We start from the raw sequence: 121896 nt of genomic DNA on the forward strand, positions 1-121896 counted from the left end.
ATCTGACGAAGCTGTGTATTGTACCAATGTCAGTATCCAACCTTTAGAGATGAACTATGGTTATACAAAATCAGTTGACTTTAAGTAAAGGAAACTTACCTTCGATAATGTGAATGAACATCATCCAGTCAGCTGAAGGTCTTAAGAGCAAAAACTGTTGTTTCCCAGAAAGGAAGAAATTCTGCTTCAAGTCTATAGCATTAGGTTCTGCCTGAGCGTCCAGTCCACCAGATTACATCTGTTGTACTGCCAAGAAGAAAGGACGGAAGGAAGGAAGAAAAGAAAGGAGGAAGGAAGTAAACTCCTAATCTTAAGGATTTTAAGGTCTTGATTTAGAATTGATGAAGGACACTGAGACTTGTTGCATCTAAAGTATGCAGGAGGAGATGTCCACAAAGGCCACCAGGAATTCAAGCACACAACTACTTTGAAGAAAAGGACTTGTGGATCCTCTCTTCCCTAACCTGCTGTATCACCACCATTGGCTTCCGTCTTCTCCAAGCCGTTTGCCAAATCTAAGCCTTCCCTTCACACCTCATGGGAGACACCAAACTACTTTCTTTCTGCCGTACTTTTTCCTCCATCCAAAACATTCTGCATTCCATGTAAGATAAATTTTCCTTAAATCGAATTTGCAGTATGTTACTCGCACAGTTAAATATTTTTAATGTTTTCCCATTATACATAGGAAAAAATAAAATAAAATAAAAATTAAAATTAAAATTAAAAAAAGGCTCTGACTCCTTAGCCAGGGCATCAAGCTCTCCCTCATTATACCTCAACCTGACTGCATGGCCCTAATTCCACCCCAGTGCTCGTCCACGCACTGGTCCTGTGCCTCTTGCCCAAGTCTTCTCTGCCACTGATTGTTGCCGGAGCAGTATCCCCTACTCAACTGTGTCCAGTCACTCAACCGTAACTCAGCTGCACTTGATCATATCCAACCTCCAATGCCATGTTCTTGTCCACCCCCTACAAAGAAACCCGCCACTGCTTCAACCCACGGTGATTTCTGCCTATTCTGCTCCTCAGGACATTCTTCTGACTCTAATTCGCACTTGTTCACCCATGAGCTTGCGATATTCCATCCTGAGTCACTTAAATTTAATTTTCATTCAACAATCCAGTCACTCAACAAATTCAACAAATATTTATTAAATGTCAAGCAGAATAAGATGATTGCCTTTCAGTATGTTACAGGCATGCTTGAGATTTTATTTGCTAACTGACAAGTAGAAAAACAGTTATAATGCACTGTTTTGTGGTAAAAGAAGAATTAGGGCACAGAGCAGGGGAAACTTTATCCTGTCTGAAAGTCCAAGAAGGGTATCTTGCAAGATCACAGGGAATGTGTAGACAGGAGGACACTCCCCACCCACCCCCCCACCGTCTGTTATCTGCCCTGAAGAAAGAAATAACTTTTACAAATGACAAATTCTCAGTTTCAAGGGTATTGCCCAGTTTAAATTAATCAGACATCTGACTCTGACTTAGAAATAGTCTCATGAAATTTGGTGATTAGAGACCAATTCCCCAACATGATCACTTAGGAAACACGCCATGAAGAGCTGAGGTGCCCATGGCAGACGGGTAATAAAACAGAATCCGTTGGTTTGCATAGGAAACACCTTGCTTAGCCTAACCTTTAAAATTGTTTTTTACTATATTAGTCACTAGGACTATTTTCTTTGATTGCTATGGTAATAGACTATTTAAAATAAGTTTTCAGGACGCCTGGCTGGCTCAGTCAGTAGAGCATGCGACTCTTGATCTCAGGATCATGAGTTCAAGCCCCACATGGGGCATAGAGCTTACTTAAAAGTAAATAAATAAATAAAACACTGTTTCATCAGAAATCGTCAACCATTGTCTTAGTCAAAATCACCAGCATTTGTCTTGTTATTGACATTTAAGGAAACACCCAATTCCAAGAAGACAAGGAGACCTCTGAACTTTCTAAATGTAGACTCTGAGATTTCTGGTCCGAACGGAAGCAGTTTGGTGAAATTATCAACCGTGACCACAGAACAAATGGAGTCCCAGCTAAGACATAAAAGGTAAGCGGAAATGAGGCCAGCAGAGATGGATACAGAGGCGGGAGAGCATCCAGGACAGAGAACAATACATGCGGGTGGTGAACCGTGACAGCCCAAGTCAAAGCCAAGAAGAGTTCAGAGAGGTCTGGGCAGTGAAAGGTAAGGCAGCAGGCAGCAGCTTGTAGGCCCTGAGGAGTGAGCCCCTGGACGTTCCTCCATGAGGTGGGAACAGTCGAAGGGTTTTTCACTCAAACGTTCAACCAGTACAGATAGAGAGAGCCTTTTGCACACGAGGCTCCATTGTAAGCACTGAGGATATAGCAGTGAATGAGATAGCTGAATCCCAGACCGCACAGACCTGACCTTTCAGAGGGGGAAAGATAGACAATAAATCGGTAAGCATGTGATTGAACAGAGTCATTTCAGGCAATGATAACCTGTTGCAAAGAACATACAGGTTGTGGACACCGACACGGTGAAGGCAGAATGTCGACCCGAGCTGGAATGGTTAGGAAAGGTCTCTGTGAGACGGTGAGCTCACTGAGCTCAGACTGAAGGCCACCAGGAAGCTGGGTGTGCAAAGATGCAGGCACAGATGTTTAGAGTGAATGACTAAGTACACGCTCCCTCAGGTGGGAGCAAGCCTGGCCTGTGCAAGCAACCAGAAGCGTGACAGTGTGCCTGTAGGTGTGTGGTGAGCAAGGGAGGACATGGACCGTGCTGGGGCGGGAATTACAGACAGGGCGGAGTATTATAGTCCCCGCAGAACAAATAGAGCATAATAAGAAAATTTACACAAATTTATCATGGATTGTATTCTAGAGCTTTTGATTTATATTTTAAAAAGATGATTATATGGTATTAATTATGAAGATGCAGGAATGAAATAAATTAGGGCCCATTTCAGTATCCTAGACCAGGACTGGAATAGGACTGTAGCAATGGAAATAAATAAAAATGGCACATACTTAAAATCTCTTTTGTAGGCAGAGCTCATGTGATTTGTTTATGGATCATATGTGGGAGTAGGAAAAGGGGAAAAGTAACAGTGATTCCTCTGTTTGTGCCTGAACTGAACGGGTGCTAGGAGTCCAGATAATGAAGTTGAGAAGGAGAATAAGAACCATAAGCTTTGTTTTGCCAAATTGATCAGGAGGGGCCTTTTAGACATGCAAGGGAAGATTTCGAGAAGGTGCTTGCATATGATCAGAGCTCAGTAGAAAGGAAAGAGTCAAAGACAATAAGTTGACGTCATTGGCTCATGCATGTAATTAAAGCCATGGGAGTAGATGAGATACGCAGAGTAGTAGTGGAGGTAAGAAGGTGACGAAGGCCTTAGAGCTGTGGGAGCATTTAGACAGTTATCGGAGCTGTATGAACTGACAAAGGAGGTTGAGACTAAGCAGTCAACGAGACGGGAGGAAAACCAAGAAGGTGCAGCATCATAGAAGGCCAGAGCTCCCGCGCAGTTGTATAATACAAGGACAGAAAAGCGCCCCTGGGCCGGGCAATACGAGTGATGGGTCCACTGAGTGAAATGGTGAGACAGAAGCTCATTTGGAATATATTAAGGAAATGGTGAAAAATAAGACATGCAAACTGCAAGTAGAAGCTACAGAGACTTTTTTTGTGTGAGGGAATAGAGACATGGAGTCTTCTTCGTCCATGGGAAATGGAAATGGTTTGGGACAAGGAATGGTATTTTATCCTTCTTTTTCTACATCTGTACTACCCAGCATTGAGCTATGTGTATTGAGTATTCTCCATCCTTACTGGCTGAATGACAGATGTGTGGAAGGACAGATACTTGTGATTTGCCACAAAAGAGATACTGGCAACAAAATAAACCAACACTGTCAACAGGAAGCTTTAGAGTTTTAGTCTTTTTTTTTTTTCTTTTTAATATTATGTTGTTAGTCACCATACAGTACATCCTTAGTTTTTGATGCAGGGTTCCATGTAAAACATGAAAGTAAGACACTGAAAGAGTCCTTGTGATGAAGTTCTAGAACCTAGGTGAGGTTTGGTGGGCTGAGGTCCGGAGCCGACGACCAAGAAAGAATTCTTGCGACATCTTTGGTGCAAAATGGTGGTTTATTAAAGCACGGGGACAGGAGCCGTGGGCAGGAAGAGCTGCTGCCCCGGGTTGTGAGGGATGGCAGGTTATGTACCCTGCTGTTGGGGGAAGGTGAGGGGAAGGGAGCTTTCAGTGGAGTTTTCATATGCTAAAGAGGGCCTACAAGGTGCCAGGATTGTCCCAGGCCTGCCGGAGGCCTTGCCCTTGCTGCTGGATCAGTGTTGTCTTTAGACCGGCCATTAACATTAAGATAGTTGGGAGACTTTTTGGTGGGGTGTCACAATCCTGCTATCAATCGTCTTTGTTAGTGAGATTTAGGACATTTGTAAGCCAAGGGAGACTCCTGTCTAGCAGGATTGTGAGCTCTGCTAGTTAACTATTTGCTTATTGTTCATGGCAGTCAGGGCTGCCTGCGGGATGCTACACTTATGGAGGGGAAAGGGTGCAAGGCGCCAGCTTTTGCTTTGTCCTCAGCCAGCCTCCTGCTCCCTCATCACTTGAAATCTGGATACATCGTTTGCTTAGAATTTTAAAATGTGATCATTGATAATGACATGTTTTCATGGGAAATTTGGTGTTTCATTGATTGTGGCTAATATGTTGCAAAGTTGATTTTTCTTCAGGATAGAAAGCTTGAAGTCCCATTTAGAAAGGTCAAAGGTTCACTGGGGTCCTTAGGATGAACTGTTTCCGAAATTCTATCAGTAAGAAGAAAATTGCTAATATATTTGACTGGTCTAGATGATGGAAAAACAATTCTCAAACAAGATTTGTTTTAAGAATATACTTACCATGGCAATCGGACAATAGTCTTCAGTGACTAACACGGTAAGACCTAGGATGTAAGCTGTTTCCCGCAGCCTCGTGCCTTGCCCTACCCTATTTCTCCTCCCTTTGTTCCTGAAACTGTGAAGCTCCTGGAGAATTGCTGTATACTTAGCAAACAAACAATGGGCACATTTATGAGCTGTGATAGCTGAGTAATAGGAAATACCCTGGACTGAAAATGAGAGTTTTTCACTTGCAAACGGGTTCCCTTTCTCAGAGAAATTACCGGGGGAAATATCACACAAGCAACATTAATCTTTGGAGTCCCTCTTTGTGTGTGTGTGTGTGTCTTCTTCCTCCACAGCCACCAGAGGTATCATTTCTCTGGATCTCACTTCTAGACATACTTACACACACACACACACACACACACACACACACACAGAGTGATTCAGTAAAATAATTTACATGAGAGGCACCTGGGTGGCTCAGTGGGTTAAGCCTCTGCCTTCAGCTCAGTTAATGATCTCAGGGTCCTGAGCCCGAATCCGGCTCTCTGTTCAGCAGGGAGCCTGCTTCCTCCTCTCCCTCTGCCCGCTGTTCTATGTACATGCGCTCTTTATCTCGCTGTCAAATAATTAAATAAAAAATTTTTTAAAATAATTTACATGAAAGTATTAGTGTCCTGATGTAACTTTATTTTCAAAGGAGTCCCCAGAAGAGAGCACTGTTTGATTCAACAGCAGGCTCCCTACTCCATTTCAAATGCTTTGGACAAAAGGTGAGGAAGTATGCATGAGTGGGGGTTCCTGGGTCCCTTCCAATCATATGATGTGGGCAGGCATCTCCATGCACCAGATTGTAGATCAAAACTTGCTTGATAGCCTTTCATCTATCTATTTATTTATTTATTTGACAGAGAGAGACAGAGTGAGAGAGGGAACACAAACCCCATGCGGGGTTCAATCCCAGGACTCTGGGATCATGACCAGAGCCAAAGACAGACGCTTAATGCCTGAGCCACCCAGGCGCCCCTAGACTTTTATTTATTACCTGATTACTTTCTTCTCTGAAAAAAGTGCAAGAGAAAACCACTCACAGTTGACTTGGGGAATACAGCCCTCGGATGACAATATTTACTCAACAAACATTTATTGACCACGTTCTGAGTGCCTCTTACTAAGGACTGGAACTTAGTAAACGTATAGCGCATATTATTTCATTTAATCCTCACACACACACACACACCCCCCAGGAGGATAGTTTTATAATCCTCATTTTATAGATAAAGAAACTGGTACTTAGATCCAGTTAACTAGCTGGTTCAAGGTCATGCAGTTACTAAGGTACAGAACTAAGAGTCAAAGCAATATTTCAACCAGACGTTTTTTATACCTCTGGGAGCTGCTTCTCTAGGTGAGTGAGATCTGAGGTATTTCAACAAAGAAAAGTGTGACAAAGCTAATGGAAGACAAATTCTTAAGAAAAGGGAAATGTCCAAAGTAAATAGCTTTTCTATTTACCAGAAACTACTAGCTTAAAAATGTAATGGAAATAATTCCATATGGGGTGCCTGGGTGGCTCAGTGGGTTGAGGCCTCTGCCTGCGGCTCAGGTCGTGATCTCAGAGTCCTGGGATCGAGCCCCACATGGGGCTCTCTGCTCAGCGGGGAGCCTGCTTCCCCATCTCTCTCTGCCTGCCTCTCTGCCTACTTGTGATCTCTCTCTGTCAAATAAATAAATAAAATCTTTAAAAAAAAAAAGAAATAATTCCATAAACTTTAACAAATAAAAAATAGAATATATATAGAAATAAATTCAATAAATTTGTAGGACTTGTAAAGAAATTTAAAAACATAAATAGGACCTTAAGAAAAGAAATTGGATATGTGGGGAGATGTGCCAAATTACTGATTAAGATATTTAATATTCTAAGTGCTCCAATTCTCACCATTGATCTATACATTTAATATGTCATCAACCAATATACTAAAGGAATTGTTTACAAATTGTCAGAGTGATTGAAAATTTACCTGGGAAAAGTGAACATATATGAATAGTGAATAGCATCTCACTGCCCCTACAAAAGAAAAGCTTAAGAAAGTAAATTCTTATTTTCCAGTTATGAGTTACATTATAAAAGTACATTGATTAAAACAGTTTGATGTTATTGCCAAAATAACAAAGCAGAATAAAAAACCCAGAAGAAAATCCCTGTATGCACAGGGAGTTAAAATATGACAAGACATTTCAGATCATCAAAAAGGATAGCCCTGGGTAGGTTAAGGTAACCAATCATTGAAGAGGAAGGATAAAATTAGATTCCTACCTCACATCCTACATTAAGATAAATTCCAGGTGGACTGATTTCATTTTTTTGATAGATGGTAGATCAAAATACTTGAGAAAATATGGATCATTAGTCATACAATCTTTGATGGGACATTTTTTAACATCATGACAGTTGCCATACACGAGAAGTTTTTTTGTTTTGTTTTTTAGAGAGAGAGAGTATGCACACATGTGCACTTGAGTTCTGGTGCAGGGACAGAGAGAGAGGGAGAGAGAGTGTCTTAAGCTGCCTCCATGCTGAGCGTGGAGCCTGCTGGGGGAACCCCATCTTACAACCCTGAGATCATGACATGAGCTGAAATCAGAAGTGGTCGCCTAACCAACTGAGCCACCCAGGCACCCTATAAAATGAGAAGTTTTGGGGTTTTTTTTTAAAGATTTTGTTTATTTACCTGACAGACAGAGATCCCAAATAGGCAGAGAAGCAGGCAGAGAGAGAGGAGGAAGCAGGCCCCCCGCTGAGCAGAAAACCCGATGTGGGGCTCGATCCCAGGACCCCAGGACCATGACCCGAGTGGAAGGCAGAGGCTTTAACCCACTGAGCCACCCAGGCGCCCCAAAATGAGAAGTTTTTAAAATACTGATTTTTAAAAAATTAATTTATATTAAGAGTTTCCATAGACAAAATTAAAAGGCAAGCAACAAATAGAAAAAAATTGTAGCATTTATAACCTATATGTATATTTGTAAAATACATTTAATAAATATGTATATACATAAATACAGTTAGAAAACAATGAATACTCCTAATAAAATAAGCTACAGAAAAAACAACTCATAACAAAAAAATCTAAATTATCCATATATGTGAAAAGTTCTGTCTCATTCTCAAGAAAAGAAATAAACACTGAAAATAAACACTTTTTTCCCCCATGAATAGGCAAAATGTATAAGAATGTTTTCTTCCTGGAAAAAAATAAAATATTTCACATATAAATGTTGGGCAGGTAGTTGGTGTGAATTTTCTGAATGATAATTTGTCAGTATATATCAGAAATCTAAAAAAAATCTGTACACTTTGACCTAATAATTCAGCCAGCATAATTAGGAAGGTGCACAAAGGTTTATACACAAGAATATCTTGCCAAATTGTTTTTAATGTTGAAGATACAAATGCTTTAAAAATATACATTGAAACTGTAAATTGTGGCACCATAATTCCATTTATATTATAAAGCCATTTAAAAAAATTTCCAACCCCTCCCAAGTACAGCTGCCCTAAGAAATGCCCTAGCACCATGAGGAAGGTAGCAACAGCCGGCGTTTCACAACACTTCGCTAAAACGTGAAATGGTTTTCCAATGTCTCAGAGAAAAGACGAAATTCCTTAAGGCTTTAAAATTTGGCTCATCTGTTTCCAAGAACACTACCTTCAGCTTTCCTCAACAAATATTCTTCACACCAACACTTTCCCCACAATGGCTTCTCTTTCTTTTTCAATTTAGCTGCTTCTGCACCTCAAGACCTACCTCCCTGAAGCCTGCCCAAGCCCCCAGACTCTAGCTTTTCTCTGAATTCCTAGAAAATGTTTTCTGTCACTCACCAAAGGCTTTTAGTGCTTGTTGCCTAGCCATTACCGAGTCAGGAACTATGGGTCTTACGCTCTTACCTCAGACAGGGCATAGATAGAGTTTGGCAAAAGTTGTTGATGGGTTAGTCAATGTGCAGACAGACTCAGAGCCACCAGCAACCATGTGTTACTTCTATCCTCATCAACATTCAAAATTGAGGAAACAACAATTTTCCAATATAGGAAAGCACAAAGCGTTGAAATGTGGCATAGAAAAATACCCCAGCTGAAGCCAACCGACTTTTTTCATCTTGATCCGAGCTAATGAATGGATATGAATAGGAGTGGTTCTTACGAGCAGCTGGCTTGACCAGCTCTCCTTAGCACAGCTGGAGGCACCACACAAGTATGTTTATTCTAATCTTTTATTCAGGCAACACACACAGTACAGGATTCCGCTGGGTGTTACCATCCAAGGGCTGTCGGCAGTTCACAGTTCCACTGTGAACAGTTCCACTGTGAACTGGAGAGGAGACGTGTTCCAGGCACAGGATTTACCATTGTTATCTTACAAATGAGTCACTGGACTCCATGTCATTGGTTTCTCTCGGCCAAATCCCAAAGCTGCATCAGTCGCACTCTGTCTAGTCTGCATCTCCACCCCGCAGCTGATCGCGATCGCCGAAAAGCCACAAAACCTTGCTCACTGGTCTTCCTTAAAATTTGTAATTATTAACTTCAAGTGGTCCCTACACTCTCATACCATATTTCCCAAGTTCCATTCATCTGCCTATTGTCTGGATGACTGTTCACACCATTCCCTCTCTCCTCAGACTTCCAGGATCTTCTTCCCTACCCTCAGTCTTAAATGATGGCATTATTTGCTATTTCACTGAAAAAAATAGCCATCAGATGAAGATTTCTACAAAGTCCCACTGCTTTGTCTTCCCCTGTACCATCTACTTTGCATTTCCTCTTGCATTTCCATGGGTGTATCGTCTGTCTGTGCTTCTGAGGCCAACACTTTCACACGGCCTTGCCAACCAGGACCATTGTTCCAGTGACTATCTTTCTTTCCTTCTCTGCATCAGGTTCTACATCTCAGAGAAATCAATCTATCATCATTCAAACATCCTATATTTTATTTTCCCCCCCAGCTTAGGAAACCATCCCTAAATCTCATTTCTCCTTCCAACTGTCGCTTTGTATTTCCACTCCTCAAGCTAGTTGTAGGCAGTTTCTGTCCCTAGTCACTCTCCTCCAGATTTCTTTTGAACATACTCCTTTTATGTTTCCATTGCAATCACCCACCAAAACTGCTCTCATTAACATCACCATTGACCTCCATGTTGCTAAATCCAGTGGATTTCGTCTTACTTGGACAGTCTATAGCATTAGACACTGTTGATCTCTCCCTCCATTCATCTGTCCATTTCTAGGACATCACACTGTCCTGTCTCCCCTCTTACCTCTCTAACATATGTTTCCAGTTCCAGGCTTATTTGCAAGTTTGGAGGTAGGATTACATTTTGCTGCCTAGTGAATGATGACAGGCAATGACCACTTAAGATATTAAGTGGTCAGTTCCTTTATTAGGATAAGGCGATTTCCTTCCCATCACAGGGCTTATTCTTATTTGCAATGTGATTCTTCTACATCATCCCTCACATTCTTGGCCATTTCCTTTGTCAGTTGATCTACCATGAAGGAAATTAGACCAACATTTGCACTGGCTTTTGGTTTGAGTCTTTTTTTTTTTTAATTTATTTATTTGAGAGAGAGAGAGCACACGTGAGAGAGAGGGAGGGAGCACAGGGGCAGAGAGAGAAGCAGGCTCCCCGCTCAGCAGGAGCCCGACACAGGACTTGATCCCAGGACCCTAGCATCATGACCTGAGCTGAAGGAACAACGTTTACCCGATTGAGCCACTAGCACCCTTTTGTCTTGAGTCTTAACTGGACTCAGCAAAAGACAATTATGAGAGACTGAGGAGCCCCGGGGAGTGGATTCATTAGAATTAGCAGATATAGATACAGACATACCGTTAAATTTAGATGTCGGAAAAACAATAAATTCTTTTTTAGTATACACATTTCCAGTAAAATCTTTGTATTTTCTCTGACAATTCTACCCGGGACAGGACTAATCTATTTTCAAGAAAGAGCTTGATTTGGTAGCAAATCCTTAAGTGATGGGAAAGGAAGAAGGCTTATTTTCTGATTATGATGTCTTCCTCCCAGTTTTGTACCTGCCCGGATCTGCAGTGAACCCATGGCAGAGTCCAGAGGAGCTGGAGCTGAATGCTTTGATAAAGGAAAGAATAAAAGTTCAAGTACATCTGAAGCTTTTGCACTCACAGAATGCAATCCCTCCCAAAAGGGGGGCAGAAGGTTCTCTGTGCACCTCACATTGGGACAGCTTGGGCACCTTGGAGCTGCACCCTGTGGGAAGTATGGGCTTCAAAAGAGATACCAGAACCAGTGGTGCCCACTGGAAGCCCCAGCAGTGCCCATTAAGGAGAGTGGAGTCTTAAAGGAAGTGAAGGTGTCCAGGAAGAGATGGCGGTTCCTGAAAGGCTCAGTGCTGCTGTATTTGGTTCAGCAGAAAATAACTGTAACATGTAAATCATGAAGAAGAGGCCAGATTTCCTTTGTTTCAAGGTTGGGAATATCTCCTGAGCACTGACAGTGAAAAGAGTACTGGGATGGTCGACACCAGGCTCAGCCGACGAACCTGAAGGTCAAAGACCCAGAGGGGAGCAAGGCACCGTATCACTGTATCAGGTGCCTGTGTCTGTGGGCTTGAGGGGAATGTTTGTTGCTGACCACAGAATGACTGCCCTGTGCTCCCCTGAAACCACGACCAGGTCAAGAGAGCCCCACATAGAACACAAGATAAACAACAACAAAGAATGATTCACATTTCTACTCACCAGGTTTTCATACGTCTTAGCCTTTTGCTAACTTTAGAACTAGAGTTGACATTAGGATGGCTGTTTGAGGAACTTTTCTGTGCCATAGTTCAATGTTTTGTGCTTTCTTGAATGAAAACCCATGTTTTTTTTTCAAATTTGATTTCTTGCATGTTAGTTTTTATGATAGAAATAATATGTAATCTGGTAACTCTGAGTATTTCCACAAATCAAGGAAACCATTCATCATTATTTACCAACCTCCTATTGTCGAGAAAGCACTGGCCAGTTTGGGTGGTCAGTTATGTGACCGTGGGCACTGTAAAGCTTTTTATTTGGAGTCACACAGACTTTTACAGAGAGGTTCAGAGAAAAGAGCCAAACTACAGGATCGAAGGTTAGGATTGGCACCATGGAGGAGGCTTAAGGTAAACCGCAAATGAAGGGTGCAGCGTTAAAATCGAAGAGAAAAAAGGAAAAGAGTGTGGAGGTTCCTCAAAAAATTAGAAATAGAACTATCATCCAATCTAGCAATTCTACTTCTGGGTCTATGTACAAAGGAAACGAAGAAAGATACTCTGCACCTCCGTATTCACTACGGTGTTACAGTAGTAAGATTGGAAACAACTTAAGTGTCCATCAACGGAGGAGTGGAAGAAGATGTGCTGTGTGCACGCATGCTGTGCACGAGTACTGTGTGGCCGTAAACAAGACAGGAAAGCCTCCCATTGCAACAACTCGGATGGACCTTCGGGGCATTATGTTCAGTGAAATAAGTCAGACGGAAAAAGACAGGTACTGTATGATCTCATATGGAATTTAAAAAAACTCACAGAAAAGGAGATGAGATTTGTAGTTATCAGAGGATTGAGAGAATTGGATGTAGAGTGTCAGAAGTACAAACTGCCAGTTTTAAGATAAGTAAGTACTGGGGAGGTAACAATGTACCTGATAACTAGCATTAACTCTGATATATGGCATATTTGAAAGTTGCCAAGAGAGTAAATCCTAAAAGTTCTCATCACAAGAAAAACTAGACTTTTTCTTTTTTTCCTTCCTCTTTTTGTTTCTGTATAAGATGACGCAAGTTAACTAAGCTTGTGACAATCATTTTGCGAGATATGTGAGTCAAGTCGACACTACACATCTTAAACAACGCAGTTTAGTGCTTTATGCCAATAATGTTTCAATAAAACCGAAAGGAAAATTAAAATCCAAAGAGAGAGAGAAAGGAAGTCAATGCCGTCATAAGGGGGTGAGTAACTTCTGATAACGAAAGGTTGCTTTCAGTGGCATAGCTATAACGATGTTGTAGAGACAGGATGGAAATAGCAGTGTTGGCTACGTTAGGTGCGTCTTGAATGCAGACTAAGTGACTGGAACTTTGTCCTTGAGAAAATAGAGATACTAAAATTTTTTAGGTAAAAGAGTAAAAAAAGACACTGTCCCTTTTCTCAGGCACTTAGACCTTTCTCCAGAAGTGTGTCGGAGCAGGCTACCCTTGGAATAATCAGTGGTACCAATACAAGTCTTTCTTAAAATTTCTCCAGGAAAGTCTTCCATAGTCACCCCACTTTTATCCTTCTTTATGAAGGCTTCATGAGTCCTCTTTTCTGTAGGCATGGTCGTTATGGTCCAGAGGTAATGTAAATAAAGACGGAGAAAGTCGTGAGGGGAGTACTCTGAGATGGTACGAACCTCCTGGTACATCTTATGCTGTGGAGATGAATCTAGAATTAATTTCTTCTTATGTTTTAGATAAAAGATGAATACAAGTGTTTGGTCTAATATTTCTTCCTGCATTGCAGTTTGGGGTCTTATACCCCCATGTTGGAGATCATGGTCTTTGAGAATTGGGAAGGCATGAAAGATGTTAATCAAGGAAGAGAGGAAATGAAATTGGAGAGCTGTGAAGATGTTAAGCGCTGGTGTGGGTCAAATAGGTTAGCAGTGGTTGAGTTTGCATTGGGTGAACTGGGGAATCCTTGATTAGAGAGAAACAAAGGAAACCATGAACTAAATAATGGCAGTGGTAACACTAGGAATATTTGTTTTGGTTAAGTATGAGAAGAAAAGGGAATCAAGAGCAGGTTTTTTGTTAATTTTTAATTTTTTATAAACATATATTTTTATCCCCAGGGGTACAGGTCTGTGAATCACCAGGTTTACACACTTCACAGCACTCACCAAAGCACATACCCTCCCCAATGTCCATAACCCCACCCCCCTTCTCCCAACCCCCCTCCCCCCAGCAACCCTCAGTTTGTTTTGTGAGATTGAGAGTCACTTATGGTTTGTCTCCCTCCCAATCCCATCTTCTTTCATTGATTCTTCTCCTACCCACTTAAGCCCCCATGTTGCATCACCACTTTCTCATATCAGGGAGATCATATGATAGTTGTCTTTCTCTGCTTGACTTATTTCGCTAAGCATGATATGTTCTAGTTCCATCCATGTTGTCGCAAATGGCAAGATTTCATTTCTTTTGATGGCTGCATAGCATTCCATTGTGTATATATGCCACATCTTCTTGATCCATTCATCTGTTGATGGACATCTAGGTTCTTTCCATAGTTTGGCTACTGTGGACATTGCTGCTATAAACATTTGGGTGCACGTGCCCCTTCGGATCACTACGTTTGTATCTTTAGGGTAAATACCCAGTAGTGCAATTGCTGGGTCATAGGGCAGTTCTATTTTCAACATTTTGAGGAACCTCCATGCTGTTTTCCAGAGTGGTTGCACCAGCTTGCATTCCCACCAACAGTGTAGGAGGGTTCCCCTTTCTCCGCATCCTTGCCAGCATCTGTCATTTCCTGACTTGTTGATTTTAGTCATTCTGACTGGTGTGAGGTGATATCTCATTGTGGTTTTGATTTGTATTTCCCTGATGCCGAGTGATATGGAGCACTTTTTCATGTGTCTGTTCGCCATCTGGATGTCATCTTTGCAGAAATGTCTGTTCATGTCCTCTGCCCATTTCTTGATTGGATTATTTGTTCTTTGGGTGTTGAGTTTGCTAAGTTCTTTATAGATTTTGGACACTAGTCCTTTATCTGATATGTCGTTTGCAAATATCTTCTCCCATTCTGTCAGTTGTCTTTTGATTTTGTTAACTGTTTCCTTTGCTGTGCAAAAGCTTTTGATCTTGATGAAATCCCAATAGTTCATTTTTGCCCTGGCTTCCCTTGCCTTTGGCGATGTTCCTAGGAAGATGTTGCTGCGGCTGAGGTCGAAGAGGCTGCTGCCTGTGTTCTCCTCAAGGATTTTGATGGATTCCTTTCGCACATTGAGGTCCTTCATCCATTTTGAGTCTATTTTCGTGTGTGGTGTAAGGAAATGGTCCAATTTTATTTTTCTGCATGTGGCCGTCCAATTTTCCCAACACCATTTATTAAGAGGCTGTCTTTTTTCCATTGGACATTCTTTCCTGCTTTGTCGAAGATTAGTTGACCATAGAGTTGAGGGTCTATTTCTGGGCTCTCTATTCTGTTCCATTGATCTATGTGTCTGTTTTTGTGCCAGTACTGTGCTGTCTTGATGATGACAGCTTTGTAATAAAGAGCAGTTTTAAATAAGGTGACTGTCACAGATTCATAGGAAACTTTAATATACAATATTACATTTAAAACTCATAGCTCAGTGGGATAAACTGAAGAGGAGAGTGTGGGAGAGATCCTGTCCCTTTGATGAAGCGCGTGCCCACTGAGGGTGTGAGCCAGGTCGAGGCCTCACGTCTGTCTGACTCCTAGTCCAGGGGCCTCTCCAGCACATCGTAACCTGTCGTGGACGCTTACCTTTGCTCTGTGTGGCTGAGTCTGAGATGTGTCTGGTGGCTAAGAAACAACATAAAGTCCAAACACTCTACATTGCTAGTGACGATGTCAGAAAGGTTTCTGTTGCTTTCCCTGAGAGCTTTATAGACGTATCAAGCTCCCAGTCAAGCTGACTAAAATAAGAACGCAGCCTGAGCCTGGTTGCTTGCTGTACAGCACCGTCAGCCCCTGCACGAAACACACATCATGGACGGATCAGTACGTGTGCAAGTGAAGCCCAAGGGTTTGTGCTCAGAGATCTGTATCGGCTTCACAGGTAAGAATGGTGGTGTTTTCCTTGAATCTTGGGCGTAGCTTTTTTTTTTTTTTTTTAGATTTTATTTATTTATTTGACAGAGAGATCACAAGTAGGCAGAGAGGCAGGCAGAGAGAGAGAGAGAGGGAAGCAGGCTCCCCGCTGAGCAGAGAGCCTGATGCGGGGCTTGATCCCAGGACCCTGAGATCATGACCTGAGCTGAAGGCAGAGGCTTAACCCACTGAGCCACCCAGGCGCCCCTTGGGCATAGCTTTTTAAAAGACTGAACTCACACTTTAAAAATATTCATTCTCAGTCATACAATTTAAAACTAAAATACTGGACTGTGTGAGATTATTTTAAAAGAATGCCTTTTTTAAAAAAGTGCCTGCAGAACACATAATTTAGATTGGTAAGATGAAGTTTCAAAGAAACTTTAATTGGTGGCAAATTTTAACAGGAAAAATATTGGCTTTAGAAGCTTTCATCATTCTCTGAGACGTCTCCACATCTGGCAGGTCATGTAGCTCCATGATTTGGAGATCTGTTTCTAAGGGGACCACCCAAGTTCAGCACCATCAGCAGCACCTGAGGCTCGTTAGAAATGCAGAGTTGTCTCCTGCCCCAGGACCCAAGAATGTGCTTGGCAGATAGTAAGTTCTCTGCACTTCCAACCCCACTCTTCTGAGTCTGCATCTCTCTTCTTCTGAGGCTTGGGTCCAAAGCTATCAGTTACCCTATTGTTCTGTTTCCTGTTAGTTAACCTCCGAGCCTTCATAAATTAAATTTGATAAAATACTTTGATTAACAAAGGAAATGCACAAGTCACAGTAAAAGGGGTACACAAATGTTAAATATATTTGAGGACCCGTCTGTTCATCACATCATTTCTATAAAGATCTGGGAGAAATGAGGTATAACTAGGAGTGCATTCAGTTACTACACCCCACAAAAATAAACTTTTATTACAAGTATTATATTTCTTTAACAGAAATTTTTAAAGACACAAATTGTCTTCTCCACACAAAGTAAGTACTTGGTGAATTCTTGTTGGAATGAGAACACACCTGGGCTTTTCAGTAGGGCAGAATTCTGTGTGATTTACAAGTGTTGGAGAAAATTCAACCTGAAGGGGCTAGCACCTGGGAACGCTCAATTCTTCCTACTCCTAAAATATTTCCAAGAGATAGAAATCTCTGAGTGCATGGTTTTATGTCAGCAAATAGTGAACCTATCCAGGATGTCTTTTTAGACCAGTTATGGGTAAAATAATTTATATTCAGGCTCTGACATTTGGCTTTGTCACTTACTTTTAAGCAATTGAGCAAAATGCTTATTTGGTAATAATAGATAATAGAAAACTGTAATTACTAGAGACATAAAAATCTCTAATGATTTTCCCTCTAACTAAGGTTCTTTCTCTTTATGCTAAAGTAATAGGACTCCAATAGGAGACAGGGAAGAAAAGTTTCTGGAGTATTTTGTTGGGAGGTCACAGAATAAGATCTTTTCCCACTGTGGGAAAATGAAAAACAGTCACAAAGGGATGAGTATGGTAGCTTAATGTTTAAAACACAGGTTTGAACACATTTCCTGTTAAAGGAACTAAAACCGAGAGCATTAGAAACATCTGTGCCATTCTTCCTAGAAAATGTTTCTCTGGGGTAGTTTCCTTAGAACAGGGAATCTGTTCTGGTTCTTATTATAAAAATCCTGGAGAAGCGTGAAAACAGCAATGGAGACAGGAAACAGAGTTCAATTTGTGGAAAGAAAAACCAATCACTGAAAATGGAGCTCCCTCTGAAGATTCTCAAAACACGGAGGCTGGATAACAGAAAAGCTGGCCTAAAAGATGGGTTACTGGGAATGTGGGGTGCCACTGACCAACTGGGGTGTTTTGAGTCTGTGGGCTTTTTTCTATCTTTTCACACAAATTCTCTCCCCAAAAATGCCCCCAAACAGTCTTTTCATGTTATTTAAGACAAGTTTCAGAATCAAGTTCATAGACATCCACCAGAAGTGATTTAGCCCAGACTTAGCAGAGACCCAGAAGAATTTTGAATTCTAGGATAGTTTAGACACAATAAAGAATTTGAATGAGCCTAGACTTTTCCTGCCTTAGATTTCCATGAAGAGAGCAAGGATCATAATTTTTTTTTATGTATCTCTTTGACGAAATGAATTTCTTAGCGTGGGTGAGTTTATGGTCGGTTCCTGAGGCGTATTGACTTTCCCTCTGTAGCTTCCAATGAGGAGACGGTTGAATAGTGTGCGTCTGTTATACTGGGAGCATGAGCTGGGCCTTGCTGATGGGGGAGGCCTGTTGGAGATGACAGAGTGGGCTGAGGAAATTCCTTGAGCTACACGCATCGCAGAGGGCTAGCTGGATATGTTAAGAGGTTTTGAGAACTGCGCTGCAGCTGCTAGGCAGCCAGGACAGCCCAAGAGCCTCAGAGACTCCTGGCAGAGAATAGGAGCAGACTTCAGTGTCCCCTTGATAACCGATACCACAGTGTCCAGTGTCCGAGGGGGCGGCCACATGGGAGCACTTGCCTCTGTAGCTCTAACCCCCAGTTCGAATGTTTCCCTCAAGTTCACGTGCTGTGTGATAAGATGGTGAAGGCCTTACTCCAGCTCACCTTGGAGGCTGGCCCCCAGCAGCGGGGCTGGGAGACCCCATCTCTCACAGTGCCATCTCTCTGCATTTGGTGGCATCAATTTCTTGATGCTCCTCAGCTTATTGTCCCTTTTCCTATGTCTCATCAGTTGGAAAGTTGTGGAAGTTTGCAGGACTAAGCCACTGGACTAGCAAGAGGAGCCGAGGAGGCAAACGGAGCTGAGAACACCCTGTTCTGCTCGCCCCATCATGCTGCCGCTCGCGGGGCTCACTCTGCCTGCAGGAGAGAACTTCCTTTTCTTTACACAAAGTCACCACACAGTCCAGCAGCAGCGTGGCTGAGGCATTTGGGGTTCCCTGACCCAGTACTTCTGATTCTACTGCAAAGGCCTAAGATACATGTCCCTGAAAGGCCATTCCTTCCCATCTTTCCCCATTCCTTTGGTGGACACCATGGAAGAGGGTTACCTACCGCATCCTCTTCATCACCTGTTTTGGAGATCGTAACTTTATTGGCCACTTATCCTGTTCTTGGCAGCGGGGAGTAAAATACCCTCTTGTCTTTAGTAATAGTTGGATTACCAAGCTGTTTGTTACTGTTGTAATTTTTACATAGTTTCTTTCCAATAGGGTATTAATCCTGAGAAAGCACAACCTTTGACAACCTACTCTATAGATGATGTAGATGATGGTCCTACTTTTTTTTTTTTAAAGATTTATTCATCCAATCCGGGGGGGGAGGGGTGGGAGAGGCCAAGAGAAAGGGAGAGAGAGGGACAGAGGGGGAGAGAGAGAGGAGAGAGAGGGAAAGTAATAATAGCCCAGGTGTAAGTATCTGACCATGACATGTCTTCTCTATTGCTACACGTCAACACTGACTTGATGAGATAAAAATTATTTGTGACTTTCTTCGTTATAGTTTAATATACATATGTGTATCATGAATATGACATATATGATTACATATACATTAGGGATTTACATACAATATAATTTTAAAAAAGATTTTATTTATTTGAGAGAAAGAGAAAGTGCACACGAGTCAGGGGAGGGGCAGAAAGAAACAGAGACTCCTCGCTGGGCAGGGAGCCCAATGCAGGGCTCAAGGCTCCCAGCACCTGAGATCATGACGTGAGCCAAAGTCAGACTGAGCTGCCCAGGTGCCCCAATATAATTGATGCGGGGTGTAATTAGTTTCTTTAACTATGACTTCCATTCCAGAATAATATAAGGGTGCTAAGAAATAATTGTGATGGGGCTCCTGGGTGGCTAGGTCGGTTAAGTGCCTTCGGCTCAGGTCATATCCCGGGGATCCTAGGATCGAGCCCCTGCATCGGGCTCCCTGCTCAGTGGGGAGTCTTATTCTCCCTATCCCTCTGCCTCACCCCATCTCGTGCTCTCTCTCTCTCTTGCGCTCTCAAAAAAATAAACAAAATTTTTTTTTTTTTTTTAAAGCAGTATCTGGGGACGCCTGGGTGGCTCAGTTGGTTGGGCAGCTGCCTTCGGCTCGGGTCATGATCCCAGCGTCCTGGGATCGAGTCCCACATCGGGCTCCTTGTTCTGCAGGGAGCCTGCTTCTCCCTCTGACTCTGCCTTCCACTCTGTCTGCCTGTGCTCGCTCTCGCTCGCTCGCTCTCTGACAAATAAATAAATAAAAATCTTAAAAAAAAAAAAAGGCAGTATCTGTAATAAAAGACAGGCATTGGTAAGGTTAAGACCACTGGACTGGTGGAAACAGAAAAGCTTTTAAAAAGACTTCTATTCAGATTCTGGGTCCAGGGGAGGGTGTGACTGGGATCAATTCGCCAATTTCTTTGAGTCTCAACTTCTTTATCTATAAAGTGCAGATAGCAATTATAACCTAATTGAGGGCTGTTATGAAGTATTAGCCTATGTAAAACTCTTCTGCCCAGCATACAGTAAATGCTGAAAACTGGTAGCTACTATAATCTTACTAAGTGGGGGTGATATATACTTCACAATGTTCTATCAAGCAAGGTGCTATATAAAAAGTCCCTACCTGACTGATGCCCAGTCAAGAGCACATTTCATTGAGCCCAAGCTGTATGATTGTTTTAGGTACCTCCAAGGAAGGGGAAAAAAAACTATTTACAATTATGCTACAGCTATAAATAGGAAGGCAGATCCCAACTTCAGGCATGTCAAATGTGAACATTTTCACATTAGAATCAAAACCTTTGGGGCACCTGGGTGGCTCAGTGGTTAAAGCCTCTGCCTTCGGCTCAGGTCATGATCCCAGGGTCCTAGAATGGAGTGTCTCTCTGCCTGCCTTTCTGCCTACTTGTGATCTGTCTGTCAAATAAATAATAAAAATAAAATCTTTAAAAAAAAAAGAATCAACCCTTTTACGAAGATGGCGCCGAAAGCTAAGAAGGAAGCCCCTGCCCCTCCCAAAGCCGAAGCCAAAGCAAAGGCTTTGAAAGCCAAGAAAGCGGTGTTGAAAGGCGTCCACAGTCACAAAAAAAAAAAGAAGATCCGCACATCACCTACGTTTCGACGACCCAAGACTCTGCGTCTCCGAAGGCAACCCGAATACCCTCGAAAGAGCGCCCCCAGGAGAAACAAGCTTGACCACTATGCCATCATCAGGTTCCCCCTGACTACTGAGTCAGCCGTGAAGAAAAGAGAAGACAACAACACACTCGTGTTCATGGTGGATGTCAAGGCCGACAAGCACCAGATCAAACAGGCTGTGAAGAAGCTCGATGACATGGATGTAGACAAGGTCAGCACCTGAATCAGGCCTGATGGAGAGAAGAAGGCATACGTTCGGCTGGCCCCTGACTATAATGCTTTGGATGTTGCCAACAAAATTGGGATCATCTAAACTGAGTCCAGCTGGCTAAATCTAAATACAGTGTTTTCATGATAAAAAAAAAAAAAAAGAATCAAAACCTTTTTCTGTCCTCTTTCTTATTTAACTAGTAAGGAATCGATGCTCCCCAGAATTTGGGATTTTCCTTGGCTATTCTTTTCCCCTAGGGTCTCCTACTCCTTGGCTACAGGGGTTAACAATAAGCACCATAAGTTTTTTTTTTTTTTAACACTATCCAACAACAAAAAGAGAAAAAAGAAACAACCTATTGATAAATGCAATGACATTAGATGATTAGGTTATGTTAACTGAAATAAAGCAAATTCCAAAAGGTGACATATTTTTAATTTTTATTTATTTTTTAAAAGATTTTTATTTATTTATTTGATAGACAGAGAGAGATCACAGTAGACAGAGAGGCAGGCAGAGAGAGAGAGAGAGAGGGAAGCAGGCTCCCCGCTGAGCAGAGAGCCTGATACGGGGCTGGATCCCAGGACCCTGAGATCATGACCCGAGCTGAAGGCAGAGGCTTAAACCACTGAGCCACCCAGGCGTCCCAATTTTTATTTATTTTTTAAAGGATGTTTTAAGGATTTAGAGAGAGAGCAAGAGAGGAGAGAGCGGGATGGGGGTGCTGGGGTGGAGAAGGAGAGGAACCTTGGCAGACTCTGCAGGGAGTGGAACCCGACCAGTGTCTTGATCTCACCACCTTGAAATCACGACCTGAGCCAAAACCGAGAGTTGGATGCTTAACTGACTGTGCCATGGGGGCACCTGTGTATGACGTGCTTTAAATGACAAATTATAGAGATGAACAGGGCTATAGTTTCCAGGGGGTTAGGAAAGGAAGGAACCAGAGAGGAAAGTGGGTGTAGCCAAAAAAAAAAAAAAAAAGGACAACAGAGGAACCTCTGTGTTGATGAAACTCTTCTATTTTGACAATATCAATGTCAATTTTCTAGTTGTCATACTGTACCATAGTTTCGCTAGATGTCACCATTGGGAATACAAAATCTCTTTGCATTATTTTTCACATATATTCTCCCATATGAATCCATAGTTATCAAATTTAAAAAGTTTAGGGGCACCTGGGTGGCTCCTTTCATTGAGCGTCTGCCTTCAGCTGAGGCCATGATCTCAGAATCCTGGGATCAAGCTCCACATTGGGCTCTCTGCTTAGCAGGGAGTCTACTTATCCCTCTCTCTAATAAATAAATAAAATCTTTTTTAGAAAAATTAAAAACTTTGATTTTCAAAATCTGTCTTCAGCACTGAGTAAAGAGATCCAAAGTTCAACACTTGGCTTTTGTGTCTTTTAAGGTTGTAAAAGGTAATTTGCAAATGCATGGGAGCCCACAGTGATTACCATGAAAGAGACAAGAAATAACAAATGTGTGAATGACTTGAGGGTTTCTTAGGGACTGGTCAATCTGCTGATCAATTTACGGAATTAACAACGCTGTCTTCCAGGCCCCTGAACGCAGTGTCTTTTCACTTAGTACAATCTCGTGTAATTTCCTTAAAAGCTGTTTCATTTCTGTAAGGTCACTAATACTACTCCCTCTTTCATTACTGATTTTAATAATTTGATACTTTTCTTGGTAAGTCTAGCTGAAGATTTGGCGAGTGTGTTGATCTTTTCAAAGACCCCACTGTGGGTTTTGTTCAATTTTATCTATTGTTCCTCTATTCTCTATTTGGTGACCTCTGCTTTAATCTTTATTTCCTTCTTTCTGCCTCTGTTGGGGATAGTTTGCTTGTCTTTTTTTGGTGTCTTGAGGTGAAAATTTAGGTTATCAATTGGTGGGATTTTTTTTAGTGTTTTTTTTTTAAGATTTTATTTATTTATTTGACAGAGAGCACAAGTAGGCAGACTGGCAGGCACAGAGAGAGGAGAAAGCAGGCTCCCCACCAAGCAGAGAGCCCGAAGCGGGGCTCGATCCCAGAACCCTGAGATCATGACCTGAGCTGAAGGCAGAGGCTTAACCCACTGAGCCACCCAGGTGCCCTAGTGTTTATTTTTTATTGGGTTTTCTATGCAACTTTTATACTATCATGATTCCCCTTTATTTCTCCCATCTGTGTGAATTCAAGTGCTCAGCATTCTTATTCTTATAGGAGATAAATGAATACAAAAAATAAAAAACTTTTTCCTAGTTACCTGAGGTGTTCATTCTAGTATTTAGGTTTGTACCATTTAGTGATACATCTGTATGGCCTTATATTAATGGCAGGGTCATCTGACCACAGGCACTTCATGTAAACAGGAACTAATGAAGACTGGAAGAAGTTCAAACTAAAAATACCAAGTGGTGGGGCACCTGGGTGGCTCATTTGGTTAAGCATCTGCTTTCAGCTCAGGTCATGATCCCAGAGTCCTGGTATAGAGGCCCGCATCGGGATCCCTGCTCCGTGGGGAGCTCCTTCTCCCTCTCCCTTTGCCACTCACCCTGCTTATGTTCACTTTCTCTCTGTGAAATAAATACATAACATCTTTAAAAAAAAAAGAAAAAGAAAGAAAGAAGTGTTTCCCTGAGAACAAATTTATGTAATGTCAAAGGTGGTAGAGGGACACTTGGGTGGCTCAGTTGGTTAAGCAGCTGCCTTCAGCTCAGGTCATGATCCCAGCGTCCTGGGATCGAGTCCCATATAGGGCTCCTTGCTTGGCAGGGAGCCTGCTTCTCCCTCTGCCTCTGCCTGCCACTCTGTCTTCCTGTGCTCGCTCTTGCTCCTCTCTCTCTGACAAATAAATAAATAAAATTAAAAAAAAAAAAAGGTGGTAGAAAGGCCAGATAAAATAAAGGTAGAGAACAAGAAACGTTCCCACAAAATAATCACCTAGATCTCATCAAATGCTCAGGACACTATTTATTCAGTCTTCCCTAGCAAGTACATGTTATTAATATAGCTGGTATATTACTTGGATAAACAAACATCATAATTAAAAAAATAACAGCAGGGGCGCCTGGGTGGCTCAGTGGATTGAGCCGCTGCCTTCGGCTCGGGTCATGATCTCAGGGTCCTGGGATCGAGTCCCGCATCAGGCTCTCTGCTCAGCGGGGAGCCTGCTTCCCCCTCTGTCTCTGCCTGCCTCTCTGCCTACTTGTGATCTCTCTCTCTGTCAAATAAAATAAATAAAATCTTTAAAAAAATAATAATAATAACAGCAAAGCAGAAATCAAATATTCGAAACAAGTTTTTGGCTATGTTGTTTATTTCACTTAGGACACTTGGTGGACAATAAATCAGTTACTTAAAAGTCATTTCAATTAGGAATCTCTTTAGTCCTTCATCAATTATTTCAAGTGTTCTGGTCTCAAATACATTCCTTTCTTCTACGAACTTCTGAAAGAGGTAAGTGCCTCCACCTACACCAAAATAATGTGCTTTGCTTGCTAAAAGCACCCGTCCATTCTTATCTAACAATCCAAGGAATGTCTGGTGCAAAGTACTGTAATAATCTGGATTGTAAATGGTTTCTGAGGTGAGAATGAGATCATATTTTTCAAAGAAGTTCTCACTACTTAGTACTAGCTTACAAAACTCAGACCATTCCCCTGAAAAGAACCGGCATTTACATAATTCTTGTGCTATTTTTGATTTCCTCTGTCGTTTCACATCGGGTTCGTTGACGTCATTTCCTTCATCTTCGACAGTGAAGTTAGCCACTACGTTAGGTATGGTTACTTCATCAATCACCGTACTGTTATAATCTTGAAAGTGAATTTCTCGGGCCCCTCCCTTGAATGCCGCTATACCGAGCAACCCAGATCCACAGCCAAGATCCAACACTTTCTTCCCAGCAAATTTTACTTGGGCCTTTGTGAAATAAGCCAGTAGGTCAAAGGTACATTCCCAGATTTTTAAGCCTCCTTCATAAACCCCTGAAATCAGATCAGAGTGAGAAGAAATGCTTTGTGACACTATGTTTTCTCCAGGGACGTTCTCTTTCAACAAGACAGTTTTCACGACGGATACATTAACATGTTGGGGACCTGGTAATGTTTCGACGACTTTGTTTTCTAGCACTTTTGTTACATCTTCGGGCATAGGATGCTCTTTGGCCACTCTCATGCAGCGATGGTTTTCATGGGGCTCCAGGTTACGTGAGCTGTTTGCTGCCCTGACTGAGCCGTCTGTGTCTTGAGAGGGAGCTGCGCTGCCCACTGGCTTATGCTCCAACAAATGATTCTGAGGCCACTCAAGCTGTTCTGCAGAACGTCTTCTGTCCCTATGTCGACCTTTTTTACTCTCTGAGACTGAAGACTCTTCGGAGGAATCCAGGGCCAAAGCTCCATCTCCAGGGGGTGTGGATTCATTTTCCAGATGGTTTTCGATAGTAAAATTAAACTGAAAAGTCATCCTCTCAAGAGAGGCACACAGCCCTTCAGTTCAAAGGAGGATTCTTGGACTTCTGGGTAGAGCCGATGACACACACATAAACCTGCTTCAATTTTCGTTAGTTCTGTTGGGGACCAATTTTCCCATCGCTGCTTGCACAGTTACGCAGACTGAGAGAGGCTTCCACACGCCTTTGTAGAGGTCGTCGGTCTCCTTTCAAATTAGCTCTGGAGGAAAAAAAAGAAAATTGTTACTCAAGAGTAAAACGGGGGGCACCTGGGGGGCCAGTTGGTCGAGCACGTGACTCGATCTTGGAGTTCAAGCCCCACATCCAGCACGGAGCTTATTTAAGAATAAATAAAATAGAGGTTTCTTAAAAAAAGGTAAAATGACATATTTCATTAAAACATAACATTACCCCCCCCCCCCCCGCAGCTTTTCTGTAAAGGCGGCGAAGGGAGCCGGACGCAAAGGGAAGCCCTCCTCAGGCGTCACAGACGAGAGCACCACGGGCGGCGCCTCGCACGAACGCGAAAGCCCACAGCGGCCGCGCGGGAAGGCCCGGCCCGGCTGCGTCCTCCCCGCCGCCATCCCGCCGCGACGCCCGACCTCCGGAAGCCGCGGGATCGCCGCACTCCGGGCCGCTTCGACCCCGCGCGGGGGCGCTCCGCGGCGCGTCCGCCGCCCGCGACCCCGGCCTCGCGCCCGGCGAAGCCCCGCAGCGCCGACGCCCGCAGCGGGAGGACTCGGGAGCCGCCCGCGAAGGCCGGTTGGCTCCGGAGAAACCAGACGCGGCCCGACCGGAGAGTCGCTGCCCGCGGAGCCACTTCCCCGGGGCTGCGGGCGGCACCAGCCCCGCGGGACGCGTCGGCGCCGCCCGCTGCAGCCCAGCCCGGCCGGCGGCGGCGTCCCGTCAGGACAGCGGACCGACCCGGGGGCTGCCGCACGTGCCTGCTTCTCCCCGCGCCCCGGGGCTCGGATTCGTTTCCGGCCTCAAGTCCCAGGTCGCCCGGGAGCCCAGAAGTCGCAGGGAAGAGGCGGTAGCCAGTCGGGGGTTCTGCCTGCAGCCCCCAAAGTGCGTCAGGGCAGCGCGTCAGCGACCCGGCCCTGAGAACGCTCGCGGCCGGGAAGGTCTCGGCACCGGCGCCGAGAGTCCGCGCGCCCCGCGGGGCCCTCCCTCGGGAGGCGGAGCGCGCACCGGTGAGGCGAGTCCTCCGCGGGCCAATCAGGCGCGGCTCCAGCGCCCCGGGAGCGCCGCCCGCCCCCTCTCTATGGTCCCGGCGCCGGCGAGAGCTCGCAAGGCCTGCCGGGAGCTTCCGGTCTGGGCGGTGGCGGGCGGCTCGAAGCTGCGCGCGGGCGAGGCATGTCGGAGGGGCGCGCGGCGCCGGGGAGCGCCGCGCCGCTGGAGGAGTTGAGGAGCTGGCCGGAGGCGCTGTGCCGCCGCGAGCTGCCGTCCGTCCTGCCGCGGCTCCTCATATCCTTCCCGGGCTCTCGCCCCACGGAGGGGGGGGGCCCGCGGCTTCGCTCCGGCCGCGGCGCGCTGGCGGCCGGGCGGGCCGCGCTCCTGAGGCCTGAACCCTCGCTGGGCGCGGGTGGGCGGAGCAGCCGCCGAGGCCGAGGAGGGCGCCGGGAGCGCGGGCGGGGAGCGCGGGCGGCCGCCCGACGGGGCCGAGCCTGTGGCGTCTCCTCCACTCCCGGTGCCGCTGAGTCCTCTGCGTGCGGTCGGGGCGGACGCCTTCGCCGGGGAGCGCGGGGCGCGGCTACCCGGGCCTGACCGGTCCGACGCTGCGCCGGTGCGGGCCCCGCAGCGCTGCGGGCACCGACGCGCGCAGACGTGCGGGGCTCCGGGGGCGTGAGCGGCCCAGGGAACGCGCGCCGCGCTCTTCCCGGGGCCGCTTCCTGTCGTGGCTGCGGAGGGGGAGCGGCTGCCGCGCCGAGGCTCGCCCGCCGCGTCCGGGGCTGGCCGCCCGCTTAGTCTCGCTGTGGGCGCCTGGAGGCCGCCAGCCGGGGGCCCGCCTTCAGCGCGGAGCTGCGCGGGAAGGAAGAGCCGCCTTCGGTCCGGGGAGCCTCGGATGCTCGCGCCGCCTCGGGGACACGTTCTCGCGTCGCGTGGGCGCGGCCCCGCCGAGCTGCAGGAGCGTTTCTTAGCCGTCGTGCGGTTCGGAGCCGGGTCCTCGACGCCGGACTGGGAAAGCCTGTCCGCCGCCCGCAACCTGCTGGGCAGCGGTCCGGGCCCCACGCGGCGGAGCGCGGGTCCTCTTTGCGCTTCAGGCCACGGGGCCCTCAGTAGCTGCAGGTCCGCGTTCTCGCTCGGTTCTGCAGGATTTCACCTGCAGGACAACCTAAACCTCGTCTTCCCCCAGTCTTGTCTTTTGTCTTTTTTTTTTCCCCTAAGATTTTATTTGTTATTTGACGGAAAGAGGCAAAGCGAGAGAGGGAACAAAAGCAGGGGAGAGGGAGAGAGGGAAGCAGACTCCCGCAGAGCAGGGAGCCCGAGGCGGGGCTCGGTCCCAGCTCCCTGGGATCACCATCTCCGCTGAAGGCAGACGCTCCGCGACTCAGGCAGCCAGGATGAGTTTTTAATTACAAGCACATCACCCAAACATTATTTGCATATTTTGCATTTTACGTATTCTTTTCTAGTTTTTACCTGCATGTCTGCATAATCATAAATGAGGTTTAACTTTGGAAGGGACTAGAGTTTTTTTGACCTTTGCTGAGATTTTTCTGTAAGACAAATACAACCCTGTTGAACTAAGTGAAATGAGTTAATGACTGTACCTCATTTTGATTGCTGCTGTAAAATTGGTATGTGCAAAGTAAGATGTCAGAAGAATCCGTTCTCGTGTTAGTGTTCTGGAGTTATCTGTTCATTTTTCTTGCTGACACATCCTTTAATACTTCTTTTACAGTAAGAATTTCTAATAATTTTTAATGGTGTACAGGTGTACACTTCATAGTGGGATTACCGCAACTTTTGTAATGGACATAGGAAGACTTACTGTCAGATGTATAAGTGTCTGCTATGTGCAGGAGGATTTCAGTCTGACGAGCTTTTTAAGAGTCCCACAAGGAACATGAAAAGAACATGTTGAGTGACTTAATACAGGTGCAGATAAAATACCGGAGAGGTTCAGAGGAGGGAGAAGTTCCTTTTCTGTTTTAGAAACAGAAATCTCTGGCTTATTATATAGTACTGTTCCTCTGTCAAAAGCATGTCAACTACACATAGTTTGAAAAGACAGTTTTGTCCCTGCTCAGTTTTGAAAGTATTTCCTTGAAGTATTTTCATTATATTATAGTTTGTTTACCTAAGAACATTAAATTTTTAAAAGTAAAATTAAGCCAGTGATTGGAATTTAATTTCAATTTCTTACTGCTCATTGCCTGAGCTTCAAGAAGGCTGCTTTGTAGATTTATTCTTAGCAGGGAATATTCTATTACTGTGATACTGTGACCTTCCTTAATTTTTTACTCTATGTATCAGCATTCCGACAATTGGATTGAACATATTCGTAAGTAAAATTATCTTAATTGTTTACTTTGATGCCATTAAAGTCTGAGTCCTGCATATTTCAGTACAGTTCCAAACTCCCTTTAAATGTATTCTAGTAGTTAGTGTTACAGCCTCTAAATTTCAGTGGCTTAAAATGACCGAATTCCTTCAAGTAGTACTTAACGTTTTAAAATTTTATTTCGAATAGGTGCCTTAACTGTGGTTAATGTAATAATACAAGCACATTGAAATTTTTAATGTTGGTTGTTAAACTGGTTAGACTCACGTAAAACCTAACTTGCAGTCTGCTTTCAGGTTGACTTTCTCATCTTTGTGTTCTTTAATCTTGCTTGGCTTATTTATTTACTTATTTAGTTAGGAGAAGAGATGAATTAAAGACCAGACCACAGTTTATTCTTATTTTGAGTTAGCTTATTCTATTTATATTTCACTTTGGTTGTGGATATTTATAATTTTCAATCTGTGTTGCCTGTTGGGTCTAGTTTTTTTAAGTAATTTTTTTTTATCCTCAATATATATATTTCTACAGTGATTGCTTCTCGGCCTTTTGGCTAAGATCAAGTGTGTATATCTTTCTATAGTGAATATTTATACATACTGTTTGTAGAAAATTTGAAACAGGCAGAAAATCAGAACAGATAGTGAAATATCCATTAATCTGAAATGGTTAAGATTTTAGTATAGAACATTTTCATCTTGATTCTGTACGTTGCCAGGCTACTGTTCTTTGTATGTACATGTTTATATTGAGATTGGGATTACACTATTTTGGAAGCTTGATCATTTAACCTTAGAGTATTGTGAATATTTTTTCATGGTTTTAAATGATCTCTAATAATGATTTTAATGATAGCAAATTCTATTCAGTAGATGTACCCATATCCTTTAAGTGGTCCGCGAAGGGTGGACATACAGATTATTTTTTTGAGTGTTTGTTTTCTTGTTATTATTTTAGATACTAATGGTTTCTCTGTGTAGGGGTACCTGGGTGACTCAGTTGGTTAAGTGTTTGCCTTTGGCTCAGGTCATAATCTCAGGGTCCAGGGATTGAATCCTGTGTCAGTCTCCTTGCTCAACGAGGAGTCTGCTTCTTTCTCTTCCTCTCCCTCTCCTCCCTGCCCACCCCGCTCGTGTGTGTGTGTGTGAGAGAGTGTGTGTGTGTGTGTGTGTAATAAATTTTTAAAAAAGATTATTTACTTATTTGTCAGAGAGAGAGAGAGAGAGAGAGAGCATATAAGCAGAGGTAGTGTCAGGCAGAGAGAGGAGCAAGGAGCCTGATGCTGGGCTCCATCCCAGGGTCCCAGGGTCCCAGGATCATGACCTGAGCAGACACCTGACTGAGCCACCCATGTGTTCCAGTAAAATCTTTTAATAAACATAGTTTAATATGTTTAATAAACAGAGTTTTTCTACATAGAAAATGGCAATTTTGAAACTACAAAGCTTCAGATTGGTAGTACTTACATATTCTTGCATTTGGGGAAGTGGCGGTGATCTTTGTTCTCCCACGTGACTTAGAAATATGTTACTATTTTGCTTTATAGAAATTCTGAAAATTATTGTGGAAATGTTTTTACCTCATATGGACCACCTGACACTGGAAGAGACTTTCTTCTCACAAGTGCTGCCAAAGGTGTAGTACTATTGTCATCTTAATCAGTCAACGTGTTATAAAGGCTGTTTAAATCTATTCTCAGTTTTAAATCATTTATTCTTAACTTTGGCTCCTTTATTTTTTAATGTATCAGATTATTTGATATACAATATACAAATAATTTAGCAAGAAATAGATCTCAGGTGAGAACATAATGGTGTTAGTGTGATCATTAGGTGATTAAAAGCATTATAATTTTAAGTAGCATAGATCCTTTAATTGAATTTTATTATTTGTAGGTAATCTTAAGTACTTCTGTATTTTAAGACAGTTCAATAAATATTTGGGATGAGTGATGAAATTAGCTAAGATCTTCTCTGTAGAGTTTATTAATAATCATTAAATTTTATTGTCTAGAAAAAAGGAGCCAATTTTTTAAAAAGATTTATGTATTTATTTTAGAGAGAGAGGGTAGGAGAGAGCATGGGGGAGGAGCACAGGGAGAAGGAGAGAGAATCGCAAGCAGATTGCCTGGGGAGTGTGGAGACCTATGTAGGACTTGATCTCACAACCTTGAGATCAGGACCTGAGCTGAAACCAAGAGTTTGACACTCAACTCACTGAGCCACCTAGGCTCCCCTGGAGCCAAATTTTATTGAAGAAGTCTTAGAATTAAAAAAAGGCTGGAATGTTGGTAAAATCAAATAACCAAGAGAAGACATTAAGTTCACCAACTATGTTATTACCTTTTACTCTGTTTCCTATTACCTTTTAGATATTTATAGTACACTTTTTCTCTGAAAAGCACAGGCATTATTTTTAATTGAAAGAATTAAAGATATTTTGGTGCCAAAAGTAAAACATTTTTTAAAATGATTTCCAAGTTTAGCTTTGAAGCAGATAATCATCAAAATTTCTATTACTCATATTCATTCTACTGTTCTCTATCTAAAAGTTTCTTAGAATTTGTTCTTGACTATCAGAAGAAGATCCTGCTGTTACATAGATTAAAATAAGGATGTTGAATGTTAGCTTGCCTTTGAGAAACTGTCCTATTTGATTACATTGTGTTGTTATTCTTCCAATGTTTAGGCCATTTAAATTGTTTAGAAAAATCTGAGTATTGAGATCTTAGGGTAGCTAACTTCGCAGACCAAAAAACAAAAACAAAAACAAAAAAACTTAGTTCTTATGAGAGACGGTGGACTCTGAGAAACAAACTGAGGGTTTTAGAGGAGAGGGTGTGGGGGATGGGTTGGTCCTGTGGTGGATATTAAGGAGAGCACGTATTGCATGGAGCACTGAATGTTATAGGTAAACAATGAATCTGGGAACAGTACGTCAGAAGCTAATGATGACTAATCACAACATTTAAAAAAACCCAAAAAACAAAAAACTTAGTTCTAAGGTCACATATAGTACCCCTACCCCAGAAATGGTATTTTTAGTTGTTCAAAACAGGAAGTTGGTTAAAATGCAAGTGAATAGGTAATTCAACACAAATTCATCATCACCCCTGGAAAATACCCTTATAAATATCCATGTGAACATCGATTGGTTGAGACCATCAACCTTTATTGTTTAGGGTAGCACTTATCTTTGTTATGGCACCAAAAAATGAACTTGGAGTGATTTTTACATGGATGTTATTAAATAGATTCAAACCACAGAAATGGAAAACAAATCAATTTCTGTCTGAAGCTTTTAAAAGATTGTGTTATATGACTACTTTTATAACATAGGCATTGTTTATTAAATGCGGGTGTTAAGCTAGATAATATTGCATGGCTATTACTAATAAAAAAAAGTCTGATTTTTTTTTTCCTTAAAGATATGTCTTCCGGGTGCCTGGGTGGCTCAGTGGGTTAAGCCCCTGCCTTCGGCTCGGGTCATGATCTCGGGGTCCTGGGATCGAGTCCTGCATCGGGCTCTCTGCTTGGCGGGGAGTCTGCTTCCTCCTCTCTCTCGCTCTGCCTGCCTCTCTGCCTACTTGTGATCTCTCTCTGTCAAAAAATAAGTAAAATCTTAAAAAAAAAAAAAAGATATGTCTTCCCTTTCTTGTGTTTTTTGTTACCCCTCTTTAACATGTTTGCTTTTCACAGACTGTGAAATTATTTGATGACATGATGTACGAGTTAACCAGTCAAGCCAGAGGACTGTCAAGCCATAATTTAGAAATCCAGACCACTCTAAGGAATATTTTACAGGTATGTGAAATTTATTAGAAAGGGTATGGGGGAAGATCTTGAACAGTATAAGAATTTTTATACTGATATTAATTAGTTATATATCCTTTATGTAGTGGCCCAGTGCTAGAATTAAATTTATAGACTTAAAGATAAGAATGCAAAAAAAATTGTATTTTTTTATACAATTTCATGCTGAGTAAACACCAAACTTATATAAGACAACAAGTCTTACCTATAATTGCCTTACCTATAATTTCTTACCTATAATTTCAAAACTTGTACGTAGAACACCTGCCATACGCTTTGATGTGTGGGTTAGGATTCTGACTTTTTAAAAAACCAAATGGCTGGCCAGTTGTTCCAATATTTGTAGTTCTGATAGACTAAAGTTCAGTGAAGGAGGAATACAGGATCCGTGTTGTTCACTGCTATATCCCTAGTACCCAGCATGTCTGATACTTTTTATGTTTGTGAACAAAAACATAGTGTGAATGAAATTTCTCTCCTTATTTCCAGACAATGGTGCAGCTTTTAGCAGCTCTTACAGGTTGTGTTCAGCATGTCTGTGCCACCCAGGACTCCATCATTCTAGAAAACATTCATAGTCTTCCTTCCTCAGTCCTACATGTAATCAAAAGTACATTTGTACATTGTAAGGTGAGTATGAGTCTAAGTACACTTTAAATGGCCTGAAATCCACAGGCAAAAGGGCTGAGGAAAATAGTGTTGGACATAAGATTTTACATATTAGCCTGTATTACTGGAGTAGACTTCTCCATGGAACAAAGAACCACATACAGGCACACTTAGTTTTATTGCACTTTGCAGACACTGTTTTTTACAAGTCATAGGCTTGTGGCAATCCTGTGTCCAGCAAGTCAATTGGTGCCATTTTTTCCAATAACATTTGCTTATTTCATGTCTCTTCATCACATTCTGGTAATTTTGGAAATATTTCAAACATTTTCATTATTTGTCATGGGGTTCTGTGATCAGTGATTATGACTTGCTGAAAGCTCAGATGCTGGTTAGTATTTTTTAGCAATAAATATTTTTTGTTAGGATATATACACTTTTTTTCAACATAATGCTTTTGCACACTTAACAAACTGCAGAGTAATACAAACATAAGTTTTATATGCACTGGGAAAACAAACTTTATTTAACTCATTTTATTGCAGTAGTCTGCAGTTGAACCGGAGATATTTCTGAGGTGTGCCTATATGTAAATATTTGTATGAAAATAAGTGGTTATAAGGAAGTGATTAAAAATGGGCTTTTGTAAGAAATCCATAGAGTAGATGGACTCACAAAAATATGATTTGTATTAATACACAAATCATAAAAGTTTGGCTTTACAATATACCCACGAACTACAACTGTTCCAGGTTGGCCACCAACTAGTTGAAAAAGGAGACTAAGACTTTTTAGAAAGGCTACCAGTTCTCAGTGACTGAAATTGTTTACTTGTAGAAAGAACACTGCTGCTTTTTTTCCCCACTGTGAAAGTCAAGTTTTCTGAAGGATTCTTTCTGTGCGTATTCAGGGAAGTTCAAGTTGAGGCATGGGTATGCCTTTTCTCATGTGCAGTTAGGAAATAGTCCCATCGTCCTGCTGGATTTATGTCTTACACAGTCCAGTAGGGGGTAGCCTAGCTGGCAGACGGAGTTAAGGAGTTTGGTTTTATATCTTTGCCAGATGATAGTGGAGGAAAAAAGCGATTCCTGCTAATTTTTAGCAAACAACTAGCCAAGAGAGCACGCGTGTTGATACACTGGAAAGCTGCTTTAGATAATATGCGTGGTTTAGAAATATTTTATTGGGAAACAAGGAATTTTACAAATTCTGGACAATTAAGTCATACAACTCTTTTCAGTCCTTTTGTTTAAATGATTGTGAGTCCTAATGGTTGTAACTGGTGTTATTTTATGTCTTATTTTTACACTGTCAGAAGCACTCAGTAAACCTAGCAACATCTTTTGAGTTTTTTACAATGTTTTTTAAGTTGAAAGCACTTGAATAATTGGAGAGCCTTAGATTCTATATATATTTCATGCTATGACTTTTTCTGATGCTGTTAGACTGGTAATTGAAGTGCGAGTCTGTATTATACCATTCTGTATTGTAATGGTAATGCGGTATTTCAAAAAGCATTCCAATAAATTGAATGAAATGTCCAAGCAGGATCTAAGATGTAAAAAAAAGGGGGGGGGCTTTTGTGGTTTTGTTTTTGTTGTTTTATTGTTTTTCCTTTCTATAAAGAAAGAAGAGACACAGATTTGTGTTGAGTCACGGGAATCCTGAAATTGTTCTGTCATGGTATTGTTGGATCAGATGAATTCCTTAAGGATTAGGTGCCTACAAAAGGACACCAGCCCTTTTGTGTCTACATTCCTGAGGCTACATTCCTGAGGCAGCTTTAAAGCATAAAAGCTGGCATAGGATTTGTGGGTCACAGGTGGTTTTGATACTGGTCTTCATTGGGTGAATCAAATCACTGGTTTAACGAATGCTTCTCTTTGGTGATAGGGTGCTAAATGTCAGGTACTGACCGAACGTTATGTATCTCGCTTTTAGTTCTATATTTCCAAGGTCTGGGAAGTCAGAGATCATGCTTTATACGTGTCTGTGTTTCTTGGAGTACACGATACATAACGGATGGTCACTAAACATTTGTTTAATGAGTAAATATGTAATTCAGGAGAAAGCACTAAAGTTACGTGCAGTAATGGAATGAGTTAAAGTAAACTTGGCTCTTGAGCTTTTTTTATGATTTGCTAATTCTCTCATTTTTATTTGTGATCAGGATAGTGAATCTGTCTATTCTGGGCATTTACACCTAGTTTCAGATCTTCTCCAGGCTCTTTTCAAGGAGGCCTATTGTCTTCAAAAGCAGCTAATGGAACTCCTGGATATGGTTTGCATGGACCCTTTAATAGATGAAAATGCTGATATTTTGAATATGGTAATAGGTAAGTGAGAACACTTCCTACTTCATATGTGACATATGCTGACTAAACTATATATCCATTAATTATTGAACCCAACATTATTTCTAATGCTTCGTGGTATTTTATTCATTATGTATAAAAAAAATTTAAGTTCTACCTGATATATTTTTAATCTTCCAAATTTTAGAATTTATAAAATTGACATGTTATGCCTTAACATAAATTTGTATATTCAGTTAATATTCACCATATGTGATTTTTCCACAGTGATTAACCAAAAAAGTCATGCAACTTTATACCTTCTAAAGTAGTCCAGATTCTGAGGCAGGAGCTTTCAGAGTTTTTAAACCTTAGTTCAGTAAGAAATGAAGTGTATGTGTATGTTTGTGAATGTGTCTGTGTCTGTATACACCACATTTATTTATTATATGTAAAATAATACCTGTTTTACCTGTAATGTACTCCGTCATACTGTTTCATTTTTAAAGAATTGCTGATTGCTGCTTCATAATTTTATCACTCAGCAATGCATTATAACCCAGAGTTTGAAGAACAGTAATGTATAAGGACAAAGATTTCATTGATAGCTTCTGTATAAAGAATTAAGTTGACTTTGTGCAGTATACCAGGTACCTCTTGATCTGTAAAAAAAAAAAAAAAAAACCACCCCCAAATCTATTAGGTTCTAACAACTACTGCTTTATTTATCCATGATTCTGTGAGTCAGCAGTTTAGGTTGGGCTCAGCTGGGACAGCTTTCTCTGGTCCACATGGTACAACTGGCTCGCTCATTCGCGTTTTTGCAGTAACTACGTTCACATCTGGCTGCTGGCAGAGGCAGAAGCACTGAGCTGGCCACATGTGGCACATCATCCAGAGACTAGCCTGGGTTTGGTCACCTGACGACAGCCTCAGGGTCATCATCAGGAGAGGGCAAGCCCCAGTGTGCAGGCGCTTTTAGCTCTTTGCTGACCTCGTAGTTATTGTTATCCTACTGACCAGCGCGTGTCATACAGCTAAGCCCCAGAGCAATATGGAGCGGAACTGTGGATTCAGAAGGGGAAGTCACTGGCCATTTTTTCAAATAAAATGAAAGAGGAGAAGCCTTTCATTAATACTGCAAATTTGCTCTAATTCCTTGTTTGGTATTTCCTTTGCAGTTTATTTTGTCATTTTGGATTGGAATAGCTACAGAATATTTCGATTATAATAGGGTACAACTTTTATTCTACTGAACATTTCAGTTAATTTAGGTCATTTAGTTTTATTTAGGTAGGTGAAAATATCAAAAATTAATTTTCTGTAGTTTGTAAAAACCATAAATCAAAAGTACGACACTTATTTTTTAAAAAATTACTTTGAAAGTTTTTTTTCTAACTGTATTACCTACTTTAACAGATGTCAAAATTGATCAGTAGATAGTTTTAAATATAGGAGAAACTCCCCTGCATGACATTTGAATGTCCTAAGAGTTCTGTTATCTTTTTTTGTAGTTATTCATTCATTGTTGGATATCTGCTCTGTTATTTCCAGTATGGACCATGCGTTTCATGCCAATACTTGGAAATTTATAATTAAGTAAGTTTTCTTTATTTTTTTGTAACATATTTTCCATATCCCAAATCTTAATTATTCCTATGTTTTGTAGATTGCATTTAAAACATTTTGTATGGTGTGTATAAATAAAGTTTACTGACACTGCTGTCTTGATTAATCCAGATACTGTACACAGAGCTCCCGAACCAAACTGGGCCTCTTTAATCTGCTACTTCTAAAACTTAAAAAGTTCTACTTTGTTACTAATACTTTTTTTCTTTTTCAAGATAGTATTTAAATTCAAGTCTGTTAACATACAGTGTATTACTCATTTCAGAGGTAGAATTTAGTGGTTTTTACCTTGCGTGACGCCCAATGCTCATAACAAGTGCCCTCCCCTCTAGCAACCCTCAGTTTGTTCCCTAGGGTTAAGAGTCTTTTATGGTTTGCCTCCCACAAGTACTTCTGAAATTGCCTTCTGCTACTGTTATTTAACCCACAAGGTATTTTATTTCCAGGTGTAGATAAATAGTTATAATTAGAGCTGAATATAATCCCTTTATTATATGCCTTTGAGTTGTTCAAGTTTAATTCCATTTATAAAGTAATTTTAGCTAGAGCATTATGAAAGGTTACCAGGGAGAGTGCCCATAGTGTTTATCAGATTCCTGGGGGTGGGAGAAGTTGGATTTGAGGTATTAAAAAATGGCTAAGAACCTCTGCTTTATACACATGCATAAAAAGTAAAGGTCAGTGTAATATTTTTAGATGTTAGATGCTTTTCTTGCACTGCCGGAAATCATTAACTTGCCAATAAGTAATAGTGGAGAGGCTCAAAGTGTCAACCCAGAGCCAGTCTGCATGTGCTTGAATCTATTCTGAAATCACTTTTTTTTTTTCTAAAGATTTTATTTATTTATTTGACAGACAGAGATCACAAGTAGGCAGAGAGGCAGGCAGAGAGAGAGGAGGAAGCAGGCTCCCTACTGAGCAGAGAGCCTGATGTGGGGCTCGATCCCAGGACCCTGGGATCATGACCTGAGCTGAAGGCAGAGGCTTTAACCCACTGAGCCACCCAGGCGCCCCTGAAATCACTCTTCTGAATGCTTGGGCAGTTTGGTTATCTTCTCTGAACCTCAATTTGCTCATCCAAAAATGGGAGTAATTAAAATAGAGCTTTCTTGGTGGGTGTATTTTATTTATTTTTTTTTTAAATTTAATTTTTTTGAGAGAGCGCTCAAGCAGGGGAAGGGGCATAGGGAGAGGGAGAAGCAGATTTCCTGCTGAGCAGGAAGCCTGATGTGGGGCTCAGATCCCAGGACCCTGAGATCATGACCTAAGTTGAAAGCAGGCTTTGTGTGTGTGTGTGTGTGTGTGTGTGTGTGTGTGTGTGTGTGTGTGTGTAGAGTGGATGCATGATTTAATTTTACTTTTGCTCTGCTAACTCAAGGCAGACTCTTAACCAACTGAACCACCATGCTCCCTCTTGGTGGGTTTATAGTGAGAATTAATTGGGTTTATCAATAGGAAATCCTAAGAACTCTGCATGGCCCATAGCCCAGCAAATGACCGCATCACCGCCTTTACCATTGAGTGTCTTCTACTCTTGTCCTCTTCCAGTTCATTTGCTAGCCAGTGTTCAGGCTGATCTTTTGAAAATGTCAGTTAGATCATGTCACTCTGCTGCTTAAAATCCATCCCATTTTACTATGAGTTACAACCTAATCCTCTCTGACCTCTGCCTTCTTCCCCAGCCCATGTCTGCTGCTCTGTCCCTGCTCCTAATTCCTCAAACATCCCGAACTCTCCTACCCCAGGGCCTTCTCACCACTCTCCCTCTGCCTGGGACTCTCCTCACCTTGCTGACTCCTGCTCGTCTTTCCATTCTCAGCTGTTGCGTTCCACCTCGTGATCATGTTCTTTGATATTCCCACCCTGAGGATACGGTATTTTAAATCTCGCTACTTTAGCATCCTGGACTTCCTACCTTAGCATTTATCACAGCTGTAATTGATTATTCTTAAGATTATTTAATGTTCTCTCTTGTGCTGGAGCAGATGTTCCATGCAGACAGAGCAGAGATCGTGTCTTCATTCACTTTTCCATCCCCAGGGCCTAGCAGAATACCTGGAACTTTAGTAAGAGTTCAAATAGTATTTTATAAGGAGAAGTAAAAAAGTAGCCACTTAATAAGCTAACATGACAGCTTCAGAGGTAACATCAGCACGTCTTAATTATGCCATGCCTAATATATATGACACATTGTGATTTTTACATGTTACTTTAAGTCATATTTTTATGGACCTGTGTTACTTGATGTGTTCCTTGTGATTGTGTTCTTTTCTTTTTATTCATTTAGGCAGAGCCTTAAGCACCAGTCGGTTATAAAAAATCAGCTGAAACACAGAGATATAATTGCCAGCTTGTGTGAAGACATTCTTTTCTCCTTCCATTCTTGTTTACAGTTAGCTGAGCAGATGACACAGTCAGAGGCACAGGTAAAATACAGTCTAATAGCACATTGAACAGTGGCTCTATTCATTTGGCAGTTACTAAATCTCATTTGAATCTATGGATCAGTTTACCTAAAAGGGTTGTAATTTGTTGTTGTTGTTTTTTTGATGTAAGATTATTTACAGCCCATAATTATTTTTCATCCCAAACATTGCATTAGACTCCTACCTACTCTTATTCTCTCTAGAAACTAGCTGTCTCCTGCCTAGCCCCCCTTTTTATGTAATAACTGGTTGTCAAGGCATTCTCTTCAGAATCCTTTCATTCTTTTCTACCCTAGGTCAAAAATCTAACTCCTTAGCTCTGTGTTTATGTAAGATTGTCTGGTACACCTGCAGTTGGCCTGTTCTTCACCAATCTGTTGGAACCTGTAGTGATGTGATATGTAACTGTGTGTGTGTATCAGTGTTCTCAGATTGATGTGCACTTACATTTATTTTGATTTCAGAAAGTTTGTGTTGAATTGGCATCCCATTTATGAAAGATACTGTATTATAAAAATTTATAAGAAGTTTATTGGAAATTAATAGTTCATTTTCTTATAATAATTTATACATAGTATCTTTTGTTCTCAGACTAGCTCTTTAAATTTTATTTAACTCATAATGGCCCTAAATTGTAGCCTTAATAGTACTCAGGACCTAAGAGTTGTATATAATGATTTCAATGGGAAAATGAGTTAAATGTTTCTTCCCTATAAAGTAACAGTAACATTTCTTTCCATTGTGGACTTGCTGACAGATACGGGTAATTCCTTTGTATCTGTGCTCGTCCCCAACCAGCCGCTGTGGGCATGGATGTGTAAGGGTTCCTCCCTTTCCGAAACACTGGTTGTAATTGTTAGGGCAGAGGTGATATGAAAGGACTAACCCAAGGGGAAGATGGAATTTTGAAGAGGAGTTCGGAAGGAACTCAGGAGTAGCTTTAGGAAGGGGCTCAGCTTTTCCTTCTTGCCTCACTTTCTTTTATTTGTTCTCCCCTTACATCCTTTCTTTTCTACCCCCACTTCCTGCTATCAAGTCCCCTTGCCAGTTCCCCTCCCCCTTCTGTAAGGAGGAGGCTTTTGGCGGAGTATCTTGTGTCAGGGCAGGAAGGTTGTTCCTTCTTCACTTTAAGCCTATACATCTGCATTCTCAACCTTGACCTCCTTTTTTCCCAGTTTCCTTCTTGCTTAACCGGACCCCACAGACTTTCCAGCTAGTGCTGGAGAGTAAGATCGGAAGAGATGCAGGGTGGGAGACACATGAGGAGAGCCCAGGCAGTAGAGTAGTGGAAGAGAGAAGAGAAGTCCTGGGGCTGCCTGACCAGGGTGGCTGTTTGCACATGAAGTATCTAAGTTTAGCTTATATAATCGCTTGAATGTAGAAATCAAAGAATTTACAATATAAACTTTCCTAACTGTTTAAGCAAATTTTCATGTTTTTCCTTGTGAAAATGTGGGACTGGTGGAGAGACCAGTACTACTCACTGTCTGAAATGGACAAATGGTCTGCTTGGTTTCTCCATTCTGAACTCTAAATTCTGAGCCGCAACGCCCTCTGCCGTTCACTATTGATATTTATTGAGGAGTCGAACCATTATCTTAAAAGTCTTCCAAGAAGTTTTCTCACTTTATTTAAAAAAAAATCAAAACAAAACTTTTCAAAATAATAGCATCTATGCTAATTATGAAAGCATACAGATGTATCAGTCCCAGTATTCGGTTCCTAGGACTTCCATAAGAAATCACCACAAATTGGATGCCTTAAAACAACAGAATTTATTCTCTCACAGTTCAGAGGAGAGAAATCTGAAATGTCTCAGGAGGACCGTGTTCTTTTAAAGCTCTAGGGTAGAGTCTGCTCCATGCCATTCTGTAAGTTTCGGGTGTCCTTGGCATTCCTTGGCTTCCAGCTGGAGAGCCCCGCTCTGTCTTCATCATCATGTGCTGTTCTCTCCCTGAATCTTCACACCATCTTCTTACAAGGACACCAGGCGTATGGAATTGAGGATATACCCTACTCCAATGTAGTTTCAGCCTACCTAGTTATATCTGTAATGGCCCTGTTTCCAAATAAAGTCACTAAAGTACTGGGGATTAAGGCAATAACATATCCTTTTGGGGGATACAGTTTAACGTCTAACAGCTGTAAGATTGGCATTTATTCTCTATTAAGTCTTGAACATGGTTTCAGAAAGAGAATACTGTATTAGATTGTTTAATGTATAGTTTTTTCTTAATTTTTTAAATTAACATATAATGTACTATTTGCCTCAAGGGTACAGGTCTGTGAATCATCAGGCTTACACACTTCACAGCACTCACCATAGCACATTCCCTCCCCAGTGTCCATAACCCCACCCCCCTCTTCCTCCCTCCCTCCCACAGGCAACCCTGAGTTTGTTTTGTGAGATTAAGAGTCTCTTATGGTTTGTCTCCCTCCTGATCCCATCTTGTTTCATTTTTTTCCTTCCCTATCCCTCAATCCCCCTGCCCTGTCTCTCAAATTCCTCCTATCAGAGAGATCATATAATACTTGTCTTTATCTGATTAACTTACTTTGCTCAGCATAATACTCTCTAGTTCCTTCCACGTTGTTGGAAGTGGCAAGATTTCACTTATTTATTTATTTATTATTTAAAAAAAAGATTTTTATTTATTTATTTATTTGACACAGAGAGGGAGAGAGAAATCACAGGTAGGCAGAGCAGCAGGCAGAGCAGAGAGCCTGATGCAGCGCTTGATCCTAGGATCCTGAGATGATGATGTCAGCCGAAGGCAGAGGCTTAACCCACTGAGCAACCCAGGCGCCCCTAGATTTCATTTCTTTTGATGGCTGCAGAGTATTCCACATATATATAGCGCATATATATATACACACACACATACATACATACATACCATATCTTCTTTATCCATTCATCTGTTAATGGACATCTAGATTCTTTCCATAGTTTGGCTATTGTGGCCATTGCTACTATAAACATTTGGGTGCACATACTCCTTTGGATCACTACATTTGTATCTTTAGGGTAAATACCCAGTAGTGCGATTGCTGGGTTGTAGGGTTGCTCTATTTTCAACTTTCTGAGAAACCTCCATGCTGTTTTCCAGAGTGGCTACGAGCTTGCATTCCCACCAACAGTGTAGGAGGTTTCCCCTTTATCTGCAACCTTGCCAACATCTGTTGTTTCCGACTTGTTAATTTTAGCCATTCTGACTGGTGTGTGGTTTTGATTAGTATTTCCCAGATGCCGAGTGTGGAGCATTTTTTCGTGTGTTTGTTGGCCATCTGGATGTCTTTGCAGAAATGTCTGTTCATGTCTTCTGCCCATTTCTTGATTGGATTATTTGTTCTTCGGGTGTTGAGTTTGGGTGTTGAGTTGAGTTTGGATACAAGCCCTTTATCTGATATGTCGTTTGCAAATATCTTCTCCCATTCTGTCAGATGTCTTTTGGTTTTGTTGACTGTTTCCTTTGCTGTGCAAAAGCTTTTGATCTTGATGAAGTCCCAATAGTTCATTTTTGCCCTGGCTTCCCTTGCCTTTGGTGATGTTTCTAGGAAGAAGTTGCTGCGGCTGAGGTTGAAGATGTTGCTGCCTGTGTTCTCAAGGATTTTGATGGATTCCTTTCTCATATTGAGGTCGTTCATCCATTTTGAGTCTATTTTTGTGTGTCATGTAAGGAAATGGTACAGTTTCATCTTTTTGCATGTAGCTGTCCAATTTTCCCAGCACCATTTGTTGAAGGGACTGTCTTTTTCCATGGGACATTCTTCCTGCTTTGTCAAAGATTAGTTGACCGTAGAGTTGAGGGTCCATTTCTGGGCTCTCTTTTCTGTTTCATTGATCTATGTGTCTGTTTTGTGCTGGTACCATACTGTCTTGATGATGACAGCTTTGTAATAGAGCTTGAAGTCTGGAATTGTGATGCCAGCTGGCTATTCAAGGTCTTTTCTGGTTCCCTATAAATTTTAGGATTATTTGTTCCATTTCTTTGAAAAAAATTGATGGTATTTTGATAGGGATTCCATTAAACGTGTAGATTGCTTTAGGTAGCATAGATGTTTTCACGAGATTTGTTCTTCCAATCCATGAGCATGGAATATTTTTCCATTTCTTTGTGTCTTCCTCAGTTTCTTTCATAAGTACTTTTTTCTGAGTATAGATTTTTTGCCTCTTTGGTTAGGTTTATTCCTAGGTATCTTATGGTTTTGGGTGCAGTTGTAGATGGGATTGACTCCTTAATTTCTCTTTCTTCTGTATTATTGTTGGTGTATAGGAATACAAGTGATTTCTGTGTATTGATTTTATATCCTGACACTTTACTGAATTCCTGTACAAGTTCTAGCAGATTTGGAGTGGAGTCTTTTGGGTTTTCCACATAGAGTTTCCTATCATCTCCAAAGAGTGATAGTTTGAAGACTTCTTTGCCATTCAGATACCTTTCATTTCTTTTTGTTGTCTGTTTGCTGAGACTAGGACTTCTAGTACTATGTTGAATAGCAGTGGTGATAGTGGACATTCCTGCCGTGTTCTTGACCTTAGGGGAAAGCTCTCAGTTTTTCTCCATTGAGAATGATATTTGCTGTGGGTTTTTCATAGATGGCTTTGATGATACAGAGGTATGTACTCTCTATCCCTACATTTGAAGAGTTTTGATCATGAAAGGATGCTGTACTTTGTCAAATGCTTTTTTCATCATCTATTGAGAGTATCATATGGTTCTTGTTCATTCTTTTATTAATGTATCGTATCACATTGATTTGCAGATGTTGAATCAACTTTGCAACCCAGGAATAAATCACTTGGTCATGGTGAATAATCCATTTAATGTAGTGTTGGATCCTATTGGCTAGTATTTTGGTGAGAATTTTCGCATCTGTGTTCATCAAGGATATTGGTCTATAATGCTCTCTTTTGCTGGGGTCTTTTGTCTGGTTTTGGGATCAAGGTAATGCTGGCCTCTTAAAATGAGTTTGGAAGTTTTCCTTCCATTTTTATTTTTTGGAACAGTTTCAGGAGAATAGGAATCAATTCTTCTTTAAATGCTTGGTAGAATTCCCCTGGGGAAGCCATCTGGCTCTGGGCTCTTGTTTGTTGAGAGGTTTTTGATGACTGTTTCAATCTTGTTACTGGTTATGGGTCTGTTCAGGTTTTCTATTTCTTCCTGGTTCAGTTTTGGTAGTTTATATGTCTCTAGGAATGCATCCATTTCTTCCAGATTGTCTAATTTGCTGGCATATAGTTGCTCATAATGTGTTCTTATAATTGTATTTCTTTGGTGTTGGTTGTGATCTCTCCTCTTTCATTCACGATTTGATTTATTTGGGTTCTTTCTGTTTTCTTTTCGATAAGTCTGGCCAGGGGTTTATCAATCTTATTAATTCTTTCAAAGAACAGCTCCTAGTTTTGTTGATTTGTTCTTCGGTATTTTTGGGTTTCTATTTCATTGATTTCTGCTCTGATCTTTATTATTTTTCTTCTGCTGCTGGGTTTAGGCTTTCTTTTCCATTCTTTCTCCAGCTTCTTTAGGTGTAGGGTTAGGTGTGTATTTGAGGCCTTTCTTGTTTCTTGAGAAAGACTTGTATTGCTATGTATTTTCCTCTTAGGACTGCCTTTGCTGTGTCTCACAGATTTTGAACTGTTGTGTTTTTATTATCATTTGTTTTCATGAATTTTTTCAGTTCTTCTTTAATTTCCTGGTTGACCCATTCATTCTTTAGTAGGATGCTCTTTAACCTCCATGTATTTGGGTTCTTTCCAACTTTCCTCTTGTGGATGAGTTCTAGCGTCAGAGCATTATAGTCTGCAAACATGCAGGGAATGATCCCAGTCTTTTTGTACTGGTTGAGACCTGATTTGTGACTCAGGATGTGATCTATTTTGGAGAATATTCCATGTGTACTAGAGAAGAGTGTGTATTCTGTTGCTTTGGGATGGAATGTTCTGTATATATCTGTGATGTCCATCTGGTCCAGTGTGTCATTTAAGGCCTTTATTTCTTTGTTGATCTTTTGCTTGAATGATCTGTCCATTTCAGTGATGGGGGTTTAAAGTTCCCAACTATTGTATTATTGACCATGTGTTTCTTTGATTTTGTTATTAATTGGTTTATGTAGTTGGCTGCTCCCATGTTAGGGGCATAGATATTTAAAATTGTTAGATCTTCTTGTTGGACAGACCCTTTGATATAGTGTCCTTCCTCATCTCTTATTATAGTCTTTGGCTTAAAATCTAATTGATCCTATATAAGGATTGCCATTCTGGCTTTCTTTTGATTTACCATTAGCATGGTAAATTGTTTTCCACCCCCTCACTTTAAATCTGGAGGTGTCTTTGGGTCTAAAATGAGTTTTTTTGTAGACAGCATATTGATGGGTTTTGTTTTTTTTTATCCATTCTGATACCCTGTGTCTTTTGATTGGGGCATTTAGCCCATTAACATTCAGGGTAGCTATTGAGAGATATGAATTTAGTGCCATTGTATTACCTGTAAGGTGACTGTTACTGTATATTGTCTCTATTCCTTTCTGGTTTACTACTTCTAGGCTCTCTCTTTGCTTAGAGGACCCCTTTCAATATTTCCTATAGAGCTGGTTTGGTGTTTACAAAGCCCTGGAAGCTTTTTATCTCTCCTTCTATTTTCAGTGACAGCCTAGCTGGATATAGTATTCTGGGCTGCATGTTTTTCTCATTTAGTGCTCTGAATATATCATGCCAGTCCTTTCTGGCCTGCCAGGTCTCTGTGGATAAGTCAGCTGCCAGTCTAATATTTTTACCATTGTATGTTATAGACATCTTGTCCTGGGCTGCTTTCAGGATTTTCTCTTTGTCACTAAGACTTGTAAGTTTTACTATTAGATGATGGGGTGTGGACTTGTTCTTATTTTGAGGGGGTTCTCTGCCTCCTGGATTTTGATGCTTGTTCCCTTTGCCATATTAGGGAAATTCTCTACTATAATTCACTCCAGGATACCTTCTTCCCCCCTCACTTTTTTCTTCTGGAATCCCAATTCTGATCTTGTTTCCTCTTATGGTATCACTTATCTCTCGAATTCTCCCCTCATGGTCCAGTAGTTGTTTACCTCTCTTTTGCTCAGCTTCTTTATTCTCCATCATTTCGTCTTCTATATCACTAATTCTCTTCTGCCTCATTTATCCCAGCAGTAAGAGCCTCCATTTTTTATTGTACCTCATTAATAGCTTTTTTGATTTCAGCTTGGTTCTATTTTAGTTGTTTTATTTTTCCAGAAAGGGCTTTCATTTCTCCAGAAAGGGTTTCTCTAATATCTTCTGTGACTTTTTCATGCCCAGCTAGAACCTTGATAATCGTCATTCTGAACTCTAGATCTGCCGTATTACCAATGTCCGTATGGATTAGGTCCCTAGCCTTCGGTACTGCCTCTTATTCTTTTTTTTTAATGGTGACTTTTTCCGCCTTGTCATTTTATCCAGATATGAATATTTGAGCAAGAGTATAAAATATTAAAAGTGTGGCAAAGACCCCAGAAAAGATGTGCATTAACCTAATCAGAAGAGACCCCAAATCATGGGGAGAAGAAAGGGAGTAAAAAGTTTAAAAATATTTTTAAAATATTTGTTACATATATATATTAGACTGGTGAATAGAACAGAGCCACCGACTTAATTTGGGGTATATTTTGGTACCTTAGAAGAAACTATCTCCCAAAATTTTAAAGAAAGAAAGACTTACATATGTATATACACAAAAATAAGGGTAAACGTGATGAAGGGATGGAATATGACTGCAAAGATGAAAATTTCAAAATACTCTGAAAAGAGTTGATAAGTTGGTTGGGAAAAGAAAGTGGAGAGAATTTGCTCAGGCTGGAGACTAAAACAAAGCCCTGTGCTAATTTAGAGTATATTTTGATCTATTAGAAGTTGTATCCCAGAATTCTTTAGAATTCTTTAGAATTACAAAAAATAAAGTTAAATACAATGAAGGATAAAATAGGACTGTAATAATGAAGGTTTTAAAAGATTTTTTTTAGAAAGGTATTGTTAAGATAAACTAGTTAAAAATCTTTAAAAGAGGAAAAAGGAAAAATTTAAAATTAGAATAAGAAAAAAATAAAATTAAAAAATTTAATTAACTTTGCAAGATTAAAGAATCATGGGGAGAAAGCCATGAATTTCATGCTTTGCTTTCCCCTGTTATGAATCCTGCTGTTCTCCTTGATCAGTGAGCTTGGTTTGGGCTGCTTGTTCTTGCTGATCCTCTGCAGGAAGGGCCTTTGCCGTGATTCTCAAGTGTCTTCACCTGAGGCGGAACCGCACCGCCCTTGCCAGGGGCCGGGCTAAGCAATCCCGACTGCCCAGGGTCGCACTCGGGGCTTTTGTTCTCTGAGCGCTTTCCCTACTGCTTTGGAGAACGGGAATGAAGATGGCGGCTGCCCAGTCTCCAGCTGGAGGAGCCCAGAGCTCGGGGTCCTGCTCCTCCGTGCGCCCTCGGAGAAAAGCCATTAATCCCTCCCATGTCCCTGGTCGCCGACCGCGCTCCAAGCTTCCCCAGCCTGTGACTGAGCATTTCTGTCTCTGACACATGGCCCCATTTGGTGTCCAAACCCAGCAGATTCCTGCCACTCTGCTCTTGCGGTGGGTCTCCCTGGGTCTGCCACTTGTGGGGTCCCTGCCCAAAGAGAAGTGGTATGACTGTGCCTCAGATCAGAGTTTAAGGTAACCCCGAGCTGAGAGCTCAGTCCTTGGCTCCGTCTCTGCAGCCGGCTTCCCCGCTCTAATACCTGTGAGCTCTGCTACACTCAGACACCCCCGATCCTTCTGTGACCCCGTGGGACCCGAGGCCATGCTGTCCCCGCTAGGGCTTCACCCCCGCTTAGCCTCTGGAGCAACATCCCTCAGTGGAGCAGACTTCTAAACGTTCAGATTTTGTGCTCTGTTGCTCTGCCGCTTGCCTGGAGCCGGCCCTTCCCCCTGTGGTTTATGTTCCTGTGGCTTCGGATTCTCTTCTCTGCATGTCCTTTCAGAAAGTGGTCAACTTTCTGTTTCTAGAATTGCTGCTGTTCTTCTCTTCGATCTCCTGTTGGGTTTGTAGGTGTTCCCAATGATTTGATAACTGTGTAGCTCAACTCCTGTGACCTGATGTCTTCTCAGCATGCTACACCTATGCCATCTTGACTCTAACATACAGTTTTTAACCACCAATGATTTAGGTGTTTTTTTGGGGGGGGGGAGGGAAAGATTTTATTTATTTGACAGAGAGATCACAAGTAGGCAGAGAGACCGACAGAGAGAGATGAGGAGAAGCAGGCTCCCCACTGAGCAGAGAGCCCAATGCGGGACTCGATCCCAGGCCTCTGGGATCATGACCTGAGCCGAAGGCAGAGACTTAACCCACTGAGCCACCCAGGTGCCCTGATTTAGTTTTTTATAAAGATAGGGAAATTTGTTTGTAAGGCAGTTACTATAAATTTAATTTCCACCGTAATTGCTAACTTTGTTCATATAATGCTTATAGAAGTTGCTATTTAGAAAGTGAACATACCCTTTTCTACATAAATATATAGCTAGTAAATTTTTACTATATATAGTAAAAATACATGAATATATTATAACTATATATGTGTAATTTTTTAAAGATTTATTTATTTATTTGAGAGAGAGTGCACATGTTCAGAGAGGGAGAGGGAGAAGCAGGCTCCTTGCCAAGCAGAGAGCTTGACATGGTGCTTGATTCCGGGAACCAGAGATCATTACCCAAGCCGAAGGCAGATGCTTAATTAACTGAGCTAACCAAGCACCCCTACATACTTCCTGCTTTAAATTAATCAGTATATCAAGATGGAATTATAAATTGTATACTTGCCTTTTGAAAATGTCAAAGTAAAAGCTCTAGATTTAATCAGTATGCTTAGTAATGAACTAAAACTAATCCTTCAACCAAACTAATCCTTTCAGTCCTTTGGTTGAAGGATTGCAAAGGAAAATTCCACAGTTTTCCCTTGAATGAGAAAGAAAAATTGAAAGCAGGCAAACATGGTAAGTGTGTGTCACTGGCCATTTATTTAATACGCATTTCCAGAGATCTTATTCTGTGTAAGCCATGTTTTCTGTCCTCAACAATTTACAGTCTAGGCTGGGAGAAAAACAAACAGGTAATTAGAGAATGGTGTGATCTTTGAAGAACTTGATGTTGGCTAATGGGAGTAAAGTTAGGAACCCAATCATGGAGTCAGGGAAGATTTCTTGTGATACAACACCTAAGCCTAAGATTTCTTATTGAGTATATTACATGGTCAGCGTAGATTCATTTTTAATGTCCATAATTTTAAGCTTCTATAACTTTATAAGAAAATTTATGTTTATTATTATCACAGAAAGTGAATTTTCATCTAACCAATTTCTGGTGAGGAAATTTAACTATTTCAAATATTGTCAATAAAAATAAAAAAGGGTCATATTTGATTAATGGACCATCCAGTGCTGTTTTGATTGGTTTACTTAAGGTTTTGCTATATTGGAAAGAAATCAAGCATAGTTAACATTAAAGTTACTTCATATGAAATTATTCTCAGAATTAAAGACAGTAAGGTATCTATTTGACTTAATTTTATGGTACTAATTTAAGCTTTTTGGATTATAGTGTGTATTAACACCTTGGAGTGACAAAACAACCCACATTTATTGAGTTAAGTTGCCCAGTGTCAGACACTTTAAAACTCAAGCTGTAGTATAAGCCACACATTGCAATCTTAGAGAGAGCTTTAATAGCTTTCCCAAGGTATGTAGTAGTTGTAGTGGGGCTGGGGTTTCAGTGCAGGCAGGATGACTCCATAGTCTCTATCTCCCCTGCATACACTGAGCCACTGTTTTACTAGTTTATAAATCTGATACCTACTCACAAAACCCTCACACATTACAGTAAGATTTAATATGCAAAGTGAAATCCTACTTTTATCTTTATAGTGAGATCCACAGGGAAAGTTTTGACTTATTTTTGTGGGGTTAGGGAGCAAATACTAACACAACACACAGTTTTAAATAATTCTAGGATTATATACATATTGTTTTACAGCTTGATTTTTTAATGAATTATCTTAGGGCTTTCTGTGTCTAGGAAGATACATCTACCCAATTCTTTATAACAGCTCTATGCAATTACAGTTTATGAAAATACCTTGAATTTTTTGACAGATACTTCATTCATTTCAGTTTTCACTATATAAAAATGTTGCATTACATTTCTGTGCTGTCTAGTGTTTCTGTAGGATATATTTCCAGAAGTGGGACTGCTACTGGATCAAGGGAGTTCAACACTTTAGCTTTTAATAATAATGCAATGAGTGTATTATCTGATGCTCCTAGGAATGGTAAAACAAAGTGCCTGTTACTTCACTTCTTTAGCAACTTTGGGATACTATCAGCTTTTTTCATATTTGCTAATCAAATAGCCTACCCCCCTTTTCCTCAAAAGATATATAATTAGGTTATAATTTGAATTTTTTCAGTATTAGTTTATTGACAGTTTATATTTGTGAACTGTCTTCTCATATCTTTTTCCTGTTTGCTTTCATATCTCATTCTTGTATTGATTTGAGACTTTTTTCTTTTGACACTTCATTTCCATATAGCTAAGAGCAATAAGGTATTTAAATTTCTTTCACTTTCAGATCAACCAGGAATGATCACCTACGTCTTTTGCTTTATAACTTAAGATTTCTTTTCAGTAGAGCTTAATTGTTTTTTTAAAGATTTTATTTATTTATTTGACAGAGAGAGATCACAAGTAGGCAGAGGGAGGAGGAAGCAGGCTCCCTGCTGAGCAGAGAGCCTGATGCAGGACTCGATCCCAGGACCCTGAGATCATGACCTGAGCTGAAGGCAGCAGCTTAACCCATTGAGCCACCCAGGCACCCTAGAGCTTAATTTTTTGAAATATCTGTCATTTGGTGTTTGTGTTGCTTCTAACAGTTCAGAGAAGAGTTAGGTTTGCTTGGAAAATGTTTATACTCTGTTTATTAACAGATCTTCTTAGAAAATATTGTCTCATAAGTTTAGCTGATTTCATATTCTTTTCTTGTTATGGTTTCTTTTTTCCTTTTTTTGGAACAGGATAATGCTGACTATAAATTATTTCAGAAAACACTCAAATTGTGTCGTTTCTTTGCGAACTCTCTTTTGCACTATACTAAGGTAAGGCTTATTTTTTTATAATGTGTAAATGTGAAATCCACAATAAATTCTGAATTGTCCTGCTTTTGTCATTACCACCAAAAACAATATTTTGAAGTTATTTTGTCAAGAATATATTTTATGTTTCTTTTTTAAATATTAAATGTTGAACATCTGTTACATCGGTAAGTATAAATATAAATAAAATTACTTATATAAGTACAAGTCAGTTTTCAGAAGGTAATTCAGTTTGGCTTTGAATACTGTTTATAAATTCTACCGTAGTTTAAATTTTTAAATTGTTGACATGTTCAAAGGTTTAAAACTGTATACTGATTTTAAGAACACTTGCATATTGGGGAGTCATCAGGATAGCAGTGATAGTTGAAGATACATGAATAGAGTAGGTAAGTTATCAAGACAGATTATTTGGAGAGAAGAGCAGAGAATGCTTAGAGCAGCCAGTCAAAGAAATATCATTAGTAATGCATATTGATGATTAAGAAAAAATACTCTGTCCCTGTTGAATTTGTCTTTAACTTGTCTTCCTTGCTGTGGAGGAGGAGATAAAGATCTCCAGTGACTCTCCTACGATCAGGGTTCTGTGGCAGGCACGCTGACTTCTGACACGTCGCCGGCCTTTCCGTGTGCTCCCGAGCTGGACCTGCTGGGCGGCTGCCGCTTTGTAGTCGGCTGCTCGGACCCTGGCCCCTGCTTAGCGGGGTGGGTACATCAGTGGCAGGGCCCGTAGAGAGGGTGCTGGCACCAATGGCACTTAATGGGTACTTGCCCATCTGATACTTGTTTGGTATGTAGGAGGCAAAATTGTGCCGATTTATGCCATTTTAAATCAGTCCTTTTCTATCAAAAGAATCTTTAATTTTAAAAAGTTAATGAGAGCTTTTTTCTACATCCTATAATACAGTAAGAACTATTTGTTTTACTCCTAAGAGGTAGCCTCGCTGTAATGGAGCAATCACAGCTGTACTTGGATCCTAGCCTTGTTTTTGTTTTGTGACTTGATCAAGTTACTTGATACATTAGCTTTCTTTTCTGTCAAATGGGGTAATAATGTCATAAGATTTTTGAGAGGGCTAAAGTGAAATAAAGTGATACTCAAGTCACTTGCTGCATGTCTGCCGAGCACTTAGTAGGTGTTCAGTAGGTGAGAGCTGCTGACTGTGGTCATAGTGATAGTTTTAGTGGTAAATGAGACGCTTAGCCTTATTCTCCTGCAAGAACCTTTTTGTGTTTTTTTTTTTAATGTGGCACCTCCAGGATTTTATTTTATTTTGCATGTCTTTGTGAGAAGATAGATATGCATTGGAAAAGCACGGTGCATACAAAGAATGAATAGAGTTGTTTTATTTTAGGAATTCCTTCCTTTACTTTCTGATTCTTGCTGTACACTGCACCAGCTTTATCTTCAGATACACAGGTAAGAAGAACGCCACGTCATGGTTAAAACGGTTCAATTAGCAATGATCGCGCCTCGGATAAACCTCATTGGCTACGATACTGCCACTGCGCAAAGCTGTCATGGTTAAAACGTAATGTGACATTTGAACCATGCAAACTTTAAGTGTATGCCATTTAACATAAAACACCTGAGTAGTTTTTTACTGTTTTAGTAAATTTTTATCTGCTTGCTTAAAATAATTGGGAGATGGAAGCTTTTAAAGAGTAGCTTCCATGTGAGTTTTACTTACCTTTGTATTCTTAACTAGTACCTAATGCCTGCGGGATGAACTACCGGTGTGGTGATAAATACCAGAGGCCGGGATAAGAAGGTTCTATGTATGTAGATATATTGCTTTTTTATCTTTTAACTTTTTATTTTACTTCTGTGAGATTTAAGTCTAGTAGTAATTAACTCCATCTCAGAAAAAAATGTAAATTATAGAAAAGTATCATAATTTAGATAGGAGCTAGTAATATGTGAGATTGACAATTACCTCCAAGTAGCCCTCAGTTGACACTAAAATACTTGGTCATCTCATTTGTCCAGCAGTCCTCTCTAGTCGCCTAGACAGCTTTTTCCATACTTCTCCCTCCTTAAACTTCCCACATCTCTCACACCTTCTCCCTGTCCCCCATTGTCAGTTCATGTTGTCACTGTGTATGTCACTAAGATGGAAGCATGACTTCCTCTGCACGTTGACTGCTCTCCCTGTGTCTCGGCCCATGTGCTCCCCGTTCCCGGGAACGGGCTGTGCGCCTGCCTGAGGCCAGCCCCTCCGAGGGTGCATTGGTTCATCCGCACTGACAAGCTCAGGGACCTCACTCGAGCAATCGTTCCCTTTCCCTCTTGCATCACCAGTCTAACCCCCCAGCTGGGTCGTTCTTGTCAGCGTAGCAGCGTGCTGTGATCTCTAGGAACGCCGAACATAATCTCACGATTCCATATCCTCCTCCAAACACCTTCCCGTTCTTTGCTTCTGTTTACAACAGAACTCCTGGGATTTGTCTGTCTGTACTACTGTCTGTACTTTTTTTTTCTTGAGACCATTCTAGTTAGGCTTTCCATTTCTCCACATGACCAAAACCCCTCTTGTCAAGTTCCTCAGCGACATCCACACTGCTGCATCCCGTGGTCAGTTTTCAGCCTCGTGTTATGTACCTGTCTGAGCACTTGACCCTTCCTCTCGAACTCTTTCTTCCGTTGGCTTCTAGGAGACCGCTCTGTCTTCTTCTGAACTCATTGGCTGCTTCTCCTTAGCAGGTTCCTTGTCTCCCTCACTGAAGTCGGGAGTGCCTCAGTGACTAGTTCTCAGGCCTCATTGATCTCTTACTGGTCATTTCGTCTCACAGTGTTAAATTCATCTCCCCTTTTAATGTCTAACTCTGCCAGTCACGGTGTCTGAACTCAAGTTCACCCAGACGGAACTCTTGATTCCCAGCCATTCCATCTCTCCCGCCAACAGAACCTGCTTCCCGGTAGCATCCTCTTCTCAGTTTGAATGACAACTCTGACATGGCCTGGGTAGCGCAGTTGGTAAAACATCTGACTCTTGGTTTTGGCTCGGGTCATGATCTCAGGATTGTGAGGCTGAGCCCCATATTAGGCTCCGTGCTCAGGGGAGAGTCTGCTTGAGATTCTCTCTCCCTTTCACTGCCCCCCGCCGCACCCCAATAAGTAAATGGCAGCTCTAGTCTTCAAATTGAGCAGGCCTAAAAAACCTTGCTGTCATATCTGACATTTTCCCTTGTTCTCGTATCCACACGTCATTCATTAGCCTGTCGTCAGTATCACACCCTTTAACTGTGTGTTCGCTGTGTATGCGCACCCCAGCGCGGCCACTCACCACCAGAACTCGCATCCGATGCTGTCCACTACTGGGTTCTTGCCTGGGCTTACACAGAGATCCTGCCCACTCTCTGCCTTCCCCCTTGCCTTCCTCTATTCTGTTGGCCATCTGGTACCCAGAGTGAGTGGGAAGACATCAATGAGATCATGGAACTTCTCTGTACAAACCCACCAATGATCTAGTATACAAACAATTCAGTGGGATTTTCTGTCCACATTAACCTTCTTTCTTTATTTATTTATTTTTTAAAGATTTTATTTATTTAGCAGAGAGAGAGAGGGGGAGAGAGTGAGCACAGGCAGACAGAATGGCAGGCAGAGGCAGAGGGAGAAGCAGGCTCCCCGCCGAGCAAGGAGCCTGATGTGGGACTCGATCCCAGGACGCTGGGATCATGACCTGAGCCCAAGGCAGCTGCTTAACCAACTGAGCCACCCAGGCCTCCCCACATTAACCTTCTTTAACTTTTTTCTCCATGGCACTTACTAACATCTGTCATATTATGTACTTACTTGCTTATTTATTTGCTAACTGCCCCCCTTCATTAGCATGTGAACTTCATAAAGGCAGTGACCTTGTGCATTCTGTGCACTGCTTTGTTTCCTGCTCCTGGAACAGAGCATGGCACTAGAGAGGAATTTCTCAGGTATCCTCAAGTTAAAAATCCTCAAAATAAAATGGCAAAAAGTAACAAATACATCAAAATACAGGTTTTTATTTTACTTCACATAGGTTTGACTAAAGTTTCATTTCAAGTCTATTAACTAAGACAGACTGTCACGAAAAAGTCCTTGCATCTTCCTCCAGGACTAGTAAACAGTTTAATCCTTGCAAAGCATCACAAGCAATGTTTGTGAGCATTAATTCATAGCAAATGGAGCATCCTGCTTTATTTTAAAACAACTTTTAACAGAAGCGACTGAGCCAGAATTTATCAGAAATATCTTTCTATATATAGTATTTTTATTGGTTATTTGGTAGTCATAGGTACATAGTCTTTTTTTATTTTTTTTTTAAGATGTATTCATTTTTATTGTAGAGCGAGAGAAAGCAGGTAGAGGGGCGGAGGGAGAGGGAGAGAGAAAAAAATCTCTGGCGGACCCTCTGCTGAATGTGGAGCCCAACACAGGGCTTGATTGCAGGACCATGAGATCATGACCTTCAGCCCAAATCGAGAGTCAGACACTTAACCAACTGAACCACCCAGGCGCCCCTTCACGGTCCTTTTGTAAGGACACTGCTGTCAAAATGGTGTTAAAATGCATCAAAACAATACCAAAGATTTGTCTAAAATTATAAACTTCTAATTTTGTGGAATTATAGTCATGTATTTAGTTTGGGGGTCTTTATATAATTGTGGTATCAATTTAGTACTTTGAATTTTGTTTTATAAAATACATGCTGTGTGTATTCTTTATATATTTTCAGTGCTGGAAGAAGGTCAGTTTAGAGTACTTATGTCTACCTAAATTAGAAGATACCTGTTAATGGACGTATTTTTTCCCTCCCCTTTCCAGCAAATTTCCTCCAAGCCTATACGCTGCCAGGATCTCTAAAGCACAGCAGGAGGAAATAGCAGGCACTTTCCTAGTTACACTGGACCCACTCATCAGTCAGCTTCTCACATTCCAACCTTTCATGCAAGTGGTTTTAGACAGTAAATTAGGTAAGCTTCAAGACTGTTTTGATTTTAAATCATCTAATAATTACAACTTGTTAGAGACAAGGTTATTTCCCTTACGTAATCATTCTTTTTAAAATTTCTTCTGCTTTTCTTTAAATGAAATTCCAAAAAGCAGTTACGCCTCTGACTTCTTTACGCATCACAGTCAGATTTCTGTTGAAAATATGTAGAGTATATTTTTACCAATTTGTTGTGACTTACTGAGTATGTTTTTGTTACCTGCAAGAGCTGCCATGTGACCTACAGCTCCCACAGTGTCTCCTGCTGGTTGTCATCATGGATAAGCTGCCGGCCCAGCCCGACCACGTGCAGGCGCTGTGGTGCACGGAGAGCCAGCTCTCGGACGCTGCGGCCAGGTAGCAGACGCGGCGGTTTACATCCGGTCGCCTTACAGTCCTTTGGACTGATCTTGACATTGAAGTTTCTGGTTACATCAGATATTCTAGTTAGTAATTCCTGTGTAGGCCTCATATATTGCTACTTTATAAATATAAACATATAAATCTATAAGATGCTAAAAATATATCCGTTTTGTTTAGTGTTTTAGAAGCTTTTGTGTAGACTTAGTGTTATAAATGTTGAGTGTAATAGGGTAGATGTATTTGCTAACATTCCAAGATGAGCTCTGATAAACACAGTGTTGGATTCCGCAAGTTCTCTCCCGGGAAGTATCACTCCTCGTATTCATCTCCCTCGCCGCTGCCAGGCTGTAGCAACTCGCTGTACGCGTGATTGCTGGGCCCTGGCGTTCACCCTTTCCTTGTGCCCCTGTGTGCGGTAGCGAGTCGCCTCGTGGAGCTCGGCTGTGAGCTCCCGCCCCTCCCTGCACAGACACGCGAGCCCGATGCCGTCCGGTCCAGCTCTGCCTCCACATCTGTCCGTCTGCCGCTGCAGTCAGCGTCGCTCCGCGTCCTGTCGCTGGCACACTCGTTCTCTGCACATGCCGCGCTCTGGGCACACTGCTGTTCACACCCGTCTCTCCTCGTGCTTTGTCGTCTTCGCCTCTTTATTTCTGCCTGTTTCTGATTTGTTGTTTAAATCCTCTATGAAGATTTCGCAAAACTATTTTAATCTTAAAGTGGCCCCTCTGTCTGACTTACACCTCTTTTCTATATGATAGCTAATATCTATTTAAATTTCAGGTTCCTTGATGAATTTTGTCTTTGTGTAGTTCAGTACTATGATAAACATTTGGTAAATGATAAAAAGCAAAAATACAGGAAAAAATTTTTCTCCTTTAAAGAATTTCTCTAACAGTGACTATATTTTTATTTTTATGGTTATACGTTCACACATACTGGAAACTGTCATTGATCCATACTTCTTGAGACATTTTGCTTTGGGAAAATACCCCTCCATATGCCATATTATTATCGTACCTGCTAAATGTTAAATGTGAGGAGTGTCGAGTGCAGTGTTCTCCGTTTCCCTGCAGGGTATCTCTGTTCAGAGCTGTTTTCTGCAGTTTTGAGCAGTGTGCCGGTGAGCTCTCTCTGCCTGTTCATCTGCGAGGACTACAGAGTAAAGGGCAAGTGGACGTCGCCGTCACCCTGTACCAGCACGTTTGTGTTCATCTCTGTGCGTTCATCACTTCCTTTCCTCCCTCCTTGTTCCCCGAGCTGGTGAGTTCGTCACCTGCCGGGCCGCGCTCAGGCCGTCCCTCTGCTTTTCACCGAAATGTCTGGTTTCCATACGGAGGAAAGGAGTAGTTAATGTGTATTCTTTTCGAATGTTCTCTCAATTTGTACCTTTTACCCTTTGATTCAGTTATGTCTTAGGAAATGGTAATCCTAGAGTCCTGTAGTCCTCAGGTACAATGGCTAGCTGAAACATTTGAGAAAGCATTTTGGGTGGCAAGATCTAGAAAGAGTGAAAAGTGTTGAGATTTTACCTGATTCAGTTTCATGTCTATCTCCTATAGATCTTAGGCATAATGTTGATTTTCTTTAATGGGATTAAAGTAGAAAATAAGTTGATAAAATTGTAGGGAAAGAATTCTTAAAATTTACATAAGGATCAATATCATTTGAGATATTTTACAGTGGTTAAGATTTTTTGGATCCTAATGACTGAGTATCACATTTAAAATCACTTTTGACTCTTCATAACCCAATGCTTACTATATAGCAGGTGCTCATTAAATGCAGAAGGAATGGTGTTATGGATTCTTTCAGATACTAGAAAGTTGAGCCTTCTCACCGAGGTTCTTTGGTTACTTGGATTGTGATGGTGTTTTATTGTTTTGAGAAATGTATTGTAATAATGTATCATGAACTTTGTTTTTCATTAGGATGTTGCTCTGTTGAATGCTGTGCTCAGTGCTAATATGATCACGTCTCTGTTAGCTATGGATGTGTGGTGCTTCCTTTCCCGGTACAATGTGCTTTTTTGGTTTTTGGATTGATTTATAGTAGTAATTGACAGTAAATGATGTTTTATACTTGGAAGTTTATAGAAAAATTTTGTCTCGATAATCCCTTAGTAGCTCCTCAAAATGGTTTGATTTCGTATCATAGTATTAAATCACGAACCAGGCTCCCTCTTTCCTTCTATGGTTGAAGTCAATAAGTAACTGTTGCTTAGGTGGTTTTGTCTATTGTGGTGTTCCTTGGCCATGGAGAAATTGCAGCTTAGAATATTTATTTGCTTTTTGGAAGTTCATCTCCTTGGTTTTCTGAATACTTGTAAAAATTATTTTGGAAAGATAATCTTCTCTTGTATCACAGATACGGGACTGCTGAACTCTGTGCGCACCATGTCACCATAGTGGCTCAGCTGGTGAGTAGAATTACAAGGTCTAAAATAATCCCTTTATAGGCAGTTCATTTAGGGATATGATAATCTTGAAGAATGTGACTATCAAAAGGACGGATAGTATGATAGCTAAATTTTTTTGACAGTTTCTTTCCTGTCCCTTAATGTTGATGCTGTTGAGAAAGATGTGCCAGAAACTGTCAAACTAGGGAAATTGTTTCATACTGTCAAAATCTTACAGAGTTCTCTTAATTGTTTTGGAAAAGAGATACTAGGTTAATGAAGAGTAAATTTTAAATTGAACACAAAGTGGAAAATAAGAAAAGAGTTAGTTTGTAATGTAATGTGGATTACTGTGTTTTTTTTTTTTCCTTAAAGTGACTTAGACAAGCTGCCTCTTAATTTTGTTGTCTCTCAGGATGATTTGAGAGGGACTAAATGTGACAGTGATTGATGCCTTTGGGGAAAGAAGTCATGCTTTGTAAATAGCTACAAAGAGAAAATGATTTAGTGATGATTTATTTTAATTTTTTCAATGTTGACCTTTGCTTTTAAATTCTGAGATGCTTGATATATTCCATATGATATGGACATGTTTTTGTTTTTTTTGTCCCTGGCCCAGATCTCATCTTTCGTTTCTTAGTAGCTATTATGTCATACATTTCTTAGTTTGTCGTTTAAAGATGTTGTAGACTAAATCCAGGGATGTGTGTAATAACCTCACAGCTGGAGCATATGTCTCCATGGCTAATCGTCTGGACAATGTCCCCACTTCTAAGCCCTTAACATGTCTTGTACAAGACCGATCCAAGTAATTTTTATGTTAGATTATCTTCTTCAAATAAAATACATTTGTTTAATTAAGTAAAAGCTCTCCTAGTGTATTATGATAGGAATCGATCTCTACAATATTGAGCTTATAAAATCTTTTAATGGAGCTAATATCTAGAGTTATATTCACTTCTGCACTACTGTGCTTAGATCTTAAAAAAAATTCCATGAGTTGTCTTTGAGTAAGAAGATTAACATATCAAGTTATCATCCAAATGGTAATCCGAAATAGAAATTCCTGAGGGTTGTTTTTAAATACAGTGTCAAAATTCCTTTCTCATTATAAAAGTAATCTAGGTTAATGGAAGAAAAACAAAGAAAAGCTCTAAATTAAAAATCTAAATAACTTATAATCTTCTGTCTCAGAAACTGTTCACTAAGTGCTATTTATTTTAGCATATAAAAGCTTGTAAAAGCCATGATTTTAATTCAGTCTCTCCTCTTCTGTCTTTTCCCAGATAAAGTCCTGCCCTGGAGAATGCTACCAGCTCACCAACCTGTCCATACTGTTGAGGCGACTCTTCTTCTTCATGGCCCCACCCCAGCAGGCAAGGACCGCATCTTAGTCACTGTCCTTGAGCATCTGCTGAGAAAAGGATTCAGACTCTTTGAAGGCTTCCCGCTGCCCCATGAATTCCACATTTAAATGTTGATATGACCGGAGCATCCGCTTTTGACCTATTGATTGCTTTGCTTATTGCTTTTAGATGTGTTTAGATTTAGATGTTAAAGAAAAACCAGAGCCGTACAGTGATAAAAGTGGGTTTTGCCCTGGGATTCTTGATGTAGGGGAAAGAGGCCTCAGTGTAAAACTGGGCTCAAGCCTGAATATAGCATAGCCTATTAGGGACTACAGTGAAGGAGCAACGTGTAGGTCGATGAGTGCAGATTACTAAGAGGAAAAATGTCAGGGCTACGGAGGTAGTTCTTGCTAAACTGGCAGGTCAGATTCTTGCTGGACACACACCGAGGCTGGGGGGTGTTTTCCAGATTGACTCAGCAGGATTCTTGCTAAAACTGGATGATGCTGGCCGTCAGTCGTGGTATGATTGTTGTTAAATTCCTGTATGATTCTGACGTGGACACAAGCTTGAGAACCACTAGGTTAGTGAAGGGGGTTTGAATCCTGTGGTTTGAATCTGGTCTTACTGTGACCTTGGTCACCTTACTGTGACCTCAGGGAAGTTTCCTAACTTGGTTCCCTGCCTACAGAGTGACAGGTGTTAACAATTTGAAAACTTTTGTTAGGACTTAGAGGTCATATATACAAAATATGTAGCATAGTGCCATGCTTAGAAGGATGCTCAGTAAATACTGGGAGTGCTTGCTGTTAGTTTTCTTTATTTATTTATTTGAGAGCAAGTGTGCAGAGGGTGAGAAAGAATCTCAGGCAGGCGCCACGCCCAGCACAGAGCCCGACATGGGGCTTAATCTCGCAACCCTGAGATCTGTCCCGAGCTGAAATCGAGAGTTGGTTGAGGAACTGAGCCACCCAGGTGCCCCGGGAGTTACTTGTGAATAGAGAATTTGCCTCAGGTCCGCGTCGGCCTTTCTGCCCGAGAGAGGCTGGTCGGGCTCCAGAGAAGCCATGCCGGCCTCCGAGAGAAGCCATGCCGGCCTCCGAGAGAAGCCATGCCGGCCTCCGAGCGCCTTCCTTGCAGGTTGTTCTGAGGCTGAAAGCACACTAGACCCACCTACTGGCCCCCCGGAAAATATGTAAGCGTTAATGTGCTCCCCTCCCAAACTCCCAAAGAGTTGTCTGCTGCGTATCCCTTCAAATTTTAATACCTTTTATTCTCTTCTCAAACTCTTGCGCCTGGTTCCTGGTGTGCTGTCGCTCACAGAGGGCCTGTTAACTTAGAGGCCCTTCCTAAAGGAGGAGGGTTGAGAGGGAAGGTGTCTTTGGACCTCCGGTTTCTTATTTGTTAAATGAGAATAAAAGTATTCTTTTCCCAGGGTTGTTGTGAATTTTAACGTTTAGAATAAAACAACTCAGAATGAATGACCTCTAAGTGAGATCTAGGAACTTTGATATAAACTCCAGTTTCTGTTTAGAGATCTCTTAGATACTCCTCAGTTCGAAGTTTTTCCAGGTAATTGAGGCTATCAGGTTATGTGTGTTACAGATCTTTGAGGGGTCACATTTAATTTTTTCCTTCAGTTATCAAATACTGATTTCCTGGTCTAGTTACAGTGTTAAAATGTAAATGGACATACCTAAATTTGAATTCTTGTCTGAGAGTCCTTGGGTGTTGGTTTATCCTAAACCTGAGAGACTAACCTTCCCTAGGCGGCAGGGCGGAGATGTGGGGAGGCCTGGAACACAAGCTGCTTGAAGGGAGCACCGCACGAGCCCTCGCTCTTCTGCCGGGCTCTGCTCTTTCCCCGGCTCCCTGAAGGGAGGGGAACAGACAACAGTCAGAACTGGGCTGTGTTCTGGGCACTTCGGTTCTTGGACTTCCTGTGTCAGCCTGTAGGGTATGTGGATGGTGATCATCTACAGATGAAGAAACAGCAGCTTAGGGCAGTAAAAATGTCTGCAGACTCCCCGTGATGATGGGCGAGGTGGGATCCAAGCCAGACCTCTCTCACTCCGGAAGCTGCACTTCCCACTGCCCCAGTGTCGCCTTCAGGTCCTTTTCCTGCCATTGCTTTGGGGCCTCCCCTGTGTTGGGTTGTTGGCTCTGCCTCCTAACTCCTTTGAACCACATGAAATCTGCTTGCTTTCTTTACATGCATAAAGCTTGCTCTTTCATTTTTAATAGAGATTTGTGTTTAAAATAAAAACTTGGAAACCACTGTACTAGATCATGATCCCAGAAAAAACATGTATTCTAGTAGAAGTTATAAATTTATGAACGTGCTCATAGTGAACGGTGGTACGTAATGAGCCCCCGGACGGGCCCAGATCAGGTTGTGTTGGGTGTGCATAGCTTAGAAGATCGTTTCTGGGGAGCTGCAGGCTGGGGATAGGTAGGACCAGGGGAAGCTGTTGGAGATGGAGGCATTTTCGATGCAGGCCGTAGGTTGGGGAAGGTGGAGAGGCTGCTGGGGCAGGAGTGTGGGGAGAGAGCAGGGCCTGCGGCAAAGGAAAGGAAGTAACGGAGCTGGAAATAATTATTCCTTTGCACACAAGATGGTATCTTTTTAAAAAGTGAAATAAAACCCCAGATTTTTGTATCAGTGATGTAGCATTTACATATATGAAAACAGTGAATCCCAGCATAGTGATGTTTTAATTTACAAAAAAGTGCGTGTGGTAATTGGGGGAAATGCCAGTATAAATAGGGAGATTAGAATGTGTTTCTTTTTCAATATGGAGAGAAGTTACTAGATATCCTGTTATTTCTTGAGTGTGTAACTATTGGTAGTATTTCTGTTTATAGAAACAAGCAAAAGTACAGGGTTACCTAAGAGGAAAGGATTTACTATACCTGGTTTAAGTACACTATTAGTTGTGCTACTGTTTTTATGGAAAGTAAAAAGTACAATAATTATTTGCATTTTAAGCCCACTCTTGTATTCTTTCTCTCTTCTCACTTTAAAGGAGAGAAGTTCTAATTCTCTGCGGATTACTCACTTACACTTCACTTGCTGTGGACCCCTGTTGACACTGGTGGCTTTAAATACTGAAAACTGTGTTGAGACCAGGGTTTTCAAACTCAGAATAGTAAACGGATCCCTCTTTCTACGTAACAAAGTTTGTCAGTTCCTATCCTCTGTTGTCCAGGGCACCATTATTTATAATTTCTATTTTGGGGAAGGAACTAGTTCATTCACTTTCATTGGATTTTATTATAAAGAAAGGTCATGTTCAACTGATGTTTATCAGTTGGCGCAGTTCTCTTGGCTTTGATGAAGCAGTTTCGTTTCATGAATAAAGCAGCGTGTTACAATAGACACGTAGCTCCTCTAGGGTCCATTTTTCTGGCTCTAACAGCTCTAACAGATAGCCACACAATTTCCCCTTGGTTTTGATAGCTAAATATTTTCGGCTAACAAAATTCAAATATAAATATGGTATATAAAACATAGGAAGATTTCTTTGTCAAATTTAATATAGTGGGTTTTTCTTTAACATAAGAATTTGTCACTTATCAAGCAGATTTGGGATACTATAAATTCTTCTACTTAAAAATTACATTTTAATATACTTCCTAGATTATACTTAATTCAGAAATTAAGTGCAATAGTATTTTTGCTGTTTTTCTACTGGAAACTAACATTTAAACTGTTTTTGGTGTTTTTTTAAACTTTTGTGTTCTGTTTTTTGTCTGCTGATGCCTCGTTTTAACAAAACAGTGCTATTTTTCTGTTAACTTGGCAAAGGCTTTGAATTATTTCAGTGGTAGAATAGATTTGCCAGCCACACTGCTCTGGGCTGATTTGTGAAACCAGTTTTGTGTGTTGTCGGAGAGCAGAGGCAGCCAGCCCAGTGGAAAAGCAAACCTATGACTTTGCTTCTTTCTTTAGGTCCTGTGTTCTAGTCAGCTGAGATAACAGCCACCAGGGTTACCAGATCAGCCTTTTGGCCTATTTTGGAAAATTAACTTTGGACTCAGCTGAACAAGGTCACAAGCACAAAAGTTCTTAGGAAGATAACAGCATAAAAATAATGAAATGCATTATTTTTAACATTTCTCAGTGTCTTCATATCGCGTTCCATTTAAACTTTGTTTTTCATTTTGCAAACAAATGCAACAACAGCAAAAATGATGGTATGTGTTCCTCTAGTTACCATGGTCTGGTACTTGTGATATTATTACTCAGTTAAAAACTTCTTAAAAATACAAAACATGGAAGCGAATATTTAGCTTTTTGTGCATCCAGTCATCAGATTGTCTTATGTTACACTTCAATTTGTTTCAGGTGGAGTTTGTCCAGAAATTTTCCCCCAAAGCAGCAGAAAATCTGCCTCTCTGGCAGTGTATTTCCCTCCAGGCATTACCCGCTGAGCTCAGGAAAGGAGCTGTATGTGACGTCACCAGAGTTGGGATTACACGGTGTCGGGAATGGCTCAGCAGTCGTCGGACTTGGGGAGAACTTGAATCTTTGGTAAAACAAGAATTTTAATGGATTTGATTAATTTAGCAGCTATTTACTGAGCACTGCTCAAGGTACCAGTACTAGTACTGGTACAAGGTACTGGTGATGGGCTTTTAATAAGATACGGTCTCTGCCCTCAGGTTGGAAACTAGCAGGATTTTCAGATTTCTGTTTTAAAGGGGTCCAAGAGAAACTTATTATCTTGACTGATGTAAATTATATTGGGGGGCAGGGAGACTAGTTTAAGAAACACTGGACCAAGAAGTATAACTGGACCTGTTATGAAGTATTTATAGTATTTTTGCTGACACATCATTAGATCAGGCAGACTTTTTTTTTTGCTAGGATTTTATTTATCTGCCACAAGAAGGAGAGAGTAAGCACAAGCGGGGAAAGGGCAGTCCGGGGAGAAGCAGGCTCCCCACTGAGCAAGGGGCCCGATGTGGGGCTCAGTCCCGGGACCCTGGGATCACGACCTGAGCTGAAGGTAGATGCTTAACCGACTGAACCACCCAGGTGCCCCAGACATGATTCTTCTATTTGATAAAGCACAATTCCCGTTTTATACACATCTGTTCTGAGCCTTTATGGAACTTTTCATTTAGAATACTCGTTCTTAACATAATGACATATAAAAGAAATTCATCTGTGAGAAGTAAAAAATAACATGGTTTTTTAAAGTTTACTGAAAAAATTGACTATAGTACATGTGGTTGAATTTTCCAGTTTAGTTTCATTTCCTCCTTTGTTCATTCGTTCATCCAACGAACATATTTTGAGTGCTTTTGTGTGCCAGCCGCTGTTCCAGCCATCAGGGAACAAAAGAGAAATTTTTGTTCTCATGAGCTTGCATTGTCATTCAGCTGTGGACAGTAAAATAAGTAATCAATACGTGTAGAAGTATGTTGTATCAGCTTGCGGTAAGTCGAGAAAAACCGGGACGGGGCGGGGCATTCAAGGGATTAGGGGTCTATTTGCAGTTTTAAATGAGGTGGTCAGGGCTTTCTAAAGGCTTTTATCTCCACACTGAGTGTAAATGTTCTGATCCTGTAATATAATGGCATCTGATGATAATTATCAAGATAATTTAAAACATATACGCAAAGGGAATACAAGTTTTTATGTGCACTTATTTTGAGAAAACTGTTAAACAGCTAGTTAAAAGTAGGTTAAATTGTTCTGGTTTTACATTTACTGTATACTGATTTTTTGTAGTTGAAGATAAAAAATCTTTTGTATTAGGGAAAGTAATGTACCTATTTCTAAAATTGAATATATCTTTGCCCTCACTCAAATTTTAAATTTTAAATAAAAAGCTGTACGGGCATCACTAAAACTTAAGTGTTGCTGCAGTATGACAGACTAAAGGCGTTGTTCCTGATCATTCCATGTCCACACGGCCTTCACTTTACTCCCACCGTCCCCCAACACCCCCACTCCTGGCCGGTCAGAGAAAGATTCGATGTGTGAAGGGGAGTGAATCTAGAAAACGTGGTTTTGTTTTAAATCTAGATAAGTGTACTTCTCAAGTTATATATTTGCTTATTAAATGCAGTGTTGCTGAGGAATTTTAAAGACATTATAAAACAAGAGCAACAATAAAAATCTAGTAATGTTAAAAGATTGCTAGCTGCATAATGTGAAAAACAATAGAATTTTTAGTTGATGAACTTTACAAATTAACTTGAGCTACTCACCGTTTGATCGAGCCTATTTATTAAAATACAATGCTGTTTCCATTTTAATACTAAATTTTAACCTAAAAGGAGAAAATATTTAGAAAATGAAGCAAATGTTTCTGGGTATTATGAGGAAAATCAGCTCTAATAAAATTTTGTATTAAGAAGTAGCTGAGGGCGCCTGGGTGGCTCAGTGGGTTAAGCCCCTGCCTTCGGCTCAGGTCATGATCTCGGGGTCCTGGGATCGAGTCCCGCATCGGGCTCTTTGCTCAGCAGGAAGCCTGTTTCCCTCTCTCTCTCTCTCTCTTCCTGCCTCTCCATCTACTTGTGATTTCTCTCTGTCAAATAAATAAATAAAATCTTAAAAAAAAAAAAAAAAGTAGCTGAAAAGATGGCTTTGGGTCTCAGAATATAAATTCGACGTGGGCGTTTAGGAGGGTTATAGTAACTCATAACGTCCGCGGCCTCCGCTCCTGTAGACTGGGGTCTGACCTTGGACTCCTCCGTTTCTCCCCCTTTAGAACACGCTGCTGTCTGCGTTGCTTGCTGTGTGTAATTCCGCCCATGAAGCTCTGGATGTTCCACAGCAAACTGCGATTATGGAAACTGGGAGTCAGCTCTGGGCTTTTTTAAACACTAACCTGGTAAGGAAAGCAACTGATTATTTCCCTGAAGAACAAATAAAATACTGAGAAAGAGCATGGTCCCGAAATTCCCTGTAGAGTAAAATGTATGTAATTTCTTTAGGGGCTTGGTAGAACTTGTGCCTAGAACTTAAAATACCTATGTGTCCTCTCCAGCCAGTTCTGAGTGTGACGGAATGACGTTCGTAAAACCAGAACCTAGTAGAGTGACAGTGACCGTTCAGCTATTTTCATGACCATTTGGACCCTACTTAAAAAAGCAAACTTCTTCTCCCATTGTTTCTCTCCTCTTTGGGGCTAGTGTGGCCTGTTTCTATGATTCCATGGTCTTCCATACGATCCTTTGGGCGGTGGAGAGGGACTCGGCTTAAAGGTGGCACGGGCAAGGGGGCGGCTCCGGCTGGTTCGTGTTCCTCTTCCCTGGCTAGAGTTTGGATGCTGCGTGTCCCACAGATTATCGTAGTTTACAAATGGCATTTAGTTAAACAATGTAAATAGGATATTTGTTTCCTTTGACTAAATAGTGCCAGCCACTGGAAGCTGAAGGCAACATTCACACTTTTGGGAAACCACAGAAATGGTTTTGCGGATAATGTTTTATCATTCAAGTTTATGTAGAATTCAGTTTCCCTTCTGCAGTGCCCACAAATCATTCAGTGAGTACTCCCTGAGGATTCTCTGCGGGTGATGTAGCTTATACTACTACGATAGAAACAATAGTTATAGGGAAGAGAAATGGAATTTTAAGAACACTAAGGCATACCTAAGTTTCTCAGCGGCAAACAGAAGTCACTAGATCTCCACCTGCATTAAATTTCCTGTCATGTGATCTTTTTTTTTTTTTTTTAAAGATTTTATTTATTTGACAGGCAGAACCACAAGTAGGCGGAGAGGCAGGCAGAGAGAGAGAGAGGAGGAAGCAGGTTCCCCGCTGAGCAGAGAGCCCGACGCGGGGCTCGATCCCAGGACTCTGGGATCATGACCCGGGCCGAAGGCAGAGGCTTTAACCCACTGAGCCACCCAGGCGCCCCACCTGTCATGTGATCTTGAGCAAATTATTTAACCTCTTTCCCCCTTTTTCTTAATTATTAGTAAAGTGAGTAAAGTTCTACTTCACTAAGTTCTAAGGTGTATGCGAGGTAGTATAAAGCACATACCAGGTTGCCTGGGATATATTAAATGCTTCCTAAGAGGTTGCTGTTTTCGTGTAATTGAAAATTCTCATCAAAACTATTTTGTGTTCCTTATTTAAGGTAACAGGTCAGCCGCATGTTCAGCAGACGCTTAGTCTTTTACTTCCACTATTGGGATTTTTCGTTCATACTCTAGATCCTCATCTGATAAGTCAGGTAAGAACAGTAAGCTAGTTGATACTTTGCTGAGGAAATTACTGGAAAAACAGGACTTAAAATAGCTTTCTACATACAGTCTTTTTTAATGATTTCTTCCTCAATTTGCTGATTTCCTTCTGTTGAACTGAACTTCAGTGTCACGGACCTGCTGGTCTCAGGGAGGTGTCCTCATTGCTTTCACTCCTGCTGTGGAGTGTGGTTCGTACATGGCGCTGTTGATTCAGCCTAAATCTGTTCTTCCTTGTCTCCTGAGAGCGAATAGTCAAAACTTTTTTTTAACTGCTCCAGAACATCCCTGAGGTTAGGAGTCATGGATCATGTGTGAACCCCACATTCAAAACAGGCATTCCAGCAGCTGTGGGAGTATGGAATAGAACCGATGTGGACTTCAGGGTAATCCTCATTGTCTCTTTGAAGAAACAGCATGCTTTTGATGTTAAGAGGACCACTGAGTTTTCTGTCTGGCCCCCAGCTTACATGGCTGGGACAGGCAGAACAGAGGTCACTGTCAGGGGATGCTTTGGATGATGGTCTGACCTGCTTTTGGAGGTTTTAAGCTGATAGAGGAAAAGGCACTTTTCTGAAGTTAGAGGAATTAGTCCATACCGGGCAGAACTGATCCCCCAAATCAAGAGCTGGCCGAAGCTTACAGGCATGTTTAGAAATCAAGTTATGAGGTAAAACTAATTCCTACTTAGGAAGATGATGGAAGAAATAACACCCTGTCATAGGACCTCTATGCTGGAAAGTGAAACTATTAATGGTTTGTTTTAGTAGCTTTGTTAGTGGTTGTGTACATTAAGAACTTAGCATTACAAATACTGGTTAGGTATATTTTTAAATTACTGTATGTATAACATGAATTACTGAATTATAGAGAATGAGAATGCAGTAAAATAATGGATTCAAACTGGATTCTGACAGCTCTAGTAATCTTCTTTGAGAAATTAAATATGGATAACTTTGATAGAATTGTGCCTACTTTTAAAAAACCCAAATAACTAAAGCTCTAAAATTTCAGCATAACTAAATTGTTCGCTTAGGCATTGCTTCTTTTATGGATGACTTTCTGTGTTCCTTTGAGTCAGGGGTTGGCGAACTCTGGCTTCCTAGCTAGATTCTGCCCTCCTGTTTACAGGACAAGAGCTGAGGATTTTTACATTTTCAAAGGTCTGTGAAATAAAAATTAAAAAATAAAAAAAACAGTATGCAGCAAGGAACATATTACCTATAAAACCTAAAAAATTGACTAACTGGCCCTTCATAGAAAGTTTGCCAATCCCTGCTTTAAATAGCGAACCTCCCTCAGTAGAATTTAAAATACAAAACAATTTTTAAGGATTTGAAAGAAGAGCACTGGTATATAGTTTCTCAGGAACACTTTTTTTTTCTTTACAGCAGTTGGTAGGCGGAACACTGTTTAAGTGCGTCATTTGATCATTTTATTCAAATTCCACATATGTTTAGGCTTCATAGTGTTCGACTCTTGGATTTTGTTGTGTTTCCCCTCCCCACATTCCCATCAGAATCTTCTTATGTCTCTACAAAATATTTACTTTCATTTATAACTGTTCTTTGGTCTTTACCACTTTAGGTAGTAACTTTGCAGACTTCACTGCTTAAATTAGAGCCTCCTGACCACGTTCGTTTGGCAGTGCTTGATTTTGTATCTTCTCTAGGAAAGTTTTTCATACCTCAAGCTTTCCAGGTAATACTCTTAATTCTTTTGTTCTGTGTTAACAAGATCTTGTAAGAATTACTAAAATTTCCCGACTTTTAATTTCTGGAATTCTGTGGATCGTTGACAATGAAAGTCGGGGGAAAATGTGTTTTGTGAAGAGATGGTGACTTTGTCAAAATAGAACGCATTTTAAGTATTTTGTTTGTTTTGTTAGAAAAATATATTTTGACATACAAATAATTTAGAGTTGGCTGTAGTCTGAGTCTCCTTCCAGTTGGGCTTTACCACACAAAGTCCCTGAGGAAGAAAGACATATTTGTCTCTTATGAAAGAGTATAAAATGAGGAAATTTATCAAAGTTGTTCTCGTAGTTTTACATCCATGAAAGGGAGCCTGTTTGTTTTAAAGACAGTATTTCTGAAAGTGTTGCAGAGGATTTGTAATTCCGTACAGGCCTGCGTACACTTCTGAATTTTCAGACCCACCTCACCGTGAAAGAACCTCCTCCTCAACTGAGTTTTGCCTTCCTCAGTGCTGTGGTCGAATCCAGGAATTCTAGGTCATTGACTGTTTTCTTTTTGACCTCCATGGGAGAGACTATAAAAAGCTCCCTGAGGGGCGCCCGAATGGCGCAGCTGTGGAAGTGTCTGACTCTTGGTTTCAGCTCCAGTCGTGACTTCAGGGTCTTGAGATCGAGCCCAAGTCGGGTCTGTGTTCAGCAAGGAGTCTGCTTAAGACTCTGTCCCTCTCAAATAAATAAATAAATACATCCTTTAAAAAAAACAACAGCTCACTGATGAGAACCTTTTCACCTAACTGGAGCAAAAATATGATGGATATTATCTCAATAGATGTCTTTGAAAGAAAAACAACGGCTAGTTTCTAAAGGGCTCTTACTTATTTACAGGCAAATGATACCATCCTGTTTGTTTCCATGTAAGAATGGAGAGGTTGACAGTTTTTCAACTCTAGACTAAAGTATCCATAGATAATTGCATTTGAGCTATCTTCTTTTTTACCATTAAATAAATTCCGGAGTACGCTTTCATTCATGCGTAACTGTGGACCCTGGTGGGCCCAGCATCTGTGGAACAGATGGTTTATTAGCAGAAATTACATATTCCCAGAGTGAAGTTGAGGCCTGAAAAGTTGATGGATTCATCAGCATGTAAGAGGCCTTTAAAGCCTGAAGACAGATTTATTTATTCAAGAAAAAATTGCCGAGTTTTTGCTATGTGTCAGGTGCTGTTTTAATCACTGGGGATTCATTCATGAACCAAACTAATCAAGCCCCACGCTCGGCCTCTAGAAGGCAACGAATGAAGACATGATGTAGCAGTTAGTGTGAGTGCTGTGGAGAGAAATAGGGGGAGAGTGTGTTCGTGGGGGCACAGTTTTAAACGGGATATAGGCAGTGGTGTCTACACCAAGGAGACCTGTGAGTATCCTGAAGCTGAGGGAGCCGGCCGGGCATCCCGCACACAGGGGCAGTAGCGCGAGGAGAACGCACCTGATCCGCTGAGGGGGCAGCGGAGGCCACGCTCACACACTGGGGCTCTGCAGGCCATCCTGAGGACTTTGAGTTTTACTCTGAGTGGAGTGAGAAGCTTGGAAGCCTTTATGCAAAGGAGTGACATGCCCTAACATAGTTACAATCCTACGATTTAAAAAAAGAATGACAGAATCTGTGATGCTGCTGTATTCTGATCTATAGAAATAGTGCTCACTGGGACAGGATTAGGGGAAACTTGACATTAAGAATAGGATACTGAGGTTTTCCTCTAGTTAATAAGGTTTGGTTCTCTTTTTAGGACAAACTTCTGCCCAGCCTGTCTTCTATTTTTGCCTTACTGCTGGCTGACAGGAATTGGATAGTAGAACAACATTCCTTGGAGGCGTTTACTCAGTTCGCAGAGGTAATTATAAGACCAACCTATCAAAGTGATCGCCAAAATGTATTATTTGGTTTTCTAAAACATTCCAGAAACATTTATTGAGCTACTTTTGGTCTTATTCATGAAAATTTTCCCTTGGAGGAGATAATACCAATGATCTCTTTTGTACCATCTAACAGTGGAGCATAGAGAAATGAAGGTAGTTTCCTAAGGTCTTGGGAGAGTGGGAACAGCTGAACCAGGCATTCAGAACAGGTCTGTCAACTTCGACACTGTCTTCCAGACAGTACTTTTGAGTGTGAAATGAATAATGCATTTTGTCTCGGTCAGTTAGGTTGTCTCGGAGTTAGGTTGATGAACACAGGGACCTGTGAGCTGGGGGCCACAGAGAAGGCGAGCCTCCTGTGGGATGCTCCTTTTCTCTTGCCTGGAGCTGTACCGTCCCGCCTTTGGCCCTCAAGGGCCCAAGACATTAGGATTACAGGGCAGCAGTGACGGACGCCTCCAGCTCTGCTCGTGCAGAACGTGGCCCGGTCCCGAGGCTCCCTGAAGGAACCAGGAGCTGGTGGTCTTTTGAGTATCCTCTGACGCTGTTTTCTTTTCGGCTGCCTGATTAAGGTAGCTCTTAGAACGTACGGAGTGGTCTCTGCAAGCTGCTGAGATACATTAAAATTGGTCTCATTTATCTTTTAATAGGGAACAAATCATGAAGAGATAGTTCCACAATGTCTCCGTTCTGAAGACACGAGGAACAAAGTTGTGTCCTTTCTGGAGAAGGTATTTATTTCTGTAGATCAGAATACAGCAGCATCACAGATTTTGTCATTCTTTTTTTAAATCATAGGATTGTAACTAAGTTAAGTATCTTCTTAGCTTACATTTCTCGTAGTGCTCAGCGGCGAGGTGGCCATGAAGCAGCGGCCTGTACGACGAGCCGCAGCAGTGGAGCACCCGCAGCCCCTCGGCCCAGGGCGGGCTGTGGCAGTGCTCGCTGGCGCGCTGGGAGGACCGGGGAGAACCGTAAAGGGCTCCTGTCGGGACTGCACGCGCAGCAGCAGGCCCGAGAGGCCCATGTGTGCCTCCCGAATGGAGACACACTTTAGCCATGGCTTTGCTGCATGGGCAGAGACGAAGACCTAGTTTTCCAAACAGTGGCATTTGTGAAGCTGTTTTTATAGTTAGAACCAAACTGTTTCATCATTGGACTCCCACGTTTGTGTACCCAGGCAGCTTCTCTGGGGCTTGTTTTAGGGTAAGAGCTCATTGCAGCCCTAGTAGAATAGTTAAGCATAATTCACTTTCTCTTGGTCTTCTAAATGTGTGGCTTAACTACTTATTTTTTTTTTAATCCCACGCCCGTTATTAAGCTGGGCTGTGTGTTCACACGTGTGTATTACCTGCCACCACATATCCGATCAAGTATGTGGTTGCATGTTTTTGTGTTTCTTACCCTACACATCGTAGACGATCATTTTTCCAAATCTGGAAAAATGACAGTCCAACTTTTCTGTAGGGAAGGAGAACACTGTAATTTTATCCAGATTCCACGACGATAATGCATTTACAGATGAGTCCAACTTCCAAAATTTGCCTCGCTCACAGGCGAATAAGCCAGAATAGTTTAACACCGGGAGCTTAAACACAAACACAGCACACATGCATGCACGTTCGTGGTCTTTTTTTTTTTTTTTTTTAAAGTTGGGGACAGGAGGGGTAGAGGGAGAGAGAGAATCTTAAGCGAAGTACATGTGCCTAGCACGGAGCCCGAAGCGGTGCTCGACCTCATGATCTTGAGATCTGACCTGAGCCGAATCAAGAGTTGGATGCTTACTGAGCCCCCCAGGAGCCCCCAGCCTTCTCATTGTCTGACTGTCACATGTGCTTGGTGTTTACTTGATTTGTGATCCGTGGCAGACTGGGCTTGAAGATGAAACTGCAGTTGCCAGAGTGGAACGTGTGAAACAGGAAAAAGTCATTTTCCAGGAACACTTTGCCAAAGTTGCTGTAGAAGCAGCAAAGTGGTTGTCTCTACAGGTATGGACTGCATTTCAGATAAGAGAAATTCTCCCCTCCTTACTGGTAAAAGGAAAATAAAAACTAGTATGGCTTCTGGTCTCATATTGACTGTCACAATATAATCAAATCGATCTATATATGTAAAAGTCTCCTGTTTTACAGTAGCTGCTCTTCTAAAAAATCCTGTTTCTTCCTGAAAGGTTATCAACCATAGAACAGAGGTGGGACTACAAAAATACAATAGATTTTCTCTTTCAGTGTGACTTTGAACTGTTTATAGTAACCTTCGGGAAAGTTCCGTATCTGGATCAGTGAAGATATAAATGTAGTTTGAGAGCCACTGAAGAAAACCAGTGAACTCACCTTCCAAAATGTTTCGGTTGATCCTTGCTTCATTCATCAGATCGGCCTAAATAACTTCTGGCAGTATCTAGAAATCACGTCTACCTATTAAATGGCAGAAATCTGATACTGGTATATAGTAAATCTATATACTGGTATATAGAAATCTGATACGACTAAGGATATTCAAAATATTGTTTTGAGCACTGTTTAGAATAGCAATTTGAGAGAGGAACAATGTTCTTGTGAGTTGTAGTTACAATTCTTATGTAAAGAAAGTACGTCTATGTGAATAACTTGTTTTCAAGACATATTTTACTTTATAGATTTCAGGCCTAAAAACTACATAGCTTTGCTCTAAAGAAGCCTTCAAGAATTTATGACCTTCCTTAGTTAGACTGTGATGACATTAGACATCTTGGTCCCGATCCCCACCCAGGTGCAGTGATGTTAGAAAGTCTGACGACTTCCTGAATTGGGTTGAAAAGCATCTGAAAGACCACAGCATGTAGCATTAAAAAGTAAACCAGAACCATTTAGAAAACCCATACCTTGAGCTTTTTTTGTCAGGACGAGATCTTTCCAAAGAACACTCTCTGGAAATTACCCAACCAAGGCAGCATTCCCAGTGTCCTTGAGCCCTAATGGTAGTAGCACCCTGAATTGCTGTGACAAACCAGAAACGCTTTCCGGTGTTTTTCTAGGTGATACAGGGATGGTGGCTCCCTCCTACTCTTGTGAGCCAATGAGAACATAAAATTTCTGTTTTTGAAGTCCCAAAAGAAAGCTCTTTATCATCTTGGGAATGGGTATCATGGCATGACTTACCCCCTCTTGTTCTCATTTGCCAGCCTGATGCAAAGAGAGCCCGTCGGGAGTTCCCCTTGGAAGAAGAGTACAGGTCAGCGCTGCAGGCAGCATCAGGGGCCTTGGAGGCAGTAGAGTCCTTACTCCAGAAGGCTCCGGCTCCAGACTGGCTTCCACAGAAGATGGAGATGCTCCAGGAAAGGCTTGACGAGCTGAGACGACGCATACTCTAGGCTAACTCTCGGATGGACCGGACCGTGTCACCAGACAGCCGGGTACGATTTCCACCATCCTACGCTGTGCTCCGTAGGTGAATGTCCTGACGTAACTATGCCTGCATTTTCTAACACACATAAAATAACTTTTGTAAAGCTGAATCTAGTGAAAAATAGTCTTTATTGGACATTTAGAGAACAGGTGGTGGGGGAGATTTCTCAGGAAGAACTTTGGTACAAGGTAATCTGTGTGGCCCAGTCGGGGACCGCCCGGGTACCCACAGGGCCACAGACACTGCAGCTGTCGACAAATAAATAAGCTGCCTAAGAAAACTGCAGTAATTTCAGATCATTTATATATACTTTACAGCTAAAACTTTTTCAGTAAGTTGTATTTCATAATAAAGCTTACTCTTCTGACAAAGAAATGGCACAAAATTAAGCTAATCAGCTGGAATTTTTGTGTTTATTTTCTTCTGGAATCGTCCTGGAAAAAAGCAGTAACTTCAGCCTTTCCGCAGCTACCTGCTCTTCACAGAAACTGGCCTCAGTCAGACGCACACGGGCTCCTCCTCCACGAACCCAGCGCCGCATCTCTCCGCGGGGCGCCAGCCACCACTCGGGGGGCTCGAGCTTCAGTCGGCACAGACGGCAGAAACGGAGGCTTTTGGGTTTTCTTGTCTGCAGAGCCCACTTTGAGGTATTAGTTTGATTTTTTTTTTTTTTTTTTTTTTTTTTAAGGAAATCCTTTTCCCTAAAGTTCCACCCGTTGTCACCAGTTATTATCTTCCCAGTTCAGCTCCCCTTCGTCTCCCCAGCCTGCAGACTCTCCCTGCAGCGAGATAAAGCAAACCAAGGGCAGGCTGCTGAGACCAGTCTTTCTGAATGTAAAGGGGCCTAACCCTAACCCTGCACTAGGCAAAGGAACTTCCCTCAGCAGGACGCTGAAGAGGAGGAGGATTACTTTGGTTCCAGATTAGGAAACCAGAGCACTGGAAACCCAACTTCCCAGGGACCATATAAGTACAGTCTGGTGACACCCTATTCTCGATTTAACCTCTTTTTAAATAAAAAGGTTGTAATAGTAACCAGTGGCCCCCCTAACCAGTCTAAGCATTGCAGTTCTTTCTGGGGAGGGAAAGACACCGTTTACAGGAAGCGACCGCAGTCACCGAGGGCCGCAGCCCTCACTGCAAGCCACTGTGCGTGGGCGCGTCTGGTACCGACGAGACCGGCCGCTGATACGCGCAAGGGAACCCCTGGAACCAGCGGCCCGACTTACTAAGCCTCACCTCAGTCATCTCTGCTGCAGCAAATTTCGAGGAAAACTGCGTCACTGGTGAGACGTCATCCTTGTCAGAAACCATCATTTCTGTCCTCAGTTCAGGCAAAATAAGAAGAGCAGCTGAAGGCTTAATTTCTGGAATCATATCGGCAAACCAGTCCAACTCTGGATCTGGGACTGGCTTCTTTTTTACCTGAATGGTGAACTCTTCTCCTAAACCAAGTTCTGATGAAGCCGTGAGGCGCCTTTCTTGTGACGACACTTTTGGTGGCTTGGTTTGGTCTGGGTCATCCCTGCTTTGTGCAAGACCAGTCTTTTGGGGTAGACTCGGTTTCCAAGGCTCGGACTCTTCAGTGAGTGAAAGCAAAGGAGGAAGAGCCTCCTGTTCCCTAGAGGCACCCGGGGGGACAGCTGGGCCTCCACCTCCCGCGCTAGGCTCAGCATCCAAGCTGCCAGGCTCCAGGTCGTCCCACGCCTCCTCCGCCTGCACGTCAGCGAGCGGGGATGTGGAGGCATCGTAGGATTCTGCAGGACAAACCCGGCTGCTGACAGCTTTGTTTTCAGGCTCCTCAGGCTCGCTCCAGTCAGGCCACTCCTCAGACTTTTTAGAACTTGATGGGAAGTTCTCATGATCTCCTGAGGTATTTTTCACATCTGAGAGTCCATTCATGGGAAATTTAATAGGCTGAGGAAACTGATCACCTGTGGGGACATGTACAGAACCTACTCTCATAAAGTGTTAAGAGCTAGCAGTATATTCAGGAAAAGGTTAACACTTTAGAGCCATGCTTTTTTTTTTTTTTTTTAATTTCTTAGAAATAGACCCAGGTTATTAGATTCTACTTACAAAAGAGATCCCAGCAGAACAGAGCAAGGATGTGATATATGTTATTCAAATACTTAAACTAAACTAACTGGAACATATAATCATTCACTAAATATTCAAACAGACTAATTTTCTATAGACAAATATAGAAATGTTTGAAGCCAGGCAGTGTCAACCCCAAGAAGCGCTGTGTGGTCAAGTAAGTTTGTCTTAACCCAATATACCCTCGTTTTACTTTTTAAATTTTGTTTATTTATTTTGAAAGAGTAAGAATCCTGAGCAGGCTCTATGCTCAGCACAGATCCTAGTGCAGGGCTTGATCTCATGACCTGAGATGAAATCCAGATTAAGATGCTTAACAGACTGAGCCACCCGGGCGCCCCAACATACCCTCTATCTTAAATAAATTTCCTTAAATGCAGTCAAGCTCTTTCTCCCCCCCCCCCCTTTAAAGATTTTATTTATTTATTTGAGAGAGAGAGAAGATGAGAGCGGAGAAGGTCCAAGGGAGAAGAGGACTCTCCCCATGGAGCTGGGAGCCCGATGCGGGACTCGATCCCAGGACTCTGGGATCATGACCTGAGCTGAAGGCAGTTGCTTAACCAACTGAGCCACCCAGGCGCCCAAGGCCCTGGCATCTTATGCAGTGTGTCCGGACTCTGCTACTAACATTTCCCCACACTTAAGCACACAGCTCTTTTTCATGGCATACCTCCTGCCACCTAACACAACTATCATCCTCCGATACAACTGGAAAACGCCGCACTAAAGCATCAGAAGTACCAAAGTAATGTCTGCCAGCTGTCCTCACCAGTTACGAAGAAACGGGAGGTAGGTGCCCTGCAGTCCAGGAAACACAGAGGAGACCCCAGCTGACTACAAACTTGTAAGTGATAACAGAAATCAGCCTCAGTATTCCCCAAAGTGCCCTTAATTTCCAGAACTTAAAACTTGGTACTCAGGAAAACATTCATCTAAACAGTAGAAAAGCTATATAAATGGTATATTTCTACCTGTCTGTAAAAGAGGATTGTAGCAAGCTCGTTGTATGTGCTTCTTGCTGATGGGCATGCTGCCAGAAGAGAGACATTTAGGGAATACGCCAGAGGAGGGGTTCTCCAAGACTGGTGCCATCGGACTCTGCTGGCTACAGATGACGTGTGGGGGAGAATCTGAAGATGAATAAAAACTCCCAAAAATAAAAGGGATAGTAAATTGCTTCTTGGTCAGGGTAGGTGAGCAACAATTAAGGGAAAAGGGTCCATTTAACACAGTTTGAAAAAATAGGTTGTAGGGAGAGAGCATCTTCCAGTATCGGGAGAAACACACCGGTTACACAGTGGACTGCCTGTCGTCAACGTGTTTCAGGGCAGGCTGAGTATCTACGTGATGTTAAGGGACTCGAAAGGATTCAAGCATTAGGTGAGGAGTTTTACAAAACTTAATGGCCTTTGAACATTTTGGCAATTTAAAATCATAATTGATTCTACTTTAAAAAAAAAAAGTCTAAGAGTACAGCACACCAATGTGAATGTACTTAATGCCAAACATTGTACAGTTAAAAATGGTTAAAATGGATTTAAAGTAATTAACAACATCCTAAAATAATCACTTTACTACTTTGGTGTTTACTTTTCTAATCTTAAAAAAGATCCACGTGTATTTGTAAACATCAATGTGTTTTAACTTGACATGATATTGTAAACCTTTTTTGGTCTTAGGTTTGAATTTGAAATGTGTGGTGGGAAATTTTAAAATACGTTTTCTGTATACTGTAGAATCTGTATGTCCCCACACGCAAATAGGCATTTTATCCGTTACATATGATTAAAATGTAATAAAATGGGAAAAAAATGGTTAAAATGGTAAATGTTATGTCATGGTAGACATTTAATCCCAGCTAGGGTGGGGTGGGACTGTTTAAAAAAAATATATTGTCTTTAACAGTTTACCAGAAAGTTCATAATCAACTGTGGGCACTGGTCAAAAGAATTAACAGCAAAATTTTTGGCTTAATACTTCCTCTGCCCTGGGTACATCATCACAAGCCTTGCCTGTCCTCCAGGGCCTACCAGTGGTTCTTACCCAGTGTCCCCTTCTGCAACGCTCTTCCACGCAGACGGACTTCCCTGAGGTACCCTTTTCATAAACCTCAGTATTATCCCATATTGTCTGACCAGATAGGTAAAGTGCGGAAGAACAGAAGGAGAGAAAAGTCCAAGGATCCCCTCCTATACACGTGCCCCCTCCCCAGCATTCTCCCAAGTCCCTGCAAGAAGGGCCTCTCCTAACTGGGAGCTGGGAACGCAGGCTGCCGCCGCAGCTCAACCACCGTCTTGGAGAAAGAGCTTACCTAATTGAGAAGCCAGTGGGAAGAGACCTTGATCTGTCTTATTAAGTCTTCCAGAAAGTTTAGTAAAAATTGTTACTCCTGCTTTGGTGCCCTTTGGTTTCTTACAGAGGTTACGGGCCAACAGTATATAAAACGTCCAGAAAATGCAGAAAATAGGAAACAGCAGTAAATACAACAGGTATGAGGAGTGGGGACTCCTGCCAACTTGGCACGCAAAGCCGCCCTCTGGGAGGGACTCCCGAGTCTTATCTTAAAACTGCACACACCGTCCCCATACTCCTCTGCTATGAAAGGTAAATACATCTCTCATCTGCTGTTTGGGGACACACAGACTCCACTCACTCAAGGTGTACGAACACGTCGCGCTTGGAGAGGAGGGAGCAGCCGCTTCATCACCCTCTTCAAGTTCCTGACACTGACTTCAGCCCCAAGAAGAGTTGGACCCATCAGAACTGCAGGACACCAGTATTGCTTTACAGATTCTCCTGGCATCAAAATTCAGGAAAATTCAGTTCTTTTCCACTGTGACAGTTTCTGTGCACTATCGTATTCACTATCCATGAGAACTGACTGAGATCTGCACTTCTTAACAAGGTCACCGTCCTAGTCAGGGTTAAACCAAGGAGCAAAGAAGCAATCATGCTGATATAAAATTCTTACTCTTGACTTTTATAGCCTACAAAGACCAGAAATTACTGCTCCGTCCCATATAACATCCAATGGGAACAAGCCAGAAATAAGGATTTCTTGAAGTATCTAAAAATCAACAGCTTTTTACCTAAAAGGCCATCAACATCAGAAGAACTTAAACATCTAGTGTTACAAGCTGCTACAACCTTTTTAGCCGGTGACAGACAGTATCTATTAAAATTTCAAATACATACCCTTTGACCCAACAGGTCTACTTCTGGGACTTTATCCTCTAGCAATAAAAGCCAGACTACATGAAGATACAGGACATAGAAGACATCAATTGCAGCAATTAATAATCCAGAAATGAAAGCAATATCCATCAACAGGGAAGTCACAATGAATTATATTCAATGAAATATTAGGCAGCTGTCAAAAAAGCTGCCATTTCTACGTACTGACCTGGAGACCAGTCCCTGATAAGCTACTACACAAAAAAATTATGTTGTAAAATTGCGTATCTTCATTGTTTTGTTAAAAAATCCTATACATGGACATGTGTGTATTAACATACATCTGTGTGTGTGTGTGTAACAAAAGGGAAGAAAAGATTCCCACTAAACTATTAAAACTGGTTACCTTACACACCCAGAAGGAATTGGGTTTCTTTACCATTCTCTCTCATTTGATGGAAGACAACCCACCTGCATTATTTGTATAATGTTAAAAATCTTATTAAACATTTAAAATAAAAAGCTATACTTTTTAATCATTCTTACCTTCTGGGGAAAGGTCGACCGTTTTAGTAAAACTTGGGGCAGTGCGTTTGAAGATCTTGGTTCTTTCTCCTCCCACAACCACCTCTGGTCCAAGTAGAGACACCAGCACTGCCAGGCTGTGAAGAGTAATGGCCACAATGGAATCGCTGGTATCACGCAAGCCCAGTAACACCTAGGAGCAAATCAGGTAGTAAGTGTACACAGCCATGTTGCCAGCCTTTCTCCCCATAAACGAGCAGCTGGGCTGCAGTCAGAATAGCTCAGATGTCTTTGTTTCTTACATTGTTGTCTGAGGTCAGTAGCTCTCAAACTGTATCAAAACCCAGTATTTTCCCCTCCTAAATAATCACGGACTGATACATTGTTAAAAATACAACAACAAAAATAAATACATTGGAAATAACAAAATTACTGTTAAACTACTATAAAAGGTTCTAGACTTGTCCAGGATGTGGGTCAGCTCCTGCCCCAGGACCAAAGGCAACTGGGCACTCCGGAGATCTCCGCTGTTAAACGCCAGCAGCACTGAGTATTCCGAGGAGACAGCCCAGCAACGACTCATGGGGACTGACCCTGCTTCATGTCAGATCAGCTGAGAAAGGGTTCAGGGTAGAAGAGCTGTAGAGGACTCCAAATTCTTAAAGAATCGAAATACTCCAATCAAAAGACAGAGTGACAAGAGCCTATACCCGTGGCAAACAGGCTAACTGCAGACATGTAGTCTGACCACTGGCCCTAACTACCAGTGAGCCCACAGCAGTCAAAGTGTGTCACTGGAGCGGCCTGCGCTGAAGGCAAACGTGGCTCGGCCAGAACAGCAGGGTACACAAAGCACACTGGAGTGCCTGCTACAGATGACCTGGCAGGGAAGGCATTGCCGGGCACCACAGGACTGCTTCCACACAAGGCCACTACGTTCAAGATGTAGCTGACTTCCCTAATACATAGAAACAGAGACAAAATGAAGAGCAAAGGATTATGCCCCAAATGAAACAACAAAACAACAAAAGAGCTAAGTGAAATGGAGATAAGCAAAATGCCTTATTCTTTTTTTTTTTTTTTTAAGATTTTATTTATTTATTTGACAGAGAGAGATGACAGGCAGAGAGGCAGGCAGAGAGAGGAGGAAGCAGGCTCCCTGCCGAGCAGAGAGCCCGATGCGGGACCGATCCCAGGACTCTGAGATCATGACCTGAGCCGAAGGCAGTGGCTTAACCCACTGAGCCACCCAGGCACCCCCAAAATGCCTTATTCTAAGTAACTGCCATAAAGATACTCACTGGACTTGAGAAAAGAATGGATGAACTCAGAATTTCAACAAAGGTAGAAAATACAAAAAAGAATCCATCACAGGTGAATAATCAAATAACTGAAATAAAAAATATACTAGCAGAAATATCGGTTGACTAGCAGATGCAAAAGAATGGATCAGCGATCTAGAAGACACGGTAATGGAAAGCACCCAAACTGAAAAGAAAAAGAAAAAAAAATGAGAATAGGTTAAAGGAATTGAGTGACATCATCAAGCACAGTAACACTGGCATTAAGGGAATCCCAGGAGGGGAGAAAAGGAAGCAGAAAACATACGTTAAGAAATAACAGATGAAGATATCCCTAATCCGGGGAAGTCAAGATAACCTGATCAAGAAGCAAACAAGACCCTTAACAACATTAACCTAAGAAGGTCCATGCCAAAACACATTATAATTAAAGTGACAAAAGGTAATGATCAAGAGAATTTTAAAAGCAGCAAAAAAGCAAACAGTCAAGTAAAACCCTGTAAGACTATGAACTGATTTTTCAGCAGAAACTCTGCAGGCCAGGGAGCATGGCGTGACATTCCAAATACTGAAAGGAAAACCCTACAACCAAGAATAATCAACCCAGCAAGGTTATCTTCCAGAATAGGAGAGAGAGAGAGAGAGCTTCCCAGACAACAGTTAAAGGAGTTCGTTACTAATAAACTGGCCTTACAAGAAACATTAAAAGAAATTATCTGAGGGGCACCTGCGTGGCTCAGTTGTTTGGGAGTCTGGCTTCAGCTTGGGTCCTGATCTCTGGGTCCTACAATCCAGCTCCGCATCGGGCTCCCTGCTCAGTGGGGAGTCTGCTTCTCTCTTTCCCTCTCCCTCTGTGTGTATGCCCTCTCTTGCTCTCTCTCTCAAATAAATAAATAAAATCTTAAAAAAAAAAAAAGGAATTATTTGAGTGGAAATTAAAGGACATAATCTACAATAAGAAAATAATGAAAGGAAAAAATTTCACAGGTAAAAGCAAACATGTAGTAAAGGCAGTAGACTAATCACTTTTAGAGCCAATGCAGAAGTTAAAACACAAAATCAATTATGATCTACAAAAACAGCCAAAGAACACATAAAAAAAGATGTAAAATATGACCTGGTATACATAAAAGGGAAGTAAAAATTAAGTTCAAACATGTTCTAAAGAAAGTACTGAAGTGACCACCAACTAATAGAGACTGCTATACACTAAGATTTTATACCTGGACCAGTGGTAACCATAAATCAAACACTTGTAATAGCGACAGAAAAAGTAAGAGAAAGGAATCCAAGCACAACACTAGAAAACAAACTGCAGAGAAGAGACCAAGAAAAGAAAGGAATGGAGAAGAACTAGAAAAACAACAAGAAAACAATTTTAAAATGACAGTGAGTACACATCTATAAACATACTTTAGATATGAACAGACTAAATGCTCTCATCAAAAGGCCCAGGGTGACTAAATAGATGAAAAACAGGACCCCTCAATGTGCAGCCCACAAGAGACTCACTCAGACCTAGAGACATGTACAAACTGAAAGGGAGGGACCAAAAAAGATATTCCATGGAAATGGAAGTGAAGAAAAGCCTAGGTAGCAACAGTTTATATCAGATAAAATTGACTTTAAAACAAAGACTGCAGCAGGAGACAAAGAGGGGGACAACATAATGATAAAAGGATCAATCTAAAAAGAGGACAGAAGATTTATAAATATATATACACCCACCATACAAGGAGCTACAGACACAGAGCAAATATTAACAGACATAGAGAAACTGAGTGACAGTAACTGTAGAGGACTTCAACATCCCACCTACCCAGATGTAAAATCAACAAGGGAACAGTGACTTTGAATGACACATTAGACCAAAGGGACCTAACAGATATATACAGAACAGTTCATCCCAAAACAGCAAAATAAACTTTCTTTTCAGGTGCACATGGGATGTCTTCCAGGACAGATCACATGTTAGGCTGCAAAACAAGTCTCAATAAATTCAGAAGACTGAGATTTACCAATCACAGTGGTATTAAAAACTAGAAACCAATTACAAGAAGAAAACCAGGAAATTCACAAATACATAGAGTTTAAACATGCTACTGAACAACCCATGGGTCAAAGAAGAAATCAAAGGAGAAAACAAAAAACCTTAGGAGATAAATGAAAATGGAAAACAACATACCAGAGTTTATGCAATGCAGCCAAAGCAGTTTTAGGAGGAGAATTTACTGTGATATACAAATGCCTACCTCATGAAACAAACAAAATCTCAAACATTAACTTTATACCTTAAAGAACTAGAAAAAAAATAAGTGAAAATGAAAAAGAAAACAAAAAATTCAGAACTAAGAACTGGTTCTTTGAAAACAAACAAAATGGACAAATCTCAGCTGAACACCTCAAGAAAAAAAAGGACACAAATAAAACCAGAAATGGAAGAGATGTTACAACTGATACCACAGAAATACAAAGGATCATAAGAGACTACTCATGAATAATTAGATGCCAACAAATTAGGCAAATAGAAGAAATAGATAAATTGCCAAAATATACAGCCTACTAAGACTGAATCATAAAGGAACAGAAAATCTGAACAGGCTGATTTTTGGTAAGGAGACCACATCATCCAAAAACTCCGGAAGAACAAAAGTTCAGGACCAGATGGTTTCACCAGTGAGTCACACCGAACACTCAGAGAAGAAATAATACCAAACACTAAATTGAAAAGATGCCTTCACACCATGCTTCCTGCAATGCTATTTATAATAGCCAAGACAGGGAACAACCTGTGTCCATCAACAGACAAACGGTAAGATGCGGCGTCTAGGATGCCTGCTCAGCCACGACGGAAGAGGAGGTCACGCCATTTGAGACCACATGGATGGACCTAGCGGGGGTTATGCTAAGGGAAGTGAGGCAGACTAAGAAAGCCTAACCCCACATGGATTTCACTCAGCAGGAGCCTGCTGCGCCCTCTCCCTCCTGCTCCCCCTGCTTGAACTCTCTGTCAAATAAATAAAATCTTTAAAAATAAATGAAGTAAATAAGAAACAAAACACACACACAAATGAATAAGGAAACAAAAAGCAGAATCAGACCTGTAAATACAGAGAACTGATGGTTGCCAGGGGGAGGGACTACAAGGGTGAGGACAGCGGAGGAAGAGGAGGGGGAGACAGGCTTCCGATCGCAGTGTGAGTCCGTCCCAGAAAACACGTGCACAGCGGCAGTACAGTGACGTGGCCGTGGCAACGTGCCAGGACAAATGAGCCACTGTCTCACACCTATCTGAGTGGCTTCCGTCCCAGAGACCAGCAGTAACAAGGATGTGAGCACGTGGAGAAGAGGGAACGCTGGTGCACCACCGCTCGAGGGGTAACTGGGGCAGCCACTGTGGAAAAGCAGGGAGGTTCCTCAAAAAGTCAGGAAGAAAAAAAAAGAATTACCATACAATCTACCAATTCCACTTCTCGGAATTTATCCAAGGAAAGCACTAATTTACACTGTAGCATACACCGCAGCATTACTTACAGCACCGGAGCTATGGTCACCAAGTGTCCATCAACGGACGGAGGAATAAGGCAAATGTGATTTGACACATGTGCGCGCACACGCACACACACGAATATCACTGAGCCATGCAAGAGATGAAACCTGCCATCGGCGACAACCTGGATCGACTCAGCACATCTTGCTGAGTGAAGTGAGAGACAAACCCTATAGGATCTCACTTACGTGTGGAATCTAAAAAAAGCCAAAACGGGCACCCGGCTGGCTCAGGCAGTGGAGAGCGAGACTCCTGACATCGGGGCTGTGGGTGCGATTGCTATGCTGGGCGTGGAGATTACTTAATAAAGATTGTATTTATACATCTGAGAGACAGCGAGCAGGAGAAGCAGGCAGAGGGAGAGGGAGAAGCAGGCCCCCTGCTAAGCAGGGGCCCAACACCGGGCTCGGTCCCAGGGGCCTGAAATGAGGACCTGAGCGGAAGGGCAGACGCTCAACCATCTGAGCCGCCCAGGCGCCCTCCCCAAACTAAAATATCTTTAGAAATGAAAATAACAAAGCAAGCTCATAGAACAGACCGGTGGTACCAGAGATGGGAAAGAGGATGGTGAGGAGGGGCCAAAAGGTACAAATTTCCAGTTATAAAATAAGTCAGTCAGGGGTCCCTGGGTGACTCAGTCGGTCAAGTGTCTGACTCTCGGTTTCGGCTCAGGTCATGATCTCAGGGTCATGAGATCCAGCCCCGGGTCAGGCTCCAGGCTCAGCACAGGGTCTGCTAAAGTTTCTCTCTCCCTCTGCCCCTCCTTGCACTCACTCTCTTTCTCTCAAATCTAAAAAACAAAAGGCCATGGGGATGTAACATACAGCATAGTGACTATCACTAATACTACTCTATGGCATAAAGTTGCTAAGAACATAAATCTTACAAGTTCTCATCAAAGGAAGAATTCAGTAAACTACATATGGTTACAGATGAACAAGTCTCACTGTGATGACTGTTTCACAATATACACAACTACTGAATCATGTGGTACACCTCAAACAGCTTATATGTTTATTATATCTCAATTAAAAACCCGTTTTACATGTTCACTCTCCTTATCTGTACGTGCGTAACTACAGGACCAGAAACAGTTGAGGGACAGAGCATACTTAGAACCCCTCGTCTCCGTCCCTCGTGCTTATGTCCCCAACCCCTGCCCCTCGTCCCAGCTTTACACACACAAAGGACAGGACTTGGAACACTTGTCTTTACATCTGATGCACAGAACACCTGCCCCAAATGGAGCCAGCTGTGACCTCCGTCCGGCACGAACTGGAATGTGGAGAGACCAGTTAGCTCTGTGGCTTGCTAAAAGGAGCACAATAAACTGGGAAACCACGGGGACAGCCACGGGGACAACCATGCTGGCCACGTGTACATCGAACACTGAAAGCCCGTCTTTGGGAACTCACAGTGGGACAGATAAATGGAGAAAGGAAAGAATTTAGACCGTCTGGCTGAGTCCCAGCGGCACGTGGTCTCCATGTGACATCCTTCTAGCCAAGTCTCTTTTGGCTTTAGCTTGTCTGAGTGGGTTTCGGTCACTCGCACCCGGAAGAAACTACTAAGATAGTCACGTGCAGCCTTCAGGAGATGCTTTGCTCTGAACCAGCAGAGTCATGTGCGCAGGCGGGGGGCGAGCAAAGCCACCCGCGCCAGCCAGATTCAGGCCCAGGGTAACCGGCCTCCCCAGGGGTGACAGCCTGGCCTCCTGGGTGCCAGGAACTCTGGGTTCTGGTCCCAGCTCCTCTAGGAATTCTCATTATGACTTGACCCATCATTTAATTTTCTGGTCTGGCTTCCTCACTTATCTAAGATCAAGATTTGCAACAAGACTCAGTAAGAGAACGTCAGGCCCAATGCTCACGAATCAGGCACTTTCTCAAAACAAAGCTGTACAAATAAGCTACAGTGTGTTTTTTTGCAAATGATTAGAATTTCAATGCTAGGGCACTCGGCAATTGTAACACAACAATCCTCCCCGGCCACAAATCTGAGAGTCCTCCTCAAACCTCGCCTCTCAGAGCAGCTGAGTCCCGCCTGTCCACCGCCCCTGTGTCCCTCTCCCTCGGCCGGCACCACGCACCCGCCCCAGACTTCTGTGGCCTTCTTGCTGGGCGATCAGCTGCCCACCTGACCTCCTTTTCACTACCTCACCTTCCACACCGCTACCAAAGTGAGCTTCCCAGCGCATAAATACCGGCCATGTGGGGCACCTGGTGGCTCAGTCGAGCGTCGGACTCTTGGCTTTGGCTCCGGTCGTGTCCCCGCAGCTGCGCGAGCGATCCCCGTGTCGTGCTCCCTGCGCTCGGTGCGGAGTTGGCTTCGGAGTCTTTCCCCCTGTCCCACCCCACTCGCACTTTCGCGCTCTAGAGTAACAGAATATACTTTTTCACAAATTGGCCAAGTCATTCCCCTACAGAGGAGGCCTTCACTGTCTGCACACACTGAGCACGGACACGGTCTTTGAGCTCGGCTCAGAGCCAACTCTGAGACGTAGGAGAACTGCATTTCGGAGACCGAGTACTTCATCCCTCTTCGGCATTTTCAGACACCACAGCACCAGGGTAGCGGCGACTGCTGCAGACGTAAACACAACGTGCGGTGTGGCGGCCGCCTGGCCCTAAAGCCAGTCCTCCCAGTGTGGTCCCCAGTGGCCGTGCGCTGTCAGCCAGCACCTACCGAACCTGGGCTGACTCGCACAACCCACTGGAACCAGGAGAATGGAACAGAAGTGACACTGTCCATTCCTAACCTGTGCCTTGGGAGAGCTGCCCTGGCGCTTCCAGTAGCCCAGGGCAGCCATGTAAGAAGTTCACGGACACTGTCAGAGATGTGGCGAAGGGGAACAGAGGCCCTGCCACATCCCAAGATTATGTGGAAAGGGAGGCCCCGCTAAGCCCAGCCTTTCAGCCATCCCTTCCGAGGTGCCAGGGGACTGCTCCTCAGCTGACCTCGTGTGCGACAGAACCCCCAAACTGAGCCCTGTCAATCCAAAGATCTGTGAGGCCAAAATGGCTACTGATTTAAGGCACTAAGTTTTGGGGGAGCCCCAGCAACAGAAAACAAACATCTCTCTGTCCCACCTCCTAGCTCCTTGAAAGCAAAGTGTTATACACCTCTACGGCCCCAGGACCCGAGACCTGGCATAAAAACAGGCCTTAGGAATCATTTCAAATACATTAATCTCATAGGAAAACAAATTATTTTAAAGCTCCTACAGGCTGACAAAAAGTTTTAAATCTTTTAAAACCTTGTGCTGAGCTCAATATTGTCTCCTAAATATTCATGTCCACCCAAAATGTGACCTTAAAATGATGTTGCACTGGTTAGAGTGAGTCCCAAATCCAATGACCTGTATCTTTTTAAAAAGGTCAAGTGAAGGGACACCCAGGTGGCTCAGTGGGTTAGGCCTCTGCCTTCAGCTCAGGTCACGATCCCAGGGTCCTGGGATGGAGCCCCACACTGGGCTCCCTGCTTGGTGGGGAGCCTGCTTCTCCCTCTGCTGGCCGCTCCCCCTGCTTATGCGCATGCGCGCGCTCTCTCTCTCTCTCTCTGGCAAAGAAATCTTTAAAAAAAAAAAAAAAAGGCCAAGTGAAGACACAGGGGAAAAGGACAACCGAGGCAGACTGGCGTGACAGTTCCAGGCCAAGACACACCGAGGACGGCCAGGAGCTACCAGGAAGCAGGGCAGCCGGCATGGAAGGCTTCTCCCCTAGAGCTTCCAGAGAAAGCACGGACCCGCAGACACCATGACCTCAGACTTCTAGCCTCCAGAACCGAAAGAGAATGGATTTCTATTGTGGTATTTGCTCTCCGAGACCCAGCGCCAACAGCACAAACCTGAGCCCCGGGCAGGGGTCGTTACCAGGTCCCCAGCGGCTGATAAACCAGCTGGAAGGCTCGGGTCCGAGTCATCTCACGCTCCTGTGATGACTTAATTATTTTATGGTATTTAATTATAGACACTTAACTATGTCTGTCACAAAACATCCACAAAGGATTCCTATTCCTTTTCCCCAAAGATTAAGCAAAGCAGAATCCGTTTTCCCAGGTTAAGACCAAATACGCTAGTTTAGTCCACGTGCCTGTGTGAGCGGAGTGGAAATGCGACTCCGCTCAGCCCCTGCTACCCCGCGGCTTTCACGCCCGCCGCCGCCTCCAGCCTCCTGAGCGAGGGTCTTCTCACTCCAGGGCCGCCGCCTCCCCCCAGCCCCGGCCGCGCCCTCCACACCGAGCACCTCTGACCTGCGGCAGGATGACTTTCTTCAGCTGCTCCTGGGTGAAGTGCCCCACGTAGGCCTCCAGGTGGGACAGCAGCACCATCCGCACGTGCTCCTCGTGCACCTCGAACAGCCGCAGCAGCACCGGGATCACCCGCGACCGGAACAGGGCCGGCGACAGCAGACGAGACGGCTCCCCCGGCGCACTGTCTACCCCCGTCAGAGGCAGTTACGGAGGAAAAGGCAGACTGTCACTTCCGGGAAAGGAGCCCAAAGAATTTACTAACCGAGCCCAGGAGTCGCCCCACGCTCTCAGTACTCTTCCGAAGGAATTCTCAGGCCCAAACCAAAGGAAACATTTTTGGTTGCCCCAAATCACTCAGGCTCAGTTTTCTCAAACACACTGTACTTGTAGAAATATTTTTGAGATACAGGATCAGATTCAATTGAACAAAGCAAGCCTGGATTTTCATGGACTCCTGAATCACTAACTATGTACACGCTGGTGTCATCACGGGAATTTCATACACTAGATTAGATCAATAGGGCTGCTTCACTTTCACCTCCCCAATGAGGAGGTGGCAAATGTCGTAGTGGGACTTGATGCTGGGGGTCCTCCCCTCCTGCTCGTTACGGCGGTGGTTACCAGAGACACGCCACCGTCATTCAGGGACCGGTATGAACAAGGGTGGGCAGTCCTGCAGGCCCGTCTGTAAAAGGCTCCCCAGGTGACTCAGAAGCACACCCTGCTGCGTGTCCGACTGAGCAAGAGAACCACAGAGCTACAAAGAAAAAACTCAGGGAATGACAAAGGATATAAGGAAATTCTATGTTGTAAGAGTATTACTTATAATGCTGCTTTGCTGCATCAAGATCTTTTAAGAAAAGAGATTCTGAAAGCACAATTCTGCCTAACATGGAATTCTACAGAGCGACGTTAATCCTCTGCTCTCTAACCTGGTACGCTGCCGTCCGCAGTGCGTATGAAGCTACGGAGGGTCCGAACAACACCCTCATTTCACACTCAGAAAAAACAGAAATTCCAAGTAGGAAAGTTATTTCCAGGCTTTCCAGTCTTCCCACTGGAAACACAAACTAAATGGGTCGCTCCTGGGGAGTCAGAGGCACCGGCCTCACTGTAAATGCACAGTCCCGCGAAGACGGAGCCTTCTCCCGACACCACACGCGTCTCCTCTTCCAGCCGTGCGCGTGCGGGGACCCCGTGCCGGTGTCCCCGGAAGACCTGACTCTCCAGGGGAGGCTCCTTCTCGACCCAGTGGGCGCCGGCAGCCGCTCGGAGTCACAATGGTCACTCGGGCCAACCACTGTTCTCAGAGACAGACCTAACCACCCGCAGGAATCTCCCTCAGCTCAAACAAGGGCTCATCATGCCCAAACTCCTTAATGACCAACCATCCTTTGAAAAACATTCACCTTTTTTGGGGCCGAGCAGATGAGGAAGAAAACTCTTAACAGCCACGGGCTCCGCAAACACCAGCTGATTAAGCAGCAGCGGCACCAACCGCGAGGCTATCAGCTCCTCCGACAGGCCACTGACTCTGTCCAGCAGGAACCTGGGGGCAGAGAAGAGGAGCCTGGGAACCTGGGGGTGACACTTCAGACACAACCCTCTCCGACCTCGGTCCCGGGGTGTGTGGGGGGGGTGGGGAGCACGGGGAATTGTGGCCAGGGAAGGTGAACAGGTGCTGACAAGGATTTTAGGAAAAATGCAGAGGGTGCGAGACAAGGCTGCCGGTGCGCAGACAAGCTCCGACCTGAGCTAGGGAAGGGTTCACCAAACTGCCCCATGTTCACGGCACCGGGGTCCTCTCCCCCAGTAAGCCAGGAGCTTCCTAGCTGATTAAAAGGACTTTCTGCAAATTTAAAAAATGTAGGATATGAAATTGTCTCAAGTTTCCACGGTAAATAAAAATAAAAGCTTTTGTTACTAAACTTCCTAAAATAACACACGTAAGAGCGCGCTGTGAAGAACACACAGGTGTCCGGGCCCCTGGAGGCTCATCGGGTCAGCGGCGGACTCCTGACTTCAGCTCAGGTCACCCTCTGGGGGTCGTGGGACTGATCCCCGTGTTGGGCTCTGGACTTGGGGGACGGGGGTCTGCTGGGATTCTCCCTCTCTCCCTTTGCCCCAAGCCCTACTCCTTCTCTCTCTCAAGTAAGGAAATCTTTAAAACAAGGGGAAAAAAAAAAAGACGTAGGCATTAGGAAGTCATGGGGCAAGCTCCCCCTACAGCATGGCTGGCAGCAGACTGCCTCTCACTGCCCCCAACTGCTGTCACCCCACAGCCCGGCCTCCTTGGGACCGCAGCCTGGACGGCGCCCCGCTCTGCTCCCCAAGCCCTGCTCCCCCAGCCGAAACACCGGCTCGCATCTCTTCCATTCTGAACTCATCCCTCCCGTGTCCACTGCCTTCTCCGGCTACTCTGTGCTCTCTTCTCGGAAGTTCTTGTCTCGCGAGGTTCTGCCCAGAGCCCACTCCCTCGCTCCCGTCCCTGCGGAGCTCACCTGCGGCCTGGCTCCCCTGCCGCCAGCGGCTCCTCCTCAGCGGAGGCCGCTGGTGCCCCCGACTCCTCAGGGACAGGGACTCCCCCCACCTCCCCGCATGTGCCTTTGCCGGGAACACCGGGCTGCGCACATTTTCTGGCCCTCCTGTCCCCATCACTGCTTTGTCGCACTGGTCAGCCACCCCCTTACATGGCTGGGTGGCTGCCCCCCGGGTTACAGTTTGGGCGCTGAGTGTCCCCCAAGCCTCTACTTTCTCTGCAGGCTCCGCGGCCGCCGCCGTCTCTCCGGGGCCAGTGTGGCCAGGTGCCCATGGACATCTATGCCCACAGTCCCCCACACACTGCGCAGGGACCCCTGACCCCACATTGCTCACGTGCCAGCGGCTGGGGCCTCTCCTGCGGGATTCTCTCATGCTCTTGGGGATCTCCAAGGGCTTGCCAATCTGATGGCGGAAGGCCCCCTTCTCTGTGCCTTCACTGTACCCCTGGAGCCTGCCACAGTCTATAGACTGATCCAAGCCCCTGGAAGAGCTCAGGCCGCGCCCTCCACAGACACCAGAGCAAGCCGCCCTGGGAGAGGTAACTGTCTCATGGCCGCTTTCACGGCTTTGATGCATGAAGCCCACTGCTCACCAACAGTGTTACTGGTCCTCACCGCCCCCCACTTTGGGAGGGTGCCCACCTCTCACGCACCCCTGCCTGGGGGTCTGCGCTCCGACAGGACCCAGCTGCTGGCGGTGCCATGCTTGGCTCGCACCGAGCCCTGCCTCTGTGCGTTAGTTCACGCTGTCCTGGGGCACACACCACCTCCTCTGACCACCGCCGCCCTCCCCTCTGGGGTCTCAGGATGCCCCCCGCATCTCATCACTGTTTCCCCCACCAGAACCAACTGTCCATCCCAGGGCCTACCCGAAGGCCAACACGAAGGGTGTTCAACAAGCTTGGTCCGAGAAAGTAAGCGTGGACTCCTCTCTCCAGAACACCCCAAGTGAAAATATGGACTTAATCCAAGTTAAGTGAATTGTAAGCCCTTCACTTTCTGAACTTACTTGAAAAATTCCGTTTTCTCCTCTTCACTCTTCAATGTTAAACTTTTCAAGAAATTCACAACTTCTAGAAAATCATTCCTAAATGCCAAAGAGGAAAAAAAAAATGTGCAGGACAATAGGTTAGTGAAGGCATGTTAAATACTGAAGCCATAAGCACAGACCACACTATGCTAAGGGCCAAGGAAGCGTTCTCCTGTGCCGCTTCGAGGAGAAGCAGTCATGAGACACACGCTCTGAACCAGCCGTGGAGAATCCAGCATTTTAAGAGCAGCAAAGAGATCTGTGAAGAGGATACGTGCTTTGGCGCACACGGTGCGCAAACACACCCTCGCAGACCCGGTGGTTTGAGCGGTCAGAGTCATCTGAGCTTCTGCTGCAACAGGATGTGGTGACATGAACTGTCCTGAGAGCCATGGTATTGGGTGACCAGCACCACCAACAGTGGTCAGATCTCCAGTCTGCTCTGGGGCAGAACTCTGAGGGGCTTGGGCAAAGAGGCATCTCTCGTGCCAGTCACAGGAATCTTCCCCCTGCTCCCGCCCGAAGCAGGGAGGAGGGTGACGGGCAGCAGGCGCACTCTGCTCAGCCCCCAGGCAGCACTGCTCCGGCCCTCCCATCCTGCGGGACGGGGCTGCTGGCCCACCCGCATGCACCCCCCCAGCACGGCTGGCCCCCCGCATCTGCACATCTTACATCAACACCCCTTTCCCTCTGGCTCAGCAGCAGAGAAAAGCACAAATGTCTGTCTAATCCAGTGGGCTCCCACGTAACCAGCAGCTTCAGGAAGAGGGAGCCTGTGTGGGTTTTGGCTTTCTCCTCCATCTCTGCTTCAAATACAATTCTTACTAACAACTCTTACCACCAGTGATGAGATAATCTACTTGCTGTAAAGGATTGTCCTTTGTAGAGATCTTGTATCAAGGTAAATTAAATATTGGTATGAATTATAAGAAAGGACACAGAAATGCCTCTCTAGAAAGACTCTTGTAATGAGAAAGGTTTTGAACAGTTTCTTTGAAATGTAAACAATAAATAAAATTCTAATAACTAGAGTGACACTACCTCTCTGCCCTTTTAAATAACACGGCCTGAGTCCTACCCTAGAGGTCCGTGCCCCCCTCCCAGGATAAAGTCAGCTTTCGCTCCGCTCTGGTTTTCCCCGGGGCTCCAACTGCACACTAGGGTCTTCAGTTTCAAAACAACAGAAGATCGATTTCGCCACTAAAAGTCGCGACTTTGGGCGGTGGAAAGGAAGAGGAGGAGGACACCCGGTCACAACTGGCCTGGAAGAGAGGTTCAAACCATCTCTGAGTCCAGTAACAGGGCTACCGCTCTAGCGTGCCCCCCCCCCTGCGCCTCTGCGCTCCTCTTCCACCGTGTTACTAAACCGAGAAGACAATCTTCTGCCTGAAGAGAAACGAGCTCCTCTCCCCCAACAAGAAAAAATTTCAACAGTAACAAATTCTTATCAACAATAGGACAGCAGCAGAGTCAGCTCCCTGATGGCTGCCAACGGCAGACACGGCCTCGCCTCTGCATCGGCCCAAGTCCTAAGGGCCCTGGGCTGTGGCCTCTAGACTCCAGCCTTCGCCACAGTTCAAATTTCTCAGACTTCCTGTGGTAAGACCCCGAGAGGCAGCCCACCTCTGCCGCCCCACGTGGACGCGATCGAACCTCTCCTGACCACGAGCGGCAAGCACAGGCCAGAGTGTGTGCCCGGGGCCGCCACACCGCACAGCCGGACGCAGGGTCCGAGGGCAGGCCGGCGGTGGGGACAGCCCACCAAGCCCGCCAGGCGCCCTCACCTGAAGAAGTCATGGGACAGTAAGGTGCGGAGCGCTGGCCGACATTTTGGAAGGGGATTCAGCAAGGCTGAGTGCAAGGTCTGTTGCAAGCTGGAGAGAACGTCCGCTGAAACTGAAATCCAGAGCGACAGTTAGTTTCCAATGCCTTCTCCCTGCTTCCAGGACCTCTATAGCTGGAGACTGACGAGAGCAAAAACCAACCTGTAAAAGCCCAAACAAACAAAGGCCTGGCTGTTGCCAAACAGCTTCCTGCTCGCCTGAAGCCAGACTCCGTGGCCGGAGCAGAAAACGCAGCTGCCCATGCAGCCAACACCGCCCCCCTGGGCCTTGCCGTGGAGCCCCTCACCTCCCGGCTGTCCTGTCTGGAGGACAAGCTCAGCCGCGGGAAGGCTGGAGAGGTGGCAGGTCCCTAGGCCTCTCCCACCAGGTTCCTCATCCCCAGAACCCAGCAGGTTGCTGGGACGACTGTGTTTTCTGATCGCCCAAGGACGGCATGTAATTACCACCGGTCCAGACTCAGTGGGGTAGTAAGTTTGGCCCCACGAGAGAGGCCTTAGCCCCGAGGGTATAATTCTCAAGTATTTCTAGGCTGAGATGATTCCGAGCCAGCAGCTGAATGACGCTTGTGACTCCAGAACACTGCAGACACTGGGGGGAGGAACCACATCAGAGCTGCACCGAGCTCGGGCCACGTGTGACCCGGCCAGCAGGGGCCTCCCGGGGCAGGTGCCCCCGCGCCCCCCGCCCGTCAGCAGGCTCCAAGCGGCCACTGGAGCGCTTAAGAGAGAAAAAAACAGCGTGCTCAGGAACCTGGGCTCTCCAGGGCCGCGAAAGAAAAGGCAGTAAGTACATTATACCAAGAAGAAAAAAATCAAAAGGGCTCGGAAAGAATACAGGGATGTTAAGCTTTGGATTCATAAAAAATGTTGAATCCTCCTCTTTCCTTCAGGTCGCTTCACATCAGTCCGCACCAGCGCTCACTTCCGTGGCCGGCCAGGTAAGGAACACAGGCTTCGGCCCGCAAGGACCAATCCCAGTAAGTATCCCGAGAGTGACCGCGGATACCCAGAGTCAGAGCTGAAAGTGGCTCCTACTTAAAAAGCTTTACGTCTGCAAAGTAAAGAAATCAGAGCTTCTTTCAGCAGGGAAACTGCTGTTAAGATCTGCCCTAGACAGGTTATGTGGTGAGCAACAGGTTCCTCCCTGCGATCAAAGCCCGCAGTGCTCTGAACCCACACGGAGCAGGCTGTGAATGATCTTCCTACTTACTCTGTGGATGTAGCAGCACAACCCCGACTCACCCTGTCCGCTTAAGATTGTGAGCAGACTTTCCACCAGGGTCCCAAATGCATAGGCGTCCCGGGCATGTCCGTGTGACTCGGGCAGGGTCGTGAATTCTGAAGACTGAAAGCAGGAAAGATGATTAAAACCAGAGAATCTGCCTTACACACTGGATCTCAGTTTCTCCCTGTCCCATATCTGCATTTATGACACTCCAAGCTAACCTTACGGTACCAGCCACAAGCCTGTAGGCTTCCACAGGATGAGGGAAAGGAATTTATCAAAGACTTAAAAATATCAAACAAGGGCAAAAAGAAAACAAAAGGGCTAAACAGGATATGTCTGTGGCTTTCAAAAATATTTGACTGCAACCCAGATTTTTAAAATTTTATTATTATGATCGTTAGTGGCAGTAGTACATACACATAAGTATAAATACACACATAATGGAAATAAAAGTTTCATAAAACAATACTCAGCCTTACTATCTACAGAACTTAATGAGATTTTCTATTTTACTATTTTTTCTCAAAGCTTGTCAGAACCTCTAACTTGATTTAAAACCCAAAAATCAGTCTGAAAAACACTAGTACATACACACGGTACCAATCTGGATCAACAGGGCTTATTTCAAGGCCTGGGTCTATACTCAAGTTTGGAGTTGGGTCTGTTTCCCGTAAAGCAGTGAAATGTGTCTCTGGGGATCACTGTCTGTTTCCAGTAGTTATGAAAACAAATCGAGAGGAAGCAACTTCCTCACATTTACTGGTAAATACAATCTTTCTTCACCAGCAGCTGGTGGTAAAGACAAGAAACAGAATTGAAAGGTTCATCGACTTGGCAGGGAAATCTGTAGAGGGAACCTTCGTCACACAAGATTATTAATGCCAATAATCACTCTGCTGTGTCTCGGGGAGTCCCAGCTCATAACCGACAGGCCGATGCGTGGCTTGGGGGAAGCGCAGGAGGGGCTGGGGCGCTACGTCCCCAGCTCTTCGGGCTTCCAGCAACTACAAAGACCACGAAGCGGGGACCAAGTACCGGCCCTCTCCGTTTACACAGTAGCACAGGTGTCCGGAACCTCCAAAAATGGAAGCGGACTGCCAAGAAAACGGCTCCCTGCTGTGGTGATGAGATTAGTCTGAGAAGCGGTCATGGCCAAAGGCGTTAGGAGGCATCCACGACTTGGCCAAGAAAGAGGGGGCAGGCGAAAGGTTACATTTCATACTCAGTTACCCAAAGAAGCCTTCGTTACAGCTGAAGCGTATCATCTTACCATCTCTTCAGGAGGGATAGATGCTGGGTCTCTGACTGACTGAATACTCCTCAGAAACTAGAGAAATAAATTAAGGAAAATAATTCATACATAGGTTTGGTGAACCAGTCTCTTATACCAAGTTACAGAAGCAACCAGCAATGGAAACAGCAGCAATGATGCCTTCACACCAGTGCTGCATGTTCAACACACACATCTGAAATCTGCGAACTGAAACCTGGCCCAGCGCGAGGCTCAAGAAAACACGGTTAGGTCCCTCGCCTCACCCCTCAGCAGGGCAGGTACCCTCTGCTGTTCAGAGGCTTCTCTGCATCTCACTCCCTTGCACTAGTCATCGGGGATACGTCTTTCTCATCCTGCCTAGTTACTGACAAATAAAAGGCTTCTCTAGCATAGAACAAATCCCTCATTAATCTTCTGGTCGAGTCAAGTCAATCTTAAGGAAAAGTTGAGGACTTTATGAGCTACACAGATGATGTCCACAGAACAAGGACACTGATTCACTGATTCGAAGACTATTGTTCAAGAGCTTCTATGTTCCAAACACCACTCAAGGCACGAGAAATACAAAAGGAATAGGACAAACTCCCTGGCCCAGCCCGGTGCTCACGACCGAGAATGTAAACTAGCAATCTGAGTGACACGCCGAGCGCTGTGGAAGCACAGGGGGAGCAACAGATTTCACTGGGGAGGGAACGCCCAGGGGAAGGCGCCACAAAGAGACTCAACTAGACTGTGGACTTCTTCTGGAGGATGTTCCATCCTCCAGAGAGCCCCGGGAATGAGGCGCCCAGCAATGGAATGGCACGCAAGGGCAGAAGAGGTACGAGATACCAGCCCTGAGAGAACACGGGGGGTGGCCAGAGCGCAGCTCAGTGACTGGAAGTGGTAGTTGAGGCTGAAGGGAGGCTGGGGAAGAGCCTGTGGAGGGCCTCCCAGGCCATGGTGAAGACTCTGGAACATGAGTCACAGGATGACTTACGTGCTATTACACTAATTAGATGTAAGGTGAATTCTGAGAAGAAAGGGATTGACTGGGGCAGAAATATTATGAGAGGAGCACCTCTGTGGTGGAAGGAGCATTTGAACTGGGCGAGAGGCCACGAAGGTGCACATTTAACGTGGCTCACGTGTGGAAGCCCCACAAGAGAACGGGGAAACCAGACACAGCCAGTAAGTCAGCGAGCCGCCATCTCCACAGGGCTGCCATGAGGGGCCTGGTTTGGTTTTGTTCTGTTTTTCAGAAAGAGCAAGCCTAGCGGCAACAGGTAAAACAGTAAAAACAAGAAAAAACAGAAGAGAAAGGTTCATCAACTGAGGAGGGAAATTTGTAGATCCTGGTCAGACAAACCATGAAGAGGTACAGAGGCAGCGACAACACAGCCCGCCGGGAGGATTAAGATGCGCGGGTCTCGACTCCGGCTGGTAGGACACAGTGTGTGTCTGTGGACACCGTGGACGGTTGTAAACGAACATCTGTTCTGTACCTAATGCACACCAGGCACCACTCTGGGCGAGACTAAATCTAAGACTCTGACCCCCTCAAGAAGCTCAACACTGGCAAAGAAAACAGACACACGAAGGTCATTTCAACACTCGGCATTAGGTGATGTGATTAAGTGCAGGTACTCGAGGAGCAGCAGGCAGAACATTCCATTAAGAAGCTGACCGAGCCAGTTTACCTCTCAGTCTGTTTCCTCAGCGACCAAATCGGGAGACAAGAAGAATGGAGGCGGGGGCCCCTCTGAAGAATAAGGCCCAGCGTTCTGGGAACACGAGCACCGACGGTGAAGTCACGTCCCTAGACCTGCGCTCGCCCTAGCGCTGCAGAAAGTCCCCAGGCAGGACCCACATACCAAAATGCTACCCAGTTCTGAGAGGCACCAAGGGCCCATCCCCTGCTTACCTCGGGTGTGGCCTGAGGAACTCTGCAGACGGTCTCCATCCCTCCCAGCTTCCAGTGCCCGTCCTCGCTCACAAACACAGACGATGAGCAGACATTGTTGTGCGTTAGGTGTCCCTGGAGAAAAGAGCAGGAGGCTGCCACTAGAATTTCTGAAGCAGGAGTTTAAAAAAACTAAATACTGAGCACCAGGAAGAGATACGGTGAGTCATCCCACTGGCGGCGCGAAACATGGAAGGACAACCGGAAGGAACGAGGGATGGGATGAGCCTGGCTCGGCCCCGTGAGGCCGGGGAGCACCACACGGCCACGGAGGCTCTTCCTCTGCTGCCCGTCCCGGCTTCCGCCGGCGTCTGGGGACCCGAGCTCCTCAGACGTGAGGTCACGTCTTTACAGCCGAATCGTTTGCTTCCGTCCTTTAACGATACAGTTTGATACAGTTTACCTTTGCTCCCACAGGCTACTGTATTGTTTTTCTCCTCTAAGTTCTTTCTCACCTAAATTCTATCACAAACCCAGACCCACTTCACCTGAAATCTTGTCAGCAGGCATTTAAAAATCCTGCTCGAGGAAGGGGAAAATGGAATTTTCCCCCACAGACCACCAAAGTGCCAAAATTTAAAACTATATAAAAAAACAAAACAACCAGCCAAATAAATGAGAAGAAGAAAATGAGAACAGGATAGAAGTGTATTTTGTTCCAAACCAAAAATCATTTCAGTAGACAAATGTATTTTAAATATTCTATTCACTAGGTCAAGTATGTGCAAATTTTGATAGGGAACACTCCAAGATACATATATATAAAGGAAGGTTCAGAACAGTGTATACGGGATTTTTACATTTGAAAAAAACAAAGGAGAATAAGCACAGGGACATGTGGTTCATATGCACACCGGCCCTCTCGGGACTAAGAGGCTGATCACCGTGGGGGCTTCTGGACAGGGGTGAGGGGCTGCATGTGGGGTGGGGGGGCTTACCCTTCCCTGCATGTACTCTCACACTATTCAAACTTTCTACCATGTGCATGTACCTTCTCCAACAAAGAAAATACTCCTTCATGTGAAGCACTAATAATTCTTCTTTATATGAATCTTAGACATATATATATATATATATGTATATATATATATTTTTTTTTAAAGATTTTATTTATTTATCTGACAGAGATCACAAGCAGGCAGAGAGGTAGGCTCTCTGGGGAGCAGAGACCCCAATGCGGGGCTCCATCCCAGGACCCTGGGATCATGACCTTAGCCAAAGGTAGAGGCTTTAACCCACTGAGCCACCCAGGTGCCCTGTATCTTAGACATATTTTTAAAAGGTGATAAATCCAAGATGATATCCGGAATCTGTCTCCAATTAACAGAAAAAGTTAAAAAAAAAATACACTGAGATGAGTCAAATGCCAGTGTTTCTAACTGGTGACTGGTACCTTTTCATCTGGGAGGACTGCCAAAGGCCTCACTCAGTAAATTCCATTAAGAAATCACTCAATAGGGGCGCCTTTTCATCTGGGAGGACTGCCAAAGGCCTCACTCAGTAAATTCCATTAAGAAATCACTCAATAGGGGCGCCTGGGTGGCTCAGAGGGTTAAAGCCTCTGCCTTCGGCTTGGGTCATGATCCCAGAGTCCTGGGATCAAGCCCCACATCGGGCTCTCTGCTTGGTGGGGATCCTGCTTCCTCCTCTCTCTCTGCCTGCCTCTCTGCCTACTTGTGATCTCTGTCTGTCAAATAAATAAATAAATTCTTAAAAAAAAAAGTAAGGTCTGGGGCGCCTGGGTGGCTCAGTGGGTTAAGCTGCTGCCTTCGGCTCAGGTCATGATCTCAGGGTCCTGGGATCGAGTCCCACATCAGGCTCTCTGCTCAGCAGGGAGCCTGCTTCCCTTCCTCTCTCTCTGCCTGCCTCTCTGCCTACTTGTGATCTCTCTCTGTCAAATAAATAAATAAATTCTTAAAAAAAAAAGTAAGGTCTGGGGCGCCTGGGTGGCTCAGTGGGTTAAGCTGCTGCCTTCGGCTCAGGTCATGATCTCAGGGTCCTGGGATCGAGTCCCACATCAGGCTCTCTGCTCAGCAGGGAGCCTGCTTCCCTTCCTCTCTCTCTGCCTGCCTCTCTGCCTACTTGTGATCTCTCTCTGTCAAATAAATAAATAAAAATCTTTAAAAAAAAAAAAAAAAAAACCGCTTTTAAAAAAAAAAAAGTAAGGTCAATAATACTGTCACATAATAGACCAAAAGTAAACCTAAGACTATATGCTTATCTCTTAAGAGCAAACCTGAGCACAGTGTTAAGAGTCTGTCTCCTGGGGTGCCCGGGTGGCTCAGTGTTCACCTTTGGCTCAGGTCACGATCCTGGGATCGTGGGATCGAGTCCCCATGGAGCTTCCTTCTCCTCCCTCTCTCAGTGCCCCCCTCCCCATGCTCACTCTCGCTCCTTCAAATAAATAAATAACCTTAAAGAAAAAAAAAAAAAGAGGCCATCTCTCAGTAGACACCCACTCAAATGACAATAGGTATGTAAAGCTCTGCCTTTTCCTAAGAAATGGTCATTTCTTCCTTCAAAATCTAAAATGTCACAGAACTCCGGGGACCAAACAGGAACTCTGGTTTACAGCAACACTGATGATAAGGCTTTCTCTTTTTCTTAAGAATAGTAATACCCGATGCAAGTGTTTTCAGGTAAATATTTCCCCCAAACCAGAGGGAGACAGTAAACTGAAATAAAGTCCTATAAAAATAAAGTTCTATAAAAAACTGGCCAGAGAAGCCTTGCCCACTGCACACATCACCTGTCTGGAGCCCTTCTCATGCCTTCCAACAAGCTCGTCTCCCACAGGAAGATTCACGTGAGAATTTCTGTTCCTCCCCTAACTTAGAAGCACTCCCACACAGGCCAGCCCTCCCGTCTGTGTCAAGGCCCCAGGGCAGCCTGTGTCTGCAGTACTTACTCTGTCGTGAAGGAAGATGAGAGCCAGCAGGATGTCGTAGATGCCGGCACAGACCTCAGCGGAAGACAGCGTTTCTAAAGCCACTTCCAGAGGCTGCACTCGCTCAGTGACTAGATGAATCCCATCTGCCTCCACAGTGCAAGATAAAAATCTCAGCAGGCAAGGGTGACGGAGTGTCTTCAAATGCTTTAAAGATACAAACGCAAGGGGTGGGAGAGTTAATGACTCAGAACCAGACTAATCATAGTTTCTTATACATCGAAGTCCGAGTCAGAACACAGTTAGTTCCATTCAAGGTCCCTCCCCGCTCCCTACTTTCCTCACCTACCCCCCTAAATCTCAAACAAGGCACAGAAAAATCTGTGACCTGTTCTGACTTCCTTCACTTTACCAACATTTAAAGGATTCTATAGAGACTTCCAGTTCCCTTCCGACAGTGTAAGCCCCCAGGAGCCCGGGCCTCTCCACGACACGACCATATACTCTGAACAAAGTACCCCAACAGTAACCTGAGAGCTCAGCAAGATAAACAAGAGCACACAGACTACACAGGGGAGTCAGGATTGGCCAAAGAGACCCCTGTGGGAGTAGGTGTTCTGGTTTAGGGCCGGCCCTTCTCACAGCTGTGTGCTAAAGGCAGGCCCTGCTTGGGAGGGCAGTGTATAGCAGAGGGGGCTGAAATTCTGACCGAGACCTTGGCAGCTTTCTGGCCAGAAGGAGGACAGAGAGGAATCCAGACAAGCCTGAGTATGAGGCTATTCCAGAGGGGAAGGAACTGGAGAAGGAGATGCTCTGGTTATCTATTATACCCACTTGGGTCTCAGACTAACTCCTGAATCAAGCACGGACAAAACAGACCCAAACCAGCATAGCCAACTTTTGAGAAATGAACTGAGGTTAGAACTACCGTGCACAGGAAAGGTGCAGGCGAGCAGCTGGAAAACTTGAAGCCTGAACCAAAGGGGATGGACTGCTGAATCAAAAACCTCAGTAATCTCTAGAAGACTTTAACACAACCAAGAGTCAATGCAACATGACATTCAGAATGTGTGAGATGCAACCCAAAATGTTCCTACTCAACAAAGAACCATAAAAAAGTGAAAAGACATCCAAGAAATACCAACCCCGAGATGGCCTAGATAACAGAACTCTTAGGAAGAATGTAAGGCCATTTCCCCACTATGTTACAACCATTCTTCCCTAGAGGTAAAGGAAAACAAGAAATAAACAGAAGTTCTCAGCAGAGAAAGAAATGTAGGAAGGAAAAATAAAATATTAGAAACTAACCCAATGATTGGACTCAACAACAAAATGCAGACTGATGTAGAGGCAAGAGTCAGTGAACCTATGCTAACTAGTCTGAAGAACAAAGAGAAAAATTTCTTTTTTATTTTTTTTAAATGATCACAGCATCAAGAAACTGTGTGGGGCGCCTGGGTGGCTCAGTGGGTTAAGCCGCCGCCTTCGGCTCAGGTCATGATCTCAGGGTCCTGAGATCGAGTCCCGCATCGGGCTCTCTGCTCAGCGGGGAGCCTGCTTCCCTCTCTCTCTCTCTCTGCCTGCCTCTCTGCCTACTTGTGATCTCTCTCTGTCAAATAAATAAATAAAAATCTTAAAAAAAAAAAAAAAAGAAACTGTGACAATAATAAAGGTCTAACATACATAACTGGAGTCCCAATAAAGAGAAGAAAAGAACTAGCGCATAAAAAATGTAATGGCCTGAGAACTTTCCAAATTCAGCCAAATACTTAAGTTTACAGATTTAAGAAGTTCAATAAACACCAAACAGGATAAATCAAAGAAAACTACATCACACACGTTATCTTCAAACTGGAGAAATCAGATAAATTAAAAAATCTCAGAGGCAGCTAGAGAAAATCATTATTACGTGGAAGGGAATGACAATTTGAGTGATGCAAACTTCTCATCGGAAAACACAGAGGTCGGGGCGCCTGAGCAGCTCAGTGGTTGGGCGTCTGCCTTCGGCTCACGTTATGATCCTAGGGTCCTGGGATGGAGCCTGCGTGTCCTGGGATCGAGCCCCGCACCGGGCTCCCTGCTCAGTGGGAAGCCTGCTTTTCCCTCTCCCACTCCCCCTGCTTGTGTTCCTTCTCTCGCTGTATCTCTGTCAAATAATAAACAAAAAAGAAAAGAAAACACAGAGGTCCAAAGACAAAGGGGAATACTTACTCTAAAGCACTGACAAAAAAATAAACAGTATCAACCCTGAATTATATAGCAAAAATATCCTTCCGGGAAAAAAAAGTAAAATAAAGGCATTTTTGATGATGGAAAACAGAAAAGTTATTGCCAGAGGACCCACCCTAAAAAAAAATGCTACAGGAAGTTCTTCAGGCTGAAGAGGAAATGACACCAAAGGGAAACGTGGATCTCCAGAACTGAAGGAAGAGCAGCAAAAATGGTTAAGTATCAGGATGGATTCCAAGGCCCCACGTTGGCCTCTTGGGTAAGCTGCGCAGGACTGTGTGGAGCAGACACGACGCTGCTGGGTCAGGTTCTCCACGTGAGTGACGCACAGGGAACCCCCGAACACCACAGGTTTAAACTGTGTCCATTTCTACGCAGACTTTTTCAACAAACAGTGCACGGTGCTGTACAAGGCTTTTCCTTACGACTTTCCCAGTTAACATGTGTTTTACCTTACCTTATTGTAAAAATACAGTATATAACATGTATCAAGTAAGATATGTTATTGACTGTTTATATTATCAGCAAGTTTTCCACTCTACAGTACCTTACTAGCAGTTAAGTTTTGAGGGAGTCAGCCCAGTTGTGCGAGGAATCAGTACCTCTAACCCCAATTTAACCATGGGCCTGTGTGTGTATGGCGTTGATATGTATGGAACAAAAGGACAGCAGGGTTGGGGCTGGAGGTTTCTATCTGATTCCAAGCCTCCTATGTTTTATGTGAATGGTACAATTCTAACCCCAGACAGATGACGATGAGCTAGTTATTAAACTGAAATCCTTAGGGCAACCATTAAAAAAAAATATAAAGAAATATAGCAGAGAAATCAAGATAAAATGAAATACTAAGGGCTATTTTAATAAACCAAAAAAAACAAAAAACAAAAAAACAAAGAGAGAGAAGGGGAACATAAGAACAAAATCCAAAAGGGGGCAAATAGAAAACAAATAACAAATAATAAAATTCAACATTAATAATTACATGAAATGTTAATGATCTAAACACTCCAATTAGGAGTAGATATAAGAGAAGACCCAACAATATGGGGCCTATGAGACTTACTTTAAAAATAAATTTGGAGACAGGTGTGTGGAAAGAAACCGAACAGACAGAAAAGGACATGCCACGAAAACATGAAGCATAAGAAGGCTGGAGTGGACGTATTCTCATCAGAGAAAATATACCTCAAGACAGTACATTGCAAGACATCAAATGGGACAGTTTTTGAAGAGTAAAAGGACAATTTGTTAAAAAGGCATCACAATTATGAATGTGTAAGCCCCTAACAGCAGAGCCTCAAAATACACACAGAGCAAAAATAAAAGGGAGAAGCAATTCCAGATTCCAGGATCACGGCTAGAGATTTAAAAACTCCTCTCTCAGCAATCAATTGAACTGGCAAAAGTAAACAAACAAAAAAATAAATGAAAGCATAAGAAACCTGATCAAACTGACAGTTGGAAAACAATATCCAGCAACTGCCGTACACACGCTCTTCCCAAGCCCAGGAGAACGAGTTCAAGAAACACTCCACACCAGGCTACAAAATCATTTTAAATGGATAAGCACCTTAGCCATCTTTTGTTGATCTTGCTTTCTTCTTTTTTTTTTTTAAGATTTTATTTATTTATTTATTTGAGAGAAAGCATGAAAAGGGGCAGGGTCAGAGGGAGAAGCAGACTCCCTGATGAGAAGGGAGCCCGATTCAGGACTCGATTCTGGGACTCCAGGATCATGCCCTGAGCCAAGGGCAGTCGCTTAACCAACTGAGCCACCCAGGTGCCCTTGTTTTCTTACTTTTGACCTCACTATTTAATCAAGCACTTAATCCCCTTAAAAATATTTCACCATCTTTAAAATTGTTGCCATTTTATTAATCTAGAAAAGTTAGCATTAAACATTTTAGCTCACATACTTCACACCAGTAGCAACGTTAGATGAGAAGCTCATTTATGTACCTACAATATACATTTTTTATTTACATATATAAATAAAATACAAATACCATAAAATCCCTACAAGATAGAATGTACCAAAATAAAAAAGATTAAAAGTAAATTAAAACACTCTTGATTTTCTCCCCCGAACTGCAATGAATCAGTGCACAGCCCCGAGGTTATGGATGTCCCGCTTTCGAACTCCTGCCGCGCATTAATTTCCGCGCACACACCGTTCTCTGAGCAGACACAGAGCACATAGAGACAGAAGACAAGTGCGTGACCATGCTGGGTCTGACTGTGAGAGGCGATCTGCAGGGTTATCAGCTACAGACTTCCCAAGCTTCCCTTGTGCTGCATGTTGTGGAAAATCTGACCTAAGTCACTCAGACCGGTCATCCACGATGCCCAACCCAGCTAGTAATAACTGTATCATTGACCACAAAATTTAAAATGCCGGAATAATGGTTTCCCTTGCAAATCACCCAGATTTTCTAAAAGAAATGACGTGGCCTTCAATCTCTGGGGTCTGCCCTGCAAAAGGCACTGGACACTGAGGAAGCCTCGAAACCAATCAGCAAACCAGGAGACTGATGCAGGTTTCATTTTCACAAATAAGCACTCTGTAATGGAACATTCTAAAATACCTTCTTGGAAGAATAGGAGATCATACAGGAGCCCATAACACAGCACTGGTACAAGTTTTCTATCAGTTGCTTTGAACTAGTTTATTAGGGAACACCGTAGGAGAATCTTCTGAGGAAAAGGATGGTCTAGTTTCTTTTCTTTTCTTAAGATAATCTCAAACTTTGACAACTCTAGAAATAGCTCCAATAGGATTTTTTGCTTGTAGAAGAAAGCTGTTAGCCTCCCCTGTGTTACTCTAATAAAAAATACTTAAGAAAATTCTTACACAATTGTGAACCATTAATTTGTACATATGCCTTTAAAATAATCCCTACGTATGCACATAAACACAGCAAAGACCCAGAGGAGCTGTGAGCTGTGCTAGTGAGCTGGCTGAACAACTACGATTAAGTGGAGAGAACTTCTTGCAAGTGTCTTTTAAGCTATGGTTTCTGAGTAAAATTATGCAGCCTCCCTCTTCTTTTTGCGTTTTAAGAATAATTCCAACTAATTTGCAAAACAATAATTAAATACTTTTTAACTTTTCACTTTTGCCCGTTCAGGAAAATAAAAATATTCATTCAGCTTTTATTTGTTAGGAGTCTAAGTATTTTCCTTGGGTTTTCTGTGCCTTCTTTTACTCCTCTAATACTCAGGGCAGACCAGTGAATCCGGAGAAATACTTCCTGGCTGAGTACTGGCATGGAAATAGAGTCAGTAAATTTCACCCCGTTAATAAATGAAATAATAAATTTCATTCTGCCTTTTTTTTAACCCTAAGTTCACAGCAGAATTCTTGGTTCACAGTGACTCGTTTGTTTACTGAAGAAGGAAGGAAGGTGTAAGTCATTGCATGATTCCAAACAGGGCACTTAACTTAGCAGCCATAACCTCACTTGTCACTCCTCTTCAGCACACACAATATTTTGCATAAATTATACATCAGATTCACAGGGAAGTTAGCAATTAATCAAACAGAAACGTTTCTTTCTTTTTTTTTTTTTTAAAGATTTTATTTATTTATCAGAGAGAGAGAGGGAAGAGAGTGAGCACAGGCAGACAGAATGGCAGGCAGAGGCAGAGGGAGAAGCAGGCTCCCTGCTGAGCAAGGAGCCCGATGTGGGACTCGATCCCAGGACACTGGGATCATGACCTGAGCTGAAGGCAGCTGCTTAACCAACTGAGCCACCCAGGCGTCCCCAAACAGAAACGTTTCTTGATTCAAGCTTCTGTTGCCCCAAAGAACAGAGGGAGTGACAAGATGCACCTGTGAAGTGTGATGAGATTTTCTCATCACCGGAAGAGATAAAAGACTTTTGTTCTGGTGGAGAAAGGGGACTGTGCGGAAGGAGCACCTGGAAAGTAGCTCTCGTAGGGGCACATGGGTGGCTCAGTTGTTAAGCTCAGGTCATGACCTCGGGGTCCTGGGATTGAGCCCCGCATCGGGCTCCCTGCTCAGCACAGAGCCTGCTTCTCCGTCTGCCCCTCACCCTGCTCTCATGCTCTGTCTCTCTCTCACACTCTCTCTCAAATAAATAAAATCTTAAAAAAAAAAAAAGAAGTCTCTGTTCTAGAGTTACGAATCCCTGTTATCCCCATGCACTGCTCTACTACTGGCCTTTGGAAGACGATTCTGAGCAAGGACCTTGATCGTTAAAAAAGAGCTGCGCTGGGAAACCTGTCCACATTCATCCACATCCACGTGCACATGGAGATGTTAAGTGTGAAAATCAAGTCCTGACTACAAACCCTTTCTACTTTTTGGGAACAGGCTGTGAGCCACAGCAGGGTAACTCGCGCCCTACGGGCTGAACTTTTCACTACCATATTCTGCCCTGGTCTGGTCCGCTTTTTCACAACATAGAGGCTACTCTGCTCCGATTCACTTGTAAGTTTCTAGCCAGGAAGCGAGCTGTAGTTTCACTGCCTTGAAGAAATATGACAGAATAGCCATGATGCTTGAACTAAAGAGCAAGAATTTTCAGGGAGAAATATTCTTCCTTCTACCCTTAAGACGAGAACCCGAGATAGCGACGAAGTACGGGGTTTCTAAATGCCGCACCTGGAGGTTCGAGAAGAAACGAGGAATACAGAGCAGGACAGGAAGGCAGAACAGATCCCAGGTTGGAAAGCCCGCACCTGAGGTGCCAAAGAAATATCCAGGTTGAGATTTCCAGACAAGTGAGAATGTGGATCTGGAGCTCAGAGAGGTTCCGGCGGACACCTGACTAGGGGCAGAGAGCCACAAGGCTGCCACCACCGCTGCCACCATCACAGGGGAGGAGAACGTGAAGTCTGAAAATGGGCGTGGCCAGAAGGGGCCGGCGCCACCTGGAGGTGGCCCTACCCAGCCCAGGGATGGGGGAGGGGAACTTCTGAAGCTCTTCTGACTGGCTAACGCTCAGCTCAGCAGCCCTAAGAGAGAACCAGATTTTGATTATACGGGGAAGGAAATATTTTTTTAAGAAGCTGACAACGTAGGGAAGTTGATTTACTAGAATAAGGATTGTAAATAGTACAGAAAAGGCCTAACAGGGAAAGGAACAAAAAGAGCACGTGGACAGAAGAGCCACAGAGCATTCCAGAAGTGATCAGCGCAAGCAGTCCTCTCTTCTCATCACCACACGATGTGCGTTCTCAAAAATGCCGACCAGCCCTTCCGCAGGGCCGCCCGAATCCATCACGAAGAAGGCCTGGCCTCGGCAGCCACATACATACTCCCGGAGCCAACGTGGCTGCCTTGGTGGCATGAAGACAGTCAGGAATCGTTCTGTGAGTCCGTCCTTCCCGTGAGGCCCTAACGAAGTGCTCAGAGGACAGCAAACACGGTATCCAAATTCCAATTTAGGACTTATCATTCCTTACTCTTCATTAGAAATGAGTCATAACCACCACGGAGAAAATGCTGTAAGACCTAATAAAATCAAGATAAAACGAGAAGACCTCTACTACTGTTTTGTGGCCAAAGGTTACACCTGCATTTCGTCTTATTCCAGAGGTCACAGGGCACGGGGCCTGTTTTTATTAACAACACTAGTGGAAGAGCACACTCATGACCGAACAATGTTTGCAAGGAAAACGCTGTAACCCCTCTTCAAGTGGTCACTGAAACTACCAGAGGGAGGACTGAGAGTCTGCACTCTGGAAGAAGTGAGGTGAGTTTAGTGTATTAATGTTTCAGGTATCCAGGAAAATCAAGGTCCTAAAACCTGATGAAACGTGATACATTTTTTTCAAGTACTGCATCTAAATCAAAACTTCGTATCATTTCGTTGCCATTTCACATCCCCAGATTCAGGTGTCAGGTATTCAAAGCCACAAGATAGCCTGCAGAACAAGAGACAAAAACTTCTGGAAAAGAGTCAGTTGTGGTTTAGAAGAGTATGTACGAAGGAGGAAAATGTTCCCTCTCAAGTTCTGAAATTCCTCCAGCCCAGAAGTCCTCAGACACTGACACTGGATCTTTTTCTCCTTCAAATACTTTATGATCTGGGGGCCCCTGGGTAGCTCAGTCGGTTAAGCATCTGACTTCATCACAGCTCAGGTCTTGATCTCAGGTTCGTGAGATCAAGCCCTGGGCTGGGCTCCATTGCTGGGCGTGGAGCCTACTTAAACAAAACAGAATTTCTGATCTGGGTTATTCAACTTTCTTGGTACATACACTATAAAGAGTAATATAATATTAAAAAATCCTATGGTTCTATTAAGAAAAACTGAGAATGATAATAAATCTCTAGTATTTCACTAGTAATAATCATCCTAATCACCATAATTTTTTTAAAGATTTTATTTATTTATTTGAGAGAGAGAACAAGAGAGGGAGGAGGGTCAGAGGGAGAAGCAGACACCCTGCTGAGCAGGGAGCCTGATGTGGGACTCAATCCTGGGACTCCAGGATCACGACCTGAGCCAAAGATAGTCACTTAAACAACTGAGCCACCGAGGCGCCCTCACCCTATTTTTTTTTACTTAAAAATGTGCGATCTTATTAAATGAAAATAGCAGGAAGCCTGTCAGATATGAATTGCACATAAGAATCCGAAAGTGAAGCAAAGCATTTTATCTTTTGCAAAAATCACAATAAAAAGTATTAACAGTAACTGGATGGGACAGAAAGACAAAAAAATTGTCTTACCAAAAAGTGAAATTACTTAGCAATGGAACAGCCAGCTATGCTTTTTACCACTACTAATAGAAAATGCATCCCAAGGGGAATGTGATCTTTAGGCACCACATTTAACTTTTTAAGAGTTAACTTCCTGCCTCATCAAAGACATAAAGACATAACATCAAATAATGAACTGATGTGACAAATAACATGCCGAAATTGTATCACTAACAGATATACTAAAACCCTTTATAATCACTAACAAAGGTAACAGCCATTTCAAAAGCCATCTCTATGGCGGAGATACCCATGTCTCCCACGTATCGCTAGCACGAGGGACTCACGGGACTACAGATCATAACTCAAACAGAACAAAGCTCTAAGTCCATCTGAAGGAATGTGCCTGCATTAACACTGAAGAGCCACAACTCTGCTTCCCTTGCCGAACCTTCCAGAAGATAATCTGAATGACTCCATATTCAAGGAAATGCCAACTAAAATGTTTGTTTTCTCTAGTTCAAAACAACAGCTAGGATTATTCTACCGAGGTACTATCACGTTTTCTGGTGAGAGGTCGGGGTCTCCTGCAGGTGCCCCTCCAGAAGGAGTGGCCGCAAGGTGGGAGCAGGGAGGCTCTCCTCCCGAAGAGGAGACTGAAGCCTCTAGAAGTGAAGGATCTGAGCGAGGCCCCTCCCAAGAACTAGAGTCCAGGCCCAACGTTCTTTCTGGGGTGTCCAGCCTAATACTCCAGCTCAACAAACTTTCTCGGACCTCACAATGCAGCAGTCACACTTTCCAAAATATTCTATTTCTAGGTCTGTCATCAATACACTCATGGTGTGCACGGCCTACCATACAGGGAAGTCGAATCATTATATTGTACACCTGAAACTAATGTGACATTGTGTGTCAACCATGTTCAAATTTAAAAACTAAAATACAAACATTAGAAAATTAAAAATTCAAATAAATAAGTAAAAATAAATAAATTTTACAACTTAAAAAATATACTTACCAAAATGTCAAGACTTAAGAGATTTCTGCTAAGGTAGATTAACTTCCTTTACCTTCTAATGGCCATGTAAAATTACCTTCCGAACTTTCTCACTAAAAAAATACGATAAAAGCTATCACACTGAGGGGCGCCTGGGTGGCTCCGTGGGTTAAGCCGCTGCCTTCGGCTCAGGTCATGATCTCAGGGTCCTGGGATCCAGTCCCGCATCGGGCTCTCTGCTCAGCAGGGAGCCTGCTTCCTTCTCTCTCTCTCTGCCTGCCTCTCAGTGTACTTGTGATCTCTGTCAAATAAATAAATAAAATCTTTAAAAAACAAAAAAATGAGATAAAAAAAAAAAAAAGCTATCATATTGAGTGTCATGGAGCTTTCTGGCTATCCCTGGCATCTGACCGTGTCATGCAAACCGGGAGATTCGCCCACGAAGGACGGACAGCGGGACAAGGACACTCACTGTTCCTTATCATCTGCCTCCGTGCACCTTCGGTAACTTCGACTTTACACTTTAAACAGAAACCGAGACAGGAGAAAGCACGAAGAAAGCACTAAAAAGCCTCACTCTCCCGGTACCTTGGCAGCTTTGTTAACTTTGTCTTCGTTTTCCCTCTTATACACGAAGACGGAAGCGCATCTGCCATCCTGCAGGACAGCGGCGGGAAGGGCGAGCCCAGAGCGCGGCGTGAAAGGCGGCTCCTGCAGCCTGTAGCTCCTCAGAGCGCTGCTCTCCGACCCCATCCGGCGGCGGCGGCGGGGCAGGGCGGCGCCTCCTCCTCAAGGCCAAGCAAGCGGGGCTGAAACAGAAGCCACCACCCAGCGTGAGTCTGTCTGCCACGTGTGCCGGGGATCCCCGCCACCCTGACCCAGCCCCCCCCCCCCACCCGCTCGTTCCTCCCATCCTCACCAACGAGGCCGCGTGACCGTAAAAATGGCAAAAGCTCAGCCAGTTCCCAGCCAAGCCTGAAGTACCCACCCACGGCTCCAGAGAAAATGCACTTAAGCATCACAGGCAGTTCCTGCCCGGCCCCAACACCCCCCTCCCTCCCACGGAGACCCTTCCAGGGCTCGGGGCCGATCAAAACCAGGACAAGATCATCCATGCTCCCTAACCCGTGCACATACTGGCCTCACAGGAAAGGGCAGCAAAAATCTGATAATTCATCAGGGAGAAAACTTCTGTATAATAATGTGGAAGACAACAGCTTAAAATTATAAAAAGAACATTATAACCTAGAGTATTTTTTTAAGATTTTACCTATATTTTTGACAGACACAGTGAGAGAGGGAACACAAGCAGGGGGAGTGGGAGAGGGAGAAGCAGGCTTCCCACCAAGCAGCGAACTGAAAGGGGGGCTCGATCCCAGGACACTGCGATCACGACCTGAACTGAAGGCAGACACCTAATGACAGAGCCACCCCGGCGCCCCAACCTGGAGGATTTCTTTTTCTTTTTTTTTTTTTTTTTAAGATTTTATTTATTTATTTGACAGAGAGAGATCCCAAGTAGGCAGAGAGGCAGGCAGAGAGAGAGAGAGGAGGAAGCAGGCTCCCCACGGAGCAGAGAGCCCGATGTGGGGCTCTATCCCAGGACTCTGGGATCATGAGCTGAGCTGAAAGCAGAGGCTTTAACTCACTGAGCCACCCAGGCGCCCCTGGAGGATTTCTAACAATGAAGAAAAACATGTTAACAAGTGGAGAGCTCATATGGGCCAAGCAAAGCAGTGCGAGCACCAGCAGAACACGGGGAAAGGAAAGAGACAACTCACAGAACACAAAGGGCAATGACCACAGCAAAGAGCGCGCCCACACCTCTCTTCACGCTCCAGCCAAGTCCAAAGGGGAAAGTGTAAAACTCTGTCATCCCAAATGCTAAAAAATGCACACATACGTGAAATTCCAGAAAATGCAAACTACCCTATAGTGACAGAAAACAGATCAGCAGCTGCCCAGGGTGGAGACCCAGATAAGAGGGGTTGGGGGAGAGGAGAAGATTGTGGAGCGGGGTAAGAAAACTCTGGGGGGAATCGACAGAGTTATTATCTTGATTATGGTGAAGGCTGATTATAAATACCAAAACTTGGAAAACTGTATGCTTTCAAGTATGTTCAGGGACGCCTGGGTGGCTCAGTTGGTTAAGCAGCTGCCTTCGGCTCAGGTCATGATCCCAGGGTCCTGGGATCGAGTCCCACATCAGGCTCCTTGCTCGGCAGAGAGCCTGCTTCTCCCTCTGCCTCTGCCTGCCTCTCTGTCTGCCTGTGCTCGCTCGCTCTCTCTCCCTCTGTCTCTGACAAATAAATAAAATCTTAAAAAAAAAAAAAAAAAAAAAAAAGTATGTTCAGTTGATTATGTATCAATTTGACCTCAATAACATTGTTTCCAAAAGAAATATACATCATATATCTATGTCCCCATCTATGTGTGCATCTACATACACGCATACAGAAACATTCACAGAAAGACTTGAAAAAACATGCTCAAAAAACCCCAAACAAACAAAAACAAAAACAAAAAAACACGCTCAAGTCCTAACAGAGGTTTGGGGGAGGGGTCAGATCATGGGTAATTCCCAGACAGACACATGCCTGCATCTCCCCCACCTTTCTCTGCAGCGGCAATACCAATTCCCGCAGTTCGAGCAGGCCTGCGGCCGCCTACCTGGACGCTTGGCTCTGAGGGGAGCAGCCACCCCCAAGTTCCACCCAGATCAGGCCATCTACCATAAGGATCCTGAAGATCCTGAAGATTTATGTGGAAATTTCCATACTTTCCAACACTAGTTCAAATGTTTTTAAGCCTGTAGAGGCCAAACTACATATGTTTGAAAAATGCATGTCAGTATGCAGTTCTGGCTTTACCACAGTGTAATGAATTAAACATAACGAGGGCTCTTAACTAACTCTGGCAATGGAGCAAGAAGTTGCTAGTTCTAAGTAACAAGGCCAAACGTGCAACGATCTTTAAAAATTTCAGTTAAAAAAATCCCATCCAGGGGCACCTGGATGGCTCAGTGGGTTAAAGCCTCTGCCTTTGTTCAGGTCATGATCTCAGGGTCCTGGGATCTAGCCCCGTATAAGGCTCTCTGCTCAGCGGGGAGCCTGCTTCCTCCTCTCTCTCTCTCTGCCTGCCTCTCTGCCTACTTGTGATCTCTCTCTGTCAAATAAATAAATAAAATCTTAAAAAAAAAAAAAAAACCCATCCTTTAAATAAACATATACCAGCAATCACACGCGGACCCATTACTGAGATTTTTTTTTTCCACTTTAGTGAAGTTCCACACAACAGCGTGTTACCGAAGCATGAGATGCTGCTCAAGACACACGCCTACCAGACAGTGCCAAGGCCCACAGACCCACCGACGTAGAGCAGCAGGAACACAACATGACGAGGGCTAAGGCGATCTGAAATTGAAATGACTCAAAGTCCAAGAATACTTCTGCGGATAAGAACTAAGTCGTCTTTGTAACAAATCCACTGAGCTGCTACCTCCTCTACAATTTATCTTAAGAACAGTAAGGGGGGGGAAACGGTATTAAAAATGCCAAGTGTCTCAACTATATGTCCCAGTCTCCACAAGGACTACAAAGAAAATTAGTTGTTAATTGGGTCTTGCTCCTCTTCTCTAGAGCATGGCTAATGGGTCAGGCCATTAGCCAAAGGCCAGTCAATTCACACATTAGCCATCCCTAGCACCAAGGGCCTGGGTGAAGAGCTAAAATGGCCAGATCCTTGCCTGCCTCAGGAATCTGAATGATGAGAGAGAGTTCCATTAGCTGAAGGTAAAAGGATGCCATGAGGTAGAGTCAGGGCTATGGCGAGCCAAAACCATGAAGAAGCAGAAACTTGGCAAGCACAGAGGAAGGCAGCTGGCAGCAGAAGGAAAAGCAAAGGCTGGGAGCAGCGCAGCCAGGTCTGTAAGGCACACTGCTACCCTTCATCTTGAGGCCCTGGGAAACCCAGCTGTAAATCCATTTCCTCTCTGCCTCGTTGACACTCCTACTACCAGGGGCGGCCAGAGGTCCACCTGAGGTAGCTTGAATGAGTCCACGTTCTTTGAAACCAGGTGCCATTTCATCAGCAGAAAACGGTAACTCCTGTGCCTGAAAAACCAGTCAGACTGGAGGAATTAGTCAGAGAGAAGGGTTACTTTGACAAGTGTGTATCTGAGGTCAGTCTAACTTCCTTCTCTGTTTGCCACAAAATACAGCTGTCAAAATCAACACATACGGAACTACAAGAAAATGAAAATCCTCTTGGCAGAATATCACGTGTTTGTTTAGTTTTAATGTCAGTCCCCAAAGGAGATAAGATGGTCACCAGGATTGAGGAGTGGTGCTCTGGCTGAATCGATCGAAGTCAGCAGAGGTACAGCAAGGGGCATTTAGTCATTTTTTAAAAAAGATTTGTCTTTTTCGGGGGCGGGGGGACAGAGCGAGAGCACACACAAGCAGGGGGAGTGGCAGAGGGAGAGGGAGAAGCAGGCACCCCTGCTGAGCAGGGAGCCCAGTATGGGCTCAATATGGGCTGGAGGCAGGTCTCGTCCCAGGGTCCTGGGATCATGACCTGAGCTGAGGCAGACGCTTAACCGACAGAGCCACCCAGGCGCCTCACCTTAGTCATTTCTAAATAGCAAAATCCATCCCTGTGGGAACACTGGGCTTTTCAACATCGAGTTACGAAATCTTCATGAGGTTCAAACTGGTAGTTTTCTCAGCAGTGTGTATTTTGGGCTTAAGACACTAACAAATACAACTTCGGGGGGAAAAAAAAGAAAGAAAGAAAAGAAACGACTCCCTTTCTCAGGAAAAAGCACGATTAACCTTGCCAGACGTCTACCCTGCCAGGAGGGCGACGCTCTGCAGGAGCAGGGGTCCAGCCTCCGCCCAGGGCGAACTTAATTAGGAGGCAAGAAAAAGATGTGCTGCCGACTGCTCTGAAGTAAAAAAGTCACAAAAAGAGAGGAAAGCGCAGCCTCGACCCTGCCCCAGCAAGGTTATTCTGCGGGATTTACCACGCGCCTCCCGGACGCAGCGCTGGCGGGGCGGCCCGACGTGCGCGGCTTCCCCGGCCCCTCCCCGCTTCCCTGGGCAGCGCGTCGCGTCGCGCTTCGGGGCCACCTGTGGAGGACGCAGGCGCTTGTCCGGGTCACCCGGCACCTCACGCTCCACCAGGAAACCCGCGTCGTCGGCGGGACTCTGTCCGTCCTCCAACTTTGACCGAGACGACCCGGTTCTTGCTCCGCGGCTCCGGGGACGGCGGCCGGCACCGAGCTGCGGGGAGCGGACACGGCGGTCCGGGGACGCCGCTGCCCCCGCGGCACGGAACCAGCCCTCCGGGGCCGGGAGAGCGCAGCGCGGCTGCAGCGGGTCTCAGACGACCGCGGACACGCACGCGGGTCCCAGGAACTACGCGAGCCGGTGGCCCCGGGCTTCGGGGCCCGCGTCGGTGCGCACCGGCTGCCCAACGCGCTCCTCCGGGACGCGCTTCCCCCTCACCCTGAGGAAAAGCACGACGCACGCACGGAGCCAGCTGGGCCTCCGGGGCCCTACGCGGCCGGCGCTTCCCCCCAAGAACGCGGGCGGCCCCCGCTCCCAGCCCCGCCGCCAGCCCCGGCCGGCTCCCAGCGCCCCGCACCCTCGCCCGACCCGCGGCGCGGACGGCCGCCCGGGGCCAGCGGGGTCCCTCCGCTTCCGCCGGGGGCGGCCGGGACGGCGCCCCCCTAGCTCACCTGCCCGCCAGGCCCGGCTCCGCCGCCCGCGAAGCCCCGATCCGCAGGGCGCCCCGCACAGGCAAGGGGAGGCGGGGCGGAGGCCGCAGCTCAACCGGCAGCCGCGCCGCGCCGACCCGCGAGTGGGGCGCGCGTCCCCCGCCTCCGCTCGCGGCCGCTCCCCCGCCGCCCCGGCCCGCACTGCCGGAGGACGCGGCGCGGAACTCCCCGTTACCTGCGGGAGGGCGGCCGAGGGTCTTGGCTCGGGGGCCCCCTTCGCCCCCTGCTGACACCAAGCGCCCTCGCCTACCCTGTGCGGCCGGAGCCACCACACGCGCAGTCTTCGCGGGGGGACGCTCCCTCCGCCACCATAGAGACGGGTCCAGGAAGCCGGACAGAACGCCAGCCTTCAGGCCTCCGACGCCGCCACTGAGGAGAACGAACCCGGAACCGAGCTAGAGCGGCCGCACAGGTGACTCTCAGGCCGGTGCCATCTTGAGTGTGGGCGCGCGGGGGGGGGGGTGTGTGTCCCCGCTCCCAGCGGCCTGGTCAGCCTGTGAAGCCGTTTCCTCGCCTGGCGTTTAAGTTGAACTCGCAAGCTGGTCTTGACTTTAGTTTTCAGGCCTTAAGCCGCGAGTTTTAACTTGACATCCGCCCGAACCTAAAATGGCCGCCGTCGCCTCTACCAGGGACTAAGGGGGCGGGCGCAGAAGGGAGGACGGAAGGCCACCGCGGCCTGTCGCAGAGGGACGTCTCTCCAGCCCGCGACCGCGGCCGGTGGCGGGGCGGTTCCGGTTCGAGCGAGGGGGCGGGTCCCTTGACGCTGCGCCTGATCCAGCAAGGACCACGGCGGGACGGGTCGTGCTGTCCGCGGTTTGTTCTCACAGGATGTTGTGAGAGTGAAGCGAACCCGCTGACGGTGTGGAGACGACTGCCCTCGGGGTCAGCGGAGCCCCCGCTCGCAGCGCTGCTGCGCGGACGCCCCACAGCGGGCCGCGGAGCCGAGGGCCGTCCCCGGCGGCCGGAAAGGGGGTCGGTGGGAGGCCCGGCTCCCGCGCGTGGGTGAGCGACGGCGGCGGGGGTCGCTCCTGTCCCGAAGCGGCGGGAGCCGGTGCCTGTTGGGGGCGGGCGGGCAGCCCTCGGCTGGGCGAGCTCGGCTCCGGTGGGGCTGCGCGACCGAGGCGGGTTCGAGCCGCGACCGGGGCCTCGGTCTTTAGCGGCCGCAGACGGCGCAGGAGGAAGTGAGGCGAGGGGACCCCGGCGCGCGGTGACGCGGCGGCTGCGCGTTCAGACGCTCCGTGTGGGGCGCTGCGGGACGCTTTCGCGCCGACTCCCCGTCTGGTACTTTGTTGTTCGCGGTGTGGACGGACCGCGCGTCACTGCCCCGCCCTCGCTCGACCGCGGCCACCACATGACGGAGGGGACAGTCCGGGCGCGGCCACCACCGCCCTGTTCTGGAGAGTCGGCTTCGGCGCTCAGTTCGTCGGCGTCCGGGACCGCAAGCGCCGCACCCCGGGACGCAGCCCGCAGCGGCGCCGCCGAGGCCCGAGGCCGGCTCGGCTTTCCGGACCCGCGTATTCGGACGCGGAGAGCGTCTTCGGAAGGACTCGACGACTCGCGCGTCTCGGGTTCTTCTGAGCCCGTCCCTGCTGTTCGCTGTGGCGCTGAGGCGGCCGTCAGCCCGTCAGCCCGTCAGCGCCGCGGGCGCGCCTGGAGTGCGGCCTTCGTAGGGGGCGGGGCGGGGACTGCGCGTCGCTGTCCCCGCGGGGCGCCTTCCTGAGGACTGGGGTGGCTGCTCCCCGGGCCGAGCGTCGCGCCGGCCGCGCAGAGGGACTGATGTCCTCGTCGTGAGGAACGCTGCCAGCTCGGTGAGCTCTGAGCGCTCTGCAGTGTTGCACGTCCGCGGAGGTCACACGTGTCGCACGTGTCACACATGCCACCAACTCACGCTTATTCCGCGGGTATTTCAATACACGTGCGCCTTTTTCCGCCTCAGGTTGGGCTGACCACTGAGAAGAGGAGGAGGAGGAAGACAGTCACTGCCAGTAACTGGGCTCAAAGGGCCCGATTACCACTGTTCCTTTTTAAGCGAAGACGCTGGGAATGTTCTCTCAGATTTACAAAGCGCCCCGCCCCCCGGCAGCCCCTGCGCGTCTCAGGCCACTCTTGTGTGAAGCTGGACGCGACCAAATGACTCTGCGTGTCCCCGAGTCCTCTAAGGCGTTCCCGACACGTGCTCGGTTTCCTGACTCAACACAGCGCACGCTTTGTCGTGTCCCGACTCTGCCGGCCTCGGCTCTAAGGCCTGGAAACATCCGCAGACAAAGCAGGGTGGATGCCCTGTTCTCACAGGCCTCAAACTTTAGGGGTTGACGGGTA

General features: G+C 44.2%; 4 protein-coding genes and 2 pseudogenes across 24 annotated transcripts; 3 read left to right on the forward strand and 3 right to left on the reverse strand.

The window, feature by feature from the left end:
• Window positions 1-20708: 20708 nt before the first annotated feature.
• LOC101673865 (60S ribosomal protein L23a-like) lies at window positions 20709-21099 on the forward strand. The gene has a single exon (XM_045084748.1). It carries the CDS (start codon window positions 20716-20718, stop codon window positions 21097-21099), a length of 384 nt encoding a protein of 127 aa, XP_044940683.1. The 5' UTR covers window positions 20709-20715.
• Window positions 21100-24362: 3263 nt separating this feature from the next.
• On the reverse strand, window positions 24363-26710 carry METTL18 (methyltransferase like 18). Of its 2 annotated transcripts, none has more exons than XM_045084580.1 (2): window positions 26450-26710; window positions 24363-25745 (listed from the first exon to the last, which is right to left on the reverse strand). In XM_045084580.1, the coding sequence occupies exon 2, from the start codon at window positions 25537-25539 to the stop codon at window positions 24427-24429; it is 1113 nt and encodes a 370-aa protein (XP_044940515.1). In that variant the 5' UTR covers window positions 25540-25745; window positions 26450-26710; the 3' UTR covers window positions 24363-24426. The 2 variants fall into 2 exon arrangements, with proteins under 2 accessions (XP_044940515.1, XP_044940517.1); XM_045084582.1 differs by lacking the exon at window positions 26450-26710 and adding an exon at window positions 26128-26424.
• A 129-nt stretch (window positions 26711-26839) lies between these two features.
• Window positions 26840-82054, forward strand: CUNH1orf112 (chromosome unknown C1orf112 homolog). 9 transcript variants are annotated; one of them, XR_006607957.1, is made up of 27 exons: window positions 26842-26992; window positions 28994-29033; window positions 30580-30668; window positions 32732-32836; window positions 33335-33475; window positions 35625-35790; window positions 37263-37347; window positions 39665-39803; window positions 51895-51975; window positions 53328-53392; window positions 56777-56925; window positions 57170-57299; window positions 58379-58565; window positions 59234-59316; window positions 59670-59721; window positions 60987-61076; window positions 65398-65583; window positions 67775-67897; window positions 69151-69246; window positions 70844-70957; window positions 72742-72846; window positions 73522-73602; window positions 74740-74859; window positions 76035-76265; window positions 76707-76905; window positions 80777-80847; window positions 80963-82054. XR_006607957.1 is itself a non-coding variant. In XM_045084565.1 (25 exons), the coding sequence occupies exons 1-24, from the start codon at window positions 26882-26884 to the stop codon at window positions 76221-76223; spliced, it is 2727 nt and encodes a 908-aa protein (XP_044940500.1). In that variant the 5' UTR covers window positions 26842-26881; the 3' UTR covers window positions 76224-76265; window positions 76704-78268. The 9 variants fall into 9 exon arrangements, 3 of the variants coding, with proteins under 3 accessions (XP_044940500.1, XP_044940499.1, XP_044940501.1); XR_006607960.1 differs by having other exon boundaries at window positions 81001-82054; XR_006607956.1 differs by having other exon boundaries at window positions 80777-82054.
• Window positions 29567-29711, forward strand: LOC123393278 (annotated as a pseudogene).
• Window positions 53309-53490, reverse strand: LOC123393272 (annotated as a pseudogene).
• On the reverse strand, window positions 76368-119962 carry SCYL3 (SCY1 like pseudokinase 3). Of its 12 annotated transcripts, none has more exons than XM_045084574.1 (14): window positions 119753-119876; window positions 114387-114607; window positions 103924-104109; window positions 100977-101090; window positions 99071-99127; window positions 97815-97917; window positions 96514-96625; window positions 94709-94786; window positions 92569-92708; window positions 91160-91344; window positions 82079-82250; window positions 79330-79488; window positions 77498-78192; window positions 76368-77037 (listed from the first exon to the last, which is right to left on the reverse strand). In XM_045084574.1, the coding sequence occupies exons 2-14, from the start codon at window positions 114549-114551 to the stop codon at window positions 76978-76980; spliced, it is 2226 nt and encodes a 741-aa protein (XP_044940509.1). In that variant the 5' UTR covers window positions 114552-114607; window positions 119753-119876; the 3' UTR covers window positions 76368-76977. The 12 variants fall into 12 exon arrangements, with proteins under 12 accessions (XP_044940509.1, XP_044940507.1, XP_044940503.1 ...); XM_045084572.1 differs by having other exon boundaries at window positions 77498-78213; XM_045084568.1 differs by having other exon boundaries at window positions 76368-78213; window positions 119828-119962.
• Between the last annotated feature and the right edge of the window lie 1934 nt (window positions 119963-121896).

Source organism: Mustela putorius, unplaced genomic scaffold, assembly GCF_011764305.1.
Source record: "Mustela putorius furo isolate JIRA1106 unplaced genomic scaffold, ASM1176430v1.1 tig00000785_pilon_pilon_pilon, whole genome shotgun sequence".
NCBI lineage: Eukaryota > Metazoa > Chordata > Mammalia > Carnivora > Mustelidae > Mustela > Mustela putorius.

Excerpts from the sequence above, each read along its gene's own strand:
- LOC101673865 (XM_045084748.1), top strand. The coding sequence starts at position 20,716 with ATGGCGCCGAAAGCTAAGAAGGAAGCCCCTGCCCCTCCCAAAGCCGAA.
- METTL18 (XM_045084580.1), bottom strand. The coding sequence starts at position 25,539 with ATGACTTTTCAGTTTAATTTTACTATCGAAAACCATCTGGAAAATGAA.
- CUNH1orf112 (XM_045084565.1), top strand. The coding sequence starts at position 26,882 with ATGTCGGAGGGGCGCGCGGCGCCGGGGAGCGCCGCGCCGCTGGAGGAG. Across the intron at positions 58,566-59,233 it reads CCTCCTTGTTCCCCGAGCTG|GATGTTGCTCTGTTGAATGC; the intron begins GTGAGTTCGTCA and ends GTTTTTCATTAG. Across the intron at positions 73,603-74,739 it reads TTGTGTCCTTTCTGGAGAAG|ACTGGGCTTGAAGATGAAAC; the intron begins GTATTTATTTCT and ends GATCCGTGGCAG.
- SCYL3 (XM_045084568.1), bottom strand. The coding sequence starts at position 114,551 with ATGGGGTCGGAGAGCAGCGCTCTGAGGAGCTACAGGCTGCAGGAGCCG. Across the intron at positions 104,110-114,386 it reads AAGTTAACAAAGCTGCCAAG|CATTTGAAGACACTCCGTCA; the intron begins GTACCGGGAGAG and ends GTATCTTTAAAG. Across the intron at positions 96,626-97,814 it reads CACAATCTTAAGCGGACAGG|TTTCAGCGGACGTTCTCTCC; the intron begins GTGAGTCGGGGT and ends TCTGGATTTCAG.